Raw genomic sequence first — 144,179 nt, forward strand, 5'->3', positions numbered from 1 at the left:
TATCTAAAAACAGGATAACTAATAGCAGCTTTTCCACTCATTAAGCAAAATGCTCGTGAAACTTTCGATTTTACTACCACTACCACTACAGCGCCATCTCTTAGCATTGACCGTTTTTTCGGGTGTCCCATTCAAAGTGGCTCCAATGACTTGCAACACATATACTGCCATATGTTATATCAAAAGGATGCGAAAAATGAACGAAAAACTGAGGAATTTAATTGTACTTGTATAAAATTATACCTCATTCAAAGAGGAAATAATTTAATTTAATTTCGTATTATGAATAGCTTTACCACAGATAACAGATATCCAAGCTAGAACAGAAAACTCCAGAAATCGTGTGTAAGATTTCAAATTCTTACTCGTTTGGAATGCTAACGACATCTTTCTGCGACTTGCGACTTCAACCGCTTTAGTGATGGCAGCGCTGGATTATAGTCAGAGCTGCCAGACGCATGAGAGTTCTCACAAATAGTAGAGTCACTGTTTTTGCAACGATACAACACTGTTTTTGTGAGGTTTGTGTATTTTTCTGTTTTCATATCAACACTAAAACAAACAAATTTATCGCAAATATAAACTGGAATTGAACAAAATTTATCGATTATGTACAAATTACGACTGCTCAAAATTTCTACATTATAAAACGGCAACGCTTCTTATTCCAATAATATCGATAAGAGCTGGAAAACTATCGATTTTATCGAATCATTGACCACTAAGTGTTCTTAGCGCCACCATACTGCGTATTGCGACATACTGAAAAACCGTTGCGTCTTTTTACACATGAAGCAAAATTAGCTTGGATGTCTGTTATCTGTGGCTTTACTCTTTGCGAATGATGTGAGAGTAGTTCCAACTCACAACGCATGCAATCCTTGAGCAACGTGTAATAGATTGACAGTCGGCTGCGTACCGCAAAATGCGCTTGTGCAAAGCAGTGCTGCCGACTGGTAACATAGTGCTTCCAGAACGAAAGTGAAAGCATAAACAAATGCCATTTTCACTCGGTTTAATGAAGCAGCGGATTAGTGACTAACAAAAGCCGGTTAATTTTTCCCGTTCCACACGCAATACGACATCATTCTTTGTTTTATAACACTCACAATCTACCGAGTGCGATAGTGATCAATAATTTGAACATTAGTGAAATCGAAGAAAAAATTTCCTTCAAGTTGGAACGATACGGCAGCAAAATTAATTACTCAAAGTTCCATAATGCGATGTCGCTTTCCGCGATGTCGAAGGTAAGAGTTTGCATCATAATTGCACTGGTGTGATTTTTTTTAACCTCAGTCCGATCGTTCGTAAACAATGCTGACCTTGACCGTCAAGTTAAGCCGGTTTCGTTTGCTCAACTGAACCAAGTTCCAATTGGAAAGCTAACTTGAGCTGAGCACTCCACAAAACCCCAGATGGGTAGGCAACCGGTGCGTTTTCAAGAGATATGTTAGCTTAAGCAAATTATATATTCACAAACAGGTTATCTTATTTAAATATAGCAATGAAACTCGTTCTGCTTCCCGACAAATACTTGACAACAACGAAAATTATTCGCTGGAAGTATTTTAAGCCCCGTGTACTTTTAGTCTCCACCCTTAGTTCGATCTGGAACGTCTACTAGAATGTCCACTAATGTCGAATTTGTTTCCGATTCACAGCCGATACTGTACTCGTATTGGCGTAGTTCCTGCTCGTGGCCAGTACGGATAGCGCTAAACTTGAAGGAAATTCCGTACGATATAAAACCGATCAGTTTGATTAAATCCGGCGGAGAGCAGCACTGCAACGAGTACCGTGAGGTTAATCCGATGGAACAAGTTCCGGCGCTGCAAATCGGTAAGTGTGAAATTATACAGCTTATATGTTTGTTGTCAGCTCTGAAGGCACTGGCAATGTTTATTGAAAGAAGTTTGAAAAATAATGTTAGTTTTCAAAACAAGAAAGTCAACTTATTGTGTTGGGTGAGACTAAACAAGCTTAATTTGGGAGTGGCAATGACAAAATGTTTCCAACAAAATATTTTCTAACGATTGACAATTCGTATTACATCGACATTGGAATTAATACAAACATCCACGTTTCTTGAAGACAGCAAAATTCAAAACAACTATTTTAACTTGTTTCAACATGTAGAATTTCACAATATTAAAATTATTGTCGACGAACTACATGTTGGATCACTATCCCAATTCGACCAATTGACCGTTGTTCGCTGATATTGATCGTTCGATTTCCGACGCTTTTTACGATGGTATCGCAGTTTATGGTCCAATGACTAATCTGCAAATTGCGACATCATGGGTTTGGCATACCGCCAAACAACACCACCAAAACGACCCCATCAATCAACGTGTTTCCTAAGACACGCTAATCCGCGACGTAAAGAAAGTAAGCCTCACGTGCCCCATTCCGGCGCGAGCTCAAGAAAACAATGCCACGCTGGGTAGTGTACTTTGTTCCGAATAGGAACACGCTTATCAATAAATTGAACATTAAAATGATTTCCCCGGAGGACCGACACTTGTCAGTCTGCCGTAGTTCGTCGATACAGTCGATACAGCCGAATTATATTCGAGTGAAAAAAAGGTTATGGAAAAGTTGATATTAGTCGTAATCGTCGTGTCCTGCTACAGCGTGGACGCTTCAGAACTAAAGCAGCTACAGGATCAGTTCAATGGATTAGCAAGATCGCAGCTAGGGATATCTCAAAAAATGCAACATCTTCACGGAGAGCTGCTCACGGAGTTGAACGTGGACCTAGTTCAACTGCTAGCAGAAGCGAATATCGAAATTCAGCATATTTATCAAGTTATAGGCGAGTATATTGCCGACTCCAATATAACCGACAAATACTGCATCGAAGTAGTTAAGAATTTGTACAGGGGTCACGCATTGCAGGCGATGGAAGCCGTTCAAATGTGTGCACTAGGAGCTTCAAAAGCGATAACTGATTTCCAACAGAGCGACCTGTTCGTTTTGCTAGAACAGGCCAGAAGAAACGCCAGTGAACTAACCGGAGTTGTGATCGAAGAACTAGCTGAGAATTCAGATGTTCAGATAGCAAAAAGAAATCTTGAAAAAAAGTTCGAAATAACGCAACTTGAACATCTACATAGCATAAACGAATTGAAAAACCATATAACAAAGTTCAGAACCATCCGAACAACTACCGCTAAAGGGACCGAAGAATGCACGAAAAAGGCAATCGAAGAGTATAACCATCACATGGGATTTTTGCAGTACTACTTGAATAAAAACGAAAACTGCAGAGAATGATGGATGAATTTATTTATTTTCACTTCATACATTTTCCTCGCAGAAGCGCAGATGTTCTTCAACAAATTGCATTAGAAATTCAGCCTCCTCTATCGCATTCAGCATACATTGCTGGATCTCGTCCGTAATATCATCCACGGTCTCCTCTAGCGCTTGTATTTCCTCCTTCATCACTTGTTGATGGTTGCTCCATGTTGAATCAAGCACTTCGTAGCCGTCCTTCAAAAACTGCAGCTGGAGCGTTTCGTTCGTATACGTAGCAAGAGCTTTCATCACAACTGAACGAGCGTCCGTCCCTGTACGCACTGCATCGTGGGCATGTGAGTAAAACTGGTATTGTGCTTCTGCTGAAATCTTCGAGTACGCATCAGTTGCACAATCCTGAATGATCCAGTTGACGAACATCGCATACGCACGCACCGAATCTAACGCCTGGTAGAAGCACGACTCCGCCCGGGATTATCGTTGGTCTCTTCTTCGAGCAGAATTGCTTCCCGCCTGTCAAGAAAGGACTGGCGAGCCAACCAGGAATATGTGGCCAGTAGCCGTACCGTCGGTTGGATTATTGTCGACCGAGCCTCGCTGAAGGTTACCCGTAATGTGCTCACTTCATGATCGATTTCCGTTGCCAGTGCGTTGAAAAAATCCTGATATTCTTCGTGTGCCGAAACAGCTGCGGCCAACATCAGCAGAACAACTATCAAGTGTTTCATCCTAACAGAAAGTGGGATAAAAATCCATGTAAAGTAGACTTATATTCTACCGGATTTGAGGAAATGGGTTAGAAACCGTATCTAATCCAGAATCAGGTTGGTTTGAAAGAATCTCACTCACCAGTCAGACAATCTGCACTTGAATCCCAGACATCATTATTTTCTTACCCAATACCGAGTAAATCAGCCTCCAATGTGTGCTTGTAGACCGATAACTGGTTATCTAATCCAGCCAGCAGCCCGTACGTAGATTAGATACGCAACTCTCACTAATCGACGCAGATCTGGGACTCACACATTCCACATCTAGAATTCAAACGAATCGAACATGATTTCCAACTTTTTTATCACGATCACACTACTGGTAGCAATCGCAGTTGTCCACTGTGAAGCTTCCTTCGATGACTATCATCAGCAGATTGAAGACCTCAGTCGTGACGTTAGTGCGCAGTTGCAAAAAATACGTGAACTGGGCTGGACACAGGTAGCAAACTTTACCCGACAATCCTTGCAGCATATCGGCAACTACACGGCTCATGGAAGAAACCGAACGGCGCAAGCTCTTGAATATATTGAGTCTTTCGATGATGACCTGGATGAAGAGCAGAAAACCTGTTTGACTGCCGCTCGAGAGGAACAACAGCTATTTGCCTGGGTGATGGGCGATGATTTGTCCAACTGTACGCAATTGGTTTACAATCAAACTTCGTCGAAAGCGCTGGAACAGTTTCAGGCCATGCTGGATACGATGCAGCTTGTTGCATGGTCAGCTTTGAACCAGGCTATGATGGCGTTCGAGTTGGAATCCACACGCGACGGCAGGGAACAGTATCTGCGGGAGGAGTTGAAATTTTTCCAGGAAGTTTGGCTTCGGTATTCGGTAGCGTTACACGACAAGCTTGCTGTGCAATCGAGTAGCTTCCTGGAGGAGTTGGAGGCTGTAGAGAAATGCTTGCTGCAGGCGTTGTTATTTTTCAACTATTCGATTGAGTACGTTAAAGACGAACTAGAGGAATGCTTCGATGGAGCTGATGATCGTGCTTTCAGATTAATGAAATCGTATGATCTCAACTAATCATAGTGATAGAGTGGTTAATACTTAAGATGAGAAAATGGACTCTATGTGATAATCTAGAAATTGTTCTTTAATATATTTTAGATGCAAGCGTATTTAAAAAATGAAGATATTATTTTTAAAGAAAAAATCTATGATCAAAATGAAGAGTATCAGTACCTACGAAATGCTGACGTGGTTTTCTTGGCGCTGGCTAGTTGTTGGACACAGACTTTGTATTGAGCGTATACAGGACAAATGCTGGGAGCTGGGACTCGAACATACGACGACTTGTGCCGCGAAACTAGCTGGGAGGCTTTTTTCCATTTTTATGGTCACTTTTATCAAATGTATGGGTGCTTCGAAACTTACTAGACTTACTAGACAGATTATGCCACGAAATTATTTTTAGATCGATAAACATCGTTTTCAGTAAAAAAATATGAGTTGGAATTATAAAGTGAGAAGAAATCCTTGTTGCAAGGTTGCAGCCAAGAATATCTCAAATTATACAACATCTTCACGGAGAGCTGCTTACAAAGTTTAACGTGGAGCTAGTTCAACTGCTAGCAGAAGCAAATACTGAAATTCAGCATATTTTCAAGTTATAGGCGAGTATATTGCCAACTACAATATAACCGACAAATACTGCATCGAAGTAGTGAAGAATTTGTACACAGGTCACGCATTGCAGACCGTGGAAGCCGTTCAATAGTGTGCACTAGGAGCTTCGAAAGCGATAACTGGCTTCCAACAAAACGGTTTATTCGTTTTGCTAGAGCAGGCCAGAAGAAACGCCAGTATACCAACTGGAGTTTTGATCGAAGAATTAACTGAAAATCCGGATGTTCAGATAGCGAGAAGAAATATTGAAAAAAATGTTCGATCTAACGCAACTTGAACATCTGCATAGCATAAACGACATGAAAAACTGAAAAACCGCAGACAGACGTCCAAGCAAGAATAAAATTGATCGAGAATTCTGTGTATATTTTCAAAGAAAATTGCGTTATAAATCACTTGTACACTAGCGCCGCCTGCTGACCTTCTAAAAAAAATACTAGAGCTGTTTTTTTTTTTTTTTTTTTTTTGTAAAAGTACGTTTTTTCTAGTTATTAAAATTATATACATAATTATTTAAACTTCGACTTCAATACTGAATCTTAGTGTGTCTACGTCTATCCTATCATTACAATTTTCAATGAAGGTGATATAAACCACTAATGTCTTTAGTAGTATTATTTTTGATGTTAATGAAATTCCCTCTAATGAAGGAAAGAGAAGTTCTTCTGCTCGAAATGTGCGACCGCCACTCATTTCCATTAATTTTTGTTGCAGAAATCTGAATGCATTTCTTACTCTGAAACAGTCGAAAAATTTGTGCTGAATGGTTTCCAGTACATCTGCTGTGCAATTGGTACACACGTTGGTATCCGCTCGTCGCATTGTGTGCAACAACTGTTTGTGATTGATTTTTTGATTCACGTAGATGTATAAAGCGCTGCGCTGGGAAGGCAATAGATTTTTACTACTAATATTCTTCCACACACGAAGCCAGTTGATGGTAGGATTTGTTATTTCCACCTTTGGTTTATCTGTGCCTTGTACAAAGAAACGGTGGATAAGTTCGGCGGAAGGGTGTTGGCGAATTTGGAAGGGAAAATTAGCAATATTGTCTAGAATTTGTTTTAGGCAAGGGAGATCTGTGGCGGGATTTGTAGGTGAAGGATTAGTTTGGTTGATGACAGAATTGTAATATGGAAGGGATTCGATCTCGTGTAAGTGACGGCTAATCAGCAACGACTTGCATTTAAGTGCAGGCAGATGTAGATTGAGACCACCGTCCTCTTTTCTCCGTGCTAGCTGCTGCATTGGTATAGTGGCACATGCGCCACGAAACAGGTAGCTCCTCATAGTGACAGTCAACTTCGCCACGTGTGCCGCCGTTGGAAATAAATTTGCAGAAATGTACCAGATGCGTGACGTCAGGAAAGTATTCAATAGAGTTACTTTTTGATGTAATGACATGGTCCGCTGTGAGTGTAGCCATACAAGACGTGAGAAACTTGCTACTAGCAAGTCCCAGTTCAATTTACTCATTAATCGCACGGAGTTCGCGAAAATCACGCCGAGAATTTTGATTGTGGTTTCTGTTCGTAGCCATGGCACGGTCAATGGTGAATTTGTTATGCCAACGTCAATCGCCACAGTTTTTGTTTCGTTCAAACGCGCTCCTGCAACCCTTTCAAAGTGTCTGAACAAATCCCGCATTGCATTCAGTTGTTCTGTACTGGTTACTATCGCACTGATATCGTCAGCGTAGGCAACGATTAAATCTGTTCCGCACACTTGCTCCAGACGCCGCAAGAGAGGATGTAAATACAGCACGAACAAATGCATAGAAAGAGGATCCCCTTGGCGCACTGATCGCTCGATCGGAAAAGAAGAAGAAAGGTGACCATTAATAAGCAGTCGCGACGATGAAGCTGCTGCTATATTGGAAAGGAGATCCACAAACGATGAATTCAACCCCAACGTCCGCATTGTGTTGAATAGAAAACGCTGGTCTACTCGATCGAAAGCATGATCGAGGTCAAATGAAATCAGTTTGCCTTTCCTCCGGTTTGTTTTCAGTTGCGCGATTCTGTCTTTAACAGCAAGTGTGGCTTGAAAAATATTTCGACCGGCGTTTGAGCACTTTTGGGAGCCGGTCAAAACATTGTGGTTACGAACAACATTTTCTAACCGCTGCTTCAATATGCGGGAAAGAGTTTTATAATCAAAATTGCACAGACTGATCGGCCTGTATGATTGCGCAGTATCCCCCGCTCCGCGTTTTTTCACCAACACGATCACCCCTTCAACAAATTGTGCTGGGAAGTTTGATCGTATCGCTTCATTCAGTATAAGATTCAGCTCACGATGAATGACGTCAAAAGTGCGCAGATAAAATTCCTTGGGTAAACCGTCGGGTCCCGGAGATTTTTCGACGCACTCGTACGGATAGCAGATAAAATTTCAGTTGTGGTAATGTCATGCATACACGCGTCGTTAGAAATATCATTTTCTGGGATTACTCTTTCGCATGCAAACGGGTCTCCTTCCTCTACTACACCCACATTCCCACGGGCGTAAAGGTTGGAGAAATATTGCACCATGTGATCCTGGACAGCAGCAGAATCGTCGATTATTTCGTCTCTTTCGTTTCGCAGGCTCTCGATGGTCGTTCGTCGTCTCATTCTTTCTCCTAGCTGGAATGTAGATATTGGTTCGCCGGCAACGTAGGTTTCGTTGATTCGCACAAACATTTCGGAGAACCGGCGTTGGTGTGAAAGCATTTTTGCTTTAACCCGGTTGATGGTGGTCAGCATTTCACGGTTGTTGTGGTAGCCGTCGTAGGCTTGTCGGAGCAGCACATACAGACGTTGTTGCTCCCGGTAGAAATCATCAAAAGCGAGTTTGGATTTCCATCTGAAGAAGGACTTTATCTTCGGCTTTGCGCAAGACAACCACCACTGCATCCATGACTGGTAGTTCCGACGAAGCCGAGTCCAATATTGCCATCGGATTTGGAATTCGTCGATGTTTTCGGGAGTGAGAAGGTGGGGGCGAAGTGACCAAAAACCATACCCATGGGCAGTGTTTGGAAGAGGAAGGCAAATTCTGGCGGTGACGGCTTTGTGATCCGAAAAACAGCATACATGTACATCAGTTGATCTCAGCTGTTCTTGGAGGTTAGAGCTGACGTACAGTCGATCGAGCCTGGACGAAGAGTTGTGCGTGATGTACGTGTATTGGATTTCACGCGGCCGAAGCTGTAGCCACACGTCTTGAAGCCGGAGCTGCTGGACGGTGGTCTGAAGAGCGGGACTGGAGTTTTGGCCTGTTGCATCGCTTTGCCGAATTACACAGTTAAAATCGCCACCAAGCACAAAGTGGTCGGTGCGATGACGAAGATAGTAGGCAACGGTGTTTTTGAAAAAACGCTCCCGCTCGGCGCGATAGACTGATCCGGACGGGGCATACACATTGCAAAGCGTAGTATTGTGTACACGCAGTGCGATTAATCTCCCGTCCAGGCTTTTCTCTACATGGGAATATTTAATGTGTTGTTTCAGCGCTATTGCAGTTCCTCGTCTGGAATGGTCAACATTGCAAACGATGTTGTATCCGGGTAAACTGAGCTGTTCGTTTTCGACCTCTTGCAAAAACACAATATCCAGTTCCATCGTGCGAATGAATGTTCGGAGAGCGTTTAGCTTGGTTTGATTGGTAATAGTGTTTATATTAATTGTTCCGATGTTACAGCTGGTGTACTCCATCACTGCTGCATCTCTTCATCACAAGCTCGAACGTACTCGTTGCCGGTGATGGTAGTTTCGTCGGAGTGCTTCATTTTTTTGCCTTGTGGCGCTTGTAATTTCTTACATTTTCGACTGCTGTTTGAGGCTAGTGACGTTTGGGAGCTATCGGTTTCATCGCCGTCTGGTCGGTGGTAGGGAGAAGCAGTGCCATATGAGGTTGGAAGCGGCGTGAGATGGATGACGGTTTGCTTTCCAGACGACCTCGTTGTAGGTCCTGCGGGGGGTGGCATCGTGGTTTTAGTTTTCGAGAGAGCTAGGGCTGCAACCGATGTGTTTTGTTGCTCGATTTTACGGAACTGTGCTGCATTGGTCGCAGGTGTTGGTTTTCGTGGAAAAATTGAGCTCGACAGAGGTTTGGTTGGTGTTGGTTGAATAGGTTTAGCTTTGGCTACGTTAGCGTAGGATTGATCTGCTGCGACTTTTTGGACCAGCAGTTTTCGGTTTTGCACACATGGGATGCCGATGTGTGCAAATTCGTGGCAGTGCAGACAAGTTTGCCTCTGCCCCTTGTAAGCCACCGCAGTTTCTTCACCGTCAATCTTTATTAGAGATGGGATATTTTTTCGTATTACTACGCGCGCGATACGAACACCAGTTGTTATTCCAGCCAACTCACCATACCGGTCATCCCATAGTAGATCACGAACACTGATAACATCCCCGTACTCGGCAAGGGCAGTGGCGACTTGATCGTTGGATACATATTCGGGCAGGTCGAATATAGTTACTTCCACCGATCCGTCCTCCATCGTGATTCGCAGCTTGTAGGACTTTCCGTCAAGCAAGAACTCATGTTTACCGTCGTGCTGGTCCACAATCTTCTCGGCAAGCTCGAGGCTGTTGACCTTCACAAATGTACATGCTAGCCGTTTGCTAGGTTGAAGTTGAACCACGTTTTCCCGCGTGAGACCGAGTTCTTGAACAACGAACTTATGGATATCGTCATGAGAAAGCTGCTTCGGAAACTGCGAATAGTCCACGCGAAAAGTATTCTCGCGGCGCGGCATTGCGAGATGTACCGAAACTTGAAACGATAAAACGTACGATATAGCCCGTGATCGACTTCCAATAACTGCTCGCTCGTAAAGAATCGACTAATTAGCTCGGAAGTTGAGCGCTAACTGAGCTGTTCAAAGTTGAGCATGCCGAAATTTTTTGTTGCAAATAATTTTTTCTGCTAACCCTGCCAGTGTACCGGCGTCAGTCAGATTTCCATTAGAAGTAAAGACTGGAACGCGCAAAAATTGGTCAACTTCAAATTGGTGTATTTCTGTTGAAAATGCATTTAAAAAAACATGGAAGGTTGCATTTGGAAGTTGAATGTTTATACAATGGTTGTTAAAATGAGTTTTCACCGGTTGCTCTTGCTCTCCAGTTTTCAAAATGGCGTCCAAGCAAGAGGAACAGCGTCTCAAAATTTTGCTTGCTGGATGTGGCCAAATCGACCGTAATATATATTTTAGAAACGTTCGGGGAGCGTCTGTCGACCGCCAGGAAGCCTGGAAACGGCGCCAATCGTAATTCGGACGTGGCAGCAACCATGAAGAAGGTGGTAGCGAATTATAAGCGGAATCGTAACTTCTCCATCAAATACGTCACTGGCAAGCTCATTGTCTCCCATACTAATGTGCAGCGAGCCAAGAAACGAGCCGGGTTGTCGACGTTTGAGACGGTGAAGGTGGCGAACCCAGATTACGACGGCGGAGCGGTGGTCCGGAAAACTATAATCTGCTTACAAAGTTACACCGTGGGTGTCGAAACTTATGTGAAGGCTGATTTCAAGCAGCTTCCGGGACAGGAATTTTATACCGCACCATGAAAAAGAGGAGTGCCTGGAAAACCAGCTGCTACCATTGCTAGAGTAACATAACAGGGTTGTGCTGTTCTGGTCGGACTTAGCAAGCTGCCACTATGGGAAAAAGGCGATCGAGTGGTACGATGCGAACAACGTGGTTGTAGTAGCCTAAGACCAGAACCCTCCTAACAGCCCGGATTTCCGCTCTATCGAACAGTATTGAGACTTGGTCAAACGGAATATTAAAAAAACTAATAAATCCATTGAAAACGAGCAGCAGAATAAATCTAACTGGCGTTTGGCGTCGGATAAGGTCGATAAGACCTCTGTACAAAATTTAATGAAAGGGGTTAAGCGGATGGGACGGCAGTTTGGATTTGGCAAACCAAAATAATAAACGAACATTTTTTCCTTTAAACATGTGAGTTGAACTACCAAAATAAAAATAGGAAGATTTTTGTATTTCGAATTTGACTCAAAGAAACGATTTTTTTGTCGACCAATTTTTGCGCGTTCCAGTCTTTAACCTCTGAAACACGTTGTAAATTCTACCTACGCCTAGAATATTGACCTAAATTTGTTTGCTTGATCCAGCTGAGTCTATAAACTCGTTACGACAGGTTACTTCTGATGGGATATTTTTTTTATATAGGGGGGAATGTTTGTAAAGATTTATTCATGTAACTATTATCTATTCAGAATTAATATTGTGTGTTCTGCCACAAATGGTGACATATCAACACTATATATATATATATATATATATATATATATATATATATATATATATATATATATATATATATATATATATATATATATATATATATATATATATATATATATATATATATATATATTTGTACGCTTTTGTTTTATATTATTGAATGGTATTAGCTTTCGCAGTTAAGTTAATGTAATTGTAATTGGAGAAAGAAAAGGAATCAAACAAAACTTAAAATAAACATAAAACTATCTTACTGACTATAAAGTGAGCTAATCGTTGGAATTGAGGATTGCCACGATTTTTGTCGGAATTTGTTGATAATTTGGCTTGACATATTTTCTAATGTTTCTACATTAGTGAGCCTATGTAGCTTGCTCGTGCTGAACCAGGGTGGACGCTTCAGAATCATTTTCAAAAGTTTATTCTGACTTCTGATGGGAATCCTACTGACGTCGGTACGATGGTAATGTTGGCAGAAAACATGATTTTCTGCATTTAAATCGACATACTCAACTTTGAACAGCTATAGCTCTTCTTAGGGGCATTCTAGCTCTTCAGTGTCTTCAGCCAAGTTGTTAGGTATCTAAACTACTATACTTTAACAGAATGTAGTGCATTACGAGAGCATTATTGAGCTCTCTAGAAAGGTAAATGCAAAAAAGTAGGTTTTCCCATATAAATTTTCATACAAATTTGAAATGCAATGCGCCAAGCGGAGACAAATCCAATCGACTTCCGGTAAGTTTGGGGTTGTTTGGGGCCCCAAAAGTAACCAAAAAAACTTGGTTCTGGAAATTCGATCACTTTGCCCCACCTTAATAACCATCACATGGGATTTTTGCAGTACTACTTAAAAAAAACGAAAACCGCAGAGAATGATGGATGAATTTTATTTTCACTTCAACTCGTCGGCATATTTTCCACGCAGTAGCGCAGGTTGTCTTCAATTAGTTGCATTAGAAATTCAGTCTCCTCTATCGCATGCAGCATACATCGCTGGACCTCGTCCGTAATTTCATCCACGGTCTCCTCGAGCGCTTGTATTTCCTTCTTCATCACTTGTTGATGGTGGTTCCATGTTGACTCTAGCACTTCGTAGATCTCCTGCAAAAACTGCAACTGGAGCGTTTCGTTCGTATACATAGCAAAAGCTTCCATCACAACTGAACGAGCGTCCGTCCCTGTACGCACTGCATCGTGGGCATGTGAGTAAAACTGGTATTGAGCTTCTGCTGAAATCTTCGAGTACGCAACAGTTGCACATTCCTGAATGTACCAGTTGACGAACATCGCAAACGAACGCACCGAATCTAACGCCCAGTAGAAGCATGACTCTGCCCAGGGATTATCGTTGGTTTCTTCCTCGAGCAGAACCGCTTCCCGCTTGTCAAGGAAAGACTGTCGAGCCAACCAGGAATATGTGGACAGTAGTCGTACCGTCGGCTGGATTATTGTCGAACGAGCATCGCTGAAAGCTGCCCGTAATGTGCTCACTTCATGATCGATTTCCGTTGCCAGTGCGTTGAAAAAATCCTGATATTCTTCGTGTGCCGAAACAGCTGCGGCCAACATCAGCAGAACAACTATCAAGTGTTTCATCCTAACAGAAAGTGGGGTAAAATCATCCATGTAAAGCAATCTTATATTCTACCGGATTTGAGGAAATGGCTAGTAAACCGTATCTAATCCAGAATCAGGTTGGTTTGAAAGAATTCCACTCACCAGTCAAACGATCTGCGCTTGAGTCCTAGACATCATAATTTCTTGCCCAATACCGAGTAAATCAGCCAACGTAATCTAATCCAGCCAGCAGCCCGTACGTAGATTAGATACGCAATTCTCACTAATCGACGCAGATCTGGGACTCACACATTCCATATCTACAGGGGATACTCAAACGTAGGATATGCAAAATTTTGATAAAATTTGAAATGCAGTAGCTTTATGAAATATTATTCGATTTAAATAATTCGAACACCATTAAACTGGTAAACTCTTAAAGTTTCATTTTCTGATTACCTAAGTCCTGAAGGTCGAGGTGTCGCACGCTAGATTTGACGCAGAAATGTAAATGTACCCACTACGGGGCATCCGGATCGTTCCAGGAGTGGCCAACGCAGTCTGTATTGAAAAATGTCTTTTGGATGATTCCTGATGAAAAATGCTGGACAAGGAAGTGTAGCATGCTATATTTTGTTGCAGAAATTTAATTTCTCCCACTATGGGTTCCGTCGAAGCGTCCGTAACTCCTGAACTTAGGCCTGAGTAGCGGAGAGTCTAGTGCCGCAATTCGATCCAGGGTCGAATCGTGCACAGCTCCAAGTTGCTCCTTGGGTAGCTGTCAAGGATGATGGCGATGTTAATAGCCTCAACCATTTTCCTGCAGGTAACTCCTACCAAGTGTCTCGGGACCGAGGGACCATCCCCATTGCGACCCGAGAGTGTTTGTTCGCCGGACGGTCGGCGATTTTTTTTTAAGAAGGGGATTTGTTAGTAGCTTAAGTATTTATGATAATTATTAGTAAATAATTAGTATGTGTGTCCAATCACAAATGGTGACTTCTCAACACTGTTAGAAATTTGTAATTTTAATTATTAGGATTTGTTTGCTTTCGCAATTAGGACTTATCATTCGTAGGGATTTAAACCTACTTGTCAGAAAGGGGGAAGTAAACTTATGACTAACTTAATTGCTAACTTATTGGCTATAAAGAGAGCTTATCGTAGCAATTGAGGATTGCAACGATTTTTGTCGAAAATTGTTAATAATTTTATTTTACATAGCTTCTAGTGGTTCAACACCAGTAAGTCTATGTAATTCGAGTGTACCAAACCAAGGAGGACGCTTCAAAATCATTTCTTAGAATTTTATTCTGAATTCTTCGGAGCATTTTCTTCCTTGTTGAACAGCAACTTGACCAGATCGGTACTGCATAAAGCATTGCTGGTCTAAAAATTTGTTTGTAAATCAAAAGTTTGTTCTTTAAACAAAGTTTAGAATTCTTGTTAATGAGAGGATATAAACATCTCGTATCTTTGATGCACTTGGCTTGTACAGTCTCAATGTGCTCTTTGAAAATAAGTTTTTTATCGTAAATTAGTCCCAAGCACTTAACCTTGTCAGACCAACTTGAAATAACCCCATTCATCTTGACAACGTGATTATTGTTTGGCTTGAGGAAAGAAGCCTTAGGCTTATGCGGAAAAATTATCATTTGAGTTTTAGAAGCATTGGGAGAGATTTTCCACTTTTGCAAGTAGGAAGAAAAAATATCTAAACTTTTCTGCAATCGACTGCATATGACACGAAGGCTTTTTCCTTTTACGGAAATGCTTGTGTCATCGCAGAACAATGACTTTGTGCATCCTGGAGGCAAATCAGGAAGATCTGAAGTGAATATGTTGTACAGGACTGGGCCCAATACTGAACCTTTGGGCACACCTGCTCTGACAGGAAATCTATCAGATTTTGAATTCTGATAGACAACCTGCAGAGTTCGAACAGTAAGATAATTTTTCAAAATTTTGATTAGGAAAATTGGAAAATTAAATGTTTGCAATTTCGCAATCAAACCTTTATGCCAAACACTGTCGAATGCTTTTTCTATGTCTAAAAGAGCAGCTCCAGTGGAATAACCTTCAGATTTGTTAGCTCGTATCATATTAGTAACTCTGAGCAATTGATGAGTTGTGGAATGCCCATGGCGAAATACAAACTGTTCATCTGCAAAAATTGAATTTTCGTTGATGTGTGACATCATTCTGTTAAGAATAATTCTAACAAACAGTTTACTTATTGAAGAAAGCAAACTGATTGGTCGATAACTTGAAACTTCAGCTGGATTCTCATCCGGCTTTAAAATTGGAGTAATTTTTGCATTTTTCCATAATTTGGGAAAATATGCAATTTTGAAGCAGCAATTGAAAATTTTCACTAAAAATTCCATTGTGCTCTCAGGGAGATGTTTGATTAATATATTAAAGATTCCATCGTCACCAGGTGCTTTCATATTTTTGAAATTTTTAATTATTGATTGAATCTCATTCAAGTTAGTTTCAATTATTCCTGCAGGTAAAAAACTCTGGGAAGAAATTAAATCAAATTGACGTGTGACTTCATTTTCAATTGGACTCACAAAATTCAAATTTGAGTTATGAACACTCTCAAACTGCTGAGCAAGTGTTTGAGCCTTTTGTTCATTGGATACAAGAAAACGGTCACCATGTTTTAAAACTGGGATAGGCTTTGAAGGTTTCTTAAGAATCTTCGACATTTTTGAAAAGGGTTTTGAATATGGTTTCAATTTTTCAACTTTAGTCTCAAAATTTTGATTTCTCAGAAGAGTAAATCTATGTTCAATCTCTTTCTGTAAATCTTTATAAATAGTTTTAAAAACAGGGTCACGAGAACGTTGATATTGACGTCTGCGAACATTTTTCAAACGAATTAGAAGTTGAAGATTTTCGTCAATTATTGGTGAATCAAATTTCACTTGAGCCTTTGGAAAAGAATAATTTGTGGCATCAATGGATGCACATTTCAATGCTTCTAAAGCGGAATCAATTTTCACTTCGTTTTGCAAATCAAGCTCATTATTGAATTATTCTCAATATGAGTTTTGTATCATTCCCAATTAGCCTTGTTATAATTAAAAACTGATGCAAGTGATAAAGAAAAAGTTATTGGAGGACGATCGGCGCTGGCGTTTGGTGACAGGACGGCATCCGATCGTTGCCGCTTAACAGCAGCTTGACCTTGTAGGTCTGGCCGGTCGGAGGATCGGAGAGCGAGCATTCTGGCTTCATTCCTTGAGTGGCGTTCTTTCAGGTATGCCGCTCACCTGCGCTTTTGTGCGTTGAAGAGATGCTCCGCTTCCTTACGGGGAGCAGGCAAACTAGAAGGTGCGTCTGCGTCTGTCTCCTCTAAGGAACCGAGGATCATGGAGAGGGCGGATAGGCATTCTTGTAGCGAAACTTTATCAAGATTAGAGCCTACCTCCATCTCCTGATAAAAAAGTGTCGTTCGACCACTTCCTCCGTTTTCTGTTGACTGTTTTTTTTTTCAGGTTATATTTTTTTGGAAGGCAAACTATTATCTACAACTTTGCCAAAGACACTATGCCAATAAAACAAACCATTTGGACTGTGTAAATATTTTTAGTCACCTTCCAAAAAAATTCCTTATGTATTCTCTTGAGATTTTTGATCAATTCTATGTGGCAATCAATTGGCGGTGACACAAGTAAGAGTTTTTTGACGTGGGACTACGTATTTCTTCACTATTCTGGGCTGAGCATGTAACGTTTTTGGAAGTTTTCAAATGCAAAAAGCTCTCAAGCAACTGGTCCGATTTCAAAAGTTAATATACCGGTCAATAGCTAAAATATACAAGATCTGTATAACATAATAATTATACTTACCATTTTCTCATTACTTGGTGAAAATTACGGAAAAGTTTCAAGATCAAATATCCACATATGTATTCCATACAATTGGATTATTTCCCTAACGCAGACATCAAAAACATAGACGAAATGGTTTCACGCATCCTCCATACTGAGTGACGCTATGAAAGGACATTCAGCATGGAGAGAAGCTCATTTCTTGGTCGACCGTCAAGGCGAACAGTTCTCAGTTGGAACCCACCAGTGGTAATCCAATTCAGATATCGTTGTTGAAAAACACCTCGGAACTGGACGAGACTGGCACTGGGGATCATTGAAAGCCGTTGGAAGGGTCCATTGAAAGACTTGGAAGCCGTTTGGATACTGCCGAGAGTAATTTGTGTGGTATATAGTGTGTGTATAACCTGTATGTGTGTAGTGTGTATAGCGTGCGGGTGTGTGTAGCGTGTGTATAATGTGTATGTTTGCGTGTGTTAAGCGTGTGAATGTTTAGCATATGTGTATGGTATGGTTTATGATAGGTGTAAGCAGGGCCGGATTTACGATTGTGGGGGCCCGGGGCCCAGTTATAGTGCGGGGCCCCAAAATAAAACAAAACCATTTTTTTATCTTACGGGGTAAAAACATGTATTTGCTATTGAAAAATTACCAAAAATTTGTTAGAATTTTCTCTTAAGCCCTATTTAGAGTTCCAAGCGAGGTGAAAATCTCATGCAAAACGTTCATTTTTTCACGCTCGTGAAAAATGCAACCTGCAAAAATTTCACTTCGCTTGGAACTGTAAACAAGTTCGATCCAGCGAAATCAAAGGTTGTGGATCTTATCTTTTTCACTTGGGTTTATTTTTTTTCCCGGATGCAAACGCTAGTGAAAAAAGCAGCAGCAAGCGAAAACTTGCGTGCGTTTCTATTCTGTCAGTTGCAGCCAATTTTCACTTCGCTCGGAGTGTAAACTCGTGAGTTTCGCTTCACTTAAACTGTAAACTGCAGACTGGTGAAATACCTGCGTGTTCCACAAACGGGTTTTCACGACAGATTTCGCAAGCGAAAATTTACGCTTTTTCACTTGTCAAATGTTTCACTTCGCTTGGAACTGTAAACTATGCTTTACGAGTTTTTTTAAAGAAAACTTATTGATTAAATAATCAACATTCAACTCCTTCAGTATACTCGTACTCGAAACTTAATAATGCTAAGTTTGACTGTCTTTCATTATTCACAGTGGTACGCACTGTGCGGTATTTTAATAAGTTTCATCTTCGATTTTTTTTCTTGATACCTAAAAAAAACTACCGCAATTTGAAAAAATTGCGAACCACAGGCAAAAATTTGCACACAATTTGAGAAAGACTGCGCAAATATAAGACGACTCTGACAATAATAGAAACTAGGAAAAAACTACGCACATCTGCAGGTCAATAAAATCTGCACACGAACTCAGAAAATCTGCATTTTGCAAAGCACATTTGGTATCCCTGATTCGGACAAGTTAGCAAAGCAATGCATTAAAAAACTCGTGGGTTATTTTCTTTCTCTGCTTTACTTCCCATGTGCGTTGGTTCGATTGAAATGGTGTGTTAATGTGTGTCATTCCAAGAGAATCCAAGGTGAACTCTTATGGATGTAGTTGTGATATTGGCGCTCGCGAAAAAATAAAACTGAAGGAAAGTGTCAGATTGAAATGTTCCTTTCAAATTTTCTTACTGTAAATCAAACTTTTGATTGAATCTCATTTTTTAAAAAAGAAAAAATCTTTTTCTTGATTTGTGGGGCCCCAAAAATGTGGAGGCCCGGGGCCCGGGCCCCCTGGGCCCCCCCATAAATCCGGCTCTGGGTGTAAGTGTTTTTTGTGATATTTTCATGGTTTGGTGGATATATGAGGTATTTGTATGTTATTCGTATAGGTGTTACGCGTATTTGTATGGTATAGTGTATGGTACGCGTATGGTTTCATAGTATGGGTATACTGCCTGTAATCGCATAATTGTAACATTCGACATTTTATGGAATTCGCGCTTTTTATTGGAAAATGCTTAAAATAGTATGTACTTTTAACATCTGAAAAAATATGCTTGTGTTTGTTTGAAAAATGTCGTAAAAAATACCAAGTTGTTTTGTCACATAGCGCATAATTGTCACACTACCTATCTTTTTATACTTTTTTGTCAAAAAAGCTTCCATCAAAATCCACATCTGCATCCTTTGGAACTTGGAAGTTATTCTAGTCCAGTAAACAACCACCGGTGATCCGTTTCTTATGTTCAGCTCATGCTTGTTGAATACAAGAAAAACTTCATTTCTCTTGTGATATATTCCAAAAGTAGCTTGAAGGTGATGGCATAAAAGTATCATTGCAAAAATTTCAACCAATTTGACTTCAAAAGTAATGTTCGATGTATACATAGTGTAAAGTAGTGCTTTCTTCATGATACTAAGTCTAGTTGAAGTGTTCATTTGCAAGTATATATTGGAAACAAGGCATTTAAGGTCAAAATATAAAAGTGTCGTTTGCTCGAACAACCAATTTTGCAAATGTTACAAATATGCGATTATGGGCAGTATATGAATAAATAAATAAATAAATTTTCACACCCATCATAGTCTTACGTCAATCCTACGTTTGTACACTTAGGCACATACCGTTCAACTATTTAAAGTTGTTCGCACCTGCGCGAAATCTCATATGTAATTGTCAAAATATGTGTAATGACAAATACAAAAATATCTCCTTTCTTTTTGCCTTTCTCCTAGAAAGGTATAGCAATCACTTGCAAAACCGAAAGCATAAAAGTGCTCCAAAGGGCCGAATGGCATATATCACTCGACTCAGCTCGAAGAGCTGAGCATTTTCTGTATGTGTGTGTGGGTGTGTGTATGTGTGTGTGTGTGTATGTGCAGATTTTTATTCTCACTCACTTTTCTCAGAGATGGCTGGACCGAATTTTATAAAATTAATTGCAAATGAAAAATCTCTTTGTCCCATGAGACCCTATTAAATTTCATTGTAATCGGATTTTTAGTTTAGAGGTTATGTTTCAAAATGTAAAAATCATGAAACATCAATATCTCGAAAACTACATAACCGATTTGAACAAAATTGATTTCAAATGAACGGGCTACTACCCTTAACTTTTGAATTTCATAAAGATTGAACTTGTGGTTCAAAAGTTATGACAAGAAACTCGTTTTGAAGACTACTTTATCTCACTCATGTTTCTCAGAGATGGCTGGACCGATTTTCATAAAAGCAGTGTCAACTGGAAGGTCTACTTGCCCCATAAGACCCTATTGATTTGTTTTGCAATCGAACTATTACTTTGTCTGTTATGTTTAAAAATGTGAAATCCAGCTATGAAAAGGAACATATTCCAAAGACTACTTGAACTCACTCACTTTTCTGAGAGATGGCTGACCCGATTTCCACAAAATTAGTGTCAATTAATAAGTCTAGCGGCCTCGTAACATTCTATTGAATTTAACTGTAATCGGACTGTAACTTCGTCTGTAAAGTACCAAAATGTGAAAATCACGAAACTTCATTATCTCAAAAACTACACAACCGATTTGATCAATATTATTATCAGATGAGCGGGCTAGTTAAGGGTTAACTGATGAATTATGATTGAACACGTGGTTTCAAAGTTTGGCTGCCCTATACGTTCCCATTTCATTTGATTATAATTGAACTTAAGCCACCGTTATGTATTAAATTGGTAATAAAACAATGAAAGTCTATTATTTCACATGACTTATTTGAACATAAGTAGTGTCATACGAACGAGTCATCTCTCAAACTTACAAATAACAAACTTCATAACAATTTGATATGTGGCCCAAAAGTTATGGAAAGAAAAGAAATTCAAAGACTATTTAAAACTATACCTGCTTTGATTGATATATTTATGTGGTCTCAACATAATTTAAATGTGGTTTTGTACTATTTGAACGTTCCAAAGTCATTGATTCCTTGCGATGTGTTCAAAGTCTGCAAATGCACGACGAATCGGCCATAGGATATGTTCAAAGTCAAAAGACAAATCGTTTGGTTTATCGGTTTTATTGGTTTTATCGAAATGACAACATCCTCGACTTTTGGCTTCTGTACATCACCCTAATTCTGAATATATTCATATTGGGTGGTATTCGGTCATTTTCAGCAAATTTTCTGGCATCAATCTAACACCGGGAATACCCATATTAGGGGGTAATTAGTTATTTTGGTTGTTTTCCAGTAACTAACAGTGGTCGTCTTTAAATTCAAAATGGTGTCGAGGGTCAATGTTTGGTTTCTATGCATCATCTCGATTACGAAAATATCCATGTTGAGTATTATTTGGTCATTTTCGACTGTTTCCTATAAGTTGCCATTTAGCGATTCAAAATGGTGCCTGAGGTCAATTGTTAGCTCATTACATCATTCTGGTTCCAGAGATACTCATATTGGATGGTATTTATTTATTTTAGGCTGTTTTTCACAAACCGGAAGTCGCCATCTTGGATTTGTATTATTATTGCCATCTTGGAATGGTATTTAATATAATTTCTGGCCTCTGAGCGTCATTCTGGTTGAAAAAACACCCATATTAGGTGTAATTTGATCATTTTCGATTTCAGCTGCTGTGTATCATTCTAGATCCGGAGATACTCATGTTAGACGGTAATCGGCCATTTTTTGCTGTTTTCCAGAAACCACAAGTTGCCTTCCTACAATTCATAATGGTGGCTGAAGTCGAGTTGTGGCTCCAGTGCATCATTACGATTCCGAAAATACCCATATTGGGTGGTATTTGATCGTTTGCCGCTGGTTTTCCGTAGCCGGAAGTCGTCATATTAGAATTTAAAATGGTATCTGTGGTAGAATTCAGCTCCTGTGTATCTTTCTTGTGGTCCCCGTGGCTCTGTGGTTAGCGATGTCGAGGATCTTTTTGAGCTGGAAATTTTCTCGACTCAGCACTGGGGCACGGTGTATCGTTGTACTTATCCTACTCATGCAAAATGTGCCAAAAAAAATATCCAGAATGTTGCCTGAGGTCGATTATGGAACATATTTGTTACCACTAAAAACATTCACCTGCCAAATATGGTTCCATTTAGTTGATTAGTTCGCGAGATGTGCAGAAATTTGTGCAGAAACATGTGCTTCCATAAGAGGGAGGGGCGTCGAACCATTATGGACATATTTATTACCCTTTAAAACATCCACATGCCAAATTCGGTTTCATTTGCTTGGTTTGTTCTTGAGTTGTGCAGAAATGTATGTTTCATTTGTATTGGACCCCTTCTTTCCAGAAGTGGGAGGGGTCTCAAACTATCATAGGAACCTTTATCGGCACCAAAAACCCCTACATACAAATTTTCACGTCGATCGGTTCGATAGTTTTCGAGCCTATATGGATCAAACAGACAGATAGACCGGACTACATTTTTATATGTATAGATTACAACATCAATATTTTAGAACCTAAAGAGTGACATACATTTATTGGATTGAAGCGTTCATGTAAATCTATTTTTACAAATAAAAGTTTCAATGAGAAAGGCTGGGTCTGACCGCTAGGTGGATTAATTTAGGTTTTTCGCAAGCTAAAACCAGACAAATATCAGAAGAGTCGTCAATTAAGATTGATTTTAAATATTGAATGTTCATACCAACTTTGTTGTAGATATAATTGACAAGTTCTTGTTTTGTTCAAGTGATTTCAATTCGAAGTAACAGGAGTAGCACGGTGTTCCAATCCAAAGCGTTTTTTAAGCTCTCGTCCAGACCGGACCCGAACCCCCAATCTCCGCTGTCTCCGGCATGGTATTTTGGCCAACTAAACTACTGGAAGAGGTTGGAGTGCCTGTATTATATACTAGAGTGTCGCCACGTTGTCTCGGGAAATATTTTAAATTTGGCATCCCTGACATCTAAAGCTGACAACACTGGATGTGTTTTGACTTTGATGTGACTTTTCGTATGTTCGCATTTTAAGTTGGAAGTTTTAAAATGAAGTGCTGTGCCATATTCTGTACAAACAAGACAACAGTTGGATTCAAGAATGTGGGTTTTTTTCGTTTTCCTGTGGATGACGGCCTGCGTGATCTGTGGAGAAAATTTTGTAAGTTGCCGGATAGTCACCAGATTACGGCAAGCTCCCGGTTGTGTAGTGTATGTGAACCTACAACAGCAAAGAAAAATTTGTAATTATACTAATATTTCCGAATATAGTTTCATTTTAAGGAGGAGGATATATATGTCGTCTCATATAAAGGTAAAATTCAGCGACGATGGACTGCAGTTCCGGTGTACGAGTTCGTACCTCAGCTTGTAGATTTGAAGATTGACTACTCAGATACAGAAAAACAAGCGCAAGACCTTTCTTCAGGTGTAGAGCTTAATCTAGACTCCGAAGTTCCAGTTAGATGTTCTCATTTCAATGAACATCAAGCAGTATGTGCTAAAACAAAACGATCATACTCTAGGTATTAGCTATTGAATATTTTTCTATGTATTCTCAAAAACAACTTTTGTCTTAGTCGCATTAATGTTCTGAATCAGCAAGTGTTAGACCTTAACCCTTAAATGCGCAGCGTTGTTTCAGAAAATATTGGGAATAATGCAGAGCTGCGATTAATCCAAGCAAAATGTTGACTATGACGAGAAAGAAAATATCATCGCACTCGTTTTTTTCTCTAATGAACAGCCAGTAACCATCACAGTAAGCGTGGAGATCCGACAAGAGAATCAATATCTTGTCTCTTTTGTTGCCATTTTCGGGTTTCCATTGTCAACCGTCGTGAATGTACAGAGTTTACTCGGAAATATCACTGCAATGCAAATCTAGGTGATTTTTGGAACATCAAAAATCGGTTCAGTAGCGTGATTATTTCAGTGCCAGCTTGAAGTTTGTTGCTATCAGGATTTTTTAAATTTGATTTCCTTTGCTGTATTGGGATTACTACGCTAGCGTTTGTTCTGCCATTGGTAAGATCATTGAAATGAGATTAATTTGGATGATCGATTTTAATTTAATATTTGTTTAACTAGATTTTGTTACAAAACCAAACATGACTGAAATTGAAATTGAACAGTTTCAAAGTTGAACCGTGCCAAAATTTAACCGGATCTGTATATAAATATACATACCCATACATAGTTAAAAGTTTTCTGTTTTGCCACCCGCGATTCATTTTTTGCCGCGAACTAACACTGTTTTTGGTTTAAGCTACAACAAGCACGATATTCAAGAGTCAAATTCATAAACTCAAAGAGTAACTAAAAATGGAATATTATTTTTCAGATATGAGATCATTTGAAAAAAAAATAATAGAATTTGTTTATTACAATTGGTGTTGTGTTTATTACAATTGGTGTTAAAAAGCATATTCTCTACTGAGAATATTCAAAATGTACCAAACTTAAATACGCTCAGTTACAAAACGAAGTAAAGGCCCGAATACACACACGGCGTGACAACGCCTTCCTGACGAAAATTGTCAATACCTTCTTAAAACCTTTTAATGTGCCTTCTAGCATCTGCCACCTTCCACTCGTCTACACGGAAGGAGCAATCACGCCGTCTCGAACTCCGGCGTGCGCTAACCTTCTTGTCGTCATGCCACCTAATTCATGTTTGTTTATGTTTGTTGGAAGCAAAAATAAGGCAACACACTTCTAGAATTACCAGCAGGCGGAAAATGATACAACACGGCGTGCCAGCGCCTTCGCCAAAAGAAGGCGACACAAGACCGCGTGGAAGGCACGATGCGCCTACACGGGAGGCAGTCAAGTACGCAGCTGAAGGCGGCGAACGAGTACCTTCTTCACTAGAAGACAAAGCTAGAAGGTTCTGGTTGAAAGGCGTCCCAACGTAAGGCGCGTTTACGCCTTATACGCCGTGTGTGTATTCGAGCCTTAATAGTTTTTTATTGACAATGCTTTTAGTCGGCGTGCAGCCAAACCGAACCAAGCGTCGAAAGACATTTACCGCCGCGATTGCTGTGTAGGCAAGCTGCTACATAGAATTTTTGTTATAATATCGTTATCAAATGCTCAAACGATTTCGTTACTTCATAATAGATAGATTATTACTACTCATATCCACTGGGTGTCATTAACTCAATCTGAGAAAACGGCGCTTAGTTCAGTCTGATCGCACGCCGACCATATATCAATATCATACATATCAATTGAAGAAAAATCATTGATTTTATGTTTGCTATCCTAATAACATCATGCTGTCAAAATGAACTTGATATTTCTGCTGGTTCAATCTCAGTACAGCCATACCCGAATGATGGAGAAAGATAGCAAGAAAAAAATGAGAGTGAGAGTTGACGCTAACAGAATCATCGAAACATCGCAAACTCTTTTGTAATGAACCATGCATCGTAGTTGGCTGATTCTGGTGTTGCATCATTTTGGCGTAATGTCAGTAGTATGATATTGACTTTCCGCAGCTCTGGAATAATGTTTCAAAATGAATGTATTTTAATTTTTTCTACAAATATAATAGATTGGAGCAGTTATCTAGGCTTTGATTTCTCTATTAAACCTTGATGGCTGTTTATACGAATTTTATTTCTCAAAAAAACTGATTTGAAACGTTATTCGCAATGTTGTTTTAAAACAACATTGCGCATTTAAGGGTTAAAAAACGCTGCAAAGGCCTTGAAGGCATCGTGAAAAAACAAGAGCAGAAAATTGAAAAGCAGAACACGATTCCGGATCTGGCTCTCGAAGCACTGAACGAAATGTTTAATCCCGATCAAGTTGTTATGTTATTGAATGAGAAACGGTTTCCGAAGCAGTGGAGTGACAAAAGTATCACAGAGAGCTTGAAAACAAAGTTTGTTTGTGAAACGAAAGGATACGAACATCTGCGAAAGACATACCCGCTTCCATCTGAACGAACCCTCCAACGAAGGGTGGAAGACTTAGACTTCAGCACTGGTATACTGGATCTGTTACAGCTTAAATTGAATCGATGCATCCAGATAATCTTGTCCATCGTCCATCGAAGAAGCAAGGAGTTACTGCATTACGGATGATATATTCTATGACGATATTACCATTCCAGGCCAAAGTGGAATCGCCACTCATGGTCTCGTATTTATGCTAGTTGGTAAAAGAGGCAGGTGGAAGCAAACTGTCGGATACCATTTTACGGGTAATAGTATCCCCGAGAACGAGCTGAAAGAAATCGCTTTTGAAATTATTCGGAAAATAGAATCATTTGGAGGTAGGGCCCATTTCCTTACGTCGGATTGTGGCCCGAATAATAAAAAGTTGTGGAATTGTCTAAAGCTTAAATTCCATAAGAACGTTGTTATGGATAGTACAAGGATGGTTAAAGAATGCAGTTATATGGCTGCCATCCGATATTGTTGAATCGAACGGTTTTTGTACAAACCAGGTCAGCACACAGCATTTGACAGATCTCGTTAACTATGAACAACAAAATTAATTGAAAACTGCACATAAATTGAGTCTTGAAGATGTTGAATTTCAAAAGATAAAAAGTAACTTCGATGTCATGAAGGTTGGTACTTCCGAAAAATATTGCAACCGAGACGTAGCTGCAGCACTTAGATTTTTCAGTCACGCTACGCACCGTCCAGAAATTTTACCAACAGCGTATTTCAGCATGTTCGAATTGGTTTCAGTTGTCGAAAAACAGATAAGAGAAATTGGCATTGAGTAAAAGTAAGTTATTTTTATTTTTTTTAAATATTGCTCGGATATGTTTCAATTCATTTGTCTTTTCAAGAAAACATTAAAGTTTATCAAGAAACGTTGCAGTTCTACCATTTTTTTCAAAAAAATGATTTTTGAAATTGAAGTAGGTTATAGCAGGCAATGGAAACCTTGGCAAGCATCAATTATTCTTTTCACAAACTCGATATTTCGCTTGCAGGATCTGTTTTTAAAGGGCAAGGGCTACAACTTTCTTCTGACTCCACGTTTCACGCAAGATTGTGTCGAAAAGTTATTTTCGCAAATCAGGGTACAACAAAAAAAAACCTACTGCTTTGCAATTTAGAAACCTTTTGAAATCCATCAGTATTTCACAGTTTCTTAGTGAAATTTCTGGATCATCTTATCATCCAGATGAAAGGGAGTGGCTCATAGATTTCCCATCACATGTTAGAAAACTTAGCCAGAAAAAAGCTCGAGAAAAAGTAACCCCGCTAACAAACAACTTAACGAAGATAGGAGAACTTGCTGCTCTGGACATAATTGACCATACTCAAAAGTGCGTAGTGTATCACATTGCGGGTATGATTGTTTATAAAGTTGCGAAATATAGCGCAGTATGCCTTAAATGCATCGAAAAATGCTTAGCCACGTCATCCAAATGCCGTTATAACAAGCTATCTTGAAGGATTATACCGGTCATTCATTGGTATACGTTAACGACGAAACTTTCATATTTTTCTTAAAGTTAGAGATCGTTTTTAAGAGTGAGATGGAGCATTTTAACCCGTAAAGACCCGGGACGGAACTTTTTTTTAGAAAATGGTCGTTCTCAGCGATGCTGCGGCCGATTTGAGTAAACTCGGAATATTATTCAAGGGGAATAGTTGCTCTAAGTTTTAGTAAGGGTGCCACCCCTCTGAACCCCTCCCAGTTTATGTGAGACCCAAATATGTCTGTGCCTTTTTTTATTTTTTCCTACTGACTGAACAAACGCATGGATTTATCAAACGTATCAAATGTCCTTTGCATCAAATCATGTCGAGTAGATGAAATACGATTAACAAAAGTAAATTTTGAAGTTACCAAATTATTTCAGTGCAAAATCACATAACTACGTATTTTCATAGAAAGTCAAAAAAGATGTTCTACTAAGGGAGATTGTAGCTGTGTCCTTCAAGTTTTCTACTCTACATTTTTAGAATTAGGTCTTCTAAGTCCAAATATGTTAAAAGATTCATTCTAGCATATACAGATTTTGAGAAAAACAAGTTTGAATTCACTAAAGTACGAATTTTCATGGAAATTCGATTTTCTCAGTCTCTCACAGTAGGTTTCTATTTTGTTTTTCCATTTTTCAACTTTGCATTTTTAGAAAAAGGTCTCCTGAATTCAAATATGGCGAAAGATTTATTCTAGCATGAACAGATTTTGAGAAAAACAAGTTTGAATTCACTAAAGTACGAATTTTCATGGAAATTCGATTTTCTCAGTCTCTAACAGTAGGTTTCTATTTTGTTTTTCCATTTTTCAACTTTACATTTTTAGAAAAAGGTCTCCTGAATTCAAATATGGCGAAAGATTTATTCTAGCATGAACAGATTTTAAGAAAAACAAGTTTGAATTCACTAAAGTACGAATTTTCATGGAAATTCGATTTCCTCAGTCTCTCTTAGTAGGTTTCTATTTTGTTTTTCCATTTTTCACCTTTGCAATTCTAGAAAAAGGTCTCCTGAATCCAAATATGGCGAAAGATTTATTCTAGCATGAACAGATTTTGAGAAAAACAAGTTTGAATTCACTAAAGTACGAATTTTCATGGAAATTCGATTTTCTCAGTCTCTCACAGTAGGTTTCTATTTTGTTTTTCCATTTTTCAACTTTACATTTTTAGAAAAGGTCTCCTGAATTCAAATATGGCGAAAGATTTATTCTAGCATGAACAGATTTTGAGTGAAACATGGTTAAAACTATCAAAGTATGTACGTCTTAGACAAGTAATTATATCTGTATCTAACTAGATACCAGCAACTCGGTATCAAAGTTTTGGTTCATAGCATAGAGCAGAATTCGTATATTTATAAACCATACGGAATCTCGGGTTGGTTTAGAAATATACGAACTGAAAAAAAAAAAAATTAAAGCCTTTCAAGTTTTAAAACAAAAAAAAGAGTCACGTGGCTTGTGATTAGTCTTTAGAGTAAATAAAGCGGACGATAGAGTTTTTTTTTTGTTTTCTTGGACAATTTATACGGAGACTACGGTCGGAACTACGAATAACTAACCAAACCAACGAAGATAAAAAAAATCGATGTGAGCACTGGCACCGCAAAACGTTTGTGTTAGTGTGTACCTTAGTGTACCTTAGTCAGTACCTTAGTACCTTAGTGAGTTCAAACTCGTTTTTCTCAAAATCAGTTCATGCTAGAATAAATCTTTCGCCATATTTGGATTCAGGAGACCTTTTATAAAAATGCAAAGTTAAAAAATGGAAAAATAAAACAAAAATCTACTGTGAGAGACTGAGAAAATCAAATTTCTATGAAAATTCGTACTTTGGTGAATTCAAACTTGTTTTTCTCAAAATCTGTTCATGCTAGAATAAATCTTTCGCCATATTTGAATTCAGGATACCTTTTTTTAAAAATGTAAAGTTGAAAAATGGAAAAACAAAATAGAAACCTACTGTGAGAGACTGAGAAAATCGAATTTCCATGAAAATTCGTACTTTAGTGAATTCAAACTTGTTTTTCTCAAAATCTGTTCATGCTAGAATAAATATTTCGATATATTTGAATTCAGGAGACCTTTTTCTAAAAATGTAAAGTTGAAAAATGGAAAAACAAAATAGAAACCTACTGTGAGAGACTGAGAAAATCGAATTTCCATGAAAATTCGTACTTTAGTGAATTCAACCTTGTTTTTCTCAAAATCTGTTCATGCTAGAATAAATCTTTCGCCATATTTGAATACAGGAGACCTTTTTCTAAAAATGTAAAGTTAAAAAATGGAAAAACAAAATAGAAACCTACTGTGAGAGACTGAGAAAATCGAATTTCCATGAAAATTCGTACTTTAGTGAATTCAAACTTGTTTTTCTCAAAATCTGTTCATGCTAGAATAAATCTTTCGCCATATTTGAATTCAGGAGACCTTTTTCTAAAAATGTAAAGTTGAAAAATGGAAAAACAAAATAGAAACCTACTGTGAGAGACTGAGAAAATCGAATTTCCATGAAAATTCGTACTTTAGTGAATTCAAACTTGTTTTTCTCAAAATCTGTATATGCTAGAATGAATCTTTTAACATATTTGGACTTAGAAGACCTAATTCTAAAAATGTAGAGCAGAAAACTTGAAGGACACAGCTACAATCTCCCTCAGTAGAACATCTTTTTTGACTTTCTATGAAAATACGTAGTTATGTGATTTTGCACTGAAATAATTTGGTAACTTCAAAATTTACTTTTGTTAATCGTATTTCATCTACTCGACATGATTTGATGCAAAGGACATTTGATACGTATGATAAATCCATGCGTTTGTTCAATCAGTAGGAAAAAATAAAAAAAGGCACAGACATATTTGGGTCTCACATAAACTGGGAGGGGTTCAGAGGGGTGGCACCCTTACTAAAACTTAGAGCAACTATTCCCCTTGAATAATATTCCGAGTTTACTCAAATCGGCCGCAGCATCGCTGAGAACGACCATTTTCTAAAAAAAAGTTCCGTCCCGGGTCTTTACGGGTTAATAATGGTAATGTTTTCGAAACAATCGAATATCAATTGGCATATATTCCGGCCGTACACTTGATTCCGTGTCATAATCTAAAACGAAAGCGCATCAAAAGATTTCTGTATTTTCGTCTGAAGATACATCAACCTAAAAAGGTTCATAAAAACAAACTAGACAGTAGATCTATGGCTGTGTAGTACGGTGAGTCTAGCTAGTCATTTGTTGTTATAATTGTAAACTACAGAGAGAGCAATTAATATAACTTAATATGAATCACATTTTATTGTTGTTTTTGCCTTTCTCCTAGAAAGGTATAGCAATCACTGGAAAAACCGTAGGTATAAGAGTGGTCCCAATGGCCGAATGTCATATACCACTCGACTTCTTTCGACGAACTGAGCAATTTCTGTATGTATGTATGTATGTGTGTATGTGTGTGTGTAAGTGCATCTTTTTTTTCCCACTCACTTTTCTCAGAGATGGCTGGACCGATTTTCATAAAATTAATGCAAATGAAAGCTCTAGTTGCGCCTTAGGTTGCTATTGAATTTCATTGTAATCGGATTTTTAGTTTAGAGGTTATGTATCAAAATGTAAAAATCACGAAACATCAATATCTCAGAAACCACACAACCGATTTCAATAAAACAGGTTTCAAATGATTGGGCTGTCCCCAGAACCCTTAACTTTTGAATTTCGTTATGATTGAACATATGGTTCAAAAGTTATGTAAAGAAAAGTTATCCTGAGGTTGTTGAAACTCACTCATTTTTCTCAGTGATGGTTGAACCGATTTTCACAAAATTAGTGTCAAATGAAAGGTCTAGTTGCCCCATAGGTTGCTATTGAATTTCATTGCAATCGGATTGTAACTGTGTCCATTGTTCATAAAAATGTAAAATTACATAATGAAAGTAAACATATTGACTTTCTCCTAACAATCACTGGCTAATAAAAAGGTAGAAAAATAATTGAAATGGCCGAATGTCATATACTACTCAACTCAGTTCGACGAATCGAGCATTTTCTGCATATATGCATGTATAGGTGTATATGTTTGTGTGTGGGTGTGTACGTGTGTATGTGCACCTTTTTTCGCACTTTTCTCAGAGATGGTCTGACCGATTCTTTCTATGTTGGTGTCAAATGAAGGGTCTATTTGCCGCTTAGGTTGCTATTACATTTCATTGTAATCAAACTTTTAGTTTTGGCGCTGCGTCAGAATGTGAAAAACGCTCTTATATCTCAGAAGTTATGAACATAGTTGAATTCAAATAAATGGGATTTCAAACCCTTAAACAATGAATTTCATAATGTTTAAACATGTGGTTTGAATGTTATAGAAAGAAATGAAACCCGCGGACAGTTTAAAACTATAGCTACAATATGTGGCCTCAACATCATTTAAATTTAATATTGTACTATTTCAATGTTTGCGGCCTTGCTCGGGATTGAAGTTGAAATTAAAAGTCATTTCTATCATTTCACTTTTTGTCTTTCTCCTAGAAAGGTATAGCAATCACTGCAAAAACTAAAGGTATAAAAGTGCTCAAAAGGGCCGAATATCGTATACCACTCGACTCAGTTCGACGAGCTGAGCATTTTCTGCATATGTGTGTGTGCGTGTGTAACGCTCTCCCAATCTCACTCGATTTTGAAGATGGCTGAATCGATTTCAATGAATCAAATGCAAATGAAAGGTCTAGTTACCCTATAAGTCCCTATTGAATTTTATTGTAATCTGATTTCTAGTTTAGAGGTTATGTATCAAAATGTAAAAATCACGAAACATCAATATCTCAGAAACTACACAACCGATTTGAACAAAATTGGTTTCAAATGAACGAGCTACCTAAAAACCCTCAACTTTTGCATTTTATGAAGATTGAACATATGGTTCAGAAGTTACAGAAAGAAACGTGTTCTGCAGACTGTTTAATCTCACTCATGTTTCTCAGAGATGGCTGGACCGATTTTCATAAAATCAGTGTCATATGGAAAGTCTTGTTGCCCCATAAGACCTTGATGATTTTTTTTGCGAACGAATTATCACTTTTCCTGTTATGTTTAAAAATGTGAAATCCAGCTATGAAAAGAAACATATTCTGATGACTACTTGGGCTTACTCACTTTTCTCGGAGATGGTTGACCACATTTCCACAGAATTAGTATCAAATGAAAGGTCTAGCTGCCTCATAGCACCCTATTGAATTTTGCTGTAATCGGAATGTAACTTCGTCTGTAATGTATCGAAATGTGAAAATCACGAAACTTCATTATCTTAGAAACTACACAACAGATTTGAACAATATTGATATCGAATGAACGGGATAGTTGAGGGTTAACTGATGAGTTATGATTGAACACGTAGTTTCAAAGTTTGACTTCCCCATACGTTCCCTTTTCATTTGATTGTAATCAAACTTATGCAACCGTTATGTTTTAATTTGTAAAACAACAAAAGTCTATTATCTCAAGTATTACACGACTTATTTGAACATAACTAGTGTCATACAAACGAGTCATCTCTCAAACTTACAAATAACAAACTTCATAAAAATTTGATATACTGTTCAAAAGTTTTGTAAAGAAAAGAAATTCAAAGACTATTCAACACTATAGCTGCTTTGATCAATATATATGGCCTCAACATGATTTAAATGTGGTATCGTACTATTTGAACGTTCCCGGTATCGCTCGTGATTTAATTGTTCGAAATTAAGAGTCATTTCTTATATTTCGCTTTTTTTGAAGCACTACCATTACGTCTAAATTCATATTTTATACTTTAATTACAACATCAATATTTTAGAACCCAAAGAGTGAATATACCTTTTTGGATTTAAGCATTCATGTAAATAGATTTTTACAAATAATTAGTTTGAATGAGAAAGGCTGAGTCTGACCGCTAGGTGGATTGATTTAGGTTTTTTATTAAACACATCACATCACAATATTAAATAACTCTAGTTTTCATAGAAACTCACTTTGTTTCTAAGAGGAGAACATTTTTATATGTACGTTTCAGTGGGAACCTGCTATGAAATGTTGCCAATATTGTTACGTTCACTCTGTAAGTAGTAGTTGCAAAGCGAGTCATTTAACTCAAAATATCGTAAGTTCACGATTGTCTTCTGCATTCGGCTTCTAAAGTTAGATCGGAAAATCTGCTCTATAAATTTCTGTAGCAGTTACACATCAGAAACACAAGAAGTTCTTCCTTCGTCAACTGATTCTACAAAAATAACACAATACTTATTTTCATCATTTTTCCTTTACACACATTTGACAGTCTCTTGCTCGATTGGAATGACACTGACAAATAATTGTTCGTACAATTTTGGCAGTGTCGCCACTCTAAATATTAATATAGGCACTCTAGGAGAGGTATTTCGAAACAAAAGTGAACTTCCAAATTATCGTTCAGAACCAGTTTCAGACCGGACTTTCTGGACTCCAACCGATCCGATGGCAACTGTATAAATAGTTCTTCCTTTTTCTAATAAGATTTGGCGTTCATTGTATGTAAATTAATTGATGTTTTACATGCAGTTTAAACCAATAGAGCAAAATCATTTCAAATCGCCAGGAAATACGCGAAAATTTAATCGACTATTTTCGATTTGAATGAAACTTTGCACACGTATTTGGCTTAGCAAACTGAGCATTTTTCACAGGTGGAGAGATTTTTTACACCCATGAGTTACATTCTAAAAGGGCGTATGCCTTTTGGCATAGGTTTTATTCCAAGCATTGTAGCCCAGAAATCGTTGGTTGTATAGAAAAACTATTTGAGAATGAGTTGTAGGGAATTAAAAATGCACCATAAAAAAATACACACTGTACAAAAAAAATTTTTTTTGACCAAAAAAAATTAAAAATAAACATTAAATTTCAATTTAAAAAAAAAGAGTTGAATTTTTTTTATTTATTTCTAAAGAAACTTGACGTTAATACGCAACTTTTAAAAAAAGTCCAGGATGGAGAAATGAAAAATAATTTTTTTATGGTAGATTAATTTTTTTATGAAAATTCTAATTTAAACAATTTTCAAAATATTTGTATTCTGATGATTCTAAAAGATGCAGAGAATCATTTTGAATCAAAAAGCTCTTGGTAGTGAACATTCTAAAGGCATCGGTTTTCGAGTTATTTTAAATTTAAGCTCAATAAATTATTAATATTTCGGAAAATACACGTTTTTTTTTAATTTGTCCCTGGTTCTCCGGCAAACCCATACGTTCGTTGGAATGCTTGATCAAAAATATACAATTCATTCTTTGACAACAACACGATTTGGCGAACGGTTCTCAAGAAAAGAGTGAGATGTTCTAAGTGATATACATATATATAAGAATCAAATATTTATTTTCGAGTTTTATTATCTTGGTAACATATTTTTTTATGACATAGATACTTCACAGAACTAGTTTCACCTTATATTTTATATACATCATAAGTAAATGATTCGTCAACTTTTGGAAACAGCTTCGTTTGTATCGTATTTTCTGAAATCGGAACAAAAGAGTAATACTTTCGTGTGGCAGCTATTATTATAGATTTTTTGAAAATATTGCTCCATTCTGTTACTCCTTGTTCATATTATTCATATGATACCCAATTAAATGACATTTTTGATGAATTTTAATTAAAATTATACAATTCTTTTGCGCTTGTAATGGGATGTTCATGTTTTTTTTAGCTAAACTTGCATTTCCTGCCATTCGTTTTAATATGCCACCAATTGCATCGCATGGGCCTTTACCATGAGAAGTCGCAAAAAATGCCACTCTGCATCGACGTTATATTTTGTTTCGAGCTTGCAAAGACTTGCAAATTTTTTTCTATTTTTATATTGTGAGGCAGCTCCATCAGACATTAACGCTTTTTCAACTGTATTGTTGTTTTCAAGAAACTCATTAATTTGGCAATGAACACCTAAACGCAACAGTATCATGATGGAGGACTTCCGATATTATGATGAAGCTGATATTCTTAAGTGTTCCAAATTCTGAATAGTAAACAACGATGAATGGTGGCTTGACTATTATTCCAATAACTACACGAATCACAAATTGATAGAGACGTATTAAAATGAGCTGGACTGTTCAATATTTATAATTTTGCAATAACGTTTTCGTTTAATTTGCGTAAGCTTGATGAGCACCGATGATCAGGAAAGGGTTTACAGCATTTGGGCTTGGTGTATTCCATTTTCACTTTATTCATCTTCACAAAATGCAAACTGTTACTAACACATCTGGAGTAGTGCAATCGTATTTATATACGAAAACAGATATTATAGGTAACCCAGTAGTTATTGGTTGCGTACTTTACAAACAGCTATTATTAGTTAACAAGTAGGTAGTGTTGCACGACAAACATATTTTTTGACGTAGAACTACGTTTTACTTTAGCATACCACACAGGGATGCAAACTGAAAAACTGGGACGAAATTTGTCCCTTTTCAAATGCTTATAGGTCGGTTGGTTTTCAACCGATTTTCTTCATTCTTGCAGCAATCGATTTGAAAATTATACACGCATCTGCCCAAATGCAGAAAAATGTTGTTTGAATCTACAAACTATTGCACTATTGAAAATTGTCGAGTCTTGTTGACATAAAAATAACGTCCTCTGATTGGTCGCTTGCTTGCTGTGTGTATGATATGGTATCATGTGTGTATGTGTGTATGTGTATGATATGGTATGATGTGTGTATGGTGTAATGATATGGTATGATGTGTGTGTGTCTATGATATGGTATGATTTGTGTGTGTGCTGTGTATGGTTTTTAACTCGGCACGATCTGCTAACTGCTGAATCCGGTTCACGAAATTCACAACCCTTCATTAGTAGACATTATAACTCATTACTCATTAATATTGGTTTTATCAAAGTTTTATAGCGCTCAATACAGCCAAAAAAGCGCCATAAAACTTTGATAAAAACAGTTGTGTTACTAGGGTAATGAAACACTCAATGCATTTGTTAATAGTGTACGTAGTTCTACGTCATTTATGCGGTCGTGTCTTGGATACAACCTCCTACTTTTTATAAAACATTCGGCAAGGGGGAACGTGTAGGTAGGCTAAGGTTTAGCGCTTGAGTTATTCATCCAATCGTTTTGTTGTCAAAGAATGATTTGTATATTTTTTAACAAGCATTCAAATGAACGTATGGTTTTTGCTGGAGAACCATGGACAAATTAAGAAAAACGTGTATTTTCCGAAATATTAATAATTTATTGAGCTTAAATTTAAAATAACTCGAAAACCGATGCCTTTAGAATGTTTACTACCAAGAGCTTTTTGATTCAAAATGACTTTCTTCATCTTTTGAAATCATCAGAATAAAAATATTTTGAAAAATGTTTAAATTAGAATTTTCATAAAAAAATTAATCTACCATAAAAAAATATTTTTCATTTCTCCATCCTGGACTTTTTTTAAAAGTTGCGTATTAACGTCAAGTTTCTTTAAAAAAAAATAAAAAAAAATTCAACTCTTTTTTTTTAATTGAAATTTGATGTTTATTTTAAATTTTTTTGGTCAAAAAAATTTTTTTCTGTACAGTGTATATTTTTTTTATGGTGCATTTTTAATTCCCTACAACTCATTCTCAGACAGTTTTTCTATACAACCGACGGTTTCTGGGCTACAATGCTTCGAATAAAACCTATGTAAAAAGGCATACGCCCTTTTAGAATGTAAATTATAGGTGTAAAGAATCTCTCCATCTGTGAAAAATGCTCAGTTTGCTAAGCCAAATACGTGTGCAAAGTTTCATTCAAATCAAAAATGGTCGATATTCGACCATAGGTCATTTCGCGCGATCTTGCTCAATAGGGAATTTCTTTCCGAATCACGATGCAAACTGACAATTTTTCAAATTGTTTAGGAGTTTCTATAAACACGTATCACGCGCAAAACCTAAAAGATTATACATTGTAACTTCGAAGTAAAATTTCAGTTCCTCTATGCATGGTTGCATCGAGTCGAGCACAGACGTTCTGAAGATTGAATGCTTATCCAACTCTGCCTCGAGTTCCTGACGGCCTTGATAGACAAGTTCGTTGAAATGATCGAGTTCGGCATCCAGGCGTGACTCGATATCCTCCCGTTCAACATAATCGCCGATTGTCGATGCAGATCCTGCGCTACCGGGTGAAATCTGGTCGCTGCATCGAACATTAGCTGAAAATGCACACTGTTGGCACACATTTGCAGCCAAATTTCAGCTCCATCGATAGCCTCGTAAATCGAAATATCAATCGTATCCAGGCAGCTCTGGCTGGCATCGGTTTGGTTACGGAAATTAGCCATCTCTTGAAGTACCTCTTTGTTGATTGTTTGCATTTCGAAGGTCGCTGATCCCAAATATGGCAGAACATCGGTTTCAATGAATTGGCGTTGTATTTGACTGTTCGATTGACGGGATTCACTCACTTCGGGCACCAACTGGCGATTCAGTTCCTCGAACTGACGTTGTTAGATTTGCAGAAAGTTATCGCCCAAAGCCAGACCAACTGCAAGCGCCAGAATTGGTGCTGCCGTTTTAAAACTCAACATGATGTACATTTGAAAATGACGATACTAATTCCAAAACCACTTCGTGGCATGGCAATTGCCCGTTTCTATTTTCGAACAGTAGTAAAATGTAAATGATAAGATTAGTTACAAATACTTTTGATAAGATGCAGTGTTCTTTTGCGAAGGGTGTTAAGCTATAAATGTTTCATGTTGATCACTCCGTCAATACAATTGTCCATAGTTTTGAAAATTCGTACCTTCGATTCCACCTTTCGGAATGGTTCAGTTTGGCACCGAGACAATCTTCAATATTTTCCTTGAGTAGCAACAGAACTCACCTCTACTAACGCATCTAGCAATAGAATTCAAACATAACTGATCGTCTTCCGGATAGGGCCGAAGAAGGTTCAACTGCAAACTGGTATCGTAGTAAAATTCCGCACATGCTAGCTCCTTCAAGATATCCTCATACATTTTTAACAATTTTTTTTCCTGTAACGTTTTCAAGATCCATATAATACGATTACTAAGCATAGCAAATAAAGCAAGATTCTGTCAGCGGAGACCAGATCTACTCCACAATGTTTAACAACATCGGTGCAACTAATCTGAACCACCAGCTTTTGTTTCGATAGAGTCGTAGAGTTCATTCCTCGCTGATTAGATTGCACACGGATCTAAATGTCTAACCCCACCTGCAAAACACAACATCAGAGCCAATCTTATCATTTTCCACTAACTTACATTCGAAAAGATCATAAATTGAACCCCGTGAATCTTGGATAAGCTTAGTTCTGGTGTATCCGTCCGATCATCGTGTAGCACAAAAATGTATTCGAGATGGATTTTACTGGTCATTGCCTTTTTCGGAATGGTTCACGCTAATGAAGACAGTTTTCTGCTTCGCCTACAGTCGAACTTTTCTTCTCTGTCTAGTGTGGTTGAGGTTGGTTTGCAAGAAAAACGCTCCTACAACGGTTTGTTGATTCGCGAGTTCAACCGGGAGATCCTTTTAGAGTTTTCTTTATTGATAACCGGAATGCGGCAGTTTCACGCAGAGTTCCGGCAGTACCTCGAAAGCCGAGACAACGTGAGCTCAGAATGCTTGGATTATGTGGAAACATTAGCGATTGCAGCTCTGGAAAACCAGGAGTACGATATCAAGTTCTGCGCGAATTTAACGCACTATGATTTGCAGTTAGATTCGTTATTACGCTTCATTCCTTACGAGCAGGCAATCACTAGAGACAATACCCGATTGATCAGACAGGTGCTACTATCTTTGAGTCGGCATCGAATTTTCGATACCGACCTACTGGAGTCGGAGCTAAAAACGGAGTTGGGTGTCCAGGAGAACTCGTGGGTAGAAAACCAGGAGCTGCTGAACGATGAACTGCTCAGACACGGCGATGATGCTTACGTGACGATCAACACCCTGGAGGCCTGCCGAGATTATGCGTTTTACTGGCAGGATTTCGAGCACACTTATATGCGTAGCTATTTGGATATAGACTGTCAGTTTGATAAAAAAGCTAGTCCCATGTTGTCCCGTGTGAACTAGATGGTGTTAATCGATTTGATCTTTGGATAAAACGTTCCGAAAAAGGCCTATTACTAGTACTAGAGAATATTATCGTCAATTTTGGATGTAGAACCTGCACTACCGAGTGGGCTGCATCAAACATTAGCTAAAAATGTCAGCTGGTTTGTAGCCAAATTTCAGCACCATCGATAACTAGCCTACGTTTGGCCGACTACTGTATTTATACTCTCAGTATCGATAACAGAAGGTTATGCCGAGCCTCTGTCCATCCTAACAATATCGCAATATCGCCTAATTACAATTCCCTGGAGAGAACTTTTGTACGTTACTCACACCAGTTCTATTGTACTAGGGACTTATTTTTGTTAGAAGGAGAGTCAACAGGGGTACGGTAGAATTCAGATACAAGGAAGGGTAGGTGGTGAGGAACCTGAGAATAAACTCATGCTAAAGTCCTTTGACGCAATAATCTAATCTTTTAAACGCGGTAAAGTCAACCGCGTAAGAAAAGACCCCAGTGTATCTTCATTTCAAAGTACAGAGTGGGGAACGAAACAGTGATGTTTCTAGTTAGACATTTGATACAAGGTAGCTGAGCAATTCCACACAAAAAATGCCATTTTTTGCAAAATATGCCATTTTATGCTATTTGTTTCATTTTTGGAACACGACTTATTTTTTAGAAGCTATTGAAAAATGCTATTTTGGGAAGGTATTGATGATTACAAATATTTTTAGGGTTAAAACGGTTTGTTTGATCGGCATGATTTCTTAGGCAAAGTTGTAGATAACAATTTTGTCTTTCGGAAAATATACTCAGTTTCCAACGGATTTCGTTCATTTTAAAGCAAAAAATATACACGAAAAAAAATATTCGAATAAATATACCGCTTCAAACCATTGAATTGAATCACCGAGTGTATTTCCAAATATATTGCAAAAAGCTTTATGTCAATAATAAACAGGCTGTCGTAATTCTACGTTAACCTTGCGGTCGTGTCTTGTAAACAACCTCTTCAACTATTTTCTGTGAATTGAGGTGTTCGTGTAAATCTATTTAAACAAATAACAAGTTCGAATGAGAAAGACTGGGTATCACCGCTAGGTAGATTATTTTGGGTTTTATTCTAATGCGTGGTTTTTAAGACACGAAAATTAATAAAATATTGCTCTAAAGTAACGAAATCTTGCCCGTTTGTGTTGGATGTACGGAGAGAACTTGCGCAACAAATAGGCGACGCGACGTAAGTGGTGGAATAGAGGAATGTAAAAAAAGTTAAAGGGTATGTGCTTTTGTGCACAAACGTAGGCTTGCCGTGGGACTGTGGTGGGTGTAAAGATTTAATTCTGCCATAGCCATAGTATATAACACACGCCGAACGTACAAATACCATACCCAATAATCCATGAACATTTCACAAAAAAAAACACATACACCTGTCATAAACCACAGCATACAAATACCAATACCCACATGAACTGCCCATAAATGCACAACAGTCCCATGTAATTTCTTATCACTTTTTGCTTAAACCTCAAAAACTTCTTCACATACCCGGTGCTTTCAAAAAATCGCAAGACACAGCTTTTTGTTGCTGAATTGATTAGAAAAATATGAATTTTGGTCAGTCCCATGTTACAAATAAACGCAAAACAAGCTCAGTGCTGAAAACAACTAGCATAAAATTATGGTCACTGTCATAAAAATACCAATTGAAGTACTCATAGGAAAAATAATTAACTTGTTGCCTATACAAGTAGTCTGTCATAAATATATTTACCTCGGATAAATGCATTTTTGCACACACATGTTATACACACATACACGTAATACACACATACACACACGTTACTAACACATACACACACACGTTACTTACATATACACACACATACATGCACACGCCACTCACACATACACACACGCTATTCACACACCCACACATACACACCCACACGTTACTCAGACACACACGCTTCATATACGACACACTATACCTACACTATCGGCAGCACCCAAACGGCTTCCAAGTTTTCCAATGGTCCCCAGTGCCGTTCACGTCCAATTTCGGGCTATATTCCAACAACGATATCTGAATTAGAGTACCACTGGTGGGGTCCAACTCAAATCGAAGGGAAGCCGAACTGTTCGCCTTGACGCTCGATTAGGGAACGATCTTTTCTCAACACGGAATGTCCTTTTATAGCGTCACTCAGTGTGGAGAACTTGGGCGATTGGGGGAAGAACCAATCACGTGGAAGCATCTCTGCTTTCTTTCTTCATTGCTTACTTTGGGTGGTGAATGCGATGCCAATTGGCTGGCATTGCTAGCCAATGACTGAATGCGTGAAATCATTTCGTCTATGTTTTTGAAGTCTGCGTTAGGGAAATATACCAATCGTATGAAAAATGTATGTGGATATTCGACCTTCAAACTTTTCCGCAATTTTCACGGAGTAATAAGAAAATGGCAACTAAAATTATCATGTTATACAAATCTTGTATATTTTAGCTTTCCAACGGTATATTAACTATTGAAATCGGAACATCCGTTTGAGCGCTATTAGCATCTAGAATCTGCCATCCCGCCAACCAAAACGTTACATGTTCAAACCAGGGGTGGCATTGCGCATTTCGTTTCGAGTGATTTTTGTTCGTTTCGACCACATTTGACATTGGCGATTTCGATTCGAGCTCGAAACGAGTAGATGGCGTATTATTGCAGTTGATCTTCGAGCAAAAATGGCATTACGTAATGGTTTGATCGAGCATTTTTTAGCTCGAAAGTGATAAAAAATGGTCGATAAGTTGAAGGCGTTCGTTTGTACCTAAGTTTGTTGACTAAAACATAAATAATTTCACTAAACATCTGTGGAGCGGAAATACATTAATTTGGTAGGATCCACTAGCGATTAGATTTAAAGTAGGAGCTAACTTTAACGGAACAGGAATTGTACTAGTGCAGTTTGGAGGAAAATGAAATATTGTACTTCAAATAGGTTTGAGTGCTCCCCGCCTTATCTTGAAATGTTGACGAAACCATGAAAAAAAAATCTTTTGCATCAGAAAATAACTAACTTTGTTTCATTTAATGTAAGCCTAATACTCATGTATTATTGTTTACGTCTTTGTATATTCCTAAAACCATTTTCATCACTAGAAGAATCGTAGTAAAACATTCAAAGATTGATATGTTGTTTTAAGGACAAATCTTATTATAAACGTGAAAAATACCAATCTCTAGGGGCAAGACACTATTGATATATGGCGGAATATTTCCAATATTAAATATTATAAAGTATTTATCGTTGCATTATTAGGCGCCGGTGTGATATCAATGTGTCGGATAAACGATAAATATCAAGATTTATCAACCGATATCGTATAATATTACCGAAATATTTTTTATGAAAATAAAGTTGTTCAGCCCCTAGACAAATCTGACATTTATTTTCGAGTCAATGTTTGCTCGAAATAAACTGCAATAAAATTGGGGTGTCGAAAATAATACGCAATACCAACTCCACCTCGAAACGAGTTTGATTTCTCTCGATTCGAGTTACTCGAAGCGAAATGCGCAATGTCACCCCAGTTTTCACAGAATGTACCTTAGTATAGTGCAGAAAGACGTAGTCCCACGTCAAAATAAGTTGGACTGCGTTACGCACTACTTGTAGGTATACATTAGGGGCGGCAATAACTTGTATAAAAAAATCGACCTTTGACAATAACTTGTATAAAAAAATCGACCGCTTAAAAGTAGTGCTCAAAGAGTTTGTCATCTCAAAAAAGTCTCTATGCAAAATTTCAGCTCAATCGTACTTCCGGAATACGTGCCTGAAAGCGGTCAAAGTTTCACTTTATTGCTCGATGAAAAAAAAATGCACAGTCGATATCATGCAATCGTCAATCGATCGTCGTCGATTTGTTTATGCCAAATGTCTTAGAAATGCATGAAACGTCGAGATCTGGTGTTATCTCGAAAAAAAAATTTTGGAAAAAAATCGATTTTCTGGGACTTTGTAATTTCTGAGATAGGAAAAATTCCCACCTCGAAAATTTCCTAGTCGATTTTTGGAATGAAAATTCGACACCAGGGGTGACATTGCGCATTTCGTTTCGAGCAACTCGAACAAAACTAAATGATCGCTGGGTGGCGCTATGTTTCGTTTTTCGTATTTTTTAGACTTTGCGGGTTAGATGAGCCGCAGGACAAATGACAATGACAGCTCCTTTTAAGCTTGAAGCATAACTGGCAGTATGTGACCTACTCGAAAATAGCGAAAATCGTTCGAATCGAGCTGCACAATACCACCCCAGATCTCGACGTTTTATGCATTTTTAAAAAGACATCTGGCATAAAAAAAAATCGAAACTGAAGTTTCTCGTACCGGATGGTTTTTCGGATTCCAAAAAGGACGAACTTCAACCGCTTTGCACCGCCCCTTTTTGAGTCCGATTGAGGTGAAATTTTGCACAGAATGTTTTTTTCAGCCAGGTTCACATTTTGTGTAGGTTTTTTTTTTTTTGAAATTCTTTGGTCATTTCTTCCCCATGCAGAGATAAGTATAAATTAGGATTATAACACATCTTGATATTTCGTTACGAACTCGTTTTGTATCAACTTGTGGTCTAAACTTGGTCACGTTAGCAGTTAAAATATCAAAATACTAGTAATAGTGGTATCCAAGACACGACCGTGTGACGCTGGACCAAGGTATTTTTATATTCCATCAAAACATATACTACTACTAGTACACCCTAGGGATTATCGAAAAAATGCCCACGGACCATTATTTCATCTTTACGGACAGTCTCAGTTCCATTGAGGCTCTCCGATCGATGAAAGATGTTAAGCACTCTCCGTATTTCCTGGGGAAAATACGGGAACATCTGAGTGCTTTATCCGAAAAATCTACTCAGATTACCTTAGCGTGGGTCCCTTCTCACTGCTCGATACCGGGTAATGAGAAAGCGGGCTCTTTGGCTAAGGTGGGCGCAACAAACGGTGATATTTATGAAAGACCAATTGCCTTTAATGAATTTTTCGCACTTGTACGTCAGAATACGATCATCAGTTGGCAAAATGCTTGGACCAGAGGGGAATTGGGAAGGTGGTTACATTCCATAATCCCCAAAGTATCGACGAACCCGTGGTTCAAGGGGTTGGATGTAGGTCGGGATTTCATTTGCGTGATGTCCCGGCTTATGTCCAATCACTATAGATTTGACGCGCTCCTCCGTCGTGTTGGGCTCGGGGAAAGTGGTATCTGTGCCTGTGGTGAAGGTTATCACGACATAGAGCATGTGGTTTGGTCATGCCCTGTACACCGTGACGCCAGGTCTAAATTGATAGCTTCCCTGCAGGCCGAGGGTAGACAGCCGGCTGTTCCTGTTCGTGATGTCTTGGCGAGCCGTGACCTATCCTACATGTCCCTTATATACGTTTTCCTGAAATCCATCTATGCCCCAGTCTAGTCCCGTTCCCCTCCGTCTACACCCAACAAAACGACAAGAACACGTTTGAACCTTAAGCACAAAACCAGCAACCAGACCCCGCACAATAGAACCAGGACCCAAGGACTACGAGCCTCTGTCCCAACTCACGACATCGTGGCTCAGCAGAACGAATCCATACATGCCATTCGACGATTATCAGACGACCATTGAACAACAAAACACTGATTGGAAATCCCATGCTAGTTTTAAGTTAGACTTAATTTCAGCTCGTAGTCGGCAGCGAGGATAAAAAATTTGCTTTAGTTTTTAAGTCATCAGATATAATTGGCGCCGTTAAACATTAAATTGTATTTGTGCCGTGTCAAATAAATGTTATGTGAAGAAAAAAAAAACATATACTATTTGTTTAGGAATTGAAATGCTTATATTTCCTGCAATTTTATCTAACAGTGCACTTTTAAATGCTGAGATGTCAAAGCAATATAAAAAAATTGATACTAAATGAATTTATGAAACTAAATGAATTTATGAAACTAAATGAATTTATGATACTAAATGAAATTAGCTCCTCCGCATCATACATATTCGAATCAGAAAATATCACAAGGGTTGTGTGCAAAACCACGACCGAAATTTTGACGTAAAATTACACAAGGTTATTTGTTTCATTACTTGTATTGATTGCACAAGTGATAAGTTCGAAGCAAAATTTTTCTCTATTTTTGCGCTAGCATTGCAGCTTGCAATCTGATCAGTAAAATTTGTCAAGTAATTCTAAGTGAATCTTTTTTTTTGTGTGCCTGAAGGGTATTCAACAGACGTGTCACTGCGACAGGAATGATCGTCTTTTGTGGCTGCACGTGAACCTTTCGGTTGTGACTTTAAAGCAAATATTCGTGCTGCAAAACACCGATGATCGCTAACGAAAGCTTATTATTTGTTTGCCTACTGGTTACATTGTATGTCTTTAAATAATATCTTTCTTAGATAAATCGACCAGCTCAAACCGATGCAGGGGTATGAGGTGGGACCATCATCATCTTATCTCAAGCATTGCATATGCTAACATGACAAAAAAATTTACTTTCCGTACAATGAAACGTATAATCTCTGACTCTTAAGAATGTGGTATATAAGGGTGGAGCCCATTACAACATCGCGAACTCGTGATTGGTTCAAAATATAAAATTAGGTGTTGCGCTGCGCTGGAAGTTGAGTAAAAACCAGATAATTTTTAAATACGCGCACAATCGACAATTAAGACTAAATTTTCTGCATGCTAGCTTTCATACGTGACTACTGAAAGTTATACTTTCGGTGGACGTGTAGTTGTGCACACAACAATAGCAAATCGTTTACGAAGTCGAATCGTTTGTATACTTAAGTGCCAGCTGTGCAAGGGATAAAACGTAGTAATCAGTTGTCTAGTTTGATTTAGACTGATACTGAGGGTTCCGTCTGATACACTGCTGGAAATAATTATAAAGACAAGCGAAGTTTGGGCTAATTTGTACTGAGTGGTCAATATTGAACAGAACACATATACACTGCTGATTTATAGTGTAAGCTCTCACGCAAAAATGTATTTGTTTTCTGGATTGTATATGTTTTAAGATAAATAAGTGCTATATTCGGATTTTCGACGTGGAAATAAGTATAAAGACACTAATTGTTTTTTTAAACAAACATTTTTTAATGGGCAAATTATAACAAATTAGTAATGCGTAGCATCACCTTTGTTATGTATGACCTCTTGCAGTCTTCGTGGCATAGAAATTATTAGATTTTTCAAAATATCAGGATCAAGTTTAGACCATTCTTCTTGTATCTCGCGTTTCAGTTGTCCAGCCGTTTCATACTTCCGTCCATGCTAGAAAATGTTACACGATAGTAAGCCCCACACGTTTTCTATCGGATTCAAATCGGGACTGCAGGCTGGCCACTCCAGAACAGGGATTTCGTGTAGCCTCAAAAACTCTTTGGTAGCTTTCGACGCATGACAAGCAGCATTATCCTGTTGAAAAATCATGTTTTCGTTCATAAAATTTTCGGAAAATGGAATTAGAACTTCATCTAACAGCTCGCAATACATTTTTGAATTCATCCGTGATGAAATAAAACAAATAGGCGTTTTCCCAACCATGCTAAAACCGGCTCATATCATCACTGTTCCAGCAGTGTATTTGGCTATGTTTCAGCTCTGATTGGTCGAAACTTGCGTTCAAAAAGGCATTTTTCAGTGTTACAATAGTTAGCTCGACATAATCAGATTCTTTTTTACAGTTTGGCGGAAAACTGACTGAGTTGTGAGAATTTGAAAGTGCACAATCTCGTGACGCTCTCGATGAATTCGATTTTTCAAATTGCACCCCTATGTTACCGTAAAATATAATTCTACGCCAAAAAATGCAAATTGTTTCCTTCTTTATTGAAATTTAACGTTATTCCACATCTTATGATTGAAAGTTCAGGATGGAGAGATGTAATATTTTTTTTCATAAAACTAGGTTTTGAATATTTATGTTTAATTTCAACTTTCATATGAATAATCATACTCCAACGATGTTGTATTATTCAAAATGTAATTTTTCATAAAAACACTTAGCTACTAGTTTTCTGAATAAATTTGTTATTGGGATGTTTAAAAATCGATTACAAGTTTTCATTAGTTTTTTATTCTAAATAGTTGTTTGAATCATTTAAAATCATTGAAATACAATAGTTCTTAATATTTGAAATTACATTCGAACCTTCGAAATTGAAAAAATGCTTTAACACTTAACATTCAAGAAAAAAAATCTCTTCTATTTTTAGCCGTTGCATTTTTTTACAAATCACTTTTAGTTACCAATAATTTATTATCTGACACACAACAACTACACAACTGAAAGGTTTCTAAACTACGCTTAAGTCTGAAAAATTTTCTCCACCTCTGAGAAAAACTCGAGTGCAACCTTCCATTAAATTCAAAAACGGCCGATTCGAATTTTCGTGTACTTTCAAAGCATCTGGCATGGATTTACTCAATAGTAAACGCAAATGATAAGATAAGCTACAAGTTCTCTACGCAATAATTTGGTTCGATAAGATGCAATACTCTTCTGCGAAGGTTAAAAGGCTACCAATATTAGTAGGCAACGTGGCGATAATTCCGTCGGTACATATGTCTATAGTTTCGATGACTCTTTCCTCCAATTCCGTATGCTGATAGAGCTGATCTTGCACTAGACGTTGTCCAGAGTACCACTTTTCGTTGAAATGGTCCAGTTCGGCATCGAGGCGACCTTCGATGTTTTCTTTGAAAAGCACAGGATTCACCTCGGCTAATGCATCCAGGGCAGTGTGAAGAATCACGGTTGAATCTTGATGAAGCTGCCTAACCAGCGGGTGGAATCTTTCGGCATGATCTTGCTGTAGTTCAATCAGTACATCATCAGAGCAAAGCTGCATCGTTTTCTCCGCTACATCAAATGTACTTTCCAGCGCAGTTACAACAGAATCAAAACATAACTGATCTGCTTCCGGATTGGACCGAAGAAGATTCACCTGCAAATTTGTTTCGTAGTAAATTTTCCGCAGATTAACGGTGGTATATGCTAAGTCCTTCAAGATATCCTCACGCAGCCTTTGGTGCAGTACACGATCATCCTCTTGTGCCACTATCAGGTCCCATGTCATGCGATTACTGAGCTGGGCAGATTGAGCCTGATAGATTTGTAAGAAACTATCAGCGGAGACTAGAACTGCTCCACAGACTAGGAATACAGTGTTGAACAACATCGGTGCAACTAATCTGAACGACTAGCATTGGTTTCGATAAAGCCCTAGGGTTTATTCGTCGCTGATTAGATTGCCTGAGGATCTGAATGTCTAAACCCACCGGAAAACCACAACGTCAGAGCTAATCTAATCACTTCTTCTCGCTATCATGTGTTCGAAAACGTGATGAAAAGATCACCGTAGACCTTGGATGAGTTTAGTTCAAGTTTATCCGCCTGATCATCGTGCTGCACGAAAATGTTTTCGAGATGGATGCTACTGGCCGTTGCCTTCCTCGGACTGGCTCACGCTGACGAAGACAGTTTTCTGCTTCGCCTACAGTCGAACTTTTCGTCCTTGTCTAAAGCAGTAGAGATTGGATTGCAAGAAAAACGCGTCTTCAACGGTTTGTTGATTCGCGAGTTCAACCGGGAGATCCTGCTGGAGTTCGCCTCAATAGTACCCCGAATGCGGCAGTCTCACGCAGAGTTTCGAGAGTACCTCGAAAACCGAGAAAACGTGAGCGCAGAATGCCTGGAATATGTGGAAGATTTGGCAGTGTATGCCCTGAACATGCAGCAGGGCGATATCCGGACCTGTGCGTATCTGACGCACCAAGACTTGCAGTTAGATTCGTTATATCGCTTCACTCCGTACGAGCAGGCGATCACAAGAGACAATACACTATTGATCGCACAGGTACTGCTGTCTTTGAGTCGAAATAGGATTTTCGATACCGATCTGCTTGAACCCGAGCTGGAAACGGAGTTGGGTATCCAGGAGAACTTGTGGGTAGAAAATCAAGAGTTGCTGAACGATGAACTACTCAAGCATGGCGACGATGCTCACGTAACGATCAACACCTTGGAGGCGTGCCGGGATTATGCGTTTTTCTGGCAGGACGACGACCACAACTATCTGCGTAACATTTTGGATATAGACTGTCAGTTTGGTAACAAAGTAGTGAACTAGTCGGTGATAATCGGTTTGTTGTTTGGATGAAACGTTCCGAAACTGGCCTTTCACTGTCAATCGGATGGCGCCATCTATGACATCAGCGGTGTTCGAAAATTTGTTGACGCATTGTATACAATGACTAAACAAAATTTTGTCTGAGCAGGCATGACGCGAAGTGGCTGATTGGGAAAAACGCTCAGATTATATCAAGGGCAATCGAAACGTTGATACGCCACTCATAACCACTAGGGTCGAATATCGTATCTAAATTTGGTAAATCAGTTGCTATCAATGTGATAGAAAAATCAATCCGACTAAGTTTGGATTAATTCGCGGCCATATAGCATAACATAAACAAAAGGGTGGCAATAGGTTGTATGGAAAAAATTTCATCATATGGGTCATTCCATACGAAGTGACCACGTAAAAGCATGAACTTGGACACGACCATCACGGATTTGGCTCAAAGTTGGGGGAATTATTCATCTTTCAAATTTCATCCCAATTTTGGTGTCGATTGAAATACCCCCGCTCTGTGGACCCCCCTCTTTGATGCAAAGTTAGGCATTTTTTGTTCAAAATCTATTTTTCCTTTTTCTTACATTTAGTAGACGTAAGACGTCCGCAAGATACTGATAGATGATTTTTAAAGAAAATTAACCGATGAATCCAGAAAAAGGAAGTGTTGCCACATAGATTATTATTGTGTTTGATAACTAAATTTACATTTTTCGGCAAATGCTGCCACTTTTATTTTAAATTTGATAATTTCATCGTGTTCCTTGGAAATTTTCACTTATTGACGAGCCAACGATTTTGCTATGTCAGTGTATGTGTGACGTAATCATCATCAACCATGCTATAGTGTGTGTAACACTTCGACATTTGTTTACGGAGCAAACAAAATTATTACTTTTTTTGTCTGTTTAGAAACTGAATCGGTTCGCTTATGATCAATCCACATAAGAGATAAATGTATCTTGTCTGTAGTTCAGATTACAAATCGAGCCCATTGTTTGGATAATTTCGACATAAATTCTGTTCTTCTATTTAATGATCGATGATAAAGCGAACATTGTATATTAATAAGTAACAAAACACTATATGAAATCTAACAAAAAAATAATGATTTTTATCATTTCACCAATCCACAGTTTCGTTATATTCACGGAAATTGTTTTTAGTACGTGTTAAAATCGAAACAGCACGCATTTTCTGTTCTGTATGATTCACCTGGAAACAGGTATTTATTTATTAGGCTGAAAAATATGAAAAGAAATAGGCCTACTTACGGTCATCGGCTGGCTGACTGATTGGTTGATTAACTGGTTCATTCTCCAGAGCTTCCTGAGCAATTTCCTTCAACTCTTCAGTGTAGAAAATTTCAGCCGTGTGAATTCCTAGGAGTTGCTCGTCGATCCACATTGGCCATTCCTCTCCTTTTCCGGTTGGTGGATCCATTATACACTCCTGTGTTAATGTTATTTTCGATAACACTTCCGCGCAGAGTGATACCATTGGATCATCTGTGAGTATATCCGACGAGAGAAGGTCCGGTCCTCGAGAGACACACTGCAAGATTCGCTGGATAGTAGCGATGCCGGAAACATATCACTGGTGTCATCTGTAAAGGAAAAGTTTTCGTTGTAATAATTGAGAAATAATGTTCATAAATACTTACTCTGATTGATCGGATTGATCTTATACCGTTTGCACAATCGCAAACGAGCTGCTCTTTTCTTTTTCGATAGCGGCGGCATCACATAACTTTTCACTTCTCGCAAAACATAAACTGCCAAAGTCTTCGCAACGCATTTGTTCACATTGGCATTAGGCGACAGTGCTGCGGAATATGCAGTTTTTAGGAAATTGAAGAATTTAGTTAAAAATAATTTTTCATTCGAATCAAAATGTAACTGATTTACCAAAATGGCGGTAAATATTAAAGTTTTCTGTTCAGTATCTGTTTAGCAACAGTTATAAAAATCATCAATAATGACGATGACTACTCACTAATACCTACGCAATGCTATCCTTCGAATATTCGTTTTATTTCGCTGTTTCCATTGTTTTCGTTAGTTGCTATTAGTGAGGCAACTCGTGATTTTGCTTTAATAATTATGAGTAAAAAAGCATAGTTTGTTTTGGCTTTTTAAAGCAGTGAAGACAGAACCAGTGAGTTTATGTAGTGATAAATTTCTACTAATGTTTTCACTAGTGTTTCGATCCGAAAACGGCTGAAAACGAACTCGCCAGTGAAGAAAAAGATGAAGAAGTCATAATGAAAATTTTTCGCGTGGAGTGATGATAAGAAGAAGCAAAAATTAAAATCACTCTAAAACGACTAATTAGTAAGATTCTAGTTCTGAATTGTGATCTAATTTATGCGGGCACAGGTTATGCTAATAGTGATACATTTTAAAGCTGTTTCGTAAGGTAATTTTTCGACTGTTAAAGATTTCCTGCAAGTATCATCATTTTACTCACTCATTGACAGAGCAATGAGCGTTGGCTAAGCCTTAAGAAACAACTATCACCCCGAGGTAATATGAGCCAATCTCGAGATATACCATTTTTACGAAATCATTTTTTAATTTCTCCATTTTATATCAAACAATCATATATTTTGGAAAATGTCTTAACAACAAAACATTCTTTTTAAAAAAATTCGGTTGCTAAGCCATCCAAAAATATCTTCCCTTTCTTGCAGCAGTGTTGCCAGAGTGTTTTCCCCGTTCAATTGATTCAATCAATGTTTGTTAAGCCTTACGAAAATATTGAAAACGTATTATTTGCGTTGGGGTGCTACTTCTTGAAGCGAAAGGATAAAAATACTATGCCATGGGGTTGAACTTAAAACGGTTTAAGAAATATCTCTTTGGATGAGTTTGTTGAGGAATATAATAGTACTGTAAGATTTTTTTACACTCAAAATTTTTAGATCAATTTTTTTTTTCATCTAATTTTAAATCAAATTGATTAATAAACTCATTCCCACTTTCGTGATGCGGCTCGAGCTATCAATGGTTTTTTGCAAGCGCCATGAGGAATAGAGACGTGCACGTGTGCGTGTCCAAGAAAACTTCGTACTACGTGGGATAAAGGGAGCGAAGAGAGAAAAGAGAGTGCTAGCTAACAATTCATTTCCAAGTCTATGTGGATCAGACAGACAGGAAGATAGAACTCCATTTTCATATGTGTTTTTACATGTTTTATATGATGGATGAAAATGCTGTTTTGTTATTTTTATTTTGCCGTTTCGAAACATTGTAGCACTGGTGCCGTAAACAGAAAAAAAGTCTTGTACGTGTGGCAGATTTGCTGTGTCATCATTCACGATATCGTAGCTAGATTTAAATATCTACAAAAATTGTCATTTATTGAATAAAAGTTGTTGCTCAGTTTTACAGAAAATACTGTTTTTTATTCCATTTGTTAATCTAGTTCAAAGTTCACAGCATTCAAGGAAAACCCAAAAGAACGTACAACCTCCCAACACATATTCAATCCTTAGATTTTTCAAGTTGCACTAATTCACCTTCTTTGTCTTACGATTCTGAACATTTCCACAGTAGTACTCTATCTCTTCAATGGCCCATCCCATAAAAATCAGGTGCCAATCGATGGCATAAGTTTGCCAAGACGCAAGCTCCTCACGAATCAACGTTTCGAACGGTTCAATCGCTTCCAGCTCGTCCCGCAACACCAGCTGGTAGCTGTCCCAAAGATTGTGATAGTAATCCAATTCATCCTGCAGGTCGAACAGAGTATCCTCAACCTCATCAAGGAATCGATTCCGTCCCAGTGTTTGAATCGTCTGAAAAGTGGCTCTGCTGTTCTCACTTTGCATGAATTTCATCCGTGGATTAAATCGCTGATTCCAGTCTCTATCCATGTAGTAAATCATATCCTCCGCACAGTACATAATATCCCACGCACCGATCAGAACATAGATATCGAACAGTTCTCTTAGTGGTATTAAGCATTCCTCGTATGTATCCTCGTGGTTTTCTATGATCTCCCACGTCTCGTTAGTGATCCTTCGCATTTCAACCGTCAGATTGCCGATTTCCTCTAGAATGATTTGCAGCACTCCACTCCGTAGTTGAGAATTTTCTGCTCTCAGCTCCTGCAGTTGCGGTTCCACGGTTTGGCTGTGTTCGGCGAAACGTTCCTGAAACTCCGCAAACGGTGGCACCGCCAGGGAACTGCCAAGCAGGAGAGTCAAGAAAATTAGGTAGCGTAACATGTCTCAGAACGTCAGTGCTTTGTAGTGCGTCTGAACGTAGACTGAATTGTAATAATTGACGATTAGGCAATTGTGGGGCATTATCACTGAATCCGATTTACGTAAGTTTTGACTCAGGACTGCAATCGGTAAATCTTGCACCAACAATCGGAGTAGACAACGTTTGATTATGCTTTATACAACAGTTCGGTAGTGGGTTTTCACCGATATTTACGGTTACGTTTTTACGAGTTCAGTCAGTATCGTTATCACAACATTGGTAGCAGTTTCCAGTGGCAATAGAAGCAGTAACTGTAGAACAGACTATCTATTTAAATACAGTTTAGTAGGGTTTGGAATACATTCCACACGGATAGAAACATTATCAGTGTTCTTGAAAGAGGCGAAGAGATTCCACACGGATAGAAACATTATCTGTGTTCTTAGAAGAGGCGAATTTCATTTCCACTGAGATAACGGGTGACAACTAAAAATTTGGAATTTATTTCAATCCCTCCTACTCCACAACAAACCCACTTAGAGAGATATGAGCGTGTGTATATGAAAGCTCTCTCTATGCTATCTATGTCAGTATTTTTCGTTTTGTTTATGCATGCCCAATTCTGTTCAAAATGGCGTCAAAACAAGAAGTATTCTGCAAGCGCATAGTACAGTTCGCTATGAATTGCACAGCAATTTTGTTCACGGTAAACTATTTTGAAAGCGAAAATCTTTCGGTTTCGAATGTGTATAGTTTCCTGCAAACCTTAAAAATAATACGCCAGAAAGGTAGTTGTGGAAAAAAAACATTTTCCCTCTTGTCTAAATCATGGTTCAAGTCCAGTGGATTGGTTATCATTCAAGATGTAGACCAAAATGAATGTTTGAACAAAATGTTACTTCCATTCCTTTCAAAACACCATACCGTTGAAAGGTATGAGTTTTGACCAGATAAAATATCATCACATTACGTCAAAAAAAAAGTAAACGTTCTAAATAAACATTCCACTCCATTTTTACCCCAAATACGCAACTCAACGAATACCTCAGTGTCATCCAATCGAAGATTTCTTTAGGATTCCAAATTCCTGCGGTGCAAAAATAACTGGAGATTAAGGAACTCCAAAGAGTCGATTGGTAGAATCATGAAATGCTTTCGAAAAGTCGACATGGAGGCCGTACAACGCTCTTGTTCCGGCATCATAAAAAAAACTTCGTCGGAAGGCCAGTAACGGACCTTTATCAAATTTTCCATTTTACCGTTCATAATGAAATAGGGTAAATCACCAATTCTCGTCAGTCTATGTCGTTTGTCATGTTTTAAAGTGTCATCCCTCTTGGTAAGCTGCCTCATTTCATCTATTATTTTTCTAGCATACTTTCCTACTTTTTATCTTATTGAAAAGTTAGGAAAAGACACAAAAAGTTCAACGGAGCTTCTAAATTTAATTGTAAAAAAGCCACTCTTACAGTTCCTTTTTGGTCAAGCCATTTCCATTGTAGTCAGAATTTGGTTTAGTTCGTCAGTAGCAGAGAGAGAAAGAAAGCTTGTAAAACTACACTCGTTTCATCTAGTTTCATTGCTATGAATTGCAAATAAACGCTCTTCGTTATTCCGCTATTCAAAGTATAAGTAGAATTCTGACGCCATAAGTTGTACGAGCAAATTAATACTAGTGATGTCATATTTGTATTTTTGTATATGTATTTGCTGCGCTTCTGTACACACGATTGTCGAGGGATTGATACATGTTGTCGTTTACTGTTTGAGAACAAAAGGGATCGAGATATTTGCGCAGTGCGCAGCGTGTGCAGTGGCTCCAAATTTACCGCAAAATATGATTGTACTCTGAATCTCATTACTATATCTATTTGATTTCTAAAGTGATTTCTTTGTGCAGGAATATGCAAATAGCAATAAAAGTTTTTGCAATTCAATAAACATTGAAACATGGTTTCACATGTCATAAACTCTATTCAAAAAAGGATACGGCACGTTTTGCAACAAAAACAGTTCCCTTTTGTTCTGGCAACAAAAACACCAGCAACATGCCGTGCTGTCTGCTGACGAAGTAAACCAACCTGTTGGATATGTTAGATAAATTGAAGTTTCATTCATCCCGTATCCTCCATTAATTGTGAGTGTTCAAAGTACATGAGCTATTTGCTTTCGCTTGTACGACGGAACTATGGTCATTTGAGGGTGAACAAATGTATATTTCTCGGGAAAATCGTAACCAAATATCGCTAGCGGCGAAGATGTGTTTCGTGAAAGTTTTCTTCGGCCGGGTGAAATATCTAGATGTATGAAAGTGGCAGTTTAATTGTTGTCAAAAACAATAAATATGTTTGAGTGTTCAATGGGGTGATTCATTCATGCGAACAGAAAAATTTCAACGTTCAAGGTAAGTTAACATACATTGAGTTTCTAAGTGGAATAAAAGTAGTAGAGCTTGGCAAACTGAATCCTGCCCACAATGCATATCACCTGACGAAGCCGTCAGTTACCCTATATCTTTATTAAAAATAAATTAGTTTTTCTGTAACACATTAAAAATAAATTAGATTTGACAGCACTGGAAAATAAATCCAAAATTAAGTTGTCTCTGCAATCTAGTAGAACCGATGAATTGCAGATAAGGAGTTTCGGAGTGAAAAATATTATAACGGAATTAAGGTGAAACCTCATTGAATCCAAACATGGCCGACTTCGAGTCACCACTTAGAGTTTTCAAAAGCACAAGACTCGGAAATACTCATTGCGTTCCCTATGAAAATTCTATTTTATGTTTGCTTCACCACAGCAAACATAAAATAGCATTTTCACAGGAAACGCATTAACTATTTCCGAGTCTTGTGCTTTTGAAAAATCGAAGTGGTGACTCAAAGTCGGTCATTTTTGGATTCAATGAGGTTTCACCTTAAACGTCAATATTGATTAACATGTTTTCCGGGAAACAGCTTGAATCCGGCCATTAAACTGTCACCAGAAACGTGATACTTTTTTTCACATATCATTTATTTGACATGGCACAAATATAATTTAATGTTTAACGGCGCCAATTATATCTGATAACTTTAAACTAAAAGCAATTTTTTTATCCTCGCTGCTGATTACGAGCTGAAGTTAATTCTAACTTAATACAGTAAAGTCGCTTTTTACGCGGGGGATACGTGCCGCGTAAAAAAAACCGCGTAAATTCCGGAATCCACGTAAAAAAAAACCGCGTAAATTCCGGAATCCGCGTAAAAAAACCGCGTAAATTCCGGAATCCGCGTAAAAAACCGCGTATATTCCGGAATCCGCGTAAAAAAACCCGCGTAAAAAAAAACGCGTAAAAAGCGACCTTAGTGTACTTACATAGATTTTTAACTCATTGTTTTTTGTTAAATGGGCGTCTGACGATCTTCGAATGGCCATGAATACGCAGTATGTATATGGTATGCTCTGCTGATCCACGATGTCATGAGCTTGGACAGGAGCTTATAACAAAACGTGATACTGTTGTGCTTTATATTCACTGGCTGGTGATGATTTTTTGCTTTGAAAAGATCAACGAGTAGTCATGATGGGAAATTTAAGTTATCGACGATGTCCCATAGTTAACAGAATTTTTGCCTTTCTCCTAGTTTCTTCTAATTGCATTCAGAGATGCTGATAAAATACGGTGAATTTTCGTTGAATATTGTTGAAAGCAGAAACTTTTTTCTCTAAATAATTTCTGGGCACAAAACAGCAAATGGTCTTTTATGACGAGTTGATAGATAGTATTGTTCATTAATTTTAACAACCCTCTCGATGAATAGGAGTGGCAACTTTCCTCTGTTGGATATTGTTCCCCAAACCAACACAGCTGAAGAATTCTGTCAATATTTCAGCGAGATAATCCGTGATTCTCTTGTTTTTTGAAAGCTCCGTATCCAAGGTCATTTTTGACTATTTTATGCATAGTGTTATGTTACTCATGTTCATTTTAGAAGTCATTTTAGCCGACCGTGCTAGTTTTCGCCGAATACGTTCTCCAACCGGCGTTTTTATCCGGTTTCTGCTTGGGGACAAGACAACCGTGCCAGCTTTCTCTAATCATTTGATGGTCCAGTACACGAGTAATCTGTTTAAACTCAGATGTGACAGCTTTCTTCTGATCTGTAAGTTGCTCATTCCAGTAAATAACATAATCTTGCTTTGTTCTCTACTTGAACCCATTGCAATTTTCCTCTGGAAAAAGTGAAACACTTCCTTTATCACCTACCAGTGAACTATAAACATGTTTCGCAATCAAAACAAACACAGTTAATTAGGTGGGCAGGCCTCCCGGTGCGAGAAAAGGCATACTTAAATGTTTGTATCACTTTCACGGTGACACCCTGTACAGAGGAATCAAAAACAAGTGATAGTGTTGTACGGACAACGTGCCTGCCCCCAAATACTACAACAGTCATCCAACCGATGAACCAAAATGTAATACAGAAGATTTAATCACTATACAGACAAATTATGAGGAGAAGAAGTTTCAGGAAGACCAGGTTAGTTTCATGACAACATAATGAAAATAAGCGTAAGGGATGCAATATTGTAATGGTCATAAAAAGGCGACTATCGGTATTCGGTACTATCGATGACGAAAATGCTGAATTTAAGTTCCTGAGAGACTCAAATGAAAAAAGTTCACAATTCCGTAGTAGATGATGAATTTTCGTATGCAATGAATTCGAGTCAGTTCAGGTCCCGGTGAAGTCGACGACGTATCTATTGATGTGTCAGATGAAACAGTGTAGAATGCAATTGACGTGATAATAAGATACGCTGAAGAAAATGACTGGCCTATACATTTTCAAGTTTCATTACGTGACATGAAGTCAATCTTCGAGAAGATAGCGAATAGAAAATCATCTTGAAAAAATTTTACCTTGGTTCGTTTATTATCATTCTATTTTTATTTTTATTATCTTTTTTTCATGAATTGAAACATGAATTTAAATTAATGAAACTACTTTTTCAATGAAAGGAACCCGACCATAAACAAAAATAAAAAATGATTTAGAATCCTCCGATGTACACTGTACACGTACTACACATACGTACTATATTTTGAACTTGAGGACAAATTCTCTGCACTTTCAGGCTTATTTCAGGATAACATTGGTCGAATAAAAAAAAAATGCATGCCAAAATCTGAAACCGAAAAAATGAATGATTATAGCTACACTGCCGTGATATGACAATGTGACGTAGATCCAAGTGATCAGTTTTTCAGTATGGCCAAAAAACAAATGAATTCCTCGCCACTTTTGTATTGAAATGGTGCCTACGTCACTTTGTTTTTTTTTTTTTTTTTTTGATTTTATACAACGTATGAATAAGAAACAACGAAAAGGAAGATACCAAAAGATAAGTCTTCGAATAATGAACAAATGGGCATGAAAACCCCATATTCGAAAAAATGACCTTTACGTCACTTTGTCATCTCACGGCAGTACAGAAACAATCCTATGAATTTTGGTGCCCCTGTTCATTACCATAACGCGTCAACTTGAGTGAGAGTGTCGTATAGAAATTGCTCGCTGGGTTCGTCGCTTTAACGTTATTTCTACGAGGAAACTCATTTAAATCTCTGAAAAAAAAATGGTAATGGCTAGGAACATCAAAATTCACAGGGATGGTTGAATAGCTATAATCTTTCATTTTTTTCCGGTTTGAGATTTTGGAGTGCACCTGTGTTGACCAGTGTCGGCTTATCTGCCTTTCAATGCTTTTTCAATGTTCAAGGTAAAATCTATAATTATGTGTTAATCTTTTGAAACGTGTTTTGGAATAATAATCATTCGTGGCTGCAAAGAACTTGATGAGCACTTTTATCAGTTCCAAACTTCATTTGGGAAAAAAACGGGAAGTAAAACGTTGGTCCAACAAGCCAGTCGTTTTTTGTTCGAAGCTCGACTAGGAGGCATGAGCAGAGTCTACCTAAAAAGAAATTTTTGTATAAGTAAATTTTTCATATCACATAAAGTACTCCAAAGAATTGTTGATATTCTGATTCATTACAGCTAAATTTCAAAAAAAAAAATCCTATGACTACGAAATTCAATGATTCAGACTTCTATAAACTACATGGTAAGATCGATGCAAAACCACGGCTTTATTTAACTCGTTAAAAGTCTTCAATTGTTTAAATTTAAATCTGGTGCTAATCACAGTAGTACTCCAGATAGCTCAAAATATAAAACATGTCGCTCTCATGCCAGTAGACAAGTTCCTGTGTGCACTGCTCCAGCTCCTGAATGATCGAATGATCATCCACGAATCTCATTAGCTCTTCATCCAACACGCGTTGATACATGCCGTACATCCATGTAAAATCGTTGTAATACTGCTCCAGCAGTTCGTTCACATTGTCCATATCGAGGATCTTGTTGTACGTCGCCAGCGCTTCCAATACATGATGGGTAGTGCGATCCAGTTCCCGACTAACGAAGTTCGCGTAGCGAAAGAAGTCATCCGTCGTCAACGGTTCCAGTTGTGCTGCTGCAGTGCGAACACAAAACTGCATGTCGTAAACTGCGAACAGTGTGTAGACATGGTAAAGGTCGTGAACCAATTCCAGACAATCTTCGTCCTCCGTGTCCGCATTTTCGATCTCCTCCCAGGCGGCGGTATTCACGCGGCGCAGCTCGATAGTTCCATTGGACAAAATCGGCAGCAGCAGCTTGTTGAAGCGGAGCGTTTCTTCGGAGTTGATACTCCTTTTAATCTTCATATCTTGTTCACCAACCGCGCTGTAGTTTCCGAACCATTGCTGGTACTGAACGAATGCCGGAGCTGCAGCAACAACAGCAAAAGTTACAAAAATCACTACTAAAAAGACGCACAACTTCATGGCTGTTGGTTCTCTAGAAACTGTAGTCTTCAGACAGTCTTCGATTTAATGCTTATCTAGCTTCGCGATTAAGTTGCCGGTTAGCTTATCTGAGCTTTTTTCAAAACCAAGAAAAAAGATTAGATACTACCATCCCACACCGGAAGTTCTCGAGACGAGTGCAGCCATCTGTTGGTAACTAGCGGCTCCCAATAAACCGCTTCGGTAAGCTTTTGTCATATGCAACATTAATCACCTTCTAATCAGTCTATGATCTGAACCAATCATTCTGTGGCGATTATATTGCAGTCCTAGATACGATTATCAAGTTCCGCTGCAAGGATTGAACACCTGGCTTTAAAAATGTTCCTATGTTGATACTGGCAGTGCCTATCACTGAAGCGCAAGTCACAGAAAACCAGTTGGAGACTGTAATCTAATCGTTTCCCGGCGCCATTGATTGCCGATAAATGTATATAAGTACCACAAGGTGTACTCAACGCTTCGCTATTTACTACCAGACTAGTCAAAGTGCAAGATGGCAGCTATCGCCAGATTCGTCCTCCTCGCCGCAGCCGTTCTTGCGGTAAGTTACACAACTCCGCATGGTAGTTAATCGCTAATTTTACCTTCTTCCTAACATCCTAGGCCACCCAGGCAGCCCCGGCCGAAAAGTCCTCTCCCTCCAAGATTCTTAGATCGGTCACTGATCTGATAGCCGTCGTTGAAGAGTATCAGCCTCGATTCGAAGAGCTTAGCCTGGAAAAGGATCAAATGCTAGCCTTCGCACGAACTGCCCTTTTTGCGACATTCCGCCACATGAACGAAGAAATGCTGATCAACTTTGGTAACACCCGGAACGCGATCGAGTACGGATTCGACGAGACGCGAGCAGAAATCGCCGATGATATTCTATCTGGTGGAGACGAGGACTGTCTACTGAATTTGGTGTCTCTTATAATTGATGAGCAGCGCGAGTTGGCATCCCGCATGAGTGAATGCGCCAACACTAGCAACCAAGATAAGGATGAGCTCGCGTACTCTTTCTACGAAGTGCTCGAGTTGCTACAGCGCATGTCCACCAGTCTCACGGAGCATCTTTTGTGGACCTTCAGCAATTACAACTCGTTTGTATCCCCGGCCGAGCATGCCGACTTCATCCAGCGCAGTTTTGAAGAGTCGGTAGATCTGTGGAACAACGAAGTCCAGGCAGTAATTCAGTTCGAGATCGATGCAATGGAATATAACCGACCGATTCTGGTGGCGGAAAATTTGGAGTGCTTAAACCGGGTCGCGGAACAGGTGCAACCGTTCGATGAGGAAATCCGCAGTCGTATTAGCACGTGTGTTGCCCCGCTTAAGAAGTAGAGCTTAGTTTAGATGCTAAATGGTATGGAACTTTTCTTTTAGAAGAAGAGAATGCGTGATAAGTTTTCTAATTTTTTTCATAAACTTATTATTACACTATAAACCTTACGATTTGGATTTTATTATGCTTCTTACCGAACTCAGTATTTTTTGAATATATTCGTATAAAACTTGCTTGTTCATAAGTGATTTTTGTGCAAGTCAAGAATTTTCGATTGTGTCACAATTTTACGTTACTATCGACGGAAGATGTTATCGAATCATTTTCGGTCATTTAGTATTCCATTCCTCAAGTGTGGGATATAATGAATAGTGTGAAATAAATTGATTCCACAACTAATACTGTGTGTTACGAAGTCAGCTTCAGATTGGGGTTAGAATTCAATACATGTGGCATCGAGCGGAACTACGAAAAAATTTGCACTTCTCGTATCAATGACAGTTCTTAAAGGTAACATATCTCATGTTGGTGTATCTTACACAAAATCACCCATACAAACAAAATAGTTTTGAAAACTCTCGTGTTTTCTACGGAATTTGACCCTGGTTACACTCCACAGAGCATGGCTTATGGGAATATATGAATCACAAATGGTTTTATTTCATCGATTTCAGCTGTACTAAAACGAAGATTGCGATTAGCCGACAAAAGGAATGAAAAATTGTACACTAAGGTCGCTTTTTACGCGGTTTTTTTATGCGGTTTTTCACGCGGCTTTTTTAACCCGGATGCCGGAATTTACGCGGTTTTTTTTTACGCGGATTCCGGAATTTACGCGGTTTTTTTACGCGGACTCCGGAATTTACGCGTGTTTTTTACGCGGATTCCGGAATTTACGCGGTATTTTTTTTTGCCCGGATTACGGTTCCCCTTCACTCGGAATGCTTAATTAACGATGGTTTTTTTACGCGGATTCCGGAATTTACGCGGTTTTTTTTACGCGGATTCTGGAATTTACGCGGTTTTTTTTTACGCGGCACGTATCCCCCGCGTTAAAAGCGACCTTAGTGTATTTTTACCTAACCTGAGTCCTCATATAAAAAACATGCTTTGACGACATTTCTATAACTTTTCAAGAAAATATATCTTAAAATCCTAATTCAAAATTTACCATCATTTTGAACCCCATACAAGATTAGCAAAAGGTTTATAACTATTACTAATACTTCTGCACGATATCTGAGTAGCATACCTTCAATAACTGTCATGTATACTTGGAGCAGTTCAGTACCGCTGAAAACAAATGAACAGGCTTATCTAAGGTTAGCACATGCAATGATGCTTAAACGCCCTATTGAAGGATTTCGCGTCAAATCCAGTACCTTAGATTTTTTCAAAATATGTTTTTTAAATAGAAAATTTAGCTGCTTAAAATTGTTCTGAACAAATCAAAGTAACAAAAACTTTTTTGTGTTCTCCTGGAAGTACAGTGATGACAAAAATTAGAGGAAAATTATAAAGTAAGCAATGCAAGTGGTTTTTGCGAGGATGCTAAGGTTCTGATTTAGACTTAGAAAAAAATTCCCTCATCCAGGCATCGGAGATTGCGGGTTCGTGCCCCGTTTGGACGAGGGAAAATTACATCCTGTTAATCACCACGAGCAGCGTTACAGTTTTTTCTTCATTGTTCACGGAAATTTATCCTAGAAACTTTTTATCATTTTTACCGCTGAGCAATGAAGAAATGATAACTAGCGTTGTACAAAATTGTTCAACATTTTATCTATCCAACAACATATTGGTTATTGTTAACCATCATATTGTTATGCTGTAATTAATATTTGAAATCTGATGGAACATTTGCCAGTATCATTTCCAATTTTATAGAATGCATCTCTGTATAGAAAACAAAGACGTAATTCCATCTCGAAAAAAAAATATGCAAAGTTGCTTAGGCGTCGTACACAAATTACGTAATGCTAACAATCCAGATTTTAGACCCCCCCCCCCTATGTAACGATAAGTAACGTTGAATATGACTCCCCCCCCTAAAATTACGCAACGCTAAACCCCCAAAAAGGAAAATTACAGTTACGTAACTGTTTTTACTACAATACCCCCCCCCCCCCCCCAAAATTAAGTAACGCAAACTCAACACAACACAACTCTCTTGAGCATTTGTAGGTAACGCTCAGATTAACTGATCTAAAAATCAGTGTTGGAGTATTATATCTACCCTCGCACCGCAAAAATGATTTAGCAAGCAAAAAATCACAAGAAGGTTGTATGCAAAGCCACGACCGCAAAGTTGAAGTAGAATACTTTTACAAGAAAGATAACCCGGCTGCTTGCGTGTCAGTCATTTTTCTTTCTAGTAAATAATCGTTGACCGTTCATAGGCAGTATTGTAATTTCTTTTTGTCTGATATTTTGAATGAAGTTAATTGAATATTTTTAAATTTTGTGCAAATGAGAAGTTGAAGTGCTGCCGAATTGTAATATGCACATTTAATACGACATCATTAAACGGGAACGGAACAAAGGCTACGGTTATGCAGAACGCGAATGCCGGCGCGATGCGATTCGCCTTACCGTGGTGAAATGTACAGCTCTTTTTAAGGCGAAGTAGAGCTATACATTTCAACAGATTTCGTCTTGCCGAATCGCATCGCGCCGTTATTTGCGTTCTGCATGACCGTAGCCAAACACTTAGCAACGCAAACACGTAATAATAATCAGAGTATGCATGTAGATGAAGATAATTAACTTTGGATTATAGCGCAAAACGAGAAAATATTAACTCTTCAAATAATCATTTGTGTTCTTCAAATTTCAATAGTGTATGTTCCGGTTTCGACTACCATCTACCTCGCTCTAGTTTAAGGAGTAATTTTTTAAATATTTTAAGATACAATCATTAGGACCAGATAGAGTCTGTTGATGTTGAACGAATAAATAAATAAATAAATTTCAGTTGTTCAATTTAATATCCGATGAAATGTTTGTTTATTATCTGATGAAGCTCTTATATAGGCCAAATGATGCATTCCCAATTTACTAGGTCCATAACTCAGCCGACCGTGCTTGGGAAAGCGCGGAATAACGACCAATCAGAGGTCGAATTTTGTGTTTTGGCAAGGCTTAAGAGTTTTCAATAGTACAATAGTTCGAATGATAAAATTGCAATTTCATGCATTTGGTAGGAATCTTAGAAGATTTTCTAATCGATTGCTGCAAAAACGAAGGAAATCCATCGAAAACTAACCGATTTATGAGCATTTGAAATTTTTCTCACTTTTTTCAGTTTTAGATTTTCATTTCACATCCCTATGTAGCCGAACTTACTGAGAGAAGTATTCTAATTTAAAATTAAATCTTCATTAATTCATTTGTTGTCCTTATAAGGACAATTGTTCAATTTATCATAGGATGTAGTGTTTATCTTACATCTCTATGTTACCTTGATAGTGAGGACTAAGGCGCACGGTCAACACAATGAGAAAGGTGTTTTCACATTGAAATCTAGACACGGCTTTACTGGAGGAAGTGTTGGCAAATGCATCTACCGCTAATACCACCGCTATCATACGAAAGCGCGTCGTTGCATGTGGGGAATATCAACAACGAAAAATGACGCGCGTCTAAGCATAATCCGAACTGTTTCGCCGTGCTGCTCCCATTTACCTTTACATCGGCCTCAGGGAAGTACCGGCTGCATCTGCATCTACCGCTGAGGCTGTCACTATACTGCTATTGGTACCAAAAGCTATTAACTCTTCAAATAAGTGTTTTATTTGTTCTCAAAATAACAATTGTTCAATTCAAAATCGGATTTACGCAATCGCTGCTATGTAATATTACCGACAATAATATTCTTCTGAACAAAATGATACAACTTTCCCATTAGGCCTCTGCCATAATAGACGCGAAAAGCGACGCGAACCGATTCGCTCGGCTGTAGGTTAATGTACAGCCATCAGTAGAGCTGTACATTAACCTACGGCCGAGCGAATCGGTTCGCGCCGCTTTTCGCGTCTACTATGGCAGAGGCCTAATGGGAAAGTTGCTGGCTGATGTATTCACTTCATGTGAGCCTGCTGCTGATGCTTCCCGCTATCACACTGAAACAGCATTTTAGTGAAGGGAGTGTCGTTGCATCAGCTGACCCTGCTACTATCGATGCTGATATACCCGCTGCAACAGCTACGCTATGCATAGCCATGCCACAGTTGTGGCCGCTATACGCTGGCCCAACTGCTGAGCAACTGCAACGCTATCCGTAGCCATGCCACAGTTGTGGCCGCCATTGGTATCCGCTGTACCTGCATCTGCTGGCCCTGCTGCTATCGATGGTGAGATCCGCTAAGACTGCTACGCTTATTCGCAGCCATGCCACAGTTGTGGCCGCTATCCGCTATCGATGGTGCCCACTGCTCGCTCCCGCTGCTGCTAAGGGAGGACTGCTGTCGTCGCTGTTCAGAACTACTATGAGCTACTCAGTTTCGTAGCACGGATGCACAAAAATGATTTCTTGTGAACATTCTGTCGAGCCGGACCGATAGCACTCTCATTGAAGCAACAAAATAACATGTTTTGTGTCGTGTTGTGCAGCTTGGTTGAAGAAAATGTTCCCGTCCCCGTGTCGCATGTAAGCAGATTATTGCGTTCAGTAGACAGTAGATAGTGTATCCAGCGAATAAACACCGATGGTGCTCTCACACACGCAACGGTTTTAACCCGTATCTTATTGCGGTTTGTAACATCAAGCGATTTCGTTTGCTCGCTGTTGCGTGTTGCATCATGTTGCAACTTGGCAGCTGGGAGACGACGAAATTCTGTTTATGCTGATTGATTGAATCGACTTCATATTAGCTCTGCATAGTCGAACTAACTGCTTTTGTGAATGCGTTCTAACAGGGCAGTTTATTATTCAATGTCGGTTATGCTGATCGCAGCCTTTGCGCTGCCCCTACAGTGGGGGGTTTACTAAATAAAGTGAAAGTAAAAATTAGACAACTACAACAGAATTTGATTGCATCCCGCACAGAATGTCTGCTTGTGTTGATGCCAGAAAATCATTAACCTTTAATAATTTTTTTATTTGCCTTGAAAAAAGCATGTTGCGGTTCAAAATCGGTTGCTAATTACAACCTTTGAGCTGCCCTAACATTGGGGGAATTAAGATACACGGACAACATGCACTGTGGAAGCTATTTCACATTCAGTATATTAGACGGGTGCGACAAATTTGAATTGCTAGGATTCAACACAGAATGCTTGCTTGCGTTGACAAAAATTATTAACTTTCAATGACTTGTTTATTTGCCTTAAAAAAGGCATTTTGATTTCCGAAATTGGATTTCCTGATGGCAATCATCATGCTGCCCCAACACGGGGGGGATAATGGCTGTTTGGCGACACACGCTGAGAAAAACCGCGCTGCTCCTGTGACGTGGTGACCAACCACAGGGCTAGTGCTGCTGCTAAGGAAGGACGACTGCTGTTGTCGCTATCTAGAACTATTATGAGCGGCTCCGGCTGAAGCAGGCTCTTATATAGGCCAAATAGCATGTTTTCAATTGCAGGGTATATGATCCTGTCGACCGTGCTTGGGAAGCAAGCATATAACGACCAATCAGAGGTCGAATTTTTCGTTTTGACAAGGCTTGACTATTTTTAATAGTACAATAGTGTGAATGATAAAATTACAATTATCTTATTTTGGGAAGAATCTTAGAAGATTTTCTAATCTATTGCTGCAAGAACGAAGGAAATCCATCGAATACTAACCGATTTATTAGCATTTGAAATTGGACATATTTTTCACTTTTTTCGGTTTTAGATTTTCATTTCACATCCCTATGTAGCCGAACTTCCTGAGAGAAGTATTCTACTTCAAAAAAAATACATTGATTCAGTCAGAGCTGTTTTTTCCAACCTAAGAGAACACGATCGTGCATTTTTATTCGGAGACTATAATCAGCCTGGTTTAGTTTGGATCCTCACCACTCGCAATTATCTCACAGTGGATGTTTTTGAGTCACATTTCTCTGCTGCATGCTCGGCACTACTCGATGGCTTTAGTCAGAATGGTTTTAATTAACTGAGTTCTCAACCCTCTTTGTGGCTGCTCGACTTAATACTAATGTCGGACCCACTTCTAGGACACTGTCAGATATTTAAAGGCATAGAACCGCTAACTCCAGTAGACCCTGGTCACCCTGTCATTTTAGTTAAAGTTGGAGTACCTGTTTCGACCGTTTTTGAACTCTAACGAAATTGCACTGGACTACGTAGTATTTCTCGAATGGACTGGACGACATTGACGACTTTTTCTCGCAGCTTGCGAACAACGCGCTGGCTGAACATGTTTCTGCTTGTAGATCGCTTTCTAAACCACCCTGGGAAAATCCTCATTCATGGCTTATAAGATCTAGGGTACTTCGAAATTATAGTAGAGCCTGTTGCCTGTCCCACAAGCAGCAATGTTTGCGTGTCAGCAATAACTACCGCCTCTACAACCGATATCTGTATCAACGTTATTCGCTTAGCACACAAGATAATCTCCGAAAAATTCCTAAACAGTATTGGACTTTCGTCAACTATAAACGGAAAAATAATGGGCTTCCCGTTGAGATGTTTCTAGATCCCGACGTAGCATGCTCCTCTCCTGAAAAATGCGAACTTTTTGCCACCCAATTTCAAAGCGCATTCAACAGATCCACTGCTTCCATTCTGCAAGCTACAGATGTATGTAGCGCATGTGAACTGAGGAACTTAATTGTAAACCACCAACAGGCAGAATCCGCTATCTCCAAGACGTAATTTTCCACGTCATCCAGCTCAGATTGAATACCTTCTAGTATCCTGAAACGATGCACGAGCTCTTTAATACAACCTTTGACGTTACTTTTCAATAAATCTCTCCGTGAAGGCAAAAAGGAGAAAAGCAAAATATCCCAAACTATCGTGGCAGAACGTCATTATGTGCATGCTCCAAAGTATTATGAGATTGTTATGAATGAAGTTTTCAACCTGTAAAAACTATATATCAGCTGACCACAGCTTTTACCCCAAACGACCCGTTTCCACGATTCTGTTTCAGTTTACTTCATACTGCCTGCCTTATATTGATGCCGGTTCTCAGGTTGACGCAATATATACTGATCTCAAAGCTGCTTTCAACAGAGTTGATCATAGCGTATTGCTTCTCAAATTAAGTAAACTTGGTATCTCCAATGATCTTAGTTGGTTCAGGCCCTATCTCACGGACAGACGGCTTAATGTCAAGATCGAATCTATATAATCTGAAAGCTTCTCCAACATGTCAGGCTAGGGTGGAGCTTATTTTCAAAAATGTTTGCCGGACCAGTTATCCCAAGCAAAAAGACCTCCTTGGGGTTCAATAAGCAACACATAAAAAATTGGTTAAATTTTATCAAGGTCTAGAGGTGACGCAGAGGGCTTAAAGGTCAAATTTGAAACGAAAGCAATTTTTTAAACAAAACATATACCTATACCCAACACAAACGGGGAACATTTTGTTACTTTGGTGCAACTTTTTATTACTTATTGTGTATTAGACCGCGCATTATACACAAAGTGTAATAACCAAAAAGTAACAAAAATTATGACGGCCACACGCTTGTATGTATTTCTGCAGGAGAACATACAGCCGAAGAACCGCAATGAATGTGTTAGCAAAACTTCATTCGTTGCATTTGTATTAATGCAACGATCAGGTTCATTTCTGTTCCCTAATTTACACATAATAAGAATCTCACCCGTCAACCTCAAATGTGTACTAAGTGTGTACTTGAAATGAGAGTATGCAATACCGTGAGCCCAGAGTTGCGAATATTGTTCGGGATGGACACGAGTTTTGTATCTTCAAACAGGTTCAAATGAGTTTCTATGAAGCACACTCATTGCGTGTTTTAGATAGCTTGCATAAAGGCAAATGTTTGTGTTTTTTCTCTGACGCAGTTTACAAATCGTGGGTGTGATTCCAAGACGCATTTGAACTTGGCTTGGCAACTCTTGTCTTATTATTTCTTTATTCCGTATGCGTACAACAAACTAATACACACACACACCAGATGAATTGGAGATAGAAGGAACGGTTTGAGTTGCTATGACGGTTTGTCTTGCCGTGAGTTAATGTACAGCTCTAAGTAGTGCTGTACATTAACCTGCGGCAGGGGGAGTCGTCCTCGCAGCGCATGTACAACATATGCGACGGTGTTGTTTCTTGACTGGAAATGAAAAGGGAGCATTTTTTGACAGAGAAAATTTTGCATGTGGTTGAAACATCCATTATTAGATAGTCGTAGTCCCCCTAACACGTGCTAAATATGTGACAGTATGTGTTGTTACTTGACTGGAGATGAACTTTATTGCTTTTTAAGTAACAGATTTTGTTACCTGAAGAGTCATTTCACGTTATTGCTAATTAAGTAATGCGAAAAAAAATTTGCGTGTATACTATATCATAAGCAAAAATTGTGTAAAAATTAGTCATGATGAAATATGTTAGAGAGATATGGTATGAGAAGACGGATTGTAAAATAATGACTAAGATAATATTTAAAAGGGTGTATTGAAGTACTGAAAAATCTGGTAGGGTATGATGGTTTATGAGGTGGTATGAGGCGATTTATGGTGTGAAAAATAAGATTAAAAAAATCAATAAAAAAAGAGGCGTGCGACCAAACCAAGCGCCAAACCATACTGCAAGGTACACTGGGGTCGCTTTTTACGCGGGTTGTTTTTATGCGTTTTTTTAAACGGGATATTTTTACAATAACGCAGATTATTTTTACCTGATTTGGAAGATTATTTGTACGCGGTATCAAATAAGTTTAGTATAAGTATATCTAATCTAATCTTTCAAATGCGGTACAACCAACCGCGTAAAAAGCGACCCCAGTGTATACAGTCCTAGGGTTGTATGAAATGGTGACGTGGGCTAAACACTGTAATGAGAGGAGTTTTTAGTAACAAAGGTTAAAAAGTCCGCAGACAAAATCAATTCGTTCATTCAGTTATTTATGTTATTTAATTCTCAGCCTCCCCTTTTTTTTAGAAATTGGGTAAATTACTAATTCTGGTCAGTATACGTCGGTTGTAATGTTTTAAACTCCTTCCTTCTGTAGTAAGCTGCCTAATTCCATCTATTATTTTTCTACCGTATTTTCCTACTTTTTATCTTATTGGAAAAATTAAAAAAAGCCATAAAAAGTTCAACGGTGCTTCTAAATTTAATTGTTAAAAGCCACTCTTACAGTTCCTTTTTGGTCAACCCATTTCTATTGTAGCCATCATTTGTTTAGTTCGTCAGGACAAATAGAGAAAGAACGCTTGTAAAACTATACTCGTTTCTTCTAGTCTCATTTCTAGTAATTGCAAATTAACTTTCTTCATTATTCCGCCGTTCAAAGTATAATTAGAATTCTGACGCCATAAGTTGTACGAGCAAATTGATACTAGTGATGTCATATTTGTATTTTTTGTTTATGTATTTGCTGCGCTGTACACACGATTGTCGAGGGATTGATACATTTTTTTATAGAGGGGGGGGGGGGGGGGGGGGGGGAGTTTGTAATGATTTATTTATGTACTAAAATATCTATTCAGAATTATAATTGTGTGTTCTGCCACAAATGGTGACATTTCAACAGTATTATATATATAAATATATACATATATATATATATATATATATATATATATATATATATATATATATATATATATATATATATATATATATATATATATATATATATATATATATATATATATATATATATATATATATATATATATATATATATATATATATATATATATATATATATATATATATATATATATATATATATATATATATATAAATATATAAATATATATATATATATATATATATATATATATATATATATATATATAATATCATACCCTACCAGATTTTTCAGTACTTCAATACACCCTTTTAAATATTATCTTAGTCATTATTTTACAATCCGTCTTCTCATACCATATCTCTCTAACATATTTCATCATGACTAATTTTACACAATTATTGCTTATGATATAGTATACACGCAAATTTTTTTCGCATTACTTAATTAGCAATAACGTGAAATGACTCTTCAGGTAACAAATCTGTTACTTAAAAAGCAATAAAGTTCATCTCCAGTCAAGTAACAACACATACTGTCACATATTTAGCACGTGTTAGGGGACTACGACTATCTAATAATGGATGTTTCAACCACATGCAAAATTTTCTCTGTCAAAAAATGCTCCCTTTTCATTTCCAGTCAAGAAACAACACCGTCGCATATGTTGTACATGCGCTGCGAGGACGACTCCCCCTGCCGCAGGTTAATGTACAGCACTACTTAGAGCTGTACATTAACTCACGGCAAGACAAACCGTCATAGCAACTCAAACCGTTCCTTCTATCTCCAATTCATCTGGTGTGTGTGTATTAGTTTGTTGTACGCATACGGAATAAAGAAATAATAAGACAAGAGTTGCCAAGCCAAGTTCAAATGCGTCTTGGAATCACACCACGATTTGTAAACTGCGTCAGAGAAAAACACAAACATTTGCCTTTATGCAAGCTATCTAAAACACGCAATGAGTGTGCTTCATAGAAACTCATTTGAACCTGTTTGAAGATACAAAACTCGTGTCCATCCCGAACAATATTCGCAACTCTGGGCTCACGGTATTGCATACTCTCATTTCAAGTACACACTTAGTACACATTTGAGGTTGACGGGTGAGATTCTTATTATATATATGTATATATATATATATATATATATATATATATATATATATATATATATATATATATATATATATATATATATATATATATATATATATATATATATATATATATATATATATATATATATATATATTTGTACGCTTTTATGTATTATTGAATGTTATTAGCTTTCGCAGTTAAGATAATGTAATTGTAGGAAAATTATTAAACCTACTTGTCAAGAAAAAAAAGAAGTAAAACGAAACTTAAAATAAACTTACTGACTATAAAGTGAGCTAATCGTTGCAATTGAGGATTGCAACGATTTTTGTCGGAATTTGTTGATAATTTGGCTTGACATATTTTCTAATGTTTCTACATTAGTGAGCCTATGTAGCTCGTTCGTGCTAAACCAGGGAGGACGCTTCAAAATCATTTTCAAAAGTTTATTCTGAATCCTTTGAAGTGTCTTCTTCCTGGTTGCACAACAACTTGTCTAGATGGGAACTGCATATAACATTGCTGGCCTAAAAATTTGTTTGTAAATTAACAGTTTATTCTTAAGACAAAGTCTAGAATTCCTGTTGATAAGAGGATATAAACATTTGATATACTTATTGCACTTTGACTGGATATTTTCAATGTGCTCCTTGAAAGTAAGATTCTTATCATAAATTAGCCCTAAGTATTTAACTTGATCAGACCGATTTAAGACCACACCGTTCATCTTAATAACGTGGTTACGGGTGGGTTTGAGAAATGAAACTCTTGGCTTATGAGGAAAAATAATTAACTGTGTTTTAGAAGCATTAGGGGAAATCTTACATTTTTGTAAGTATGAAGAAAATATATCTAAATTTTTTTGAAGCCGACTTCATATAACACGAAGGCTTTTTTCCTTTTGCGGAAATGCTTGTATCGTCACAAAACAGAGATTTCTCACAACCTGGTGGTTGATCAGGAAGATCAGAAGTAAAAATGTTATTTAAGATTGGGCCCAAGATACTCTTCTGAGGCACACCAGCTCTAACAGGCAATCTATTAGATTTACCATTTAGATAGTTAACCTGGAGAGTGCGGTCAGTTAAATAACTTTATATCATTTTTGTGAGGTAAAGCGGAAAACTGAAATTTGACATTTTAGCTATTAAACCTTTATGCCAAACACTGTCGAATGCCTTTTCTATGTCTAGAAGAGCAGCTCCAGTCGAATAGCCTTCAGATTTATTAGTTCGAATCATATTTGTTACTCTAAGTAACTGATGAGAAGTGGAATGCCCATGGCGAAAACCAAACTGCTCATTTGCAAAAATTGAGTTCTCATTTATATGTGTTATCATTCTATTAAGAATTATTCTTTCAAAAAGTTTGCTAATAGAGGAAAGTAAACTAATTGGTCGATAACTTGATGCCTCAGCTGGATTCTTTCCGGGTTTTAAAATTGGAGTGACTTTGGCATTTTCCATTTCGTAGGAAAATGTGCTGGTGCAGAGCATCTGTTAAAAATTTTTACCAAGAAATTTAAAGAGTTTTCGGGAAGTCTTTTGATGAGGATATAGAAAATCCCATCATCTCCTGGTGCTTTCATGTTTTTGAATTTTTTGAGAATGGTTCGCACCTCATTCAAGTTTGTTTCCAATACCTCTTCGGAAAGAAATTCTTGGGTGGTGATCTGATCATACTTTTGGTTTACTTCCTTTTAAATAGGACTTACTACGTTCAAATTGGAGTTATGAACACTCTCAAACTGCTGAGCAAGTTTCTGAGATTTTTGTTCATTCGTTAAAAAAATGCAATCACCATCTTTAAGGACTGGAATGGGCTTCGAGGGTTTTTTAAGAACCTTCGAAAGCTTCCAGAAAGGTTTTGAATAAGGTTTTAGTTGTTCAACTTCTCTCATGAAATTCTCATTTCGCAAGAGAGTGAATCTATGTTTAATTTCCTTTTGTAATTCTTGAAAAATAATTTTCAAAGCAGGATCACGAGATCTTTGGCATTGACGTCTCCGTATGTTCTTCAAACGTATAAGAAATTGAAGTTCATTGTCAACAATTGGTGCATTAAATTTCACTCTTGCCTTAGGAACTGATAAATTCCGGGCATTGAGTATTAAGCTGCTGAAATTTTCTAATGCTCTGTCAATGTCAGCACTATTTCGTAAAATAATATCATCATTCAAATTTTTTTGCGATCGTAGAACGATATCTATCCCAATTAGTCTGATAATTTAACACAGATCTAGTGGGATTTAAAATAGTTTCATGGGAAATAGAAAATGATATGGGAAGATGATCTGAATCAAAGTCAGCATGAGTTAACAAATCACTGCATGAATGACTTTGATTTGTTAGTACCAAATTAATTGTAGATGGATTCCTAATAGAAGAATAACATGTACGACCATTTGGAAATAAAACTGAATGAAATCTAGTCGAGCAATCATTACACAATATTTTTCCATTGGAATTCCTTTGAGCATTATTCCAAGATCGATGTTTCGCATTAAAATCACCAATGATTAAAAATTTAAATTTATTTCTTGTGAGTTTTTGCAAATCTCCCTTGAAATATTTTTTTCGCTCACCAGTGCATTGAAAAGGCAAATACACTGCGGCTATAAATAAAATGCCAATACTTGTTTCAATTTCAATTCCCAAACACTCGATAACTTTGGTTTCAAGATGGGGTAAAACACGATGTTTTATTCGACGGTGGATAACTATTGCAACTCCACCACCGGCAACATCAATTCTATCAAACCTATGAACTATATAATTGGGGTTCTTTTTTAGTTTGATATTTGGCTTTAAAAGCGTTTCAGTCACAACTGCACATCGTGGACTGTTAAAAAATTCATTCTCTTTCGCTTTTGAAGAGCGAGCATTCCAATTTAGAAAATTTATAGCATTATTTAAAATCATTGCTGAATTTCAATTTCATAACAATATTAGTTGTAAATTGTATACCTTCTTGAACAGCCTCGTACATCGAGTTACAGTTCAACAAAACGGACATTAGCTGCAGCATGGATTGTTGTAGGTATTCAATCTTTTCTGGAGTTGGACTACCTAAATCAATACTGGCTAACTTTTCAGCACCAAACACGAATGGTTTGTTACTGTTTGATTTCGAAATATTACCTGTAAGGACACTGGCATATGAACAGCCTGGTGTTGCCTGAACAGGATTTTTTGTCTGAAGTTTGTTAGCTGAATTTAAATGATTACCTACAGACACACCTGCCAATGAAAGTGCTGGTGATGCCTTACCAGTACTGAAAGTCTTTTGATAACCCACATTGATAACAGGTTGTTTAGAATTCCTACGTTGTCTAGAAGCAATAATTTTTGACCTTACAGGACAATTAAAGAAATTAGATTTGTGATTTCCCCCACAATTTACACATTTGAAACTATTAGTGGTCTCTTTCACGGGGCAGATATCTTTTGTGTGACTAGTGTCACCACAAATCATACATTTTGCTGCCATATGGCAATTTCGAGTTCCATGACCATAGGCTTGACAATTCCGACATTGCGTAAGATTATGGACTCCTCCATGTCTCTTGAAATTTTCCCATTTTATTCACACGTTAAATAAAACACGTGCTTTTTCCAAATATTTCAAATTATGTACTTTGGTACGATCAAAATGTACTAAGTAATTTTCCTGGTGTATTCCAGTTTGAAAAATTTTGGCATTTGCCTTTCGTTTCATCAAAATTACTTGGTTGGGGGCAAAACCAAGTGATTCTGACAAACAGTCTTTGATTTCATCAATAGTTTTATCATTTGAGAGACCTTTCAACACAGCCTTAAACAGTCTCTCGTTTTTAACATCAAAAGAATAAATTTTATACATCTTTTCAGTCAAACACTGTAAAAGATGTTTATGGCCATTAAAAGATTCGGCCAAAATACGAATTTCGCCTTGGCGGCCAATTTGAAAATTAACTTTCACATTCGATAGAAATGATGAAAGTTCTTATCGAAATGCTTTAAAATTTGCTACAAATACCACAATAGGTGGAACTTTAACCTTCTTCATTACGGCTTTATGCTCAGTATGAGAAGTTTGGAATTCTAGATCCCCAACGGAAGAAAGAATATCATACCTGTTAGTCGAAATTTCAGTGTCACTTGGAGGAGATGCCTCACGTTTCCTTGAAGCCGCATCAAAGCGAGCTTTTTTATTTTTTCCAAGCATAACTGGACAACTTCACTACACTTTCACTTCACTATAGAATTTTAAGTAGAAATATCTCAAACCAAATTTACTCCCTAAACACTCGTTAACGTTAAAAACAAATTTATTACTTTGCGTTTCAACAGGTAGTCTTTCAAGAAGATTGCCTGTTGAAAGCGAAAAACAAAATTTTAATATCTCTCGGTAGTCTAAGACTTAGCCTCGAGCTGTTGGTAAAATGCGACCGTACTGTAGGACAGTTCAAGTCGATCTGAAGTTGAGGGATTGACACATGTTGTCGTTTACTGTGTGAGAACAAAAGGGATCGAGAAATTTGCGCAGTGCGTAGCGTGTGCTTTGGCTACAAATTCACCGCAAAATATGTTTGTACTCTAAATCTGATTACTATATCTATTTGATTTATGAAGTATTTTTTGTGTAGGAATATGCAAATAGCAATAAGAGTTTTTGCAATTCAATATACATCAAAACACGATTTCTCATGTCATAAACTCTAATAAAAAAGGATACGGCACGTTTTGTAACAAAAACAGTTCCCTTTTTTCCCGGCAACAAAAACACTAGCAACATGCCGTGTTGACTGCTGACGGACTAAATCAACCTAAAAAGCAAAGCCTTGGTGCTACATTCCAATTCGTAATTCAACCTTCTGTTTATTATACATAGAATTCGCAGTCAACTATTAAGCGTACAAGATAATTGCGGGGCTAGCGCTATGATCCTACTGACGCTAACAGTCTCTCCAGAGTCGAGACTCGAACCTACGACCACTGGCTTGTTAGGACACCATCGTACCTCGAGACCAGCTGGGAGGTTTACTAAATCAACCTATGGATGTGATAGATAAGTTGAAGTTTTGTTCATCCCGTATCCTCCATTAATCGTGAGTGTTCGAAGTGCATGAATTATTTGCTGTCGATTGTATGACGAAACTGATGTTATTTGAGGGTGAACAAATGTATATTTCTCGAGAAAATCGTAACCAAATATCGCTAACGGTGAAGATGTGTTTCGTGAATGTTTTCTTCGGCCGAGTAAAATATCTGAATGTGTTAAAGTTGCAGACTAATTTTTGTTAAAAAAACCTAAACTAATCCACCTAGCGGTCAGACCCAGCCTTTCTCATTCAATTTTTTATTTGTAAAAATAGATACACATGAACGTTTCAATCCAATAAATGTATACAGGCCGGACTCGATTATATACAGACTTCGAAAAATTTTCACTATATATAATCGAATCCTGTATAGAATCGAATCAGAAAATAAATTTTTTTTTGTTTATTTTGCATAAATATTTTGTTGTTTTTGAATAAATAAGTAGGATTTTTTTGACTAACCCCCTTAAAGTCGCAAAAAACCTTTCTTACAAAAATATATGTATGTATATATTTCGTAGTTATTCTTTAGGTTATTGCAGTCAGCCATGGCAAGAACACTACACCGTGCTGCACGGGTGCCACTTTTGTATAGAAACACTACACGGCGTGTATTGCAACTTGCACTGCGTGATGTGTATTGGGTAGATAGTAGATTAGCTAGATTAGCAACTTGCGTATTGGGCAGAAAGTAGATTAACTAAAAACATTGCCTTTAATTTATTTAAATTTTTGCTCACAAGTTTTGATTTCAACTTCATAAAAATAAGTATTTGAAAAGAGTCAATCTCTATCACCTCAACCTTAACATTGAAATAGTAATATTAGGGTCCATTAAAATTTAACGTGACATAAATATTGGACTTCCGGAAAACCCTCACCACGTTGTCTAACATGTTTCCAATACTCAGCACACCAGGCATAAAAAATTTCCTCAGCCCAACTTGCGTTATGTAATATTTGAACGGACTTTTATGAATCAATAAGGAAGCGCTTATTTATAACGTAACGCAAGAATAATTATTGTTGATCTCGTTTCCCCCTTTGCCATGCTTTTTGTTTAAATTTTCCGTATGGGTTGCAACACTTTGCGAACCCAACACTCTTTCCCGTTTCCTGAGCGTTACATAATTTGTAAACGTTCCCTCGCGATATTTCTGTTGTAGATCAGCTTTACTTTACTTGAAACATTATGGCTCAAAAATCAACGTTTTGGGTAAAAAAATGTTGCGTTACGTCATATTGGACTGAAGGGAACGTCCATTAATTACGTACCGTAAATAAAAAATATTTTCGACCTTCTCTTTCCTCTAGGTAACGCTCTTTGTATAGATCTTCAAAATTTTTAGTATTGATTGCGACATTTTGTCAGATCTCCACCTCACCCTAAGCGTTACGTATTTTTAGACGATCCCTATACGACATTGCTGCTTTAGGTAAGTTATATTTAACATTGAAAAAAAAATTTCTATGATTCGATTATATACAATTTTATATATAATCGAATCATATCTAATCGAGTCAATATATAATCGAGTCTGTATATAATCGAGTCCGACCTGTATTCACTCTTTAGGTTCTAAAATATTGATGTTGTAATCTTTACATATAAAAATGCAGTCAAGTCTGTCTGTCTGATCCATATAGGCCCGAAAACTACCGAACCGATCGACGTGAAAATTTGTATGTAGGGGTTTTTGGTGCCAATAAAGGTTCTTATGATAGTTTGAGACCCCTCCCTCTTCTGGAAGGGAGGAGTCCCATACAAATGAAACATAAATTTCTGCACAACTCAAGAACAAACCAAGCAAATGAAACCGAATTTGGTATGTGGATGTTTTAAGGGGTAACTAATATGTCCATAATAGTTGGATGAAACACAAATTTGTGCACATCTCGAGAACTAATCAACCAAATGGAACAAAATTTGGCAGGTAAATGTTTTTAGTGGTAACAAATATGTACATAATGGTTTGAAGGGAGGGATCCCATGAAAATGAAACACAAATTTCGCACACCTCAAGAACCAATCAAGAAAATACAACCAAATTTGGTATGTGAATGTTGAATGTAGAGGTAACAAATATGTTCATAATGGTTTGACGCCCCTCCCTCTTCTGGAAGTACATGTTTCTTCACAAATTTCTGCACATCTCGCGAACTAATCAACTAAATGGAACCATATTGGCAGGTGAATATTTTTAGTGGTAACAAATATGTTCCATAATCGACCTCAGACAACATTTTGGATTGTAAAATGGCAACTTCCGGTTTCTGGAAAACAGCCGAAAATGGCCGATTTCCACTCAATATAATAATATCCGGATCTAGAATAATACACAGGAGCTAAAATCCCCAGTATGCCAGTAGTAAAACCAGTATGCCGTTCAAAATCCAGAAATTGTCTCCAAATGCCATTATGAAATCCAAAATGGCGACTTCCGGTGTCGGAAAAACAGCGGCAAATGACCAAATACCACCCAATATTGGTATTTTCGGAACCGTAATGATGCACTGGAGCCACAAATCGACTTCAGACAACATTTTGAATTGTTAGATGGCAACTTCCGGTTTCTGGAAAACAGCCTGAAATGGACGATTCCCATTAAATATTAGTATTTCTGGAACCAGAAAGATGCACAGAAGCTAAAAATTGATCACAGACACAATCTTGAATTTTAAGATGGTGACTTCCGGTGTCTGGCAAACAGCCGGAAATGACCAAATACCATTCAATATGAATGTTTCCGGAACCAGAATTACGCCCAGATGCCAGAAATTGATTTCACAGGCAATTTTAAAGTCCAAAATGACGACTTTCGGCTTCTGAAAAACAGTCCAAAGTGACCAAATATCACCCAATATGAGTTTTTCTTTAAGCAGTATCCTAAATACCATTTTGCAATCCAAGATGGCGACTACCGGTTTGTGAAAATAGCCTAAAATAAACAAATACTATCCAATATGAGTATCTCTGGAACCAGAATGATGCAAGGAGCTAACAATTGATCTCAGGCACCATTTTGAATTGCTAAATGGCAACTTATAGGCAACAGTCGGAAATGACCGAATATGGATATTTCCGTAAACGTGATGATGCATAGAAACCAAACATTGACCCTGGACAATATTTTAAATTTGAAGACGACCACTTTTAGTTTCTGGAAAACAACCAAAAATACCTCCCAATATGGGTATTTCCGGTGTCAGATTGATGCCAGAAAGTCTGCTGATAATGACAGAATACCACCCAATATGAATATATTCAGAATTCAGGCGATGTACAGAAGCCAAAAGACGAGGATGTTGTCATTTCGATAAAACCAATCATTTCAAACGATTTGTTATTTGACTTTGATCATATTCTATGGCCGATTCGTCGTGCATTTGCAGACTTCAAACAAACCGCACGGAATCAATGAACTTGGAACGCTAAAATAGTATGACACCACATTTAAATGATGTTGAGGCCACATATATCAATCAAAGCAGGTATAGTTTTAAATAGCCTTTGAATTTCTCTTCTTTCCATAACTTTTGAGCCACATATCAAATTGTTATGAAGTTTGTTATTTGTAAGTTTGAGAGATGACTCGTTCGTATGACACTAGTTATGTTCAAATAAGTCATGTAATCTTTGAGATAATAGACTTTCGTTGTTTTATTAACAATTTAATGCATAACGGTTGCTTAAGTTCGATTATAATCAAATGAAATGGGAACGTGTAGGGCAGCCAAACTTTGAAACCACGTGTTCAATCACAATTCATCAGTTAACCCTTAACTAGCCCGCTCATCTGATAATAATAATCAAATCGGTTGTGTAATTTCTGAGATAATGAAGTTTCGTGATTTTCACAAGTCGGCACATTACAAATGAAGTTACAGTTCGATTACAGTAAAATTCAATAGGGTCTTCTAAGGCAGCTAGACCATTCATTTGACACTAATTTTGTGGAAATCGGGTCAGCCATCTCTGAGAAAAGTGAGTGAGTCCAAGTAGTCTTCGGAATATGTTCCTTTGCATAGCTGGATTTCACATTTTTAAACATAACAGGCAAAGTATTAGTCCGATTGCAAAACAAATTAACAGGGTCTTATGGGGCAGTTAGACCTTCCATTTGACACTGATTTTATGAAAATCGGTACAGCCATCACACACATACACACACACACACACACACATACAGAAAATTCTCAGCTCGTCGAGCCGAGTCGAGTGATATATGCCATTCGGCCCTTTGGAGCACTTTTATACTTTCGGTTTTGCAAGTGATTGCTATACCTTTCTAGGAGAAAGGCAAATAAATATGTTTAAGTTTTTAATGAAATGATTCATTCATGCGAACAGAAAAACTTCAACGTTACATTGAGTTTCTGAGTGGAGTAAAAGCAGTAGAGCTTGGCAAATTGAATCCTGCCATAATGCATACCACCTGACGAAGCGTCAGTTACCCTATATTCAATAACACTCGAACGAACTTTACTACACTTGGCGATATTGTGCCTGAATTTTGAAGTAGAATACTTCTCTCAGGAAGTTCGGTTACATAGGGATGTGAAATGAAAATCTAAAACCGAAAAAAGTGAAAAATATGTCCAATTTCAAATGCTAATAAATCGGTTAGTTTTCGATGGATTTCCTTCGTTCTTGCAGCAATAGATTGGAAAATCTTCTAAGATTCTTCCCAAATGAAGATAATTGTAATTTTATTATTCAAACTATTGCACTATTGAAAACAGTCAAGCCTTGTCAAAACGGAAAATTCGACCTCTGATTGGTCGTTACATAATTGCTTCCCAAGCACGGTCGACAGAATCATATACCTTGCAATTTAAAACATGCTATTTGGCCTATATAAGAGCCTGTTTCAGCCGAAGCTGCTCATAATAGTTCTAGACAGCGACAACAGCAGTCGTCCTCCCTTAACAGCAGCAGTAGCAGTGCAGTGGATACCAGCGATAGCGGATAGCGGCCAAAGCTGTGGCATAGCAATGGATAGCGCACTGGTTGCAGCGGATTTAGCATCGATAGCAGCTGGGCCAGCTGATGCAGGTACAGCTGATACCAATGGCAGCGTATAGCGGTTACAACTGTGGCACGGCTACGGAAAGCGTAGCAGTTGCAGCAGGTATCAGCATCGATAGCAGCTGATGCAGTGAGGCACTTTAGTGAAATGCAGTCTCTGCGATAGAGGGCACTAGTAAATGCATTCAATGAAAAGTTGACTCATTTTGACAACACATGAGCCGTCTAGTTTTGAATGTTAAATAAGCTTTTCACTCAGGATGAAATAAAAACCTGATGATTGAAGAGTTAATGTTTTCTCTTGAGTTCATTTACATTTTAAATTTGTAAAAGTTATAAATTTTACTTTATCTCCGTGTCTCAGAACGTGCTGAATTATCTTTTCCTTCAGTCATGAGCAAGACATCCGAAAAAACTTCATTATATCAAAATTTAAAAATTGTCAAGCCCCAACCATGACAAGCAACTTAGCGCAAAATTCGATTAATCTGATTATTCAACGTTTATTTACTAGTAAAAACGATTGACACGCAAGCAGCCGTGTTATTTTTCTTGTAAAAGTATTCTACTTCAACCTTGCGGTCCAGGCTTTGCACACAACCCTCCTGTGATTTTTTTTTGCAAAGGGGCCATCCACCTACCACGTGGACAGATTTCAATCGATTTTCACCCCCCCCCCCTACTCATATAAGTTCTAAAAATTTTGTATGGACCGTGGACATAACACATACTAACCCCCCCCCCCCCCCTCCCCTCAAAGCTGTCTACGTGGTATGTGGATGGCCCCAAACGACAGTTATTTGACAAGGCACAGGCGTATCGTAGAAGCACCAAGAATTTCTCGAAATGCGTCTAAGTCAGAATTAATTCTATTCCCCAAAAACCAAATCCATCAATATTTACGTTATCATAATGAATGATTTTGTCTTATTTAACCCTGATTGAATCAGAAAATAATTTCAAAGCTGTTACATAGGTTAACTGTTAGAGAGAAATTAGAAAATATGTTGAACTAAACTATCAACAAGTTCCAGAAAAAAAATCGTGGCAGTCAAAAAAACCGTTTGACTGTAAAAATATTTTTTATTCCCCATAGAGTGCTCTATTGGAAATTCAAAATATGTCTACAGCCGAAACAGTTTGAATGATTAGCATAGTATCCTCGGCAAAGTTGTAGATATCAATTTTGTCTTTCCAAAAAAAGTACCCCGAAAAAAAAATTTCGAAAAATCATTTTTTTTCTAGATTTCTCCATGATCGGACCGGCATTGTTTAGGTCTTCTTTTGTAGTTTCTATAAAAAAAATAGATTTTAAAAAATGAGCTTTTTTAGATAATTTATTTTGGATTTCACTTTTGATTTAAAAAAAATAAATTATTTTTTTAAACTGTATGTTTTTTTTTCGGAAAGACAAAATTATTATTTACAATTTTTCTGAAGACACCACACCAAACAAACCAACCGTTTTGGCCCTAAAAAAATATGTGTTATCATCAATAGCTTCTCAAAATAGCGTTTTCAATAGCTTCTCAGAAAAGAGTCGTGTTCCAAAAAATTCAACCAATAGCACAAAATGGCATCTTTTGCCTATAGAAACGTCCATGCAAAGTTTCAGCCAAATAAAAAATGGTCGATTAAATTGGTTGCCCGTTTTTTGTGGAATTGCTCAGCAGGGCTCTGCTCCTCATATACTGTACGGTATTGTTGCTTCTACCAGCATTTTTCGCTTTAGGACATCAGTTTTTATTTCGCTCTAAAAGCAGGTATGGAAATTGTTAAAGATAAAGAGTTGTTTCAAACTTTTTGGAAAACCTTTACCTTCGAGACAACAAATTAGTCATGGAAGCAAACCTAAATTGACCTATTGGGACGGGGTTACTCTGTCAGTTTTTATTGATTTATAGAATATCACAGGGAATGGTTACTGTCTATTCATGTCATCTGTGCTAGGAATGCTTGCATATGATTGGCTCATTGTTCACATGAATTTGTTCTTGAAACTTATTTTTTAATTTTTACCGCTGAGAAATAGAATAATACAGAGACCGACACTCGATTAACCGGAGTTTTGAAAAATATTTCGCTCCGGATAATCGAATCCTCCGGATAATCGAGCCATTTTTAATTTTTTAATTTTAATATATCTCATTTAGAACAGTGAGTTTTCTATTATAGTATGTTGTTCACAATACATGTGCCGACGAAATAAATTTAAAATTGTCTTCAGACTGTTTGTCGGCGTTTGTTATACATATATACGTAATAATAAATTATGTTATATCGATTATCTCAAAGATGTAAAAAAACAAATAAAATAAATCAAAACTACCACTTGAAAGACAGCTTTTGTTTCGAGAGATTAAAGGAAATATTTCCCAGGAAATATAATAGAATTTGATTTGATTTAGGTATTTATCTGTTTTATTTTCTTAAATATTAGGAAGAAGAATTGAGGTTTACATATACAGACCCTGTTCGATTTTGACAACACTCATGATTTTTTTTTCTATTTCCTAAGTGACCTATAACGACCTAGACGCTTGATATGACCACTAATGGACTACTTTGCGGATATCAAACCGTTATTTATTTCGCTTGATGAGTTTTGATTCGATAATCCAGGAGTATCCGGAAAACCACCGAAACAGGCCATCTTGTGGTTCTAAGTACTGCATTGATCATGGCCATTATATTACAGAAATATGTTCCGGCCATGAATTCGAAACCGGTTGACCAATAATGGTTGTTCTCATCGGCAACTAAAAACCATAATACCTCGCTTTTGGAGGTTGTTCAGTAAGAATTGGTTGAAGGAACGACGAGAAAACTGCTAAAAACGAACTATCTAAACAAAACGAAGCATTGTTGTTACAATTTTGAACAACCTCGAAACTCCCAATGAGCCGGAAGACAAAAGTACATTATAGAAATACAGAAGAAGAAAAAATACTCCGGATAATCGAGCCATTTTCTCCGGATAATCGAGCCCCGGATAATCGGGCCCCCGGATAATCGAGTCTCCGGATAATCGAGTCCGACCTGTAATGATAACGTAGTGTATTACAAAAATGTCTAACATTTTCACTATCTAACAACATATTGGTTATTGTTATCTACCATGTGTTTATGTTGTTATTATCGTTTAAAATCTGATGGAACATTTACCAGTTAATTTCCAATTATACAGAATGCATCCCAGCCTAGAAAACAAAGACGTAGCCCCACGTCAAAAGGAAAATTGAGTTATTAACACCAGTGAAAATTAATAATCTATCTTTCATGAAAAAAAATCATTTGAACTGTCCTATCATTATGAATATAGCAAAAATTTTCTGTATTAAGCTTGCAGAGAAACATACGGGATTGAGAACTTTGAACGCTAATTACTCGAAATAATGTTCTTGACCAGATATAATCAAAAACTAGGGAAAAATCTGATGTTTTAACATCAAAAACACCAAACACAATAAAAAAAATCTATAATATGTTTTATAATTCGAAAATTGATACAAAATGAACCAAAATGAACATATACTATTCATAGTTTTAAAAAAATGAACAAATCTACTGAAATCGGAAACAAAACTTTTTGTATATAAAAAAGGAGAAGAAAACAGAGAAAATAAAAATTTAATAATCACCGAACTATTTAACAGATGAAAGAAAACCTCACAAAAACACTAAAGTTTTAAAAACGGACACTAATAAAAAACAGGATTTCAACAAGAAACCAAAAACATTAACGATGAAGTCGATTTAAAAAAATTACTGGGTCTTCATAAAAATGAACGTATTCTTAGCAGTAATTCGTGCTCTTATGTAATTAGATGAATCCGGTTCGATTTTTTAATTGCAATTGACCTCGCCACAAATCAAATCTTAGCTTACGCAACGCAACGACCCAACTGTTGACAAACGCTATGCAAGCGTTCGCTGCACCAATATTTCTCATTCGTAGGTTGCGCAACAGGCCAAAAATAGAATCCAGCACGTGCATATCGGCACCGAGAGCTTAGTTATCAAGCAATTCAATGCACTCGACCTTCTGATTGCTGATTAACACAGCTGATTTTGGAGTCGCCTAATTAGCCGATGATTAGCGCAATTATAATGGTTACATTACATTCAAAGTATCAAGTGCGATTAGAGATAACTTTACAACTGGACAATAATGACTCTAACCAATTCGATTGATAAGCCACTAAACATTGACGTCACAGGAAACGAAATAAATTGAAACTAAACTCTTGTACAGGTTCAGCGATCAGTGCACTGAAAAAACAAATTTATTTATTGCTCTATTCAATCGCCTAAACATTGCAGCATACGAGCGTTGATGTTCCGATCAACTTCGGTCATTTGCACGGGGATGTTATCGAGACAAGCTTGGAATTCAGCAACCAAAGCCGGTCGATTAACCTCCAGTTCGTCCAGATCAGCTTGGGCCTCTGTCCTGGCGGTAGTGTCCCAGAACTCACGCTGCCGTTCATAATTTTGCTCCAACCACTCTAAATGTCCAGCGGAGTTAATGAATGAGTTGTGGCCTGCATACGTAAACAGCGTATACTCCGCAGCTGTGGTCGAAATTCGCTGTAGAGTGTAGCCCAGATTACGGAAGTCATCAGCCAATTCCTCTTTGATATTGATCTTGAATGCCGCACAAGCGCTCATCTCATCTGCGGCTCGTATACGCTCCGCTACGATTTCCTCCGTCAAGCCCAACAAGCACTCTTCGTTCGCATTTGGATATAGAATGAACTCCCCAATCAAGGCTCGAGTATCATCAAAGAAGTGCTCGATTGTGCTCCACGATTCCGCAATCATACTTTGAGAGGCCTCATTCAGCAGCTTCAGTTCCGCCCTCGTCAGAGTGCGTGTTAGTTGTACAAACTCATCCTTCTCGATGTGAAGGTCATCGAAAAGAATGCGAAACTCTTCGGATCTTTCCGCCAGCTCGGTCATTGGAACGGCCAGAGCCTAGAACAAAATTCCAAGTTAAACCACTAAAATTACTCGAATGAACGTTAACTTACCATACTTAGCCCACACAGGACGATGAAAAGTGTCAATTTCATGGTCGATGCCCAGTCTCGTTTCGGTTTACTGCTCGAATGAAGCTGCAAAGTTCACGTACTCACTCTTAAATAATTGGACCTTCCGAGGAAAACGGACCCCCGCTGTTGAGATGTTATACAATCGAAAATCGTACCCGGTTGAACGGTGGAGAAGATTAGATTAGGAAAACAGTATGGCGCCCGTCTCGGAACCCACGTAATACTTCGTTCAGATAACTGTAATCTATCACCAACCTAACCCCGTAAGAAATCCGCCTTAATTAGTAGCAGTTATGGTGTAATCAAACGTAGATTAACTGTTTTACCAGAGCAAATTTATTGTCAATTTTAGTTACATTCTGAAATCTTAGTTATTCATACATCCCGGCATTCGGTCAGTTATATCCTGGTCCACCTCGTCCATCTCCACTGGGATGTGACTCAAACATTCGCGGAACTCCGCCAGTAATGCCGGGCGATTTACTTCCAATTCGTCCAGGTCGGCCTGCGCTTCCACAAGGGCCGTAGTTTCCCAGAACTCACGCTGCAGTTCGTAATTATGTTCTAACCAATCCAAATGTCCTGCGGAGTTGATGAACGAGTTGTGGCCTGCAAACGTGAACAGCGTATACTCGGCAGCTGCGGTTGAGATCTGCTGCAGCGTGTTTCCGAGATTACGGAAGTCGTCGGCCAAACCTTCCTTGACGTTGATTTTAAATGCAGCACACGCACTGATCTCATCAGCGGCACGAATCCTCTCGGCAACGATTTCTTCCACCAGCCCTAACAGGCAATCCTCGTTGGCATTGGCTTCCGTCGTTGCATTAGCTATGGCCTCACGAGTTTCATCGAAACGATGCTCGATGATGCTCCACATCTCTGCGATGTACTGCTGGGATGCGTCATTGAGTAGCCGCAGCTCCCAGGTAGTTAGAGCTCGCGTCAGATCGACAAACTCGTCCTTTTCCATATGCAAATTATCGAAAAGGATGCGAAACTCCTCGGTTCTCTCTGCCAGTTCAGTCATCGGAACGGCGCTGACCTGCGGAGTAATTATGTTTCAATTATACGAAAAACAAAACTCACTTTGCTATGGTAGCTTCTTACCGTAGACGCCACACAGAAAACCACCAACAGTAACACATTCATGTTTCTAAACTTGAGAAGATTAACCTCGACTGAAGTTCTCATTTCGAAAAAATCACTCTTAAATAACTGGGTCCCCCGTCAACCGGGGGAGAAAATTTACCACCACCTGATACGGGGATTGGATTAGATTAGATGGAAAGTTTCTCCGTGATAAGGTGAAATACAAAACGGTAGCGAATTGCCCATGGCAGAAGAGCGTCATCGAATGCGAAATAAGTTTACAACCCTTATAGACTTGGAAGATTTATTCACAAAACTTTGGCGTTAACATTAACAACTAGATAATCGTTGATTTATTTCCTCATCAAACTCTATCAATTCGTCTGGAACGTGACTCAAGCAAGCTGCAAACTCTTCCATCAATGCGGGACGATTCACTTCCAGTGCGTTCAGATCGGCCTGCGCTTCCACACGGGCCGTAGTTTCCCAGAACACACGCTGCAGTTCGTAGTTCTCCTCTAACCACGCTAAATGAGCGGCGGAATTGATAAACGAATTATGGCCTGCGTACGTGAAGAGCGTATATTCAGCAGCTGCGGTTGAGGTCCGTTGCAGCCTATTTCCGAGGTTGCGGAAGTCGTCAGCCAAGCCCTCCTTAACAGCGATGGAAGAAAATCGTTTCTAGCGATTTTTGAATACATATAAATCTCCTTTGTGATGCATTAACATCTCTGTCAGTGTGCGATATACATTTACTCTTCTCACATTTGCCAGCAGATCTATGTGTAAGACGAGTTACGAGGATTGCAAAGGAGCACCATGTATATAGTATCCCTGCTGGCGTACTCTCTTTCTCTTCCTTCGCACTATTAGCCTCTTGTCGTGACTGTTTACAACAACATCTGTATCTAAATGTGCACAGCTGAGTATATGGGGTTAGTCGCAATATGTACATATGATGAACAAAGATCATTCATGATCATTCAGCCAATGATTGAGATTTTTGCCCATTGGCTGAAACTTTGCATAGTCGTTTTCATAGGCAAAAAATGCCCTTTTGTGCTATAGGTTCAATTTTTTGAAACACAACTCATATTGAAAAGCTATTGAAAAATGCTATTATGATGGTATTGATGATTACCAATACTTTTAGAGCCAACACGGTTCGTTTAAGCGGTGTGACGTCTTCGGCAAAGTTGTAACTTATAGTTTTGTCGTCCAAAAAAATATAGACTGTAAAAACATATTATTGATTTTTTGAAAACAAATTAAAAGAAAATTAAAAATTAATTATCCAAAACAGCCCATTTGAAAAAAATCGATTTTTTTTTTATAAAAACTTCGAAAGATTACCTGAACAACGAAACCGGTCATGGAGGAATCAGAAAAAAAAGCTATTTATTTTTTCACGGGGTACATCTTTTTTGGAAGTACAAAGTTATTATTTACAACTTTGCCAGGTACTGACATACTGACTGACAATCGAATAAACCTTTTTGACCGTAAAAATATTCTTAATTCCTCATACAGTGCTCTATTGGAAATTAAAAATATGTCTACAGTCGAAACGGTTTGTTTGATTGACATAGTGTCTTCGACAAAGTTGTAGATAATATTTTGTCCTTTCAAAAAAAAAAAATTCCTTTTGAAAAAACGATTCAAACAATTTGTTTTTTCAAAAAAAAATTTTTTTTTTTTTCAAAAAACGATAACTTTTTTTTCTTAACTTCTGAATGGTCGGAATGGTTTCATTGTTTTGGCAATCTCTTGTAGGTTTTATTAAAAAATCAGATTTTTAAAAAATGAGCTCATTTGAATACATAATTGTTTTTTAATTTTTCGTCTTATTTTATTTTTCAATAAATGATTTTTTTAAATGTATTTTTTTGGAAAGACAGAATTATTATCTACAACTTTGTCGAAGACGTCACACCAATCAAACGAACCGAAGTGCTTTTTTATTTTATACTCATTTTTCACTATACTATGAATTATGATGTATTCGATGCTACTTATAGTGTATCATTATACAGGCTATTTCGAGAGACTAGCAATCAATTTCATTAAATAAATTCTAAATGTTTTGAACTCCGCCTTCCACAATTGAAAAAACGATTAAGTCCCAGAGAGTCGATTTTTGCAATTTTTTTTTCAGATGACACCAATTCTCGACGTTTCATGCGTTTCTAAGTCATTTGGCATCAAAAACCATCGAAAACCGATTTTTTTTTTTGGCTATGAAAATACAGTAATCACCCGATTATATCAGTACCCGATTTTATCTGCCCCCGATTTTATCACCTTTTTCACCCAATTTTATCATCATATAACATTGTATGTCCACCATCTCCGAATCTCGCAATTATTTACAAGTGCCAGTTCCACTGTCATTTAAGATACAAGCTTTCGTCTTTTAATGTCTGTAGACAGTATTATCGATTAATTTTTATTTTTAAAATCATTGGTGTTGTTTCAACTACTTCATCGATTTTTTTCCCTCTCTAGTTTTGCTCAGGCCTATCGGTCCAAAAAGCCAGGGATTGTGACTGTTAGATACGTTACGTACGTCATCGATTTGTTTCTGCTTCTGGGTGAATGAAGAAAAAGTACAAAAAGTCTCAATTTTCATGTGTTTTGAAATGTATTGAAGAGATATTTTGTGAAAGGGCTATCAGTAAACCACATAAACACATTTTGGGTCATTTCTGATCCCTCTTCCGTAACCTTAGAAAATAGCTGAAACTAATTTTTTGAGCTGCTTGAGATATGTATGACACTAAGAGAACAACTTCACAGATTTATGCAAACACTAGTACCTAACCTACGAACTAGTAGTGAAATTTATGTTTTACTTATATGAGAGCCCTCCCTCTTCCAGAGGAGGGAGGGGTGTCAAGTGACCATTGACATATTTCTTACTCCTAATAACCTCACCATGTCAAATTTGGTTCCATTTGCTTGATTAGTTTTTAAGTTACGTAGAAGTTTGTGTTATATTTGTATGGAAGCCCTCCCTTTAAGAAGAGGAAGGAGTCTCGAGCTACTCTAATAACCTTTTCCGGCCTCAAAAACCCCTACATAAAAATTTTCACGCCGATTAGTACAGTAGTTCCCACGTCTATAAGGATCAGAGAAGCAGACAGACGGATAGAACTGCTTTTTCATATGATTCGATTTCTTGTAGTAATCAAAATCGCTAATTTTACGTGTTAAATTATTGGTTTACCATCTTTTATAACAAAATAATAATAAAAAAAAATTCCCGATTTTATCACTTTCCCTATTTTATCACTCCAAACATCATCAAGGGGGTGATATAATCGGGTGATCACTGTATTTGCAATGGTCGACTAAATTGATTGCCCGGTTTTGTGATGGAATTGCTCTGATATGAAACATGATGGTGCAACATCGACGTGTTATATTACAAATTACGTAACGCTGAAAATCTCGATTTCAGACCCCCCCCCCCTCCTATGTAACGATAGGTAGCGTTCGACATGACTCCCCCCCCCCCTAAAATTACTTACCACTAATCAGTCTGACTCCTCTCCGAAATTTTCAATTTCGAGCAAACATGATAGTTACGTAACTGTCTCTACTAACCCCCCTGCCTCCCTCCCTCCCTCCTACGTAACAATAAGTAACGCAGTGATTCTTTGTAAAAAGTCAATCCGAAAGGAAACGATAAAAAAATAAAATATTACACGTAGGTACCCGAAACTTATTGTTGCTTGAAAAAAATTATTGCTATGTTTACTAAAAATCTTAGTTCAATACGACTAAAAAGAATTTAGTTTTAGGAGATAGGTTCAAGCATTTGAATGTCTACTATCAATCACGCAAACTATGCCAAGCTTGCGTTTTTTAAATTTATTTATATCAGGTAGCCACCTTCTCTCTCTCTCCTCTTAGCACTACCTCTGAAATTAATATGAGGAAAATGTTCCATTCACCAAACCATAACCAAAAGGAGAGGGAGATAAATTCTTCGGCATAACCGCAAGCTTAACGTAGGATAATTCGGTTCATTGAATAATAGCAAAGTTTGGTACCTATTAATTTCTGTATTACCTGCTTAAGCAGCCTTTTTTTTAAATGAATAAAACAAAAAAATATTATATAATATCATGTTTCACACTACTCCAGCAGTTTTTCATTAATTGGTGTAGCAAACCTGCTGAAAACAATCGTTACCCAAGTAGTCCGATAGCCTAAAATAACTCTCCCTCCCGCCGTCACCATACCACATCATTGCTACTGCGCAGAGCTGCGGAAAGTCAATATCATACTACTGACATTACGCCAAAATGATGCAACACCAGAATCAGCCAACTACGATGCATGGTTCATTACAAAAGAGTTTGCGATGTTTCGATGATTCTGTTAGCGTCAACTCTCACTCTCATTTTTTTTTTGCTATCTTTCTCCATCATTCGGGTATGGCTGTACTGAGATTAAACCAGCAGAAATATCAAGTTCATTTTGACAGCATGATGTTATTAGGATAGCAAACATAAAATCAATGATTTTTCTTCAATTGATATGTATGATTTTGATATATGGTCGGCGTGCGATCAGACTGAACTAAGCGCCGTTTTCTCAGATTGAGTTATTGACACCCAGTGGATATGAGTAGTAATAATCTATCTATTATGAAGTAACGAAATCGTTTGAGCATTTGATAACGATATTATAACAAAAATTCTCTGTAGCAGCTTGCCTACACAGCAATCGCGGCGGTAAATGTCTTTCGGCGCTTGGTTCGGTTTGGCTGCACGCCGACTAAAAGCATTGTTAATAAACAACTATTAAGGCTCGAATACACACACGGCGTATAAGGCGTAAACGCGCCTTCCGTTGGGACGCCTTTCAACCAGAACCTTCTAGCTTTGTCTTCTAGTGAAGAAGGTAGTCGTTCGCCGCCTTCAGCTGCGTACTTGACTGCCTTCCGTGTAGACGCATCGTGCCTTCCACGCGGTCTTGTGTCGCCTTCTTTTGGCGAAGTCGCTGGCACGCCGTGTTGTATCATTTTCCGCCTGCTGGTAATTCTAGAAATGTGTTGCCTTATTTTTTCTTCCAACAAACATAAACAAACATGAATTAGGTGGCATGACGACAAGAAGGTTAGCGCACGCCGGAGTTCGAGACGGCGTGATTGCTCCTTCCGTGTAGACGAGTGGAAGGTGGCAGATGCTAGAAGGCACATTAAAAGGTTTTAAGGAGGTACTGACAATTTTCGTCAGGAAGGCGTTGTCACGCCGTGTGTGTATTCGGGCCTTTACTTCGTTTTGTAACTGAGCGTATTTAAGTTTGGTACATTTTGAATATTCTCAGTAGAGAATATGCTTTTTAACACCAATTGTAATTAACACAACACCAATTGTAATAAACAAATCCTATAATTTTTTTCAAATGATCTAATATCTGAAAAATAATATTCCGTTTTAAGTTACTCTTTGAGTTTATGAATTTGACTCTTGAATATCGTGCTTGTTGTAGCTTAAACCAAAAACAGTGTTAGTTCGCGGCAAAAAATGAATCGCGGGTGGCAAAACAGAACACTTTTAACTATGTATGGGTATGTATATTTATATACAGATCCTGTTAAATTTTGGCACGGTTCAACTTTGAAACTGTTCAATTTCAATTTCAGTCATGTTTGGTTTTGTAACAAAATCTAGTTAAACAAATATTAAATTAAAATCGATCATCCAAATTAATCTCATTTCAATGATCTTACCAATGGCAGAACAAACGCTAGCGTAGTAATCCCAATACAGCAAAGGAAATCAAATTTAAAAAATCCTGATAGCAACAAACTTCAAGCTGGCACTGAAATAATCACGCTACTGAACCGATTTTTGATGTTCCAAAAATCACCTAGATTTGCATTGCAGTGATATTTCCGAGTAAACTCTGTACATTCACGACGGTTGACAATGGAAACCCGAAAATGGCAACAAAAGAGACAAGATATTGATTCACTTTTCGGATCTCCACGCTTACTGTGATGGGCTGTTCATTAGAGAAAAAAACGAGTGCGATGATATTTTCTTTCTCGTCATAGTCAACATTTTGCTTGGATTAATCGCAGCTCTGCTACTGCGTCACTGTGATGCGAAGGGGACAAGTCAAGTTTATAATTCTCTTTTGCTATCGTTTTTCCTCGTGCGACGAGCCACGTACGGAAAAAAAAACACAAAGAGTTGCGCGGATCATTCTCTTCTAAGAGCTGTATATAGTCTAGTTATGTATTTATTATTTCCGAGTGAGCAATGCATCAACATTTCGTTACGTACTGAGAGGATTCAAGTTTATTCATTACTTGAACACATCGCAATCTGTACAGTTTGGGACAAAATGACAATCGGGTCATAATCGTTTCGATCCATCGCTGCTCCTTAATGCTGATTTTAAACTCTGCGCAAAGACTCATTTCGTTGGCCGCACGAACCTGTTCGGCCACAATTTCTTCCAGCAGTCCTTCCAAACAATCTGCACTACCGTTTCCTGCCTCTAGCATCCCTTCAACGGTTGACCGTGTATCATCGAAGTGATGTACGATTATACTCCACGATCCGGCCAGGAGTCTTTGCGAATGTTCATTCAATAATCGCAGCTCGTAGCGCGAGTAAATCCGTGTAATATTAACGAATTCGTCCTTCTCTATGTGGAGCTCGTCGAACATCACTCGAAACTCTTCACTTCGCTCGCTAAGCTCCGTCATGGACACGCGCGGGGTAGGAATTACAATCTCCGAACCCTGGCGGGAAATGTATCACTGTTTCTTTAAACCGTTGAAATAAAACCACCATTACTTACCACCGCCAACACTGACACCGAGACCAACAAAATCAACGCCTTCATTTTTGTTTTCAAACGCACTCGCGACTTTCAACTGAAGCTTGTGCCAAGGTTCAGTTTACTTTAAATATACTAACCTTGTCTGCCCATAATTCAAAAATTGGCTAATATGCCATTTTTACCAAAATCGAGAAAACAGTTTCTCGTGATGGTACACACCCTAAACAAGGTCTCTACGGAAGCCGATTGTCAAAAAAAGCATTTGGTAAGGCAGCAAACGTGAAACAATTTTGGCTAATATCCAAAATAATTTAGAATTTGGCTAATATCCAATATCCAATATGAACTTGTGGCATGTTCACGAATCAGTGTTTTATTACCGAACTGTGTTTCTTCTAACTTTCGAAAGTGTGTTGTAGCTTGGTGGTTACTGGCGACAGGTGAGCGATCGTAAGGCCCTTGCAACAAATTTGACTTTTTCACGAAGAATATTTGATGCTACAAGAATTTAATTGGTTGTACTGCGAAACCCAATGATCAAAACGTGAGACTGTTTCCTTCTGTCATAAATCTATTCATTTAAAACAATGATATTTAGCTCTTTGATTAGGAGTAATATTAATAAAGAGGAGATTCAGATCATTTTGGATTTGATGAGAAAAAATAGGAAAGTGGATTGTGAGATTACCATGAATAATAATATTTTCGTTATATTATTATATTGCTGCACGTAACAATTGTCTCGTCGTCCTTTTCATCCTCACTTGTGCTTCCGTATTGTTTTATTAAATTTAAAACCATTTTCATCACCAACGAGTACGATATAATTCACATCGTATGGATATTAGCCAAATTGCACACCGTTTTGTCAACTGACCTTTCGTTTATAATTGAAAAAAACGGGTACTGTGTTCAAAATACGTGGCGGATGGAATTTTTCTACAGATTTCTCTGTTTCAACTCAACGGCAAGGTTCCAGCATATATGAAGGGTGATATACTCAATAAAAAAGTTGTGATGAACAGTCAAAATATGTTGTACCGACAAAAAACTTTCAAATGCGTTTTTCTCGATTTGATGCCTATGGCATATTAGCCAATTTTTGAATTATGGGCAGTTGTCTAAAAAAATAAGGACCCTCCCTGTTAACTTGTTTTTTTTTTTAACTAAATAACACAATACGGAACCCGATTAGATTAGTTTTATAAAAGTAGTAGTTCGCTCAGGTGATGCAAAAATAGCCACTTGTTTATTGATATACCAACTGCGTACAAGATTACCACTGATAAAACGCCCTTTTTTACGCACACTGAAGTGCCTCTTCGATCAGTTGCTCCATGTTGAACACATAGCTCCGGCCAATCTCATCAATCTCCTGCCAGATATTCTGACGAAGAACGTTCATCAAACCCTGGAATGTTTCTATTTCGTGATCAAGTGTTTGCTCAACCGTCTGGACGAAGTTCGAGTTTTGCATGTAGAAAAACGCCAAATCGGCTAGCGTTTCTTGCAAACGTAAAACGGGATTGGCACGGCTCAGGTAGTCCAGCACTATCGCCTGAAATTCGCTAGAAGTCACCTGAAAATCGAAAACCACCGGATAGAACAGAGTTCGCGACAACGTCGCCAGATCCCCGTACACTTTCTCCGCAGCGATACTCAGATCCCGAGCGGCTTGGGTAGCCCGCCGAAGTGCCTCGTCATTCGCCGCTACAATGCACGGGTTTTGCGTGTCTCCGATATCGAGTGCGTGCTCCAGGATTTCGTCTTTCGCATGCTGCTTCATGACCTGAATGTCCGTGATGGTGAACGCGTATCGCGAGATAAACTGTGCGTTCAAATTCTTCAGTCGAAGCGAATGCTGCATCCGATAAACTCGGAGCTTGTAGTCGATGTCGTAATGCAATTGATTGAACAATCGATCGAACTCTGTAACAACGGCTGTATCATTCTCGATATTTCGTTCCACTCCAGCCGAGTCCAACATGGCAATCTAGAACGACAGCTGAAACTGATTATCACCAGTTTATAAAGAATCTCACGCTCAGACGCACCTGCCAGCAGGCCACTAATAGCAGAGCAATCCACTTTTTCATGTCTATTCGTTTCTAGTTCCGGATCACTAATGTCCATCCGAGATGATTGCTTTTGCCCAAGTTAACTTCCCACAGGCACCAATTATTTACATCCGACAGACAAATTGAACCTAACCGCCGAATCATCGCCATTATCGTTATAAAACAATCGAGTTTCCGCTACGTTCGACTGATCTAATTTCATACGTTTACGACCATCGATCGTACGCGATAAGCCCCATCGTCGAATTACCCGATAGCACTTATAGCACGTAATCCACTTATCGGCGCCTAGCTGTAATCTTATTTTCGTGTTTTGTTTTTTGTCCTTTTATCAACAGACGGTCACACACTAGTGGAATCGATAGCCATTCTGCACTATCTGGAGGAGACTCGCCCTCAGCGCCCCCTGCTGCCACAGGACGTTCTGAAGCGTGCGAAGGTTCGCGAAATCTGTGAGGTAGTACAATAAACTTTCTACACAAAATATTTCATTAAACTACTTTTATTTTTTAGGTGATCGCATCGGGCGTTCAGCCGCTGCAAAATCTGATCGTTCTGATTCACGTGGGTGAGGAGAAAAAGAAAGAATGGGCCCAGCACTGGATCACCCGAGGGTTCCGAGCTATCGAGAAGCTGCTGTCCACGTCGGCCGGTAAGTTCTGCGTGGGAGACGAGATCACGCTAGCCGATTGCTGCCTGGTGCCGCAAGTGTTCAACGCACGTCGTTTCCACGTAGACTTGCGTCCCTATCCGATCATTCTTCGCATCGACCGCGAGCTGGAAGGGCATCCTGCCTTCCGGGCTGCGCATCCTTCTAACCAGCCTGACTGTCCGCCCGAGGCGGCCAAGTAAACACGAACGTGATTTCTCACGCTAAATTCCCCCGAAACAGGCCGCTACGTTACAACAGAAAACTGGCCCCAGAACTTTTGTAACAAGTAACGCAGTCTGCATCGTCGCTCTCTCACAAAAATGCAGATGAGTACAAATCATCTATAAAGAAAAACTAACGATATTATTGCTTTTATTATAATTCATCACTGATGAATGAAACATTCTATGTCTACTATATGCTTAAAGTATTCTAAAAAATAAGTTTCACTAGGTTCTGTGGTTTCGCTAAAGAATAGTTGCGGTGGCGAGTGATTTCTCTTGAGTAAATTTAGATTTTGGGACACAATCAAATTTTTTAAACACGAATGTACCACAATTCTGTCTGAATATTAGGGATACAACTTTTTATTAGATTCCTGCTTTTTTAATTCTCATAAAAACAACTGCAAAATGACAAATCATACAAAACCAAAATTATTTGTCGGATTTTAATACAAAAATATTTGAAAAGATTGAATCCAGACGCCTAATGCAAAATAGAAGCGGTCCATAGGTCAGGGCATCAATCTTTGGTTGAGTTGGTAGATCAATATGTGATGAAAATATTACCTTAGGAGGCAAAGTGCAAAGTGGAAAATCTAGACCCGAATTTCAATGCTTCTAATTTTTATTTAAAACATTTTTTTTCTTTCCTGAGAAATGGTGTGGTGCAAATTAAAATTTCTCACGCATTTTCTCATGTGTTATTGATAATTGTGCCAAATTTAAATGGGTTTTCAATCGAAGTTTTGTTTATAATATTTATGTCATGCTATTAGCCTTGTCTGATACAGATGGGATTTTAAGGATTGAATTTCTGCAATCACGTGCAAGCACGACTTACACAAACGTCAAAAGTGTATATCAACCGCCTACTGCGACTCGAACTTTCAAGCTGATGTTTTGGGGCAAAACTTGTATGCGAAAACGGTAAGTTTTTGTGAATTGCGTTGAATTCAGTTTGCGAATACAATGAATGTTCTAGTTCTTAAAACTTTCTTAATAATTTTCAAGTTTTTCGGCGATGGTTTTTTTTCTTGAACAGAAAGCAAACTGATTTTTTCCTAATTCTCGAACACTGCCTCCTTACTATTTTTTATTAAAATAGTAGATTATTATTCAATGGTGTCGAATGGGTAAAATGCGATTTACTACAAATGCAGTTGACTGAATCTAGATACTAATATTTCATGATAAAATTAAAAGAACTACCTCGGAGTACTGACAAATCAACTAATTTAATTTACTCTGTTCATTTTTCCAAATCGAACGAGCCATCTTTTGCAACACCACATCTAGTGTAACGTTCGTTTTTTTTTCGCATTGATTTCTTTTATTTGCCTCAGTGAAAATGCGTTGACTTTCACTATCGATAACCTTAATCATAACTGCATTTCTTGAATTGGTGTTGTTTCTTGCCTCGGTATCAATGTACTTATTTTAATCTAAGAAACCAAATTACATATATCATTTGAAAAGAAAGTTCCAGTTTGTACTGCTTCGAAAGCCCAACTGTACGATGTTATCCAACCAACAATAACAAAAACATGTAATTTGTCTAGAAGCACACGCAGAACACATATCTCGCCTACTTTGGTATTAGTAAGAGTACGATTCGCAGATTCTCTGTCATCAGTTGAGTGAATTTACAAAACTGAAATATGATGAACCTTGTGTTACCTATGCGGTATCAACCTTATCTCGGTACTACCTGCATCCATACCAAGACACTGAAAATTTCAGCGATAATGACAGTTATCACTGCTTTGAACAACTTTTTGTGAACAATTAAGAAGCCGCATTCGTGTGCGCTAGGATGTCCAAAGACGTCGTGTTGTACTCATTCTGGCGAAGTTCCTGCACCTGGCGTGTGCGGAACGCACTGAACCTTAAGAAAATCCTCTATGACCTCAAGCCGATAGATTTATATAAATCCGGGGGTGGAGAACAGTTTAAAGATGAGTTCCGTCAACTGAACCCCATGCAGCAGGTTCCCGCACTGACAATCGGTATGTGTTACAATAATATAAATACTTTCAATTTCTATTTTCAATTTATTCGTTTTTTCCATAGACGGTAACACAATTATCGAGTCAATGGCAATACTTCACTATCTAGAAGAAACGCGACCAGAAATACCTCTACTACCGCAGGATAAGCTACAACGTGCAAAGGTTCGAGAAATCTGCGAGGTAAACAATTTATTATAATGCTTGAACTTCTAGTCCCTCAACGCATCTTTTCTAGGTGATCACATCCGGTATCCAGCCCTTCCAGAACTCCAGTACCTTCGCTTACATCGGTAAAGAAAAGTCACTCGAATGGGCTCAGTACTGGATCGCGCGAGGATTTCGTGCCGTAGAGCAGCTGCTTGCGGTTTCGGCCGGCAAATATTGCCTCGGGGATCAAATCACGCTGGCCGACTGCTGTCTGGTGCCGCAGGTATTTAACGCACGCCTGTACAAGGTGGACCTTGATCCGTACCCTACGATTATCCGTATTGATGGGGAGCTGGCGAAACATCCGGCCTTCCAAGCCGCGCATCCTTACAATCAGGTGGACTGCCCACCGGATCTTGTCAACAAAATGTAAAGGGTAGTTTCATCTTGTACAGGCTTCTATCTTGCGGAATTATTCTGGTATTTACTTCTAGGGGTCATTCACAAATTACGTAAGGGTTTAGGGGGGGGGAGGGGGGTATCTAAAACTACTTCATTTCTACTTGATTTCAAATTTTATTTACTTTAACATGATATTAACTGAGTTAACTTGTTTTGTTTTTATCCTCTACGAATACGCTTTATGTAAAACAAATGTTTCATCTTCGAAAATATTTTTTTCCTTGAAGAAAAAATCTTACGTACGATTCATAGGGGGGAGGGGTTTAATGCAAAATTTTACTAAGCCTTATTATGGGGGGAGGGGGTCGAAAATTTCGAAAAAAGTCCTTACATAATTTATGAATGACGCCCTAGCAGTATTTCTTACCTGTCCGAGATAGTGCCTTGAAAATCTGTTGAAATAAAACACATTTTCGATCAATGAAACCCAACTTTCTTTTTCTAGATAGTTGCTTTAGAAGACAATACAGCGATTTTCTTATTTTTCGATAACATTATGTGTAATATGTCATGTCATTGAGCTTAAAATAGCCTTCTGTTACGATGATTACTTCCTCATCAGAAATCTCTTTCTACACTCAAAATATTTTTCACGTTATTGTTACGTGAAATCTCCTGTACTTGTTCATTTTCTGTCATTTTGCATGATTTATGTGACAAACATATCATCTACGTGAAAATCACATGCATACTATGTTTTATAACGTAACATCTACGTCAACTTGGCAACGTCAAACAGAATGAAGTATCGCGTGAACTCTCCGTGCGAAAATACACAGAAATCAAAATGGCGAAGCTGTTGTCTGATTCAGTCTTTGAACATGAAAGCAATTCCTCGATGACTTCTCAATAAGTGAGCTTTAGAAAAACCATAAGAATTCGGCATCGAGATTTCACACAGATTTAGTTTAAATTGCGAGAAATTTCCTGAACATAAACAGTTGCAGCTAACAGTGATGATCGCCAGCGAATGTCGCAATATCATTTTGCCATTTGTATGTCGTTTAATTCTTTTACGAATTGGCGATTTTGCATGCCCGTGCGTCTTATCAAGCAACATATTTGGATAATTTCTGAAAACTATTGCTAGTCTCTAAAGAATTTGGGTAACCACAATTAAAAATTATACGTTGTATAAACGTAAACATGAAACTCACATGATATGCATATATCTACTGAATAAGATTCACATGATAAATCATCTCACCAGTTCATGATGAACTCAAATGACAATCACGTAAAATCTACATGAAAATGACAGAGGAAAATATTCACATAACTTTTCCGGTAATTATAACCTGAAAAATATTTTGAGTTTTCTACAAATTTATCCATACACTATAACAGTTTTAACGTGTCGTGAAAAAATAACTTTTAACTAGTTTCAAACGTGACCGTTTATTTACTCCAATGTAAAGAACCTTCAGAGTGTCATTTCCGGTGTAACAGGACGATGAGTAATCGTGAGCAAAGATTGTTTTTCGGCGAAAGAAAACAGCCAATATATATTCTTCCACGCGGAAGAAAAGAAAGTGGAGTAAGAGTGCGATGATCAGTAACGATTGACAAAATGGTTCCGGTGCTGCGGGAAATCACGTACAGCAGCCACAATTCTACCGCCCAGTAGCAGCAATTTGCGTCTGTTCCACCCCACCAACCGCAAGCCAAGGTCAGTAACGAAATGTTCGTGCAATTGCTGACAGTGATGCAGCAGCAGCATAAAAAAAATAATAATAGCGAATAGGTTTGCTACCGCTCAAGTAAACAGTAAATATTTGCTGTAATGTAAAAATATTTTGCTCTGAAAATTCGTACCGGAAATAGCAAATATTTTCCGCGTCCAATGCCTGTCTAACACTCAGTTTTCTCTTAAACAAAATGAAAGAATTTGACACCAGTTTTCAATTAAGTGTAGCAAAAGCTGTAATCGGTGATTTGAAAGTATTCTAGAAATCGGACATCAGTGGTGATTCAGCAGACTTGAGCAAAGTTTTACAGAAGAAAATAACATTTTTGAGCTCAACAGAAAATTGTCAGCGGATCTGAAGCGATTATTTGACGACATGAAGACCCTTAATTCTCCTCTTCTGCAAATATATGCTACAAAAATCGATCACGAATTTTTTATGTTAACTTGAATATGTTTTGTATTTCTTTTTTTTTGTTTCTCATTCGAATTGAGAGTGAAATTTCAAACAACTTTTTGTTGCCTTTTACTGATAAACTTCATTTAAAATCTCATTTTGCTAAAAAAAATTGTCCGTTCCCGGTTCCCGGGAATTCCCGAGAAATGTGATTTTTCATTCCCGTTTCCCGGGAAATCATTTTCCGGGAATATTGCAAACCCTACATGTTAGTCCAATTTGCCTAGCAGCTGCAGCAGTAATTCACTCAGCAATAGAATAACGACGAAAGGCCAGAACGTCTCCTTCGAGCTTTAGCATTATGTTTAAAAGTGTTAGTGGTGCTTATTACAGGAGTCACTTCACGGTGAAATATATTTCACTCTCACGCTCACTTCACTTTTTTAGACCTATTCCCGATTCCACCTCATGTGAGGTGACAAAAAGCACCTCCGTGGAGTGAGATTGACAGTGAAGTGAAATTGAGAATAGGACAAGTGAAATGAGATTGTTTCCCAGCTCAAAAATGTCTTAGTCCCAGAAAGTCGTTTTTTCCCGTTTTTTAGATAACACCAGATCTTGACGTGTTCTGCATTTCTAAGACATTCGGCATAAAAAAAATGTTTTTTTTTGGTATCGAAAATTCCCGGAATTAGTTTGCATTTTTTTCATCCGGCAAAAAAATGAAAAATTGGCCGCTTTAAGGCACGGATCAAACTCTGATTCGCTTCGTTACTGAAGAACAAATCCAATATTTACCATTAGATCACAAATCAATCAACTTTAAGACTTTCGTGGAATAATTTCACCGTTCAAAATGGTCGTGAAATAATTCCACGCGAAACGTCGCTTTTTCCGTTCTCACTTCACTGATATGACACTCATAATAACCCAGATTCCACGGCAGATGTCACTCCGCGACGTTTTTCTCACTTACGTGAGTCCCGTAATAGGATTTTGTTCACTTCACTCTGATTTCACCGTGAAGTGACTCCCGTAATAAGCACCAGCGCCTCTGGCCAGTAACAACAAGTAATTCTGGTTCGAGTCCGACTCTAAGGCCTTTGCCATGCTGAACGCCAACACGAGCGATCGGTCGAGAGCTTTGCCGTAGGTTAATGGACAGCCGTAAATAGAGCCGTTAATTATCCTACGACAAGGCTCTCGCCCGATCGCTCGCGTTGGCGTACAACATGGCAAAGACCTAACGTGAGGTTTACTGCGTAATACTCGAGCGAGATATGACGAGCTTTTCGAGAAGAATGCCGCTAAGTTGGACGACGAAGCAAAATTGCACTGTCTTTTGCGGAAATTGGGTGCATCTCAGTATGAAAGTTATGTAAGTTACTCAAGTTGCTGAGAAATTTCACGTTTTTTGAAACTGTGGACGAGCTCAAGAGCCTGTTCAGAGCTTAGAAATCGGTAATTAACTTCCGTTCCGATGCCTGCAGATTGCGAAAAACGCAGTAGAATATCATGTGGCTTTCACATCACCAAGTAAACAAAGTTTACGTGGAGTTTAAGCTTGACGAGCTCTCCAAGGTGGAATTCAAGTTCTTTGTCTACGTGTGTGATTTGAAATCGAAGAATGACATCGAGATTCTCACGCAAAGTTTGAAAAGCGGAACGACGTGAAATTGGAGCAGCTTTGAAAAGGGTCTTGACAACCTCAAACATTTCAATGCGATGATTGAATCTCCGACAACGTATAACAAAGTCGAAGTCGACCGGCTAGAGAAGTTGAACAATCACCCCGTTCGACTATACCGATTGGGGTGGCTTAATCGTCGTTGTCCGCGAAGTCAATGGTTACATATGGATTTAAGGAGACTATTCAATAAGTCTGAATTCAGCTCTCCAGCCGCAGAGTATGCACTTCCACTTCTGGACGACATCTTCGCCAAACTGGCAAACTTGAAATGTTTAGGCGTCGTACACAAATTACGTAACACATGAAGGGGGGGGGGGGGTTGAGTCTGCGTTACTTATTGTCACGTAGGGGGGAGGGGGTAGTAGAGGCAGTTACGTAACTGTGATGTTTGCTCGAAATTGAAAATTTCGGAGGGGGGTCAGGCTGATCAGCGTTACGTAAATTTAGGGGGGGGGGTCATGTCGAACGTTACCTATCGTTACGTAGGGGGGAGGGGGTCTGAAATCTAGATTTTTAGCGTAACGTAATTTGTGTACGACGCCTTAGCCAATTAGATTAGTCTGATGCTCTTCAATGACGGAAGTCGAACAGTACCGTAGTTTGCTGACAATCAAAACGCATCGTGGGTGTACAGAACCGCCTTCCGCCAGAGGTGAAGATCGCGCCTGGTGCATTCGAACAGCTTATCGACGCAATTCTAGTCGAACTGAAGGACATTTATGGCTACCTCGATGACGTGTTCGTCGGCGGTGAAACGGAGGAGTACCACGATCACAATCTACGGAAAGTTCTACAGTGTGTACAAGATTTCGGATTCATGAGTGTACATTTCGCAGACAGCAAATCAGATACTCGGGGCACGTCGACGATTGTCACGGGCTACGCCCGGTTCCGGCCTAGCTCGAGACGGTTCCTAAGCTGCCACCTTCAACCGATGTATCCGGTGTGCGTTTTTTTTTTCTGGCGACCATCAACTATTACGGCAAGCTCGTCCCCAACTTGCGCATGCTACGCTATCCGTACGACAACCTTGTCAAGTCGGATGTGAAGTTCCACTGGAGTTCGGAGTGCCAAAGCGCGTTCGACCAATTTAAACAGAGTCTTTCGACGCATCTTCTCACGCGCTATGATCCGAAGCAAGAGATCCTCGTATCTGTTGACACCCGCTGACGTCACGAAGTTCCACAAGATGCACTACGAATGACACTTCGGACTCCAAACTAACCATCCTCTACTTCGCATTTTCGATTTTAAGAAGAGGATTCTTGTATACACTGCAAACTGTCTGCAACACTTCGCCCTCACCTTATTGAGTTTGAGATCCACCGCGACGTCCAGAACAGCTGGCCACAGCTCGAGGAGTCAGAGCTTTGCCGGTTTCAATCTCGTCAAAAATCGCTCTCTGTGGTGGATGGGTGCATCTTATGTGCTAAACGACTCGTCATTCTGTCACTGCATAGGAAACAATATCTCGAACAGCTTCGTGTTAACCATCCCAGCATGCAGCGTATAAAGGCCATCGCTCGAAGCTGTGTCTACTGACCAAGGTTGTTAATACGATAGATTATCGTCGATAATCGTCATCGCCGTTACCAATAACGTATGATATCGTTATCGAAGATATCGATACCGTCTTCAAACATTAACGATATCGGCGATAACGATAGTCACTAGACGTTATCAGCTCACTAACGCCTTATGCCAGTTTTGTCTGCTGTGGTAGCGAATGGTGTACGACTTGATCAAAAAGCAAGCACGGGGTGAGGAAACGTTTTTTCACTTCAGAGGATTGGAGACGAAACATCACTAGGCAACAGGAAGAAACTTTTCCTTATTTGTTTATTTTTCGCTTCTCATCAGGAAAATAAATTTCTCAGTTTTGATTGTTTTAGCTAATAAGACGCTTTTTTAAGCACAAATTCGAATAGTAAGGTATGTAGCATTGTCATATTTGCATTTAAAATGCATCTAATCAATATCTAATAAAGCAAAAGATGGTATTGCAGTGGATGGTAATAAACAAACGTTATTGATTCGATAACGTCCAGGAGCTATCGTCATTGACAATGACGATAATGTCTGAAGACATAAGCGTCATCGTCGATAACGATAACAGACGGTATCGTTATCGGCGTTTACGATAAATTATCGATTAACAACCTTACTACTGACCCTGCATAGATGCCGACATGACCAGTTTCGTTAGGACTCGATCACATCTTCACTGTCCTCCGATGTTCTGACCCATTCGAAGGCAACTATTACTTGCTCCTCATCGATTCGTTCTCCGGAAGCCTTTTTTTATATTTCAGATAGAGGAAAAATTTGCTGTCAGACCAACCGCAGGTAGCGTGGTGTTTGACCCACTAAAAACCCTCCAGTTTCCAGTTCGTAATACTCTCTGGAATGACCGCTAATTATTGCTTCAGGAAGCTTTTATGCTATCGCAAAACAGAAAGATTTCATCAAGGGGCCATCCACATACCACGTGGACAGTTTTTAACGATTTTGGCCCCCCCCTCTCTCCCTCCGTGGACAACTACCCATATAAATTCTGAAAAAAATGTATGGACCCTGGACATTAGCCACCATCCCCCCCCCCCCCAAAGCTGTCCACGTGGTATGTGGATGGCCCCCAATTTGGTAGAAAATTTTGAAGTACGGTAGAGCGGTTCGTGTAGTCAGCATTTCCGTTGTACATTTTAACCAAGAGGGTTCAAGAAGAATCACTAATCTGTGGAACTATGCACATAGCATGCAAAAAATGTTGCCTGGAATTAGCTGAAATCAATGATGGAATGGCCAAGCAATTACTGGATGCATTACAAAAACGGCAGTATATTGTGGCTTTTATAGCTGCATTGTATATCGATCCGCGCTTGCACGAGTTTGATCCCCCTGTGTTGTCTGATGATCAGAAAGAGGTTACTTTTGTGAGTATTTTTCTATTCTCTTCTATAACTGTAGTAATCAATAGACCTATCCCGTAAAAATTATATCTCATTTTTCTGTTTTCTTTTTTTAAAGGACAAAGAGTTTAAAATTTAGAACACCCATGAAAATTTACACCTTATTGAAATTTACTTGAAAATTAACATTAGGGAGCATAGGCAGCATTTTTTTAACGTTTGTTTTTCACAACCCCCCTCCCCCCTGGCTTCTTCCTCCTCGTAGCATTTGGTCACCAAGTCACAACTTTCCCTCCCCCCCCCCTGAAAAAACGTAATATTAAATTCACCTTCCCTCCTCCCGTTTTAAGGAAAACTTATAAGAATATAAGCTACTACATTCGAGCAATTCCATGGAAAACAAATAAAAAAATATTTCTTTTAGCATATCTTAATCTATAAATCAGTTCTTTATGTCACGACTACTGTTTCGAGAAGGCTATGGGTCAGAATCAATGCAATCTAAGTATTAGTTTATAAAAATATTTTTTTTTGAGAATTGGACTGTGGGAACTATCGTGCGATCACCGATGCCGCTTAAAAGGTGCTTTCCCAAATCATTTTGCGCTGCCTCTAATCCCTAGCCAACGGATTTGTGGGAAGTTATCAGGCCGGTTTCGTGGAACGACGGTCTACGACGGACCAAATCTTACCATACGGCAGATCCTCCAGAAATGCGTGAATACAGAGCCTCCACGCACCACCTATTCATCGACTTCAAAGCCGCGTATAACACTATCGACCAAAAAGAGCTATGGAAGGTCATGGACGAAAACGGCTTTCCGGGGAAGCTGATTAGTTTGATAAAGCCTACGGTGGACTGCCGGCTAGTCAACAGGGTGTAATAAATCGAGCGGACATCAACACGCGGGGTACGATTTTCAACAAATCCAGTCAGTCCGAAAAAGAGTACACCAGACTAAAACGGGAAGCAGCGAGAATTGGTTTGCAGTTGCAAATAAATACGTCTAAAACGAAGTATATGCTAGCCAGCGAAACCAAAGCCGACCGACAACGCCTAGGCAGTAGCACTATGATCAATGGCGATGATCTCGAGACAGTCTATGAGTTTGTCTGTCTTGACTCACTGGTTACTGGGGATAATGATATCAGCCGTGAGATCCGGAGGCGGAAGTCGTGCCTGCTATGGGCTCCACAATTGCGGTCGAACAGACTAAGCCCTCGTACGATGTGTAACCTGTAAAAAAGGCTCATTAGAGCGGTTATTCTCTACGGACATGAAACGTGGACAATGCTCGAGGAGGACCTGCGAGTGCTCGGAGTTTTCGAACGACGAGTACTAAGGACGATCTTTGGCGGCGTGCAGGAGAACGAAATTTGGAGGCGAAGAATGAACCATGAACTCGCGCAACTCTACGGTGAACCCAGTATTCAGAAGGTGACGGATACGCTGGGTTGAGCATGTCACAAGAATGCCGGACAGCTACCCTGCGAAGATGGTGTTTGCCTCGAATCCGGTAGAAAGACGACGACCAGGGGCGCAGCGGGCAAGATGGGTAGACCAGGTGGAGCTAGATCTGGCATAATTACATGGTGTCCCAGAGATTGGAGAGCGGCAGCTGATAACCGAGCGGTTTGGAGAAACTTTGTGAATCAGGCCATGCCATTATGACGGAATGTCAAACAAATTAATAAAATAAATTAAAATGTTGACAAATATGTTCTGAGGCACTGAAAATCTGAAAAAAATCATAAATATTTTTGACAAAATTTCGAAACTTTCTCGAAAGTTTCGAATTAATGTTATTTTTGGTTCAAGAGATATAGAGATTCAATATTAATAACCATAAAACGTGCCTAACAACTAGTTCAGGGTATAGTCACGACTATGTGGGTTTTCGTAAAACCATCGGTACTATAATCCGTTTATAATTTTTGTTCATGCGGGAACGCATTTAATAATTTTATCCTTCCTTAAAAATATATTTTGTAAAAAAAATTATCATGAAAAAACATATTTGTTTTAGTTTTTATTCTACCATATTCCAAAAAGCATCAATGCATAGCTAATGTATTTTATGCTATGTATATTTAAGATCTCAAAAAAGAAGTAGACTTTTAACTTTTTCATAAGAATTTTTTTCTTCTACGGTATATATTTTTTCTGGAAGGACAAAAATGCCATCTACAACATTGCTGAAGCTATATCATAAATCAAACAAACCAATTTGGCTTGAATAAAAAAATTTTTTTTGAGTTCCTTGTTTCTTATTTACCAACACCAAAATCTGTCTGTTTCTTATTTTACCAGCACCAAAATCTGTCAATTGTAGCCAACATTGTTGTCTAAAAAAAACTATTTTTAAAGGGGGATGGGGGGAGGTGTCATAGTTTTTATTATTTGTATCGGCTCAGTGATAATGAGTGAATAACCGATAGTGGAACAACTTTTTTATTACAGACTTTTGTGCTTCGAAACCGGTTTCTACAGAGTTGAGAAACTTCTAAGCAATAGTCGTTAACTGAAGTCTACAAATGTTGACGATATGGAAAACGAATTCGCAAGCTACCACTGGAAATGTCGGCATCTTTAGACACAGATGTCATTCAGTACTGGGACCTAAGAAAGCGGAATGAAAATGATTTAGCGATTTCCCGGGAATTACCTTTTCCCGGGATTCCCGGATCCCGGGCAAGGATGGAAAAAATCGTATCGCATAACAATCATTTGGGTATCATTTCTGAACTTGCTATTCATAAGCTTTCAATCCCAGCAAACCATCGCTATTAAAAGTTACACATTCTCACGCATGCAAGAGACAACTTATAGCAAAGAAATATATGGTAGCTTTCTTTGATGATTTTGTTTCAGTACTGCCTGCTTTAGGTGAAGCGAGCAACATATAGCGAGTGTTTCACGAAAGAATCGTAAACGATTGCAATCGAGCGATCGCAGCGATTCTTTCAAATGTTGGTTGCTAGCAGGCGTAATTCGGCTACTCCACTTCGTGCTTTCACCGTGATACACCGCGATGATTCTTAAGCAGGTATTACACGAAGCAAATATTTGCTATTTTTGGTACAGATTTTATTTTGTGCAAATAAAAGTCGTACCAAAAATAGCAAATATTCGCTTCGTCTAATACCTGCTTTAGTGATTTCAAATATCACATGCTAATGCACCATACTACCGTTTCCGTAAGCATTGATGATACCTAGTTGCTCCGGTAAGCAAACAGTTGAACGCAATCTAACGTTCATTTGGATTCATAATTTTGTATCACTGGCGATAATATCTCAAAGCTTCTCGCGATACCGTTGAATGCAACTGAACTTGGATACAATTAATACTATCGTGTTTGAATCATTAAGTCTCCTTCTATGGTATTCGGAACTTTTAGAAGCGAAAAACAATCAGCAGCGTTTCTATGGAAAACTTGTACGCGAGTGGAAACAATTGAACGATACCTGATGAATCAAAGAACACATTTGCATGAAATATTGCTAGTGAGTGAAAATTTCCATGCTTGATCCCGGGAATAGAAATATTGATTTCCGGGATCCCGGGAATCCAGAGTTCCCTGAAAAATTTTCCATACAATATTGCAATAAAACTAAATATCGTATCAAAACACGAAACTTACATCATAGAAGTGTAAAACAGCTTCAAAGTGTGCATTATACGAAGCAAATGTTAGCTTGAAATAACGATCAATATTAGCTTGCCGTGTAATATCAAATTATTTGCTTAAACTATTTGTCGAAAATATTTGTTGTCTTATTTAGTAAACGAAAAATTAAGAAATATTTTCTTCGTCTTATGTCTTTTTTTTGCTAATGAGTACTAAGCGGATAGTTGCTTGATTTTTCCTTTTTTTTTCTCGCTTATTTTCCGTCGGTCTAGTTCCGCCACTGTTGTGGCCAATCACCGACACCCAGGGAGGCGACTCCACACCCAGGACCCTAACTCACGACCCGTTTATTAACGGACTGACGAATAGGGAGGCGACTCCACACCCAGGACCCTAACTCACGACCCGTTTATTAACGGACTGGCGCCAACGGCTTTACTTCCTCATGCGATGGAAGGCGTGATCCCAGAGATTTTTCGCCTCAGAAAATCTCCCGGTGTCGGCTAGGATTGAATCTAGACTAGTTGAGTTGGTTGTGAGTGGATCACGCCACCTCACAACCATCGACACCTATGTCGGCAGTGGGATTCGAACCCAGGCGTCAAGCGTGGTTGGCGGAGACGTTACCAACCACACTAGGCCCCTGCTCGATTTTTTCTTTGTTTATTGACAAAAAACTTTGAAACTTGTAAATTAATCAAAAAAATCGTAAATCAATGCGACCAGAAATAAATAAATTAACAAAACTCAGTCATTGTTACTTGGGTCGTGGCCGCGATTTCACATTAATTACGTAGGCCAGCGGTTCTCAACCTTTTTTTGTCCGCGTGCCCCATTGCGATGTTTTCCAAATCAATTGTACCCCCTGGGTTTGGAATAGTTATTCTCGCAGAGTGGGAGAGAGTAGGGGTAGATGTTGTAGTAGCCTATTTCAGGTTTCAAATTGAACTATGGTCTGTTTGATTACTACAGTCATGTTTTGAGAGTAGGTTTGAACAACAAATGAAGTTTTATAAAGAAAAATTGCTTTGTCCGCCATTACTGATTTTTTTTTCGCGTGCCCCCTAAAGGCTTTCGCGTACCCCTAGGGGTACGCGTACCCCAGGTTGAAAACCGCTAACGTAGGCATTCAAATGCTCTAAAACCTGCCTGCCAAACATTCAGCTTTATCTTCAACAAACTAAAAGTATTGCACTCTTCAGTTTCTAATGAAATGTAGCAAAAGCGGTGATTTAGAAGTTTTCTAGAGATCAGACACCAGCGGTGATCAGCGATCTTAAGCAATGTTTTACAGAAGGGAATTACATTATTTGGGCTTGACGAAAAATTTGTCAGCGGATCTAACGCCAATCGCATAAAAACCCTGAAACCTTCTCTTCTGCTAACATTTGCTACAAAAAATCGATCGTGAATTTCTGGAGTAAACTTGAATAAGTTTTATTTTTCAATCCGTTTTTCATGCGAATTGATGATGAAATTGTAAACGATTGTTTGATACCTTTTATTAACAAACTTTATTTGAAATCTCATTTTTGCTAAGATTTTTTTTTCATTCCCGGTTCCCGGGAAATGAGATTTTTCATTCCCGTTTCCCGGGAAATCCATTCCCGGGAATATTGCAAACCCTATTTCGCAACTACCGTGTACACAAATTTAGGTGGAACGAAACTTCAATGTGCTGGGCCATATAATAACAAAAACGCGAATGAATCTGAGATCAACTTCATTGTCATCGATTTTGTTTGTAAAAACAAACGGAAAGCTTTTAACATACTAGAGAAAAAACCTGTTTTGCACTGACTCAACTCTATTCTTCCAAATTTCCGCACCAAACAGCATATGTTTCTAGCATTGAACATATTAGGAAAAAATAAAATGAACGCAGGCAATTTGGGTCTGAAAATTCGTTGGCGATTTCAATTATAAAGCTTGCAATTATGTTCGTGTAGTGATCTCTAAAGGACATTTGATAATTAGCAAAGATGACTAGAACAAGATACCTGACTCTTGAAGAATTCATCGGACATGATTGTCGCTGCGCGTAAGCAAAAGTCGAACTAATTCATACACTGTTAATATGATGTATACTTAACGTCAAAATCAACTGACGACAAGGCCAAGACATGACTGCTGAAAGGTGAAACATTATTTTCAGTATCCATGTGGACGACTGTACGGTGCTGCAATCTGAAAAATGATAATAATATGTAAGAATGTTTAGTTCTCAAACATGAAACCACAGACAGACGTCCAAGCAGCAACAACATTGATCAAAATTTCCGTATAAATTTTCAAAGAGAATTGCGTTCCAAATCACTTGTACACTAGCGCCGACTGGTGACCTTATCGCTACAATAGTTTTTTCGCTGGTGAACGAGGCTGGTGTTACTGATAGCGCTATCTGGTTACAAATTGCTACTACAAACAACTGAACACAAGTTTGGAACTCAGCTTGGACGTCTGTCTGCTATGAAACTTTCCGGAAGAATCAAGAATTATCGGCGCATCATTTAAAATTAAGCGTACCATCAGAACTTCCTGATAACCGCTATGAGCACACTCTACAGCCAAGTTTTCCACTCTTGCCAAGGTTAATAAAGCGAAAATCGGGTGTCCCGGTGAACCTGACCATATGCACAATGGTTCTGAAACCTGGCTTGCGACATATAAAACTTCAAGTTTTGGTAGAATGGGACCTGAAAATAAATATAACCCCTCAATGTACACCCCAACTCTGACAACCAATTTCACAATTTTCTTTCGTACTTTGAAGTGCAAAAAATATGACAATAGCATTAAGTGCAAAAAATGACAATATCATTAATCTGCATGTTATCTTAAGCGTCGAGCTGACCAAACTGCTACACCTTTATCATATACAATCTTGAACAGTTCAACGATCGATGACGGACTATGCACGATGAATCGGTTTTGCTCATAGCGACAATTTTATGAGAATTTAAGTGATCAGATGGCAGCACTAACCGTCGGAAATCGGTCGTGTTCAAAATGTATGAAAAATATGGAAGTTAGGTATCTTCCCAACAAACACAGTGGCTGGATAATAAGACCGAATGCTTTATCCAAAGCTGATTTATTGCCGGTTGAAAGCAGAAGCAGCTGAACAATTTTTGAGCTGATTTATATACAGAAGAAACAATTAAGTTGCTAAATGAAACCCTTTTATTCAGCCTTCAGCATTGGGGTAAAAGTAATAATCCAACTTACGATGAACCCATAGCGCAGCTTTTCATCATAGTGCCTGAGAGTGAGTTTTTCAAACTTTTACTCAGCAAATAAACAACTGTAACAACGAACACACTAGCTGATTAGTTGCAGGTTGTAAGCGAAAGAAACTGGAAAATTTCCGAGCTGAATTTTATAAAGAATAAACGTTTAAGTTGCGTAATAATGCACTTTTGTCCAGCTTACATGCATTGGAATTATTGTATGCTGTATAAGTAATAATTTAACTTATAATGGAACCATAGCACAGCTTTTTTCGATAGACATATTTAGTGGCTGAGGAAGTATTTCGAAGAAATTTTCTCAGCAATTGAGCAACTGTTGCACCAAACTCCGCGACGGACTAGTTACTGGTTGTAAGGAGAAGCAACTGAAAAATGTTCGAGCTGATTTATTATTGAAAAAACATTTAATTTGCAAATTCAAGCCTTCTTGTTTGGCTCACATGAATGAGCGTTTTCAAATGCTGAACAAGCCACAATTTAACCTGAAGAGGAACATGCATTAGATAAGGCCCATATGTTAACCACTGCCTGATGAAGTATGTTGAAAACTTTTACAAAGTAACTGAACAATCGTTGTTGCTTGAGCTAGTTTGTTTCTGTGTTGTAATCAAATTTATTACTACACTAGAAATTTGAACCAAAATGTTCAATAAACAAAATTTCAAAAATTATAAGAAAAGTGGAACGTTCCACAGAAGAGTAAAACAAAATCGTGAGAAATGGGAGGCCAAGCTCAAACAATCTTTCGCAGAAGATGTGTTTGTTGGATGTCATTTATCTGATTGTGGAAAAGTAAGTTTTGAAGTAGAATACTTCTCTCAGGAAGTTCGGCTACATAGGGATGTGAAATGAAAATCTAAAACCGAAAAAAAATAAAAATATGTCCAATTTTAAATGCTAATAAATCGGTTAGTATTCGATGGATTTCCTTCGTTCTTGCAGCAATAGATTGGAAAATCTTCTAAGATTCCTCCCGAATAAAGATAATTGTAATTGTATTATTCATATTATTGTACTATTGAAAATAGTCAAGCCTTGTCAAAACGAAAAATTCGACCTCTGATCGGTCGTTATATGATTGCTTCCCAAGCACGGTCGACAGAATCATATACCTTGCGATTTAAAATATGCTATTTGACCTATATAAGAGCCTGTTTCAGCCGAAGCCGCTCATAATAGTTCTGGACAGCGACAACAGCAGTCGTCTTCCCTAAGCAGCAGTACTAGCAGTGCAGTGGATACCAGCGATGGCGGAAAGCGGCCACAGCTGTGGCGTAGCAATGGATAGCGCACTAGTTGCAGCGGATTCCAGCAACGATAGCAGCTGGGCCAGCTGATGCAGGGACAGTGGATACCAATGGCAGCGTATAGTGGCCACAACTGTGGCATGGCTATGGATAGCGCACTAGTTGCAGCGGATCTCAGCATCGATAGCGGCTGATGCAGTGAGGCACTTTAGTAAAATGCAGTCTCTGTGCGATAGTGGGCACTAGTAAATGCATTCAATGAAGTTTCCAAGAAAAGTTTATTAGTTTAAGATTATCAATCCTCATTTAACACTTTTAGGTCCATTATGCCCATATTATGAGCCCATTGTCCAAGTTAAAACCTTATTTTTATAAACTTTATGGAGAAATTTTGATTTGTGCAGCAAAGGCACTTTTACCCATAACTCTGGATTTTTTGGGAATTTTGAAACGAGATTTCGTGGGATGAAACTTAACTAGATTCGCAGCGTTTTCCATCAAAAACTCAAAAATGCAAAATTTTGAGTTGTGCCAGTGTTGCACAAAGCCGACGATATCTTCCGATCACATCTTGGCGTTATCACTGACAGTGCCAATAAAGTATTCCTTGCGATAAAAGAAAACAGTGAAAAGCTGATTTGACACTCCTTTTCAGGACGAAATAAAAACCAGGTGATTGAAGAGTTAATATTTTCCCTTGAGTTAATTAACATTTTTAAATTTGTGAATGTTATAAATTTTACTTTATCTCCGTGTCTCAGAACGTACTGAATTATCTCTTCCTTCCTTCAGCAGGACATCCGAAAAACATCCATTATATGCATAAAAATTACTTTTTCGCATAACCAAAATTTAAAAATTGTCAAGCCCCAATCATGACAAGCAACTTAGTATATTATTGAAAATAATCAATCCTTCAAAATTCGATTGATAGTCAACGTTTATTTACTAGAAAAAATGACTGACACTCAAGCAGCCGGGTTATCTTTCTTGTAAAAGTATTCTACTTCAACCTTGCAGTCGTGGCTTTGCACACAACCCTCCTGTGATTTTTTTATGAGAAATAAAACTAAACGCAACTGAACTGTTATATATTCTACCAGACAAATGAGGAGGTGAGTCGGCAAAACGATTCCTTGTCTCAAACACCTAAATCTACGGCAGATCTGAATGATGAGCAGCCTGATAGGCAGTCTATGGTATCAGAAAATGACGCATCTTCTGTTGATAGTCTATCCGATGGCAGTTCTGTGACGAAACGGATGTAGAGCATGTGCTAACACTACCCGTTAACCAACCTTACAGCTCGACAATCGGTTTACGAGAATGGGCTCTAAAGTACAATATAAGACATCAAGCCCTCAGGGAGCTTCTAGGTTTGTTACGAAATCAGTACGGTGATTTAACTCTGCCAAACGATCCTAGAACCTTACTCGAAACGCCTAGAAACGCAAGCGTGTTTGTTTCGAATTTAGCCGGTGGGAAATATTGGCACCAAGGACTTGAGACGTGTCTACGAATCTCTACGAGAGATCTACGATCTCTCAGAAAACATCAGTTCAACTCAACATTAATATGGACGGCCTACCAATCTACAAAAGCTCGAGGTTCCAGTTTTGGCCAATATTGGGAAATATTTACGAAATGGAGCACATCTCACCAATGATAATAGGTATATACTACGGGAAAAGCAAGCCAACAGATGTCCAAGAATATCTAACACCTTTTGTGAATGAAATGATTCCACTTTTGAAATGTGGTATAAAAATTAATGAGTACACCATCAGTGTGCGTATACGATGCTTTATTTGCGATTCTCCAGCTAGTGCGTTTGCTAAAGGTATGATTTTCTTAAAAATCACAAACATTTTTGAAAAAATCGGATCCAACATTTTATTTCTTTCAATTCAATTTTGACTAGGTGTTGTCAACTTCAATGGCACCGATGGCTGTTTAAAATGCACGACGAAAGCGAATATTCGTATGTAACACGAACTGTTGTATTTCCAAATATTCGTTGCCCGTTAAGGACAAAGATGGATTTCGAAAAAAAGAGTATGGTAAACACCACAGAGGGAAAATATCTCCAATTCTGAAGTTATCAGGTGTCGATATGGTCCAAGATTTCATAGTTGCGGATCCTCTACATTTATTGGAGCTTTGAGTCATGAAACGATGTCTTATCGGTTGGCGGGATGGCAGTCTCGGATTTGCTGGTAAACTATGTAGTCGAGACATAGATAAACTTACTGATGCACTAATAGCCATAGAATTACCATCGGAGATACACCGTAGAATGCGGGGTATCGATTGTGTTGGTTTTTGGAAAGGGCTCGAGTTCAGAGCATTTCTAAACTGTGTGGGAATTGTAGTTCTCGAAGATTTACTAGATGAAAGAGTGTATAATCATTTCTTGCTCCTTTTTGTGGCCGTCACTATATGCTCCTGTAAACTATACTTCAAGTATCTTACGATTGCACAGTTAATGTTTGAGAAGTACATCGAAGAATTCAAAAACATTTATGGCGAAGAGTATGTTACAAGTAACATCCACAATTTGGAGCACATAGTTGCCGACGTAAGAAGATTCGGTCCATTGCAATCGATATCTACTTATCCATTTGAAAACTCTTTGAACCAAATAAAGCATATGATACGTCAGGGTAAAAACAGCTTGGAACAAATAACAAACAGGATTTCTAAAAAAAACTCCATGTTTTTGACTCGAAATAATTCGCATGATGGAAACAAACCACAAGACCTGCTGAAAAGTAGAGGAGATTATGTTCAATGTCAGTTCAAAAATGAATTTCTTCTAAGCACAAAATTTTGAGATGCTTGGTTTCTAACTAATGATGAGAATATTATGAAAATGACCAACGCAACATGCGATACGAAAGGTGAAATTATTATAACAGGTCAATGTCTGAAGGAAAAAAAAAGATTTTTTCGATATTCCAGTCTATTCATCAATTTTACATATATATACCTCTGAGAATGCAATTTCAACAAAACAACATCTTTTCTGTAGCAGGGACATTCAATGCAAATTGGCAGCAATAAAGAATAAAGATTCAAAATATGTTTATGTACCACTGCAACATACATTGCCACAGCAAAAACGCCAATAAAATGAAAAGCAAAATAAATCTTAAAATTCAGTTTGGAAACAATTCTTTTTTAATTATCAAAAGAAAAAAGAGACTGGACCATTAGTTCAGTTTCAACTTTACTGTTACAGTTCGTTCAACTAACAGGTTACATAACCAAATATAAAAACAACAGATCTTATGGTATGATTGTGGATTCACTTAAAATGAGGAATAAACTTATGTTTTTGAACTGTCCTGCATAAATTTGGAGGTTTTTACGTCTATAAAGAGCCTTATTATTTCTTAACTTAAATGTTTCATATAGTGAATTTGAAAACACGTTCAAAATGATACATGCGCGCTACAAATATCGCATGGTTCACATATTCATTGTAGTATCGTGAAATGTTTCCTCGTTGCAATGTATTTTGCGGTGAACATCACTCTCATCATTTTCTTCAGTGCTGGTATCAGATGCGTGTTGATCATGTCTTATATCAATATACTCAACATTCATTGAAACTGTCGCGGCATCTGAAAATTTAAAAATCAGTCATTTAGATCGCAAAGCAATTTTGAAATTTAAAACATTACTCTTTTGTTTCTTCGGTCTTCGACGGACACTGGACATGCGCAGCCATTTAGCTTCGCTTCGCTTTTTTGCATTTTTAGCAATTGACTTGAAAAAGCTCTCTAACATTTTAATAGAAAAATTTTCATTAACATTTCGCACGATTGTGAAAAATGCATTGAGAACATTTTGAAATTGCTTTAAAGCGCACTATCTTTTCTCGCCTCGACTGCAGCCGGTTCATGAACATGATACCATAAATTTACGTTTGAAAAAGCGATCGATCAGGTCATAGCATATGTTCATTCCGTTACGAGGATCTCCTTGGCTACCAACAAAAGTCTTCATGAAAGTGAACTGAAAAACATAAGGTGTAAATTTGCATGCAGAATCATCCGTTAGCAATTTGTTGCACAGGTTATCATTCGTCGTTGAAGTCCCTTCCACTGTTTTAAAATTTACATTATTTAGTTCAACAGCGAATTGCTTTTTTTTTCCAGGGTTTCACCAATTAATGATATCACGTACAAAATCATTGCGCCCCACTATCCCTCATATGTGCGGAAATTTTCGAAAATAAATGTATACTCAGAAAGTTCATACTTACAAACTTTTTCGCTTATTCTGCATCCTCCAGTTTACTATCTAATTGTCCAATTTATCGAAAATTTCGCATTTTGCAGACTCGGTTAGCTCAACAGATGGCTGAAAAAAAATCATTATGCATCTGCAGTAACGATTGAAAAGACAAAGTATTTATTTTTTTTTGCGAAAAACTAACAGAACTCAATTGGAAATGTTCTCTGTCCGATTAATGTGCATTTTGTGACTTCAAGGAACATACAAGTATAAATTCGATCATACCTGGGCCACATGAAATGACGGCAGCGTTTCAATTTCTTGCAAACTGACGGTGGGTGTATACGGATGGGTTTCTGATTCTTCTACGACTTTCTCGGATTCCAAAGGCGGCCTCTCTAGCTCAGCAGTTTCCAGTACGACAGTTAGTGCAAGTGGTAGCACATTTAGATTTTCTGAACCATCTACAAAAATTGTTATTTGCACTATGATCAATTTTTATTTTTCCGTAACTTACCATGACTAGCTGTTATAAAATTATTAAAATTCAGATCCGCAATCTGTTCGACTTGTTTACGTTTAAAACGTTTATTTAGAACGTTCGATGGACCTGCATCTGAAAAATCCGTCGTGACACCGGACAAATTGGCTGCTTCCTCCTGCGCTTCAGTTAAACTGTCGATTCGTTGTTGTTTTACAGTACACAATAATTTGCTCCATCCCGCTGCCGGACAACTTGAAGAATCCTTTAGTAGCTGTTCCGCTTTTCGATTCGGCCAGTACAAATATTTGCCTTGTACCCATCTTTGGGGAACTATTGAATGAACCGGTTTTCCAGCTTCGAGAGTTTGCACTATTGAGAAATAATCGTCTGAAAAATAACCGAAAATATTACGATTGAGCATGAAGTAGATTACATTTACAGCAACCACGGCGATATATGTTGACACTATATAGCAAGCAATAATCACTTACCAGAAGTTTTATCACGTTTTTCACCCATTTTATAATAAAATCAAATTGAACTCACGACAACGCGACTGTGTGGATGGAATACAAAGCAATTATTTTTGCTTCCTTTTCTCTGACGTTTGCGGCGAGGGGCGCTCAAATATGTAAGCGCTTAGTCATTCGTAATTCAGTGATTACACAGCCTCAATAGATACTTTGGTTACAGACAAACTGGAAGGTAGTGTACAAGTATTTTTCGCCTCCGAGTGAAATCGCAGTATGGTACAAATGGAAAACGATCGGCTAACAATCTGGAGACTATGAGTTCGAGACTTAGAGAGGTAAATGACACCAGGTGATATATCAAAAATTGTATTTGAAAAATGCGCTACTAAATAAATAACACGACATACCAAGAAATATTCCTCCTAATATAGAATATAGCACGAAAAATAGTATACTGACGAAAAAGTTTTTCAAAAATACTCTTTTTTCTTTCAGCTTTACAACTGCTTAGTAAGCGCTTTTTCTATAAGAATAAAAATGTGGTAATAGTTGAATAATTGATATTTAAAGGTTTTTATGTGGCTTAGGAAGTGCTTATAAGGCGAACATTTAGTAGCTTTAAAGCAGTGTTTGAATAGGCTAGATAAAAATTGAATAAGTGCTTAAAAGACTTTTCACTGTCGGTATACAGGTTACAAAAAGACGGTATAATTATTGTTTAAGTACTTCTTCTGCTAATAAATAAAGCCATTTACGCAAACAAGCTGTATTAGTTCTCCAAATCCGACTGGTTAAAGGTTGAATATCTGCTTGGAAAAGTTTATATCGACAGATATTCAGCCAAAGCTGAACAATTAACGTTGTTAAAGAGCTCATTTAGCTAATAATTGTTTGTTGGGTTGTTCTAGTTATCTTTGGAATTAGATTATTTGTTGAAAATATATGTTGTCTTATTTAGTAAACGAAAAATTAAGAAATATTTTCTTCGTCTTATGTCTTTTTTTTTTTTGCTAATGAGTTTACTACTAAGCGGTTAGTAGCTTGATTTTTCCTTTGTTAATTGACAAAAAACTTTTAAACCTGTAAATTGATCAGAAAAAAAACGTAAATCAATGCAACCAGAAATAAATAAATTAACAAAACTCAGTCATTGTTACTTGGGTCGTGGCCGCGATTTCACATTAATTACGTAGGCCAGCGGTTCTCAACCTTTTTTTGTCCGCGTACCCCATTGCGATGTTTTCCAAATCAATTGTACCCCTTGGGTTTGGAATAGTTATTCTCGCAGAGTGGGAGAGAGTAGGGGTCGATGTTGTAGTAGTACACCAAGATCCTTAACTACAGTGACTTCTTCAAGCGGTTGACCAAAGATTGTGTAATTCATAGAATTGGTTTTTCTCTACGGGTGAATGAAATAACAGAGCATTTGGAGATACTACTTGTCAGGCAACTGCTATGCACCAGTTATAGAAAGCAGCAATGTACTGCTGTAGTTCCTCAGAGTCAGATGTAGATCTTACGACGTGGAAAATCTTCAAATCATCGGCGTAGATTAATTTACATCCTAGCGAAATGACAAAACTAACATCGTTGAAGCATAAGGAAAACAGCAGTGGTCTAAGGTTGATTCCTTGAGGCACGCCCGACAGATTTACGAAACTGTGTACTGTATCGCTGTTTCCTAGTTTCACAGACAGAGTAAGAACAACTAAGTAAGACTGACTTTCTCCAACAAGATGTGATCCACGCGATCAAATGCTATTTTGAGGTCCGTGTAAATAGTGTCTACTTGTGTAATATCTTTTAAATGTGAAAGCAGAACTGTAGCAGAAAGAAATGTTGGTCTACCGAGACATTTTGAAGTTGTTCCGCGACAGTTAGCGATATTCTGTTTTCCCCTTTTCAGAAAATTGGGGACATAATTGATTTTTTCCAGCACTCTGGAAATACTGCTTGCGCCAGCGACTGTATAAAAATTCTAATGTTTGTTTTCGATTAGCTTGCTGGAAAAGTTATTCAATATCATTACACAAATATTTATCAAATCTGACTTGAACGTGTTACCGTTGGTTCTTCCGTAATACATTTCTCGTTTTGTGCAATGTTGCATACGACATGAAATGCCGGACGAATAATTTCACCAGCCACCAGAGGTCTCTTCGTGATTAATTTTTCAATTACTCTGTCCAACCTCCGAAGCAGCCCAAACACGTGCCGGCAGCGAACGTCGTCATGAGCTGGGCAAATTGTTTTCTTCGCGTGCAAGCTGCTGAAATGCAAATGATCGGGTTGGAAACAGCAGCATAACATGGGCAACAGTTAGTCGGGGACGCAAGTGGCCGGAATATTTACATTCTATTAATTGAACATTCAGAATGACGGCGATATGCCTTCGCCGGCAAGGTCGTGCTAACTGATTAACATAACAATACAGAAAACGATTCTATCGATTCCGGCAACCTGGACTGGACCGACAATCTGAGGATTCTTGTTGAAAGCCTTGTATGCTATACAAAGCAACAAAGCACACTACTACGGGTTTTGTGTTTAACCTCATGTATTACCGGATTTGCAGGCCTCTCTCGAGCGTACTCTTGCGCTCTTTCTAGCATGTAGCAAAATTAGCCACAAGCTATGATCCAATGTCAAGGTTGTTGCGTGCCAAAGACTGCGTTTGTTGAGCAATTGAATAAACGAAAGTTATTGCCGGCTGGCGCAACTGTTTCCGACTGTCAGCTTTTATCATTGCATTTACAATGGAACCGAGTTTCACGCAGGCAATTGGTTTACGTTGCCTTTCTCACTTTAAAATAATGTTCTATTTTTTAGCGATTCGTTGTTGTGACGTACTTTTCTGATGCATGCGTTGATTTTGTAAACAGACAAAATACTTTGTGACTACTGTTTGTAAACTGTTAAATAGAAAAATTTATTCCGAAGATCGCAAGAGAATCATTTTCATCTTTCCGTCAAAATTCTATTCTAATTCATGAAACCAATTCGAATCATCATAATGGTACCCATCCAATTAATCATAATATCCCCTGCAGGCTCAATCGCAATCAGTTTCTACCGTGCGTGGGATTCACCTCCAGCACCCTGGAAAGCCCGTCAATATTTTTCCTGCTTCGTTTCAACGTTTGCCGAACCGAAAACCAATCGCCGGGTGTGGTTCCGTTTTTCCTACCGCACAAACACAGGTGTCAACCGTACTGAAATCAGATTATCACCGGCAGTCACGCGAAGCGAATTCACCTACGGACAGATTTGCAGGAACCCGATTGTTTTGGAATCCGGAATCGAAATTTCGACTTTCAGTGCTGCCGCGGATGACATCAGAGCAAAGCCATAACAAACATAGGCGAACCGAACATCATCCGACAGTGGTCAGGTGCGGTAAAAACGCTCACCCAACTGAAGGTCAACTCGCCCCCGTATGAATATCTTTGATACCTGGGTTATACCCACTATGGGATTTGCATAGAAAAAAGTTGTTCTCAACTGCGCATCGAATGCAAAAAAATACTTCCCTCCGTGCACCAATTGAGCGTGCCTACGGCTTCCGATTCCTCGATAAACACAATCAACGCTGCTAGAACGAAAACTCTGTTTCGGTGATAACCTATCTAACATATCTGGGTTCGTTCAAGTTTGCCTTTTTTTCTTCTCTCTGTCGCTGCTCGCGTGCCACACCGGACCGGAAGTTTAGGCTTCTGTTCGAGGTTTCATTTTTGGAAAGCTTCCACGTTTTTATTAATATTTTCTAGGCCGTATTCTTCCCTAGCCCAATCCACAGGGGATATCGTCGCGCCACCTGCCTCGCTGGTTGGTTCCAGTTTCCAAAATGTTTTCGTGTTTTTCTTTTTTTTTTCGGTGGTTTATTATTGGACCGTTTTAGGGCCACATGCTGGCGAATCAAATCGATTGCAATTACCGGTTAGTGGTTCGGTACGAATTATGTCAGCCCTCCCACCGCCAACCGTAATGTACATACTCATAGAAACACAGTACAGTTGTCCAAATCCTAACCGGACGCTTCAATTAGGAGAAGGTCGAACTGATTGATTTATTCAGAGGACTTCTACCGAGAATGGGTGCATTATGACATTTGGGAAAGACAATACATTACCTAACATATCCATCATTTCGCTAATTAGCGAGGCTAATTTTTAGTTAACAGAGTAACGGCGTCGCTCGAAAATACAGTGTTTAAAACGTTAATTAACTGATGTTAAAGTACTATTATTAAATACAAACCAATAAAACCATTAGGGGGTCCAATCTGTTTTTGCATGAGAAAAAAGAGTTACATTTAGATTTTTAAGGTGTGTTTACATTAACATTTTAACAGCATGAACACTGTTTTGTGACGCTTTACATACCTGTCGCATTTTTTTCTGTTTAACCCTGAAAAGACCGTTTTATTCTGGCGTTAAATTGAGGCATAAATCTCAAATCGTTTAAAATGCAAGTTTTTGTTTACTTCATACGCACTGATAAAACTACCCAAGCAGCATCAATCCTATAGCAAATTTCTTTATTCCACTGTGTGCGGGCAAAACTGCCGAGGAATAATAAAACGTCATCGCCATTTAAGACGCAAGTAAGAAAGAGATGCCAAATAATTGTTTACGAACTTAGCACGTGCGGTGGTGGGTTGAAGCTGACAAATTTTACAGTGCGCTTCGGGCACGCACGGCAGGTCAAAACTGGGTCAAAATCGAGCGAATAAAGAAGGGTTTTGACAGCAGTTAGTGCACTTCCAGGTCAAAACGAGGTGAGCTGGTGAAATAAAGAAATTCGCTAATAGTAACCCACTAGTCAGCAGAAAAAATTTGACAGTTCTATCAGTCGAACTCTAACCGTGATGGCGAGAACAGTGAAGCTAATCCGTTCAGAAGTATGTGCGTTCAAAGAACGGTACCTCGTTGCGTCGAAAACGCAAATCAATCTTGGCACTATTGGACAACAATCAGAGCATCTAAAGAAAGCCCGATTCCGGACGGCCCACGACCTTGAGCGACAAGAAGCTACAAAGGATGCTGAACAGGAAGACCGTGGAAAAAGCGGCTACATCGATCACGGTGCTCCTGCAGACCGTTATTATCAAACAAAAAATACCATCAAAACGGCGAATGCTAGTTTGTTCGTTATGATGTTCTTCATCTCTGGGTAAATTGAAAAAAAAAAACGTTGGTAGAATTTTTGAGGTATGTTTACTTTATGTAAAAATGGCCGATATTCTTAGGAAATTCATAAAGACTGCACCAGAAATTTGTTGTAGTCTCCCAGATTTCAATAGTACTTTGTAGCTATAGATATCTGACTACCTATAAGCAATTAATATAACCAAAAACAAGCCTAAGCTTTGAAAAGGGCGTAACTTTTTCATTTCAATAAAAAATATTCTAGTGAGAGATCGCTAAACCTAATCAAACTTAATAAACACATAAACAATGAACGAAAGATTGCTAAATCCTTTTCAACTGAGTTTCACGGTTGCAGGATTCGACGACTTGTACCGAAGATAAAGTTGAAATCAAGCCATTACCTAAAAATATAACCACTGTGAAGCAGTCAAATTAATTACATGGGAATATACCTCGAATTTGAGAACCAACAATGATCGAGTTTGGTATTTTGAGGTTTACAAAAAACAAATTTACTCTTACTGCACCCCTTCCTGTCCACGCTAATGAGATAGACAAAATCTGTTGCTTTAGGATCTATATGTACCGAATTAAATAATCAAATTATTAATTAATAAATGATGACATAGCTCATACTCCCCTCCTTCTTCCACTTCACTACGCTACTTAGATATAACGAAGTCTCAGATGACACAATAATTACGCAAAACTCCGTTTAATACTCAAAAACCTCTGTATATGAAATTTGCACAGATATAGTGGAGGACGTTTTCAAGTTTACAGAGTACGAAATACCCTCCCCCCTTCGCCCACGCTAATGAGATAGGGCAAAACTAATATATTTGTTACCCTTTTATTCTCGAAAACCTAGATGGAAATTTTTGCAGTAATCAGTTCAGTAGTTTCTGAGTACATAGGAAACAGGCCGACAGATAGACTGACTGACAATATGATTAGAATTTTTCACGTAAACTTTTGACATTCCTGTCAATTTTCAACGCCTACTTCAGTTTAAGAGTTTTCTCCTGTAATCACAACATAACTTGAAAAAAACTTTCGACCGCTGGCTTGTATAAGTTTTATTGAGATGAAGAGGTTACGCCCTTTTCATAGCTTAGGCTTGTTTTTTTGGTTATACCAATTGCCCATAAGTAGGCGAAATATCTATACACTGTTCGTTCGCTAACTGGGCTGAGGGCCTAGCCCAGTTAACGAATGTCGCTCGCTAACTGGGCTGAAATTTCAAATGTCGTCAAATATCGAGGGAGATTTCGATGTAATGGCGCTAGGCAAAACTCCCAGTGAAAATTGTAAAATATTTTAAACAAATACACTAAAAATCCTGATTGATGAACAGATAATGAGAAAATATAAATTGTTAGCCTTGCGTGTGCTTTATTTGCATTAACCGTTGCCTGGAAACATGTTGTTTTCATAAAACATTTATTTGACCTGGAAACAAATAGATGAATATCTAATGGATCGCATGTGTAACGACAACCAGAATCCATTGAACTGAAAAAATCAATCTCAATTTACTATTCATGTGCCCCTATCTCGTTTTGACAGCAACATGCCAAACGCTGCTTTTTGACGTTCATCTGCTTTTTAACTGGGCTATAGTCCAGTTAGCGAACGCCCAGTTAAAAAGCAGCCCAGTTAAACAGCACCCAGTTAGCGAACAGTTACTGTACCTACAAAGTACCATTGAGATCTGAGAGACTAAAACCAATTACTGGTGCAGTGTGTGCAGAGCTGGTAGCGACTGAGTGACTCAAAAATAGGAACTTTAGAGACCAAATGACTGAAAAAAGAGACCAAAAGGTAACCGAAAAGACACCAAAAAGTGACCATAAAGAAAATTTATAAGGATGAAATTCAGACTAAGAATCAAAAACAATCTATTGATTTGTGAAGAAGGCTTGTAAACTTTAGGATAAAAATGATTACATTGAAAAGGCAATACAAACGTATAACAGGATGACCACTCAAAATCATGTTTTTGATTTCTTGCTTTTTCCTGGTTTTCCCAACAATATTTCTTAAATTTTTCCGTTGTTTTATTTTTGAAAATAAGGAAAAGACAATGGTAGAAAACTATGAAAACTATATTCAGCTGTTCGTCGACTCTGACAAGTTTCAACATAGAGTCCAGCACAATTTTCGCTCTTTTTATCTCCAAATCGTTCGCAAACTTCGCCTTATGGCGCTTTCTTGTTTCTTCCACTTTTTTGTTGTTGTTAACTTGCCGTTGAGCTTCCATTGCTTCTGTTATGGGAAAATTCTGACCCTCGAGGATGCGAATAATAAACACGGGCTGAGGATGTGATTTAGACTTAGAAAAAATTTCCCTCGTCCAAACGGGACACGAACCCGCAATCTCCGATGTCGCATTTCGTTTAGCGGTAGGATTCAAAAGCTTTGTCTTCTCGAAAACAAATCTCCTTGCAAAATTTGACCTCAATCAGATTTTGGGAAGAAGACATCGAACAGTGGTCCTACTTTTACCTACTTGTTTAACCGATGAAAAAACAATGTCTTAGAAATGCATTAACCGTCGAGATCTTTTGTCATCTCGAAAAAAAGTTTTTTTTTTTCGAAAAACTTCGATATCTTGAACATACAAAATTTTTGAGCAATGTATGAATGTATGAAAAATGTATAAGCAATTTTTTTAAGGTCCTCTAATTAAGTTAAACCGACACTTCAAATAAATGATTAACAAAAAATTCTGTTCTAAATAATCCAAGTGAAACACGAAGTCGCTCAAAAACACGGTAAACATTTCATAAAAAGCAAACAAATCATTACGGTTTTTCAAGAATTCGATGAAGATGAGAAGGGTTTCGACTGAGGGGTTGTTGTAGCTTTTCAGAATTCAAAGGATCTTTGCGGGTTTGTAGGCCTTAGTACCCTAAGTAATTTTGCATTTTTTTTAAATTTATATGCATTAACATTTGAAAAGGGCTTAAGTTTTTTTTTAATAAATCGATATATCTGAATAAAAACCGAGATAGAGGAAAGTTGCGAAGGGATGACTTTCAAAAAAGTTTCAAATATTGAGATACTTGAATTTGAGATTCTATACTAAAAATCAAGAAGTGATATTCAAAAAATCGATTTCCTCAGATTTTATCTAAATAAGTTTTTTCAGACAGACAATTTAGTTGGCCAAAGTTCTTCTTAAGAAAAATTTTTTTTCTCTAAAAAGACCCCTTCTTTCAGAATAATTTTGCAAAAAGATGAAACAAGAGCCAACATTCCGGTCGTTGGTGATGTACTGCTATTATTATTTTTCAATAGTGAATATCAATAAGCGCATCTTTCAACTGTCAAAACCAAGACCTTGGAGTTACTATGCGCAAGCTGTACTTTTGTTTCATGCCCGCTCTTCTTCAATTCAGTGCAAGCACTTTTACAAGAAGATTGAATTTGTTGGAGAAAGTTTTGTTTCATAAATTTTTATCGCAAAACTGATTGTAAATTATACATTTTGTGTTGGTAAAGTGTAATCATTTCAAAGAAGACACAGTAAGTCTCTATGTCGGCAAGAATTTATATCTTATTAGTTTGTCTTTTTCATTTTCGCCCCTAGGGCAACTTTAAACGAGGATTGGAATCGAATATTTCCACATCGGAATTGGTTATTGTCATATAGAGTTCATCATGGTTCGAATTTGTGTTAGAACGACTCCTACACGTTCAAAAGAATCAGGAGGCAACAAATACCCGTACACCAACCGAGATTATTGTGGCACTAAGTAAAATAGACTATCACATGTGTCGTTATGCAAGAGCAGGGCCCAGGCCCGCAGCTACCGGGGGGGGGCTTAGCCCCCACACGCGTTTGCATTGCCCCACCACGCAGTTTTCTCATATATTTGATTGATACTAGGTACAAAAAACCAAACGAAAAATCTGAAATATGAGCAATAAGCATTATTGAATAGTCTCCAGTAGTAGTTCATTAAATATCAAAAGAACCTTGTTTAAGTCCGAACAATCAAAACGGTCGAGCCCATATGGCAAAAAGGTTAAATTGCTCAATCTTTTGGTGAGCCCGCTTGATTCGCGGCGAAGTTGAAACTGACGGTTCGCATACTTCCGTTTCGGATGTCGCGTCGGACCAGCGTCTGGGAATGAAAATGTCAGTTTTTTGTATGTGTCATTTTAATGAAAGAACCAATCATTTTAATGAAAGAACCAATCGTTTCAATGAAAGAACCAATCACAATATATTTGATTTTATAAAAACAATCCAAAACAAGTTATGCTGCAAAATTTTACCAGTTTCTCCAGAAGTTTTTTTTTCTCACTTTTTGATTTCTTAGATTGAACGAATCGTGGACAAAAAATGACACACAAGACTTTTGAAGTAGAATACTTCTCTCAGGAAGTTCGGCTACATAGGGATGTGAAATGAAAATTTAAAACCGAAAAAAGTGAAAAATATGTCCAATTTCAAATGCTAATAAATCGGTTAGTATTCGATGGATTTCTCTCGTTCTTGCAGCAATAGATTGGAAAATCTCCTAAGATTCTGCCCAAATGCAGATAGTTGTAATTTTAAAATTCAAACTATTGTATTACTGAAAATAGTCAATCCTTGTCAAAACGAAAAATTCGGCCTCTGATTGGGCGTTATATGATTGCTTCCCAAGCACGGTCGACAGAATCATAGACCTTGCCATTTGAAATGTGCTATTTGGCCTATATAAGAGCCTGTTTCACCCGAAGCCGCTCATTATAATTCTAGACTGCAACAACAGCAGTCCTCCCTTAGCAGCAGCAGTGGATACAGCAGCAGTAGCAGTGCGGCGGACAACGGCCACAGCTGTGGTATGGCAACGCATAGCGGAGCGCGTCCCAGCATCGATAGCAAGACCAGGTGATGCAGGGCAGCGGATACCAATGGCAACGGAAGCGTCCATTTCTGTGGCAACGGGGATAGCGCAGCGGTTGACGTTGGTCTCAGCATCTATATAAGCAGGACCAGCTGATGCAGTGTGGCATTTTAGTGAAATGCTGTCTCTGAGCGATAGCAGGCACACTAGCAAATGCATCCAATGAAAAGAACGTTCTGGAAAACTTTTCATTGTTTATTTCCTCCAAGTAATACCTTATTCGTACTGCCAGTGATAACGCAAAGATGTGATCGGCATCTTATCAAACATTGGATTAAACTACAAATGGTCCTTTTCAGGATGAAATAAAAACCTAATTGAAGCGTTAATATTTTCTCTTAAATCAATTTACACTTTCAAAAAATACGGATATATATTTGGCTTCATCTCCGTGTCTCAGAACGTACTGAATTATCTTTTCCTTCAGTCATGAGCACAACATCCGAAAAGTTTTCATTATCAGCATAAAAAGTAATTTTTCGCATAATTAAAATTCAAAAATTATCAAATCCAAATCATGACAAGCAACTATTTTATTAAGAATGGTCAATCCTTGTTGAAGCGCAAAATTCAACTGATCTGATTAGTCGTTAATATGATTGCTTCCCAAGCACGGTTCACAGAATCATAGACTTTGTCATTTTAAATTTGCTATTTGTCTGTATAAGAGTAAGGATGGGAAATATCGACTGAAATGGCTATCGATAGTTTTCGATGCTTTCCTACTACTATCGATAGATTTTTCATCCCCATATAAGAGCATGTTTCAGCCGAAGCCGCTCATAATAGTTCGAGACAGCGACAACAGCAGTCGTGGATACCAACGATGGCGGAAAGCGGCCACAGCTGTGGCGTATCAATTGATAGCGCACTAGTTGCAGCGGATCCCAGCAACGATAGCAGCTGGGCCAGCTGATGCAGGGACTGTGGATACCAATGGCAGCGTATAGCGGCCACAACTGTGGCATGGCTATGGATAGCGCACTAGTTGCAGCGGATCTTAGCATCGATAGCGGCTGATACAGTGAGGCACTTTAGTGAAATGCAGTCTCTGTGCGATAGCGGGCACTAGTAAATGCATTCAATGAAAAGTTGACTCATTTCGACAACACATGAGCCGTTTAGTTTTGAGTGTTAATTCAGCATTTCACTGTTTATTTTATCACAAGGAATACTTTATTCGCACTGTCAGTGATAACGCCAAGATGTGATCGGTATCTTATCCGATATTGAATTGAACAACAAATAAAAAAATAACTGACACGCAATCAGCCGGGGTTTCTTGTAAAAGTATACTACTTCATCCTTGCGGTCGTGGCTTTGCACACAACCCTCCTGTGATTTTTTTTTAAATATTAAATATTCAGCCAGTATCTAAATTCCCTGCAGTGTGCTTCTTGTGATTCATGTTTATGTTCAGTTCAATTTATTTTGGCCGGACTTTTTCATACCTCGGAAGCATAACCCAGTCCGTTACCTAGCCCGGACAACTATGTTACAGTTCGGTCCAAAATAAAACCGGACATAAACATTGATCAAACAATGCGAATCGTGAAATTTAGAATTTGGGCTAACGCTTGAATCGCTCTCAGTGTTTCTTCGCGAATAGAATCTCTCAGTATCGTCGATTTTCAATGAGGCGACCCTCGAAGATAGGTTTCTGACGCTGTAATTTCTTCAATGCATTTGTTGCTTCAGATTAGAACTTTTTTTATTTTTTCTTCACAGGATTTATTTGACACGGCACAAATACAATTAATGTTTAACGGCGCCAATTATAACTAGTGTCTTACTTTCTTAAGTAACTTAAAAACTAAAAGCAAATTTTTTATCCTCGCTGCCAACTACGAGCTGAAATTAAATCTAACTTAAAGCTAAATTTTTCATTAAAAGCACTGGTTTGTTGTTTAGTGTTTTTCGATTACATAGATAAGCATGCTCCGCTGGGTCAAGCTATTATGGACTGGTTTATTGAAATACATCCTTCGGGCCCTGAAAGTATCATCCGGGGACTAGATGCTGGTTCCGAATCCGGGATCTAAACGTGTTCTTGTCGTTTGATTGAATGTAGGTAGGAATGGAATGGGACTAGACTGGGGCATGGATTGATTTTAGGAAAACGTATATAAGGGACATGTAGGGTAGGTCAAGGCTCGCCAAGACATCACGAACAGGAACAGCCGGCTGTCTACCTCCGGCCTGCAGGGAAGCTATTAATTTAGACCTGGCGTCACGGTGTACAAGGCATGACCAAACAACATGCTCTATGTCGTGATAACCTTCACCACAGGCACAGATACCGCTTTCCCCGAGCCCAATACGACGGAGATGCGCATCAAATCTATAGTGATTGGACATAAGCCGAGACATCACGCAAATGAAATCCCGACCTACATCCAACCCCTTGAACCACGGGCTCGTCGATACCTTGGGGACAATGGAATGTAACCACCTTCCCAATTTCCCTCTGGTCCAAGCATTTTGCCAACTGATGATCGTATTCTAACGTACAAATGCGAAAAATTCATTAAAGGCAATTGGTCTTTCATAAATCACACCGTTTGTTGCGCCCACCTTCGCCAAAGAGTCCGCTTTCTCATTGCCCGGTATCGAGCAGTGAGAAGGGATTCACGTTAAGGTAATCTGAAAAGATTTTTCGGATAAAACACTCAGATGTTCCCGTATTTTCCCCATGAAATACGGAGAGTGCTTAACATCTTTCATCGATCGGAGAGCCTCAATAGAACTGAGACTGTCCGTAAAGATGAAATAATGGTCCGTGGGCAATTTTTCGATAACCCCTAGGGTGTACTGAATTGCAGCTAACTCTGCGACGTAAACAGAAGCAGGATTATCAAGCTTATGGGAGACGGTTAAATTGTTATTGAAGATACCGAAGCCAGTGGACCCATCGATAAGTGATCCGTCAGTGTAGAACATATTGTCGCAGTTGATGTTTCGATATTTATTGGAAAATATTTTGGGGATCTGCTGCACGCGTAAATGATCCGGGATTCCACGAGTTTCTTCTATCATGGATGTATCAAAAAACACAGTAGAATCAGAAGTATTTGATAAGTTGACACGGTTTGGAATATTCGGAGAAGGGTTAATATTTTGTGACATGTGATTGAGAATTAAGCTCGATTAACCTTTCAAAATTTTCAATCACGGGACGGTTCAAGACCTCACATTTGATAAGAATACGAGAAGACAGGCTCCAGAAGCGGTTTTTCAATGGAAGTACTCCAGCTTAGACCTCCAAACTCATCGTATGGGTCGATTGCATGCAACCCAAGGCGATACGCAAACAACGATATTGTATCCGCTCCAGTTGGATCAAATGTGTGTTTGCTGCGGAGCAGAAGCAGAAACACCCGTACTCAATTACAGACAATATCGTTGTTTGGTAAAGCCTTATGAGGTCTCCTGGGTGGGCTCCCCACCACGATCCGGTTATTGTACGAAGAAAATTTACTCTTTGTTGGCATTTTTTCATCAGATACCTAATGTGACAACCCCAGGTGCCTTTAGAGTCGAACCAGACACCAAGATATTTGTGTACCAAAACCTGAGAAATCGTTTTACCCATTAATTGTGGTTGGAGCTGAGCAGGTTCATGCTTCCTAGAAAAAACTACTATCTCAGTCTTCTCCGGAGAGAATTCGATACCTAGCTGTAGAGCCCAAGCAGACAAATTGTCCAAGGTATCTTGCAATGGTCCTCGCAAATCTGCAGCTGTGGCTCCTGTAACAGAGATCACACTGTCATCTGCAAGTTGTCTTATCGTGCATGAATTTGCCAGACATTCGTCGATGTCATTTACATAAAAGTTGTAAAGAAGGGGGCTTAAACATGAGCCCTGGGGAAGACCCATGTAGCTAATACGAAAAGTTGCCAAATCGCCATGCGTAAAATGCATGTGCTTTTCGGACAACAAATTATGCAAAAAATTATTCAAAATTGTTGAAAATCCTTGTCGGTGGAGTTTACCCGAAAGAAAGTCAATAGAAACGGAATCAAAAGCCCCCTTAATGTCCAAGAACGCAGATGCCATTTGTTCTTTGCGAGCATACGCCAGCTGAATATCTGTTGAAAGCATCGCAAGACAATCATTCGTCCCTTTGGCACGGCGGAAGCCAAACTGAGTATCTGATTGTAGACCATTTGATTCGACCCAATGGTCTAGACGACGGAGTATCATTTTCTACATCAGTTTCCGGATACAGGACAGCATTGCAATCGGCCTATAAGAGTTGTGATCAGAAGCTGGTTTCCCTGGTTTTTGGATGACGATCACCTTCACTTGCCTCCAATCCTGCGGTACAATGTTTTGCTCCAAGAACTTATTGAACAAGTTCAACAAGCGCCTCTTGGCATTGCCGGGTAGATTCTTCAACAAGTTGAATTTAATTCTATCTAACCCAGGCGCATTATTGTTGCAGGACAGGAGAGCAACTGAAAGCTCTGCCATCGAAAAAGGTGAATCTATCGCGTCGTGATCCAGAGACGCATCGCGAACAATGTTTTGCTCAGGAACAGAGTCCGGACATACTTTCCTGGCAAAATCGAATATCCACCTATTTGAAGACTCTTCGCATTCGTTGACCGCTACCCGATTACGCATTCTCCTGGCTGTGTTCCAAAGAGTGCTCATCGATGTCTCCCTCGATGTTTCGTTCACAAACCGACGCCAATAACTGCGTTTCTTTGCTTAAGCCAAGCTTTTAAACTTGGTATCGAGCTCTGAATACCGTTTAAAGTCGTCTGCCTTGTCTGTATCCCGGAAGGTCAGAAACGCATCGGATCTTTGCGTGTAGACATCGGAGCACTCTTTGTCCCACCACAGAGTGGGAGGCCGTTCTTTGATCGTTACGCCGGGATATTTTTTCGTTTGGGCTTGCAACGCGGCGTCGAGAATCAAGCCCGCGAGGAGGTTGTATTCTTCAAGTGGTGAATGATGATGAATCGATTCGACAGCTTCTGAAACCTTTTCCTCGTATAACTTCCAATCGATATTCCGTGTGAGGTCATACGGAATATCAACTGGTCGCGTGCGAGTTGACCTGTTAGTAATTGAAATTAGAATAGGCAAATGGTCGCTACCGTGGGGATCGAGGATTACCTTCCATGTGCAATCCAACCGTAGCGACGTCGAACATAGAGTTAGATCCAAAGGGCTCGGACGCGCGGGAGGTTTCGGGACACGTCTCATTTCACCGTTGTTTAGAATTGTCATGTCGAGCGGTTATCATTATAAGAGGAACCCCAAGCCACGCCATGAGAGTTGAAATCTCCCAAAACCAAACGTGGCGAGGGAAGAAGTTCTATTAAATCAAAGAGCAGCCGTTGCTCAACCTGTGCTCTGGGGGGAATATATATTGAGGCGATACAAAGCTCTTTACATTGTATTGTCATTTGACATGCGACATCTTCAATGCCCGGAATCGAGAGGAGGTTAATACGATAGAAAGAATAGCACTTTTTAATCCCTAGAAGTACTCCTTCATATGGGGTGTCTCGATCAAGGCGAATAATATTAGAATCATGGAAGTTGAGATCAACATTTGAAGTGGGCCAAGTTTCACAAAGGAAAATGCATCGCATTTGTTCTTATTTATTAAAACTTTTAATGAATCAATTTTTGGTAAAATACTTCTACAATTCCACTGTAAGACAGAGATAGAATCTTTCATCGCAGCAGATGAATTAGCCGTCGAAAGATACGATCGCTGCAAGAAGGGGCTATTGTGCAGTCAACTGCTTCAAAAATGATCTGACTGTTGGTAAGAATGCTTCGAAAAAAAATTTTATTGGATCGGGTACATTGAAAGTTTTAAAAATCCAGTCCACAATGTCCGAAAATTTCACCAATCCAGTGTTCGTTTTATCAACTGGATGTGCAAAAGAAACAACTGGGGTTTTAGATGTTCCTGGAAGTGCTGGAAACTCCTTCTGGGACTTTAAATTACCGAGCCCAGGAGGAATTTGCTTTGGTTTTTCCTCAGCACTTTTTGTAGTGAATGTCTTTTTCGTTTCACTTTGAGAAATCCTAGGACCTTTTCTGGGAAGTTTAGGGGAGGAAAGATTTTTCCTCTTTCTAGAACCCGCAGGATTGGCATAGGATGTTTCCGCTAGTGAATCGTCAGAATCGGTTTCATCAGACGATAGTAGATCAAACGGGTTTGAAGTAAAGGGAGAGGTGGTCGAGGTTTTTTTGAGCATGGCAGCGTAAAGCCTGTAGTACACTCTTTGTCTAATGGTCAAATATTTGACCTTTTGACATAATGGTCAAATTTATTTGACATCATGGTTGTTGTTTGCCCGTGTTTGCCCCATGTTAAAATTGGAGAGTGGCAAATAATTATCTTTGACTAAATTTTTATCTGTCAAAAAGTGACAAATATTTGACGCTCGGTCAAAGAGTGTACTACAGGCTTAAGAACGCTTAGAACACTCTTTATCCCTGCGCATTGTCTTGATTTTATCCCTGCGCTGTATGTACACCGCGCATGTAGAGCGTCAGATCCGGCAAACGTAACACGAAACGAATCTGACGGAGTGTATATTTTGTGCCATCGACGAGAGACACAGACCGCAATTGCTTGCAATCCAAAATCTTAACTTTTACGTCGGGGCACAAGGATTGTTTGAGGCAGCCGAAGCCACTCTTCAAAATACACTCGACCGACAGCCTCGAGTCGGTCACGACACCATCGATCTCCACGTCTCGTGCGGGTATATACACACGATACTCGCGTGTAAAAAGCTCGGAGCAAACTATATCGTTGGCCTGCTTCAAGTCATTTACTATGAAACGGAGCTTGTTCGGCCTCACCTTTGAAATTTTGGTGACGGCCTTGTAGTGTGACGTCAGGTCTTTCGAAATTTGAATGATGTTCAGGGATTTCGATTTTGGTCCTGCTTTGGACCTGAAGTAAACAACGACGGGAAGAGTCGATCCGTCAGGGTAAAGCCTAGCGCGAGGGGAGATTGATGCCGGGACTGAGGAAGAGTGAGCAGGAAGAACTGCGGGAGGGTTTAGCGACTTAGGATCGGGAGGGAGGGGATCTACATCGTTTGCGCTTTAATTAGCGCACTATCAGGGAGGACAAGAAACACGTACCTCTTTTCTTTTCCTTCCTTGTGTTGAAGCAATTATTCGGTAGCTCTTCCTTTTCAAAGCACAGCACTTGATGCCGTAGTGGGCGGTGATGAACAGCAACACAGGGAACCAAAGGCCTTGAGCGCGGGTTTTATCACTAATCAGGGTTCAGGACAAACAATGCAGGTTGAATCCGGCAAACGATGCCAGTTAGGTAATACTTTATCCGAGCTAATTTCCTCTGAAAAAAACGCTGACTCGAAAAATGAGATTAGAACTTTCTAGAACTCTCTACTGTTCTTAGTTTCTAGAACGTTATGTAAAAGGCTCTAATAAGTGTCATAGAATCGTTATATTCCATCACTCATCCTTGTGTTGCTTCTCTTGCTGGTTTGACCATTTGGTTAATGAATTATATATATTGGAATATTGAATTGGTCGAATAGCGGGTTCGTCACTGTAAGGCAGAAATTATAAAGTTTTTATCCCTGATTCCTTTCAAGGATATGCACAATCGCAGTTTGTTTTTTTTTCGGAAACCTGATTTTCGGGAATAAGAAAATACTCACGGGACACCACTAATGCTGGTTTGAAAAAACATAGATGAGCTTCTGAATCTTTTGGTGCTAAAACTATCCACATAGGAGGAAAACTGCAACACTTATAAGAATTTTGATTTGTGAGTACCTGGGTACTCCGTTGGACGCGTAAAGGTACTTTTTTATCGAGCACATAACGGTTTGAATGGCTTTCTCTCCAAAATAACGTTTATTAAAGAAAAATTCTCTGCCCCTCACGTAAAACGGAGTAGCTACGGCTCTGGCAAGGCCTCCACGATATAATTTTTTGGTCTCAGTTTTAGGACAGACAAACAGACGAGCCACTCGATGACGATTTCTTTGTCCAGAAAAATAACGATTGTTTTGAAGTTTTGTTTATTAGGCAGTAACGCTACTGATGTTGCTAAAAACAAGCGTACACACTTATTAGCAAAAATAAAAGCCGTTTTCACGAAAATTAGTTGCATGGCTGTTTGTCTGTGGCTTTAGTATATGATGCACAATTGGGTAAGTCAACTTAACCCAATCGAAAATTTGAAGTAACAGAGGCATGAACGAACATTTAACATTTCAAAATTTAGTGCTTGAACCTACTCCACCTTAAAAGGTAAGTTGAAATGAGTCGTAGTTAAAAAAAATCAAAATGATTGACGAGTTTCGAAACTGCAAGGTAAACCTTTTTTTGATAACCAGTTAATAAACAGCTCAGTTAAAGTTTAGACAAATATTTTAAAAAGTGCTTAGTTTCCCCAATCCCCGCCGATGCTTACAGCTGTTAAGAAACAGCAAAATATGCTTATCCGGCTAATAAAGTTAGATTTCGCAGGTCTAGCTACTAAACCGCTGTCTATTTGGTTGAAACCAACAACCGGGTTTTCCATGACAGAGAGGATCAAGCCAATTGGCTCACAGATTTTCAAGTTGATGTTTTTTTTCAGAAATGGTTCAACAAATAAAGTTGTAGAGAGTGGCCACCCTGTAAATTATAATTTTGGTCGAATGATAACTACTACATTTCCAAATTGTTTGAATGTTAATTTTCCGGGTTTGCATCATAAAAGGCTCCCAGCTGGTCTCGAGGTATGTTGCTGGTCTGAAAAGCCAGTCGTCGTAGGTTTGAATCCAGTTCGGAGACATTTAGTGTCGTAGTGCTAACCGCGCAATTGTATTGTACAATATAACGGTGGGCTGCGAAATCTGTGTCAAATGAAAACACAAGGTTAAATTTCGAAACGGAATGTACCTGTGATTTGCTTCCGCATCACATAAAAGCAACATACATCTAGCACACTTGCAACTACATTTTTGGTCGCTTCGAAAAAATAGCTTGGGATGAGTGAGCCTTTTTTTTTCAGGATGTTTTCTTGAATTGTGTCGGGCGTCCTTATTTGTGATGTCATTTCCTGTAGCACAATAGATACTCCTTCCAACCTCGTCTGATATTTTGAACGAGAAATCAAAAAAGAGACTTTAAAGTGAAAAAGTGACCATTTTAGAAGAAAAAAGAGACTTTAAAGACCTTTCGTTGAAAAAAGAGACTTTTTAGAGACTAGTTTTAAAATAGAGACCATGTCTCTAAAAAAAGACCTGCTACCAGCCCTGAGTGTGTGTGAATTTCCTAAGAATATCGGCCATTTTAACTTTAAATGGACATAACTCAAATATTCTTCCAACAATTTTTTTAAAAATTTATCCAGAGATGAAGAACATCATAACAAACAAACTGGCGTTTTGATGATATTTTTTGTTTGTTAATAAAGGTCTGTGGGAGCACCGCAACTGGCCGAACAGTGAAAATGTACCTAGCGAACATGGACATACATGTCAGGAAACGACAGTCCCGTTCACAGGCCTCGCAGCTGCAGGCAATGACGCAGCGGCAGCGCCTGAACAATACGGTCAAGCTAATTTTCCCGGAAAATCGAGACGTGGCGGTGGTGATGGACGACGCGGCCTGTCTCACGTTGGATGGCAACGACTGGCAGGGCACTGCGTATTTTACTTCCCTCACGAGGTGAAGTTCATTTCACACACCAAGTTCCACAAGAAGGTGCTGCTGTGGCTGACAATCAGTGAGAAAGGGATGTCAAAACCGCTCTTCTTTCGCTCCGGACTGGCCGTGAACGGGGAGATTCATAGAACGAAGTGCCTGCCGGAAGATACGTCGTTCATCAAGAAAGACGATAAGATCGAAAACGCAGTGTTTTGGCCCGAACTGGCATCTGCCCATTACTCAAGGCGATCGTTGGAGGAGCTTGTGCGGCTGAAAATAGATGTGGTATCCGAATTGGCGAACCCGCCCAACGCCCCCAAATTGCGTTCCATCGAGGATTTCTGGGTAAACCTGAAGCGTAAGATCTATTCCAACAATTTCCAATCCAATATTACCGAGGCTAATGTTCGAATGAATCGGGAACTTTTCAGCCGTTCACATGGAATGTGGATGGCTCACTACCAAGATTTGCAAACAAATATGTATTACTTATGTTCGACTTGGAGGAAAAACGAATCAGCCATGTACAATTTTCTCACAGTCAAAATGTCCATAGTGTCAAACAAAGTTTAGCGCCACCTGAAATAACTAGATAATATGTGTTTCCGCCGACCTGGAAAATTACGGTCAGCTGCAAATTTGTTCAGAAGCTCAAAGACTTCTGGTTGATCAACTGTTCAATGCAGAATTCTGTCCCTCTACGTGGCATTAGTGTGAACGCAATTCTTCATATTTTGACCTTAACTTATCCTGTGATTCTTACTCTCTAGAAAGCCACGAAAACAACTTCAGCGAAGTTGTTCTGGATGTCAAGGGCTTCTTGATGATGGAAAGTAGTGTGCACGCAATTTTTCGTTTTTCGATCCTGATTTACCTATACTACGATTCCATCCTTTTCGATAACTGTGGTCTTCAGCAAAGTATTCCTCATGACCTGCTGAACAAGTTTCCTAAAAACCGCAGCAGATAAGTAATGTTCAAAATTTTCAAAGCTACATGCACACAAGCACCGTGTTGCGGTCGAATTGCAAAACAAACTGTGTACCAAATAAAATATCTTGACCCTCTGAACAACCTTGTTGAAGTCAACCACTTTCTCAATGGTCTAAATTTTTGTTGAATTTCTCGCCTGATTTTTTTCGAAAATAATGTATTAGTTTTATCTCCCAGCTGGTTTCGAGGTACGATGCTGGCCTAACAAGCCAGTCGTCGTATGTTCGAGTCCCGGCTCGGGAGAGACTGTTAGTGTCAGTAGGATCGTAGCAATTGTCCTGTACACTTAACAGTCGGCTGCGAAGTCTGTGTATAGTAGAACAGAAGGTCGAATTCCGATACGGAATGTAGCACCAAGGCTTTGCTTTTAATGTATCAGTTTGTTTGTAGACATTTTCAATAGAATTTTGAGCTTGCTTGAGCTTGAGCTTGATTGATCACCACCGGTTGCCACTTCGTTACTGATCAGGATCGATTGGAGTTGTAAATCGAATTTAGTGATTCCTGCTTGGGATTTAGCTTTTCGATGTGCATCTCCAATAACCCCTGCATGCTGATCAGTACCGACGCCTGCCGGTCCAGAACGTAGATCAAAGGAAGGAAGGAAAGGGGTGTTAGTTCGATACTTGTTGTTACTAGAGGCCGGATATACTCCTGCACACTCCACAAGCACCACGGGTATAGGAATTTTGTGTTAGTTGTTTGCCGCGTTTCTTCTCTATATGCGATAAAACTCTTGGCGGTATTTATGGGCCCTCGTCCACTAAGATATTTTTCGCGAACCTATCTTCTATCTAAGACGTTTTGTTTCATTGATTAAGGATTTTAGGAGTACGACGGGAATAACGAGCTTTGTACTAATAGAGGAACTGACCGACTCTTCCAATTTTGAACCCGACGTGCACGCACTTTCCCGAGGTTAGTGGTGCGATCTTCGATATATAAACTCACGAAAGCGCGCCAGGTGCCAACATGTTTGAAACCTCATCATACTTGCAGTGACGGGATACAAGCGAATCGTGGAGGTTAAGTAATTTCGGTTACCTTACGTATCGTAATTTACCTTAGTAACACCTTAATTTACCCATTCACGAATCAATGAGTAGCTTTATTTCGTAAGACGTTAAACTTTATTCGGAAACTGTAAGCCGACCGCAATTTTAGAGGATATAAGATCTACAACGCGTTTTTCTCTTGTAATATAATTTGGAATGAGCTAAGTAACCTAATGAATTCAAAAACTGGCCAAAATTGTCATTATCGGAATACGACCGGCATAGGTTCGTAACACGTAGACTTACGAGACATCAGATAATCACTTAAAAATTTAATATATGTAACAGTATTTTTCAAAAGCTAGAAAAATCATAAAACTTGACGAAATACCCACAATCTATGCCTTGTTTTGAGTTTGCTGAATGATGAAAATATCATAGAGATATGAGAAGTGCAGATTATTCCATGGCATTCTTATATTTGAGAGGTAAAGTTTAAGAAAGGTAGCAGGTTTGATTTTTTTCATGTTTCATGCCACATTTCTGCCAAATGTGCCAGATATACTTTAGAAAGATCTTCAATGATTCAAAATTAGAAAGAATCTGCTAAAGATCCAAAATAAAAACTGCAAATATCTGCATTTGAA

The 144,179-nt window shown here is 38.4% G+C and overlaps 7 protein-coding genes across 10 annotated transcripts; 3 read left to right on the forward strand and 4 right to left on the reverse strand.

Annotated features, from left to right (window-relative positions):
* The first annotated feature begins 977 nt into the window (after positions 1–977).
* On the forward strand, positions 978–100,681 carry LOC129723932 (probable maleylacetoacetate isomerase 2). 2 transcript variants are annotated; one of them, XM_055678437.1, is made up of 4 exons: positions 978–1,250; positions 1,665–1,842; positions 98,665–98,783; positions 98,840–100,681. In XM_055678437.1, the coding sequence occupies exons 1-4, from the start codon at positions 1,227–1,229 to the stop codon at positions 99,176–99,178; spliced, it is 660 nt and encodes a 219-aa protein (XP_055534412.1). In that variant the 5' UTR covers positions 978–1,226; the 3' UTR covers positions 99,179–100,681. The 2 variants fall into 2 exon arrangements, with proteins under 2 accessions (XP_055534412.1, XP_055534405.1); XM_055678430.1 differs by lacking the exon at positions 978–1,250 and having other exon boundaries at positions 1,541–1,842.
* Positions 61,526–62,567, forward strand: LOC129723897 (uncharacterized). The gene is made up of 2 exons (XM_055678388.1): positions 61,526–61,677; positions 61,740–62,567. Exons 1-2 carry the CDS (start codon positions 61,630–61,632, stop codon positions 62,457–62,459), a joined length of 768 nt encoding a protein of 255 aa, XP_055534363.1. The 5' UTR covers positions 61,526–61,629; the 3' UTR covers positions 62,460–62,567.
* On the reverse strand, positions 87,546–88,468 carry LOC129723911 (uncharacterized). Its single transcript, XM_055678413.1, has 2 exons — positions 88,332–88,468; positions 87,546–88,275 (listed from the first exon to the last, which is right to left on the reverse strand). The coding sequence occupies exons 1-2, from the start codon at positions 88,371–88,373 to the stop codon at positions 87,601–87,603; spliced, it is 717 nt and encodes a 238-aa protein (XP_055534388.1). The 5' UTR covers positions 88,374–88,468; the 3' UTR covers positions 87,546–87,600.
* Positions 88,671–89,530, reverse strand: LOC129723920 (uncharacterized). The gene is made up of 2 exons (XM_055678422.1): positions 89,460–89,530; positions 88,671–89,394 (listed from the first exon to the last, which is right to left on the reverse strand). The coding sequence occupies exons 1-2, from the start codon at positions 89,499–89,501 to the stop codon at positions 88,720–88,722; spliced, it is 717 nt and encodes a 238-aa protein (XP_055534397.1). The 5' UTR covers positions 89,502–89,530; the 3' UTR covers positions 88,671–88,719.
* On the reverse strand, positions 97,471–98,458 carry LOC129723903 (uncharacterized). The gene is made up of 2 exons (XM_055678401.1): positions 98,303–98,458; positions 97,471–98,241 (listed from the first exon to the last, which is right to left on the reverse strand). The coding sequence occupies exons 1-2, from the start codon at positions 98,342–98,344 to the stop codon at positions 97,549–97,551; spliced, it is 735 nt and encodes a 244-aa protein (XP_055534376.1). The 5' UTR covers positions 98,345–98,458; the 3' UTR covers positions 97,471–97,548.
* Positions 100,682–100,899: 218 nt separating the features above from the next.
* On the forward strand, positions 100,900–102,108 carry LOC129723945 (probable maleylacetoacetate isomerase 2). Its single transcript, XM_055678450.1, has 3 exons — positions 100,900–101,208; positions 101,273–101,391; positions 101,447–102,108. Exons 1-3 carry the CDS (start codon positions 101,016–101,018, stop codon positions 101,789–101,791), a joined length of 657 nt encoding a protein of 218 aa, XP_055534425.1. The 5' UTR covers positions 100,900–101,015; the 3' UTR covers positions 101,792–102,108.
* Positions 102,109–119,603: 17,495 nt separating this feature from the next.
* On the reverse strand, positions 119,604–121,979 carry LOC129732780 (uncharacterized). Of its 3 annotated transcripts, none has more exons than XM_055694024.1 (6): positions 121,851–121,979; positions 121,393–121,746; positions 121,161–121,330; positions 120,904–121,001; positions 120,320–120,653; positions 119,604–120,259 (listed from the first exon to the last, which is right to left on the reverse strand). In XM_055694024.1, exons 1-4 carry the CDS (start codon positions 121,876–121,878, stop codon positions 120,942–120,944), a joined length of 612 nt encoding a protein of 203 aa, XP_055549999.1. In that variant the 5' UTR covers positions 121,879–121,979; the 3' UTR covers positions 119,604–120,259; positions 120,320–120,653; positions 120,904–120,941. The 3 variants fall into 3 exon arrangements, with proteins under 3 accessions (XP_055549999.1, XP_055550007.1, XP_055549991.1); XM_055694032.1 differs by having other exon boundaries at positions 119,606–120,259; positions 120,904–121,023; positions 121,161–121,339; XM_055694016.1 differs by having other exon boundaries at positions 119,607–120,259; positions 121,161–121,339.
* Positions 121,980–144,179: the final 22,200 nt, after the last annotated feature.

This window comes from Wyeomyia smithii, chromosome 1, assembly GCF_029784165.1.
Source record: "Wyeomyia smithii strain HCP4-BCI-WySm-NY-G18 chromosome 1, ASM2978416v1, whole genome shotgun sequence".
Lineage (NCBI taxonomy): Eukaryota > Metazoa > Arthropoda > Insecta > Diptera > Culicidae > Wyeomyia > Wyeomyia smithii.

Bases quoted from the DNA above. Each gene is read 5' to 3' on its own strand.
- LOC129723911 (XM_055678413.1), bottom strand. From the start codon at position 88,373: ATGAAATTGACACTTTTCATCGTCCTGTGTGGGCTAAGTATG. The intron at 88,276-88,331 runs GTAAGTTAACGT...ATTTTGTTCTAG, and splicing joins TCCTGTGTGGGCTAAGTATG to GCTCTGGCCGTTCCAATGAC.
- LOC129723932 (XM_055678430.1), top strand. From the start codon at position 1,629: ATGTCCACTAATGTCGAATTTGTTTCCGATTCACAGCCGATACTGTAC. The intron at 1,843-98,664 runs GTAAGTGTGAAA...TTTTATCAACAG, and splicing joins AGTTCCGGCGCTGCAAATCG to ACGGTCACACACTAGTGGAA. The intron at 98,784-98,839 runs GTAGTACAATAA...TTTATTTTTTAG, and splicing joins AGGTTCGCGAAATCTGTGAG to GTGATCGCATCGGGCGTTCA.
- LOC129723920 (XM_055678422.1), bottom strand. From the start codon at position 89,501: ATGAATGTGTTACTGTTGGTGGTTTTCTGTGTGGCGTCTACG. The intron at 89,395-89,459 runs GTAAGAAGCTAC...ATTACTCCGCAG, and splicing joins TTTTCTGTGTGGCGTCTACG to GTCAGCGCCGTTCCGATGAC.
- LOC129723897 (XM_055678388.1), top strand. From the start codon at position 61,630: ATGGCAGCTATCGCCAGATTCGTCCTCCTCGCCGCAGCCGTTCTTGCG. The intron at 61,678-61,739 runs GTAAGTTACACA...CTAACATCCTAG, and splicing joins TCGCCGCAGCCGTTCTTGCG to GCCACCCAGGCAGCCCCGGC.
- LOC129723945 (XM_055678450.1), top strand. From the start codon at position 101,016: ATGTCCAAAGACGTCGTGTTGTACTCATTCTGGCGAAGTTCCTGCACC. The intron at 101,209-101,272 runs GTATGTGTTACA...TTTTTTCCATAG, and splicing joins GGTTCCCGCACTGACAATCG to ACGGTAACACAATTATCGAG. The intron at 101,392-101,446 runs GTAAACAATTTA...CATCTTTTCTAG, and splicing joins AGGTTCGAGAAATCTGCGAG to GTGATCACATCCGGTATCCA.
- LOC129723903 (XM_055678401.1), bottom strand. From the start codon at position 98,344: ATGAAAAAGTGGATTGCTCTGCTATTAGTGGCCTGCTGGCAG. The intron at 98,242-98,302 runs GTGCGTCTGAGC...CTGTCGTTCTAG, and splicing joins TATTAGTGGCCTGCTGGCAG to ATTGCCATGTTGGACTCGGC.
- LOC129732780 (XM_055694016.1), bottom strand. From the start codon at position 121,878: ATGGGTGAAAAACGTGATAAAACTTCTG. The intron at 121,340-121,392 runs GTAAGTTACGGA...CAATTTTTGTAG, and splicing joins TTTTATAACAGCTAGTCATG to ATGGTTCAGAAAATCTAAAT. The intron at 121,002-121,160 runs GTATGATCGAAT...ATTTTTTTTCAG, and splicing joins CGTCATTTCATGTGGCCCAG to CCATCTGTTGAGCTAACCGA.